The sequence below is a fragment of the Nyctereutes procyonoides genome, unplaced genomic scaffold, assembly GCF_905146905.1.
Source record: "Nyctereutes procyonoides isolate TBG_1078 unplaced genomic scaffold, NYPRO_anot_genome, whole genome shotgun sequence".
Lineage (NCBI taxonomy): Eukaryota > Metazoa > Chordata > Mammalia > Carnivora > Canidae > Nyctereutes > Nyctereutes procyonoides.
In genome coordinates, this window is record NW_026575140.1 from 39,675,830 (window position 1) to 39,820,008 (window position 144,179).

Below are 144,179 nucleotides of genomic sequence, written 5' to 3' on the forward strand. Positions count from 1 at the left end.
CTGGAATGCCCTTTGCCTCCTTTTATTCCAGAGGGAATCTCCATAACCTTTAAAAATGCAGCTAAAAAATTCTGAGGGGCCCCCATGTCCCTGCTACCAAGAGCTCAAATTATTTTTGGAGGCATGCAGGACTTTGCATACCCTAGACCCTAGCATTATGTAATGCACCAGGCAAATTGGTGCCTTTACTTTCAAATATTCTTTTTTTAAAAATATTTTATTTAGGGATCCCTGGGTGGCGCAGCGGTTTGGCGCTTGCCTTTGGCCCAGGGCGCGATCCTGGAGACCCGGGATCGAATCCCACGTCAGGCTCCCGGTGCATGGAGCCTGCTTCTCCCTCTGCCTATGTCTCTGCCTCTCTCTCTCTCTCTCTCTCTCTCTCTCTCTCTCTCTGTGACTATCATAAATAAATCAAAAAAATTTAAAAAAAATATTTTATTTATTTATTCATGAGAGACACACACACACAGAGAGGGGCAGAGACACAGGCAGAGAGAGAGGCAGGCTCCATGCAGGGAGCCTGATGTGGAACTCCATCCTGGGACTCCAGGATCACGCCCTGTGGGCTGAAGGCGGGGGCTTAACTGCTGAGCCACCCAGGAATCCCACTTTCAAATATTTTTTTTTTTACTTTCAAATATTCTTAACTGCGTTTTATCCTAAAAATTTTAAGCAATGGAAGAGAACTAATTCAGGGACCCTTACTTCCCACCTCAACTATTGAAATATCCTCTTAAATAGTTTCCTTGCTTCCACTCTTTTTCTCCTTCAATCATTCTCCAAACAGTTGCCAGAGTGAAATGCCCAAAAAAAGACATTAATAGGCTATTAAGTTACATGAAACTCTCTGCTAGCTTTCCATTGCTTGCTGGAGTGCCCTTCAAATGTTTTCATTATGCATATTTATTAGTAAAATGCTTCTCAGCATGTACTCATAACATAGATTTATTTAGGTGTTTATAAATCATATTAGGTACAACTATAGTCATAAATCATGTATGTTATAAAATATATAAGAATGAAAAAGTTTAAAATAACAATCTTACAATGTTTTAATTAGTGGTATAAGGCATCTTACTGTATTAATAATCACATTTTATGGTGAGAGCAATATGATTGGAGGCACTTGATTATTTTTGAAACCTTTTTTTTTTATGATAGTCACAGAGAGAGAGAGAGGGGCAGAGACACAGGCAGAGGGAGAAGCAGGCTCCATGCACCGGGAGCCCGATGTGGGATTCGATCCCGGGTCTCCAGGATCACGCCCTGGGCCAAAGGCAGGCGCTAAACTGCTGTGCCACCCAGGGATCCCTATTTTTGAAACTTTTTATTCAACACTGCTATCCTGTTCTGGTTTACTTGGGTGCTTAATTTCATGGCTATTGTTAGCAATAATAACAGAAGTTCAAACATTTTTTTCAATATCCCAGTGGAGAGTCTTGTGCAGCCCTTGGTACAAAGGAAAATCTGTTTGGAAACTACTGACCTAAAGAATGGGATCCGAACTCTCCAAAAAGGCTTTCAGGAGTCTTTAAAACTTGACATAACCCACTCTTCTACCCTGGCTCTGAGCATTGTCTCCTCTGAAATAGTTGATCTCAGACCTTCTGGACAACTTATGGGTCCTAGGCAGCACCGTGCATTTGCACATTTCTGTGCTTTTGCATATGCATGAAATGCCCTTGACCTCCTTTGTCTGTGGTGAATTTCTAGACATCTTTCAAAAGTATGCATGTAAAAGTCAGTTGTCTTTGAGCTTTTCCAAATTCCACCACTAAACCCTGGAATCAATTGATTCCTCATTTGGTGCTTAGATAATAGCTTTACATTATATATATATATATATATATATATATATATATATATAATTACATATATAATATAATAGTCCTATATATTTATATATATAAATATATGTATTTTTAGTGTATATTATAGATATTTATTTCCCCAATTTTCTGCAAGACAAGGGAGAAACTGTTTATCTTTGACAACCTTCCTAGTTCATGGGAGGAGTTCAGAAAATGATTTTAGAGTGAATGAGTGAATGCCAATAACTACCATTAAGTCTGCAGACTGCATATGTCTCCTAAATTATTCCATCATGAATAAACCTTGGTCACCTCTGATCACAAGACAGGAAAGTCCTAATCTCTTCTAGGGGACACCTTGATCTCCCATGATTAAAAGCCTTCATTACTCTTCATTTGAAGAGACTTCTTGCCAGGGACTTTTCATAATGGCCCTAGGCACCCAGGATTTTTCTGCTCTATTGCCTGTGTTCTGCCCTAGGACTGCTGCTATTCTGTGCTGTATTCCTTCCCTATTCTTTCTTCCTCCCCCCTCTCCTTTCTTTCTCCCTCTCTCTCTCTTTTTTCTTTCTTTGTTTCACCTTGTTCTCTATCATCCATTTAACCTGAGAGTATTTGAGGGGGGAGGGGAGGGACATGGTCCAATTCAAGAAACCAAACAGGAGAATTAAGACTTTCTAACAACTAACTACACCTTGGGCTGTTTGTTTTGTTGTCAGCCCCATATCACTAGCACTCCAACCAAGGACTCTAAGAAGGTAGGGACTCCGCTTGCCGGAATGCCCTTCTTAAGGGGTTTTGGGTGAGAACTGGCTAATGAGCGGCTCTAGCAGGAGATTTGGAAGGTGTAAGGGAAGGAGAAGCAAGGGGAGAAGCAAGAGTCAGCTGCAGCCATAAGCAAGGGGAGACAGTGATTCTTAGAGGTTTTCCTACAGGCTCCTGGCACTATTTGCTTTGTTTCTACAGGCTGACACAGTTGGTGGGAACTTCCCAGAGATCTTCATCAAATTTATGGCAAGCTCTTTGGAACCACCCCCTACAATTTCCAAGGCTGAGTCTCCAGTGACATTTGCTGTCCCTGACATTTGCTCCTCCAGCTATTCCAAAGGATGTATAGGTCCTTACTCCCAAATTGAATTACTCATAGCTGAAAAACGCAGTTATTTGGTTTAACGACCAGTCACCTCTTGTGGTAGAGAGGTATATAGAATGAGTTAGATAGGTGGGCAGTTGACCAGCTATAGCAGGTATCTATATCATTTCAAAACATAGGGGTTGAGAACAAGCCATTTCATCATTCCCAGTTCTGTGGGTCAGGACTTTGCACTTTCTGAGCTCAGCGAGGATGTTCCTCTTGATTCCATGCAGTGCTTCCTGCAGTGGGTTGATTGATACTTGGAAGATCCAAAATGACACCATTTAACACCTGAGGCCTGGATGCTGGCTCTCCGCTGAGCCGCTTTGATTCTCCTCCACACGGCCTCTCCCTCCACGTGGTCTGCCGCCACTCAGTAGTCCCGACTGAGTTTCTTTCCATGTTGATTGAATTCCAAGAGGGGAGAGCAGAAGCCATGAGATCTCTTAAAACCTAAGCCTTGATTGCCACAGCATCACTTTTGCCACATTCTCTTGGCTCCTTCAGAAGGAAAGAGTGGCAAAGTCACTTTATAGGGAATATGAGAGGGATTGTTACAGGCACATTTGAGAACAATTTCCACAAGAGCTGAGAAAACTGAGACATAGAGAGGTTAAATACCGTTCCCAAGGTCACTCAACCGGAAGTGGCCAGGCCAAGATTTGGCCCTGATCAATATGACTCCCATGTTTCATGTTCTTTACTACTACACCACAATACTGACTTGTAATTTCCCTTTTATTTATGTCTAAGGCTTTTCCTGACTGGGAGTTTGGGTGTCCAATTTCCATATGGTTTTCAAGACCCCTCTGCCCCCAAAAGCTACCTTATCTGTTATTCTAATCTTGAAATAAATAGTCTTTCAGTTCAACCTTCCACAGCATTTCTTTTCAGGTCTTTCATATTAAAAAAAAAAAAAAAATTAAGCAAAAAAACCTGTCTCTAGTTCAGATAACTCAATCATACACTTCTGAATGTCACAATATTTTAGTGCCTTTATTTTTTTACTTAAGCCTGAAAGAACCCTGTGCCTGGGTTTGGTTCTTATTTACCTCCTTATCTTTTGGATCATATAGCATGAGGTCTAGTGCATCATAGTTAATTAACAAATAATGAAGAAGCATGCTAATGAGCCCACCCTGCTTCTTAAACGCCATTCTGGCCTCTATGCGTAGGGAAATGTTTGGTCATTAAAAGTAAGCTCTAAGAGCCTGGGTTCTACTCTTCTTACTCACTAAGGACACTTTTGGCTTCTCCTCTGATCTTGCTCTTCTCAAGTTCCATATCCAGCTAACTTCTGGCCCTTGGCTTACTATCATAGCTTTGGCTCAGTTTTTAAGTGATGGTCTTGACATTCTTGGTCTTGACCTTCAATGACCTCTGAAAACCACTTTGGATTGGATCTCCTACCTTGCTTCTCATGTCTGTCATTGAGGCCATGGTTTCGATAACTCCATTATAATCTCCATGAGAACAGGGACAGTGTCTATTGCTCACCCTTGACTCACTATACAACACAGAGTTCAAAAAGTATTATGTAGGTTGAACTAACTGGAGCCCTGAACCAGGCCCACCCTGGTCCCTGATGAGACTGTGCTTGAGAGAGAGTAAATGACAGAAGTATATAATGAAGTGCTGTGGGGCTGCTTTTGCACGAGGGAGGAGCACGAGGGCAGATTTATCAGAAGGGCCTCCCATGAGCCAAGAAGCTGAATAATTTCAAGTGAAGCATGCTTAACATAGCCATAATGAACCTTGTGTCAGAGGGGCCAACCGGTTGCCAATTCTCTATGCATATGGTGCTCTTTTTTGCTAAACTTCCCTGGAGCTCCTTTGCTTATTTAACTTTCCTTAATAACCAGCAGATGGCTTCTGTCTGGGCAATCATCAGCTGGTGCTTAGCAATGGCAGATTCAAGGGGAGGCATGGGACTTGTTAGGGGTGGGGGAATCCAGATGCCAACATGCAGAATGCCAGGTGAAGTTATCAGGCATTGTCTAATTGGTGTTGGAGGCAGTGAGGACAGCTGAGAGGGGTATTAGAAAGAACCCTAATCAGGGAGCCAGGCACAACCAGAGAAGGCAATGGCAGTGCAAATCAGGAGCAACTCCAGAGGAGAGACTAGTTCTTTTCTGAGGGCTCACTGTCCAGCAGTATGTGTTACACATACAGGTGTGCAATGCGCTCAATGTATATTTACAGAGGCTGGAAGCTTGTATTCATCATCCAAAGGAATAACTGAATATTGATACAATTAGCTTAGCTCAGTGGACTACATATATATATTTACACCTTGCCCAGGGACTATAAACTGGCACCTGCCATTTATTCACACATTCTTTCATTCAACAGATACGTGTTGAGGTCCTAACTGGGCACTAGGCCCCATCCAGTGCGACCAGGCACTCGAGAGACAGCCGTGAACAAAACATGGTCCCTCTTGTATCTGCAACTGATTTGCATGAATGCAATTCAGTACATTCATGCAGTACCATAAGCAAACAAATGGGTCACTTAGCTTTAGAGGAAGAGGTTCAGGTAGACAGTATAAGTGGCATGGAAAGGATATTCAGCAACAAGAAGAGACTCAAATTTTGCATTTTCAGCAGAATGAGGGAAATTAGCAAGATCATAGAGCTGGAGAAATCCTGGGAAAGTCCAGGAAAAGCTCTCCTTGGGTTGGTCCTAGTCACTCTTGCTAGAGGCAGGGTACAGAGGACACATGTGAACAAGTCAAAGCCCTTGCAACAGTGGGAGGCTGCCCTTTGAGTTCAGGCCCACTCTCCGCTGGTTATGTCCATTAAGCCCCTGTAACACGTCTTACTGAGGCTTACGTTCTAGTGATGAGCGGCGGAGACATACATTTATGTGTCCAGCAAATGTTAATTGAGCATATTTCCTGTGCTCACTGCTCTTAGGCCCTGGGGCTCCCATGACGAGTTACACAGATATGATAAAAACAGACTGCCCTCATTCTAGAGGGAAAAAAAACAAACGAAGGAAAATAGCAACCAATGAATATATGGTATTATTTCTGGTAGTGATAATTGCTGTGAAAGAAAATGGAGTAAGTGGCTAGAGATAGACATCAGTAAGCACAGAAGGGGTACTTGGGTCAGAGATGGCCTCGTTGAGAAAGTGACATTTGTTCTAATTTTTTTTTATTTTTATTTATTTATGCTAGTCACACAGAGAGAGAGAGAGAGAGAGAGAGAGAGAGAGGCAGAGACACAGGCAGAGGGAGAAGCAGGCTCCATGCACCGGGAGCCCGACGTGGGATTCAATCCCGGGTCTCCAGGATCACGCCCTGGGCCAAAGGCAGGCGCTAAACTGCTGTGCCACCCAGGGATCCCCGAGAAAGTAACATTTGAATGGGGACCTGACTGGACTGAGACAGGAAGCCATGTGAAGGTCATGGGGAAAGCATCCCAGGTGGGGGAAAGCACGTGCAAAATGTTCCCGGTGTAGTGAAGATTTCATAAGTTTGAACCCTTAGCAAGGAGACCAGTGTGGCCAGAGTATATAATCCAAGGAAGAGAACAGAAGATGAGCTTGGAGTCATGGTCAAGGTTATATCTTGCAGAGATTTGTACGCCAGAGTAAGGAGTATAGCTTTTATTCTAGGAGTGATGGGAAGAGGTTGGAGGGTTTTGCATAAGGAATATAGCAGGTGTCAATAGTTCTGTGTATTCCTAAAGAAAGGGAGGCATGATTTTTGTAACCTCTGTTACATTTGAATTTATTTATTTATTTTTATTTATTTATTCATGAGAGACACACACACACACAGAGGCACAGACATAGGCAGAGGAAGAAGCAGGCCCAGGGTCTCCAGGATCACACCCTGGGCTGAAGGCAGGCACTAAACCGCTGAGCCACCCGGGCTGCCCACATTGAATTTAAATGCACCGAGTGGAACATTTTGGAAAGAGCACAGCACTGTTTTTGGAATGTCCAAATTTTGGTTATGTTTTTGTCTTTTATCCAAACTGATTTTAATAAGTGAAATAATTTACAAGGAAAAAATTTGGTGTGATACACCGTACAGGTTTTCTAAGTGCTAATTTATTCCAACTTCATTTTACCTGCTGTTTCAAAGGCTGGCAGCTTGTATTCATTATCCAAACGAATAATTGAATATTGATACAATTGGCCTTGCCCAGCAGACAATAGACAATGCAGTACAATGAGCAAACGGTCAGGTTGGGATTGAATTGGGTGTTGTCTGAGGTCGATGTCTTCCAGAACACCAGGCTGACACTCTATCTCACAGGTTTCAAAGTGAAATTGGCTTCACTCTAGGATGTTTGAACCATCTCTTCTGGGGTGTTTATCCCATCAATCTCTGAGAAAAGCCCATTCCAGCTCTTTGTAACCCTTCGGCTTTTGAATACTTTTTTGTTTTCCCCAATCCACCTAATTTTTTCAAGGTACTAAGAGATTTGGTCTCTGATTAATCAGGGCAATAAGGAAAAGCCATCTGAACTGTTTTAAGCAAAATGTATAGAAAGTATTAGGCAGGTTGAAGAAACTCCAGGTTGGATAGAGATCGGGGCCTAAATGTTGCACAGGTGGAACAATACCCAACTGTCTTCTGGAATGCCTTTAATTGCCATCTTACCTCTCGCAGGCACTGGCAGTGTGAAGGTTAAGTACTATTTTGAGGACTTGTGGCACTGATGTCTGTGGAAACTCACATCAGCACTTTTTGCCATCTACCCCCTCCAGGAACGGATTCAAACAGTGTAGGCTTCCTCACATTTTATATTGTGAATGAAAGTCTTGCCAAGGTGGCCATTAATGGGTGGGCCGAAGTCACACTCCTATATCCTAGGGGCAAGGGAGACTAGAAAAATGGAGTCCTGGCTTCTACTTTGGGGAGAAGACATGTGTAATATGGGGAGTTCCTCAAATATAAGGAGTATATCCAAAGTTTGTGGATTCCTGATTCCTTTCATCTGGAAAATGGGATGGATATTCCATATTATAAATTTACTTGAAAAAATGTAGTTTGATTAAATGAGCAAAATTTGAGTGATTATAAAGATTTTAAAAGTGATCGCCTTTTAAGGATCAGGCTGGAAAGACAAATGAGAAACACCAGATGTAGGTGGTCTACAAATCCGTGGGCTAGATGGAATCAACCGGAGAGTGCATGTGGAGAGAGAAGAGCAGTATTCAGAGAGCAGACACCTAGGTTCCTCCAACTCTACGTCACTAACCCAGGAAGAGAGTCATCATACTTGCAAGAAAAAACAGCATAAGAGACACTGTGAGGGGTCAACCACCCTCAGAGTGGTCCACCTTGTTTATTTGGAAGCATGAACTCTCTAGATCCTCTTTTCCTGTGCTTGCTGTGTGGTGGTCCCAGCATTAACATCTTAGTGGAACAGTGTTAGCTCTGATCATCACAGGTGTTATGATTTTGTTAGTTGGGTAACTAGTTAGTTGTGTTGTTGGTAAACTTCCATGTTTTGGCATATGGCAGGGTTTTATTTATTTTGGAAGAACTGTGCTGTGCAAGATCTTTGTCCTGTCATTGGTTGGCCCAGAAGCAGGAGTCTGGGAGATGGAAGTAGCACAGGTTAAGCTTGACCCTTAGCCTTTGGGAGTAATGTAGGCTAATCCTAGTCTTCTTATGATAGTGCCTCAAATTTCTTGGCAGTGCTCTTCTCCTTCCTCATCTTTTCCTGTGTCCACAGGCCCTCCTGTGCAGTCTTTACTTGGGGTCCTTCACGAAGATGTTTATAAAAGACTTACTACATCCTGGGTACCTTAAGAATATTTATTGTTTCATTTAATGGGGAATTATTATAGTAATCCTATGATATGCATTTTCTTTAGTTCTTACTATCCGCAGTTTGCAGATGAGAAAACTGAGACTCAGATTATGCAGCAAGTAAATGGCAGAATGGAGAACCAGGTACAGGCCCGTTTGACTCCAAAGTCCATGCTCATCTTGCTTTATTGCACTAATGACATACCTACTGTATTAAGTGCAGACATGTAACAAAACTCTTAGTGCTTGCTGGTGAGGAGTAAGTAGGTTTTCCTAGGAAAAATGCAGGTGGGGCTGATAAGACAAACAAAACAATTGCTGGATCTCCCTTTTTTCAAAAAAGATTTATTTACTTATTTATTTTTAGAGAGACAGTGAGTGTGAACAGGGGGAGGGGCAGAGAGAGAAAATCTTTTATGCAGACTCCCCACTGAGTGAGGAGCCTGACATGGGCCTCCATCCCACAACCCGTGAGATCATGACCTGAAAGGAAACCAAGAGTCAGATGCTTAACCGGCTGAGCCACCCAGACAACCCAGTTGGATTTCTTTAGTAGGAACATCTTTGCAAAAACAGTGAGTGGGAATGAAGACAGATGAAAGTTCCAGTTGTGACTGTCTTCACCCACCAACCAAGTTGGCTGCATTCATGTTGGAGGAAAGAGGTAAATAGTATATATTGTCATCCCTGTCACCAATTCAAACACTTGTGATTGAATTTTTAATTTTCTGGGTGATTGTTAATGCACTGTGAAGTCACAGTGTTCATGTCTCAAGCAGTGTTGGTAGTGGGTGGTTGAAGGGGGAAGGCATTTGGATCAACGGAAACCTAAGGTCTTCAGGCAAAACTACTGCCCAAGCCAATCATTTTGCATTTACAATGTCTATCTCATCTTCCTCCTTTTTCTCCTGTTGAAGTGTGACCTTGGCCTCCGTCTCTGAACCCAGCCAGCCTCTGAGCAGATGCAGTTTTACGGCTTTGGTTGAGAACTCCAGATACAAAAGCTTACACAAGTTTTACCAATGAGCTGTGATAACTACTAAAGAAAGCTCTTGCTGGAGGAGCCACAAAGCCAGCAACAAATCTCCAGGCCATGTAATCACAAGGGGTTTATGCAAACCTCTTAAAGGAGGTTTACACAAATACACATCCAATTTCTTCTTTAGAAAGGGTTGTTCCATTCCAACAAGTCAGTATTTAACAGAGCTTGGCAAAGCATGAGCCTGTCAGCTGGAAGAAGATGAGGTTTTAAAACTTGACCTATTCTTTAAAGGAGAAAATAACCCTTAAGCTGCATTAACATGGCCTACCACAAGCAGCTGGGATGGGGATTCTGTTATCAAGGTGTCCTCTGGGCTGGTGTTTCCTTTCCAGGCTGCGGCAGCCTCTGCTTGCCTGCACCTGCCTTGTTATCTGCCTCCTGCAGATGAGACTTGCCTTTGTGTTTGCCAGTCTCTGAGTGTGTATCTGTGAGCAAGGCTTGGCTTTCTGGGCTTTAATTTTGAATGAGATGGAAAACACACTCAGCACAGCCTCCGTCTCCTGTGCCTATGTCGCGGGGCAAAGTTCACACTCATGTTCCTAGCTCACAAGGAAGAGTGGACTGTACTGGGCATAGACGTGAAGGGATTGTGCTATAACGTACCATTTTTCAGTACTGAAATATGGCCTTTTGGAGTAGTATCATACTAGTTTATTAATTTTTTTAAAGATTTTATTTATTTATTCATGAAAGGCACACAGAGAGAGATAGAGGGAGAGAGAGAGGCAGAGACACAGGCAGAAGGAGAAGCAGGCTCCATGCAGGGAGCCTGACATGGGACTCCATCCTGGGTCTCCAGGATCATGCCCTGGGCCAAAGGCAGGCGCTGAACCACTGGGCCACCGGGGCTGCCCCCGTTTATTAATATTTTTACAAATCTGAATATGAATCATTTGTGCCTTGAGATCAAGATCAAAGGCTCAACTTTTTCAAGGCATGTGGAAAGACACATTGCCAGACAGTCTTCCAGCCTGGCCAGGTCTGCATGGCTCTCATCCCCAGGAAGCCCCCAGGTCGTGTATCACAACGCTTTAATTGCAGGCATGATTCTTCTGTGCTTTCCCAAATGGGTGGAATGTGAACAGAAAGTGATGCGAGCAGCCCCCTGCTCACTGGGATTGCCATCTGTAGATGGTAACGTTAAAAGGAAACAGAGGTGAACCCAAAATGGCTTATTTGAAACCATTACTTTACTCTCTCCCTTCTTATTTGAAACCATTACTATATTCTCAGCAAAAACCTCGTTGCCCCCTCCCCTAAATGTTTGTTTAAAAAAGATCTCCGAAGTTATCAAACAAGAGATGGGGTTACTTGAGTGGCATCACATGAACATATTTGAAATTATTTTATAACCCCATATTTTCATTATTCTCTTCTTCCTCTCTCTTGTTACCCTCCTTCTGCCCTCTTTTCTATGTTGCATCCTCACTTCATCCTTTTCCCTTCTGGGTCCTAGTTGTCCCCCAGAAGGAAGTAACTAGACCCTCCTAGCAGAGGACAGCTGGAGGGGTTGGTGGAGGACCAGGGTGGAGAGATGGGAAAGGGGGACAGGGCAGCTGGTTGCTGGCTTTCACTCCAGAGGGCTTCTCTATGAGGATCCCAGCAGAGCCCTGGGGCACCCCAGTTCTGGTCATCAGCACTGGGTGCATGGACAGGGACAGCGTCTCTGGTTCCATGGACTGGTTGTCACAGTCAGATGGATTTGTGGGAGTGGTGGGGAGTCATGAGGGCACAAGTAGGGGGACAGAGCACACATATTGCTAAAAGGGCCATTCTGTGTCATTTTTGTGACGGGCATGTACCTTTCCCAGTGGTTCTATCCAAGGTGGAACTCAGTGGCTCCTGCTACACTTGTAAATTTTTAAATGAAACCACTGAAAGTTTTGAAACCACTGAAAAGTTTTAATCAGGAAAAGTTGATGTTCTAGAGTCCTCTATATGAGGGATAGGACACCTGCCATTTCAAGTTCCATTCCTACATGTAAGCTCCCTTGGTTGTAAGGATGCCCAGTGAAGGCAATAAAAACCCTTCGTGGTGTTGTTCATTCTCAGCTGTGGAAGACTGACCTGTTTCCATGAAGGAAGAAAACCATGATCTCAACACCATATCTGTATAGATACTCAATAAATATTTGATGATCGCTCATCTTCCATGGAAATGTGTTCTATCTATATTTTAAAATTTTGCTATAAATCCTAGTAATCCCATGGCCCAGTCTCAGGAGTGTGTGAGGTACTTGAAATTTATCTGGTGATGATTCTATGTTAGAGCTCATTAAGTATCAGAACTGAAGGGACCCGTGACACCACCTTGCACAGAGGAGGAGAAATGACTTGCCCAACGACCTCTAGAGAGTTTTTGGTAGAGAAAGGAACGATTGCTTGATTTATTGGGCAAAACTTCCCATATAACATTTGCATAAAGCAAAAGAGTATGATGAGTCTTGGGTATTGCCACAACCCTGAGAGCTAGTTCAAGGAGCTCTCTGACCCCAGCTTGCTCTTAATTATTCCCCATTACTGCTTCAGATATATCCTTCCTCAACCCTCTTCCCTTACTGTTGTCGCTGTTGGTTGGAAACCCTCTTAGGAGCTTCCCAGGCATAATCTGAAACCAGGCCCCCCTAGGAGGAAGGCAGGGCGATATAGAACCAAGAGGCACATCACTCCAGGTTGGTGGGTGGCAGTTTTAATAAGCAAAGGGAACTTACATGTGAGGTTTGCCTTTGGCAGGAGCAAGACGAACCGATCCCTGCACCTGCCCACCCACCAAATCTTCAACGTTTATAAAGAGGTCTTAACTGGATCCAGTCATGTATGTCAGGCAGGTGTTCTCGGCACCACATTACTGTCTCAAGGCCATATCCTTGCACCAGCTTCTGGGAGTAGGAAAGGGAAGCTGAACCTATATTCCAAGGACAGGGGAGGTGGAAAGGAGCCTCCAAATGTGCCAGGCCAGCTCATGGGTCAGACGGTGGTCACATTTTTTTTTGAGGATTTTCCTAAACAGTCATCTCCCTGCCCCTATGGGGAGAGATAAGAAGGTCTCTCTACTTCAGATGCTTGGGCCCAGACATGGCTACACGTTCTTCTCCTTTGTCCTTAGCATGGCTGAAGAACGCTGGGGATGGGGGTTTAAATGAGATTTTACTAGAGGGACGGAGTAGGAGGGATGGGGGACAGGCTTGCCTCTTTCCTGGTTGATCCACATCATCAGTAGTCAGGTTTACCTGCAGGTTCCTGCAGGGTAATCCCCACCTCGTGATAACCTGGTGGGAGATTCAAGCTGGGAACAAATTTACAGCAGCTGTGGGGGGTGGGTTGGGTGAGCTGCCTTTTTGTTTTGTTTTTGTTTTTTAACCAAAGACAATCAACTTCTTCCTCTCCCCCCTCTATCTTGGGTTTATTTCCTGCAGTTTTCTCTCCCTTTACACAAGAGGGCGCTGGAGCCCATGGTACTGTGCACTCGGCTGGGAGACTAGGATCCAAGAAAAGGCAGAAAAGCGGCTTGAGTGTGTTCCAGGTAATGGCACCAGCCCTGCCAGCTCAAGGTTTCAGGTATTCAGCGTGCACCCCTGATGCAGAGACTCGAAGGGAGCATATAAACCCCAGCTGGTGTCCAGGAGCGTGGGATTCTGGGCTCACCTGGGATAGAGCCATTGGCCAGCTAGCTTGCAGGGTGTGGAGCAGGGGGCTCCCTGTGGGAAGTGGCTCTGTGAGAACCCAAGGAGAGACTCAGGGCCTGTTAGTCCAGAGAAAAGGAGATTGGGGTGATGGGACCAGGCCCTGCATTTTTGAAGGGCTTTGCCTAGAAGAGAGACTAGGCTTATTTCATGAGGCTCTGGCAGCAGAACCGGGACCTATGAAGGATATAGATCAAGAAGGAGATTTCAGTTGAACACAGGAAGAACTTTATGGGTGTGGGGGGCAGCATGGTCCAGGCAGTACGCGTGGGCTGTGGAGGAAGCCCTGAGCTCACCCGGCCTGCCATTACTAGCTCTGTGACTTGGACAAATCATTTAACTACTCAGCCTCAGTCCTCTCCTCTGTAAAATGGGGATAATGATGTCTACCTTGTAGGCTTGTGGAGAGTGAAGAATTTGAGGAAAGACCTCAGCATAGTGCCTAGCATCCATCTATCTGTCTTTCTTCTTTTTTTAAAAAAAAAAAAACTCATTTTTTTAGGGAAAAAAGATCGTAGCAGCTAACCTTGAATGCTTATTCTGTGAAAGACACTGAGCCATCTCCCACTCATGATCTCTGAGCCCTCAAGCCACTCGATGAGGCAAGCGCCCCTACCCTTATTTTACAAAAGAGACAAGTGGGGTCTGGAGAGGATAAGAGATTGGCCCACGGTCTCCAGCCCGTGAAGCTGCGAGGCTGGAAGGCTAAGCCAGGTCTGTCTTCGGAGCCGCTCTCCTGCCAGGACACCATGCTGCCTGCCTGTGTCAATGTGGGGTCTTCACCCAGAGGGCCCCTGGGCCTGGCGAGCTGTTGGCGGGCTTATCTATCACACACAATGACGCAGGGGCACATATGTTGTTCTGGCAAAGGCGAGGCGCATTTTCCAATGTCGGTCGAAGCAGTGGATGAATAATACACGGAGTGGGATCAACAGAAGGGGCAAGAGGAGGCCAGAACCGCATCAATTCCCCTGCCCCCAACAGGGGCAGCAGAAGGTGCAGCTGGCGGGCCCCGGAGTGGAGCCGCCAGCCCAATCATCTTGCCGCTGGGTTTTGCCCAGCTTTCCTTCTCCATTCTTTCTCGTTTTTTGACACTTGTGATTATTACCAATCCTGGTGGCGCTGACGCCCGGGAGTGCAATGGTTACCATGGCATGCTTAATAGTGAGAGCAGATGTTTGGCAGGCTGGCTGCACGCATGCTAAACACACAAGGCGAGAGTCGGTGGAGGGCGTAATTGATTTGCCGGCTGCAGCGCGAAGCCAGGCCGTGGCCGCGCCGGCCTAGGGCACCATATACTCTCACATGGCACATGGCCTCATCAGGAGCTGACCCCTCGCCCGCCCCTCTGGCCTCTCGTGGCCTCCCTTCCCACCTGCTCTTGTCTGCCCTGCGCAACACCTGCAGCCCCACGAATGAGCTCTGGCCTGTCTCCTGCCTGGGTCTTCAAACAAACTGTTGCCTCTATCCAGGACCCCATCCTTCCTCATGCGGGCAATGCCCACAGGCCCCCCAGTCCTCAGCCTAGACATCACTTCCTAGCATGCCTCTGTGAAGTCCCAGGCGCAGGATGGCCCTGTTCCTCTCCTCTCATAGGGCTTCCTGCTGTGCTGTAACTGCTCGTTTGTTTACCTTCCCAATAGAAGGCGAGTTTCTGGAGTTCAGAAACCATATTTACAGGAATGATTTTGAGTGTAATTCATATAAAAATTACATGAGATAAAAACTTCCATCCTTTAGCACTCAGTATCACATTTCTTGCAAAACACATCGCAACTGGCCATGACGGCAGGTGCCCAGGGCTTCCCTCCAAACAGGGGTATTATTATCTGCACACCAAGTACACTTTCCCACCTCTGAGTCTCTGCTGGCAGCATTGGCTCCATCCAAAAACCTGGGGCCCTTTTCACCTTCACCTGTACCTTAGTCACATCCTGTCTCTCAATCAAGATAGCTGTCAACTCTTTAATATTCTCTGATATGCCCCCCCCCAGCAAATGTGATCATTTCTCCACCATAGAACCCTTCCCTAACACCTCCACTTCTACCACACTAACCCCACAACATACTGGGTACATCTCTTTCAGTGTCCTCGGCTTTCCAGGATTCAGCCAAAGGCAATGGAGAGCCCACGCTCTGGCTTCACATCCCCAGTTTCTCCAAGCCAAAGAGTGTCCCTGTGGGTTGAATGCATTTTTTTTTTCTTGTCCCTGTGCGCTCAGGGTCACCTGGTGCTTGAAAGGAAATGGTGGAGCCTGCCATTTACTTCTCATTTACTTGTTATGTATAACTTTGGACATGTTGAGTGACCTCCCAGCTTCATTTCCCCCTTTGTTAAAATGGATATAATCACACCTGTTTCACTACCTGGATAGTCATGTGGATTAAATGAGTTGCTGAAGAGGGGCACCTGGGTGGTTCAGTGGTTGAGCGTCTGCCTTTGGCTCAGCTTGTGGTCCTGGGGTCCTGGGTTGAGTCTCGCATCAGGCTCCCTCCAGGGAGCCTGCTTCTCCCTCTGCCTCTCCCTATGTCTCTGCCTTTCTCTGTGGGTCTCTTATGAATAAATAAATAAAATCTTAAAAAAAAAAGGAGTTACTGAAGAGAAAATATGTAACTCAGTTAATGGAACACCGTAAGAGCTCATTAAATGGCGGGGGGGGGGGGCATTTGAGTGGCCTGGTTGGTTAAGTGTCTGATTCTTGATTTCAGCTCAGGTCATGATCTCAGGATAGTAAGATGGAACCTCGTGTTGGCCTCCATGCTAAGCATAGAGCCTGCTTAAGATTCTCTCTCTTGCCTTCTGCCCCTCCCTGCTGCTGCTTGTGTGCATGCTCTCTTTATCTTTCTCAAAAAAAGAACTCATTAAATGGTTGCTATTGTAAACTCACTATTTACATATTTGCCTAATGCCACCAAGGGGAGTGTCCTTCTTGAGGTCAGGTACCATAATACCTCGGTACACCCTGCAGCATGAGCCAAGTCATGTCTGGGTAAATGGAGGAAACTTGCCCACCCTGCTGAGCTCTACTTTCCTTGTCTGTAAATTGGGGTTATGAGATTATTAAGGGCATTAGATATCTGAGTCCCTTTTAAACTGTGAGGCTCAAAAGCAATTTGAGTCAACTTAAAAGAGCTTGTATGAGTGGAAATGCATGGAGCAAAGGCATATTGAATTTCTGCTTCACTTTGAAGATGCTAGGGCTGTGGCTAGTTTGTAGTTGATTACTGCCCTGGTGACGCAAGTGGTTTGCATTCACCTCGCCCAACCAGTTCTGAACCAGGTAAGGAAGAGGCAGAGAAAGGGGTGTGTGTGTTAGTATTTATGTATGTATCTGTATGTGTATATTCATATGTGTGTATTCATGTGTTTTGAGGAAGGACATGGAAGATAGAGAGGTTTTCTGGGGACAGAACCACTGAGAATTTGCCTGGAGGAAAAAAAGAGGCGCTTCAGTTTTGACGTGATTTTCCAATAACCACAACCAAGAATAAAGAGACTACCAGCTTTATGATAGTGACTCATATATCAAATTACTAAAGAAGACCAAGAAAGCTTTTCCAAGTGGTTTGATGTGGGGTACTGACAAAAGTGAACATTTGTGAAGGTCACTGAGCTGACCCCCGACTGGGTGGTAGGATTGTATCATTTTTGCTATACCAAAGTGTTCATAGCCTTCCCCCTCCCAGTTTAATAAAAATTCTGTGATTTTTTAAAAAAAAAAAACTGCTTCAAAAGAAATACAGCCATGGCTCATATTTCTCAAATTATGAAGTGTATTTTTTATGTCATGTTTTCAACAGTTGGCATTTCCACCTGTTTTGGAAAGTTACGAGGGATACCTAATCCTTCCCGCACTAACCCAGAGCTCTCTTGGTTCTGTGCGTATATGCACGAACCTCAGATGCTTCCGAGCACAGTAGGGCTAGAGTTAGCTTGTTCTGACTGCCTCACGTCAGTGCACCATGTGAGAGCTGCGGATGAAGTCTCTGGATTATTGCCTCTCTGTACTTTAAGGACTTCTCTGGCTGGGATGGGATGGGAGGATAGGCCCACACAATTCTGAGGTCTGGAGAGCTGGATTCTGAATCCGGGTTCGTCAGATGTGGTGCACCAGATTTGTTACATAAGAATGTATTTCCTCCATCCTGGGCCTTAGCTTCTCATCTGCAGAACACCAGGCAGTCATCTGGTTTTTCTTCATTAGTCTGTTGATATGATGAATTGCATTGATTGGTGTTTGATTGTCTGACCAGCCTTGCATTCCCAAGGGAAACCTCATTTGGCATCACACTTTTCATGTGTTCTTGGACTTCATTTGCTAATATTTTGTTCAGGATTTGAGTCTATGTTCATGAAGGATACTGGTCTCTTAGATTTCTTTGCTTGTAATGTCTTAGGTTTGGGTATCCGAGTAATCTAAAATAATGAATTGGACAGTGTTCCCTCCTCTTCTATATTCTGGATGAGTTTGTATAGAAGTGGTATTATTTCTTCCTTAAATGTTTGGCAGAATTTTTCAGTAGACTCCATCACTTTGAAGCTTTTTCCTATTCTAAACAGCTACAGGATAAGTGAGGGTGCTTGCTGGGGGAGGTTTGGAAGGGTGGCCCACCTCAGGTCCTTTAGAAGATACCTATGAATAGAGGAATAAGGAAACCACTTTTCTCCAAAACATGCATAGAAGGCTCCTCTTCTCCAATCACTTCTGGTGCTATCTCACCAACTTGTAGGCCACAGTCTTCCCAGAATTATTTTGAGTCTTTGGGAGACAGTATGGTGTGGTGGAAAAAGCTCAGATCCTTGGCTCTAGCATGTACCAGTCACATGATGTCAGGCCCACATTCCTGAACCTCTCAGAGCCTCAGTTCCTGCGTCTGTAACTGGGCACAGCAAATTTTAGCTGACCAGGCTATTGTGAAGATTGAAGGAGATAATACTTAAAAATGTCTGGCATAGTAGATTTTCAGTGAGTGTTAGCCTCCTTCCTGAGGAAATCGGAACACCTCGTCCCATTTTATTCAGGCCACAGGACCCATCTGGATAAAAAGCCTGTTTACTCACCTCTGAATGTGAGAGAGACGTTTGGGTTTTTTGGTTTTCTATTTTTCGTTTTTTTGAGGAGAGTCAGAAATGCAAAGAAAGACTTTAATTTTTTTTTTTTTTTTTGCCATCTGTTCAACAAGACGAATGAGTTTACCTTGAAAATAGTCACATTACAAAGTGATGGCTGGATGGGAACAATTTGTTATAATGCTCCAATTCCACTGCTTCTTTCCCAGTGGGGAGAATGCCCTCTTCAGTTACTGAGGCTCCAGAGCGTTGCTTCCTAATGGGAACTGGAGAACAGACAGCTATTCAAATTCTAACTAGAGCCTAGAAGGATGGTTCCTTTTGATTGAAAGAGAAAAAAAAAAAAAGTCATGAGTCAGCTGCTTAGGAAAATGCCTCACTGATGATATTAGTACATAGAAGCAATTTCATCAGTCAGGGAAGCGCATTTTCAAGAGGTAAGATTGGCAGGGCAGAAAGGAAAGAATATTAATGAAGCTGTCAGGAGGGACGATAGTGCTGTGTCGGTTCTGGGCAGCAGAGGGAGCTTTGCTTCCTAATCCTGAAACACGTATTTGGCAAGAAGGCGACCATCATGGAGTCTGGGAGAATCTTGACCTCTCCTTGTTGGCTGTCGTAGAGTTCCACAATTTACTTACGAAAATTGCATTTGGATGGCTCTTAGGAAGAACCAGAGAGCAGAGGATGGTTAGTGACAATATTAGCCAACGCTGCATAAAATTGGCTACGAGGCAGGCACTGTTCTAAGTACTTCATGTATATTATCTCATTAAATTCTCACAACAGCAGTATGAGGTAAGTAATAATGTTACTAAGCCCATTTGGGGATGAGGCAACTGAGGCAGAAGGAAGTTAAGTGACTTTTCCAGGGTTACACAGCTAGTAATTGTCTATACTCTTAGCCATTAAGAACAAGTTGTATTTACGCTTTTGATTTTATTCGATTTTACGAACAGCTCTATAAGGTATTACTATTTTATTACCATTATTTTATTAGTGGAGAATCTCAGGCCAAGAGAGAGACAGTCAGAGAGAATAGGGTAGAATGAACTTTACGGACTATGGGCTTGGAGTGTTCAACAGATACTTTCAGTGCTAATATTCTAGACTCTCTATAATTGGCCAATAACAGAAGACTCGGAGAGCAGGACTCTGTTCCGAGCTTAATTCTAAGTTCCCTGCTTCTTACTGCTACCCTGTTTCCTACTACCTCCCTCCTCTGTGCTGGGCTCTGTGGGTGAGAGGTCAAGAGATGCAGAAGCCTAGTCTCTGAGCTGCAGGTACCCTGGACTATGTTGACTTCTCCCCTACTTGAGTTTCTCAGCCACTGGATCTGGAAATATGGGGTGTAATTTTAGCTCTCTCAGTTGGTAGCCTGGTGACTTTGACCTTGGGTTTCTCTAATCAATCTGGAGCAGTGTGTTTGCAGGAGGCAAGACTGAAAGAAGAAACAAAAATATCATTTCCATCACTATGTGAGAGAGGGAGAAGGGAAGTCCTTGTACCTCCAAGGTTTACTTTCAGTAAAACAGGTATTTGGATCACACAATGGTGACACGAGGGTCAAAAGTCTCTTTTGGGGCTGACAGTCTATGAAACCACAAGTTTCTGTAAAGCCTTGAGTGTATTATTAAATCTTCATATGGTGACAGGAGACCCCAACCCAAAGGAATGACTCTAATGCAAGATTCTTCACCTTGGCACTATTTTGATGTTCTGAGTTGGATTATACCTCATTGTGGGGGGTGTCCTGTGTCTTGTAGCAGCATCCCTGGCCTCTGTCTGTAGCACTATAACCTACTTGAGTCGAGTTGGTTGTCCCATAACCAAGATATAACCCCTAATGGTGGGAATGTACACATCGTGGTAGACCAGGAGGACAGATGCTTTGGGTTGTTGTTGATGATGATGATGATGATGATGAATAACACTTTTTCATTGGCTACTATGACCCATGCCTTGTTTTACAACACAGTCACACATGTAGTCATGATCTCTTTTCATCTTCACAGCCTCCCTATGCATTTGGTACTGTTAACCCTCTTCTATAGAAGAGGAAACTGAGGTACAGAGAGATTAAATAACTTGATCAAGGTCATATAAAACTCATTAGTAGTGAGTTGAGACTGTCTACTCCAGTGCTTACACCATCTGCTTTCCTGGAGGTAGTCTAGATGGCAAGACTCAATGTGTGGGCCACAGTCTGGTGTCAGCCAATAGACTGTTTGCTTCAATCTGTGTTGAAGTAAATCATCTGCATCACTAAGTACACCATTTAGTTCAACTAGTATTTTTTGGTAGCCAGACTTTCTAAATGAAGGAAGGATCGCATAGATTTATACACTGACACAAGCTCCTTGTCTTGTTGCAGGCAAACATTTTGTGGCAAGCAAGCACAGAAATGAAAATGTCATCTAATATGTGCATAGAACTTTATCATTGGCAAATTGTACTCCCTTCTATATAATCTTACATATTCCTTATAGATGTGCCTTTCCCCACCCTGTGAGGGTCAATGAAGAGGCAACATAGAGTAGATTCACTTTCCAGCTGAGGAGACTAAGGCTCAGGAAACTAAGTGATTTTTCCTTGCTATTAAGTAAGCTGGGAGTCCAAAATACGAGTCCAAGTTTTCAAAATCATAGTTCACTGTTCCAAGTGCTACGATAGGACTGTATTCTGACCATATCCGTAAATGACTCTCTTCCTCTGTCCAGCTCCATGTCATTGCAAGGACCTAAAAATGGATTACCTTTCCTTCATTGGATACTCTCCTATTATAATATAACATGGTACCAAAAGAAACAACAGCATAGTTCTTTGGTCAATATACTTTCCATTCAAAAAGCACAATGCTCTCCTGAATCTCTGGTATTATGGAAAGAGCCTGAGTTTTAGACTCAGTCCTCACTCCCTTATTTACAAATTATGTGGTTTCAGGCACCTTTTAAAGCCCCTTTGACCCTTAGTTCCCTCATGTGTCAGATGGACATAATCACATTTACCTGTTGAATTGTTGCGATGGTCAAATTACACGTGGTGCCTACAAGATCAAGTGCATGGTGGGAGTGAAGTCAATGTGACTTTTCTCTCCTTCCTTTTATCTAGCATGTATTTTTTGATCCACTTCCATATCTCTAAAACTGTCTCCTAACAGTAACGAATAACAGTAGAGACTAATCTTTATCACTAATGCACAATCCATCTGGGAGAAAATCATTGCTTCTTAAATCAGGACTAATCAACAGGGCTTCGAGACCCAGCTCCGTCCTACCATGAGCTTGTAGGAACAGATGGAAAATGGTCTGGGCAGATGGAAAAAGTCCATTTTCCAACAGGAATTATTTATTTGTGAAGTTGGAACCACTTGGAATGAATATTTTGAATTAGGAGGATGAAATATTGTAAGATTCACAACAGGGCCATGAAATTAACTAATGCACTGTGACTACCAGCGTCACTGTGAGGCAGGGAGTAGGAATAATAATGGGGCCTTCAAAAATGGTTCAAACACATAAATTATTTACTTGTGTGTGCGTCAGTGTCAATGACTCCCTTGAAGCTGTTCTGCTGATGGCATTATCCTTCATGCCCTTCCTAAGAAAGGCTGTTCTTATTGCAAGGTCCTTTGTCTCTGTGATCAGGTTATTATAGAATGTGAATATTATAAAATACATAGCTATCATTTTATGAGACCTGTTTGGTGTTAGACACTGTATGTTTTCCATGCATTATATCTAGCCTCTATAATGATCCTGCAAAATAAGTCCCTTAAAGTCTAAAGTCTACTGTTTTATAGATGAAGAACCTTAAATTCAGTGATATTAAGTGACTTACTCAAGTCATACAATTGTGTGTAAGAGGTGTTCCTGTCTCTATTCTTGCATCTCAGAACTTTCCCCCCAAATGGCCCCTGAGCAATTGAAATATTCACCTGACCATACCACAGCCCTCTGTGCTTCGTACGGAGTCTTGGCTGGGCATCAAGGGCCTCCAAGATCTGATTCTGCTTTCTTCAGCTTTGCCTCCTCCACTCTCACCTGGAGCATCATGCTTGCAGTGTATGTAACCATAGTTCCCAGTTCCCAGAACAGAGGGCAGATTCATGTCTCAGGGGTTTTGTTCACTGTCTTTTGCCTACTTGGAATGCTCAGTCCTGTAACCCAAACACTCCCCACCCATCCCTATTTGGCCAGTTGCTTCTCCTTTGCCAGGACTTGGCTCAGTCATAAATGCTCTAGAAAGCTTACTTGACAACAGCCATGCTGCTATCACTGGACCGAGCCATGTGCCCCTCTGCTGTGCCTCAGTACTCCTGGCTTTTCTCTCACATAGCACTTATACTCTGTTGTATTCAGCAGCTTTAGTGTCTGCTTTTGCTAACAGACTAGGAGTTCTATCTCATTCATCTCCATATGCCTAGTACCCTGCACAGCTCTAAGCACAGCGGGGTGTTGGTTTTTGTTGAACCCATGAATGAGTAAGTGGATAGATGGATAAAATGACAGATGCTTCCTGTTAAAGTATCTATGTGGTATATCTGTGTTTTCATAATGGCCTCAGACCAACAAATAACAAAGTTATCCATACAGGAATAAGTCACTAATGCCTCATCAGGATCCCAGAGAGGGCTGAGGGAAACCATGGTGTTGGCTGAGTGATGTTCTCAGAGTGAGAAGGATTAAGTGGGGGGAGAGATAAATGGGAGTAGACATGCATTTCCTTTTTTTTTTTTAAGATTTTATTTATTTATTTGAGAGAGAGCATGAGCAGGGGGTGAAGGGCAGATGGAGAGGGACAAGCAGGCTCCTTACTGAGCAGGGAGCCTGATGTGGGGCTCGATCCCAGCACCATGCTGGAATCATGACCTGAGCTGAAGGCAGACACTTATCCAACTGAGCCACCCAGGCACATCTAGACATGCATTTTCTGACCCATTAAGAGCCAGGGAGAGAAACTACCAACAGATCAATCTAGACAGGGGTCAGTTAGAAAGAAGGTAGTCCAAGTAAGCCAGTGTTATTTGGGCAAGGGAATTTTCTGGGAAGTCTAGAAATATTTTGGAAAATCCATTCAAACTGTTTATTGAGACCTGAACATAGTAGGTGCTCAGCAAATACTTGTTAAATAAAAAAGAGACAACTGTACAGGCCTGAATTCCTCATTTCCCTCCCAAGACACAAAAAACCCAGGATTATTAGAAGCCCCAGAAGGAAGTAGCACCCAGGCCATTTCTGCCCTCCTAGGCAGTCCAGGGTGGGGGTCATCACAGGATTTGGAGCTGGGAAGGTCTGTGTTAAATCATGTCTCTACTGCTCTTTTGCTGAGCCTCTGAGGTTCAGCTCTTCATTCATAAAGTAAAAATAATTCCCATCTCTAAAGGCCATCATGGGTGTTAGGAGAAATTATAGTACCTGGCCCACAGCATGGGTTCAATACTGAGAGCTCCTTTACCCTTCTCTTGGGTTCAAGGAACCTTGCCATGAGGCTGCAGGACACAAATCCCAAGGCGTAGCAGTGTGGGGGAACACAGTTTTTGCACTCTGCCAACCTACTGCGGGCACCTGGAAAATAAGCCAGGATGAAGGGGGACTGGCAGGACTGGCGAGAAATGGCCCCTAAGAGCTGTGTGAGGGAAGGCAAGTTCTCATCTCTGTCTCTAGCACCTCCTGCACCTTTAGCAAAGCCACAGAATTTCTGAGAGTCTCAGCATGCTCATCTGCAAAATGCTCACCATTGTTCTTGCATTTTACTCCACTCCTGGCCCACTCCTGTATTTCCCCCTCCCTCAGGATAGAGGGTTTACCTGAAACTATGCCCTAGATACTGCATAGGATATTACAGCTGAAATCAATTCCTTCAGGAAGTGGGGAAATAATGAGCCCCAAATGTGTCTTCCAAAGGCAGAGTGTAGATTGGAACTCAGGCTCTGGAAGCTCCCATTGTGCATAGGTCTTTGTTTGGGGTCTGCCTGAGAAATAGCAGGGGTCCAATTAGACTAGGCCTCCTGGACTGCGTGCAGGTCAGCTAGGGAAAATATTGATTTCATTACAAGTGTAATGATGGTAACGAAAGACCAGAGGAGGGATCCCTGGGTGGCGCAGCGGTTTGGCACCTGCCTTTGGCCCAGGGCGCTATCCTGGAGACCCGGGATCGAATCCCACGTTGGGCTCCCGGTGCATGGAGCCTGCTTCTCCCTCTGCTTGTGTCTCTGCCTCTCTCTCTCTGTGTGACTATCATAAATAAATAAAAATTAAAAAAAAAAAAAAGAAGACCAGAGGAGACTAAGCCAATCTGGGGATAGTGGTACCTTCTCTCTCCTTCTCTGCCATTGTAGAAGGTGGCCAAGACCTGGCAACCTTTCAGAGGCTTCATAACCTGAGGCTTCTGTCATTCATGTTATCCTATACTTGGAAGGAACCACTTATCTTTCCCAACACTGACAGATTTCCATCCATCTCAAGGACTTCTGAGGACAGAAAGCTACTGCTCTTAGGGAGCAGTCCACTTTATTATTTATCAGTTCTGATCACTAGCATGTCTTTTCTCTGGCTGAATCAAAATCCATCTACCTATCATTTTCCCCATTCCTCATTCCATCCATGGACCCAATGGGAGATAGACTGCCTTTCCTACCTGCCTTTCTGTTTCTTTGCTCTCTTTGTCACCTGCTGAATACATGGTTGAGTAAGGAGTCAGAGGTGTTGCTAACCAAGGCCAGTGGGTGGGGGTATTCTGAGGTTGCGATGGCTTATATGGGATGGGCTGTTTATTCAGAGGTACATACATAGGAAAGTAAAAATAGAGAGTGTAGGTCAGCATATGGATTATGGAAAGTTTTATACAGTAAAAGACCCTTCCCAAGCTATCTATCTCCCCAATGGGAGTCAGTGGTGGAAGAAAACAAAGTTTTCTTTCCTCTTTCTTTTTTTTTTTTTTTTGTTGTTGTTTTGGTTTTTGTTGTTGCTGTTGTTCATAACTCTAGAAGGGCGGTTGTTGTTGCCATGATTGATCAAACTTTACATCCTCTTTGGCCACAAGGGAGGGTAGAAAGGAGGTTAAAACAGAGACCAATTTTAGAAGAACAGATTGGAGCTGTCTGGAGAAGGAACTGTCTTAGAGATGACAAGTAGTGAGGTCCACATCCCTGGAGGTGTTCAAACATAGTGAGTCTGAAGGAAACTGCTTAGAGACAACACAAGTATGTTGAAAAATGGTTTTGCTGATTGGAATCTCCCAGGGATTGGCCTATTGATCAGTATTTTGGAATTCCAGTGAAACAGAACCCTGGTAAGGGTCCCCTAATGGAATTGTTGAAGTCTGTATGGGAGAGCAGGATATGTGTTTTGAGCAAAGGCTTGGTGCAAGTCACTGACTGCTCTCCACCAGCTAAGTCTTTGTCAGAGCTCAATCTGCTTGTGAATTTGTCTGGAATCCATTCCTAGTGGCACCATCTGTTTGTGATTGTCCTATCATCTGACCATTTACCCTCTGTCAACTCCCCTCCTCTGGGCACTCCCACTGCCAGTTAGAGTTCTACCCATTGTCCAGTCTGCATAAACTGAGTCTGAGACTGGACAGCAGAGAGGGGAGAAGGAGGGACACCTTCCAGTGTGTTGGCATCCAAGCCCATGATGTGTCTGGGAAGTCCCTATCAGGCCTTCACACAGAACCTGGGGAGAGAGCATGTGGCTGAGCCAGAGCCATATTGTGCTCCAGGCAGTCTGATGGCTCCGCAAATAATATTGATGCCTTTTGTTTGGAAACTTTTTTTTGGAGGCTTCCCATTTCCCAAGAAGCCAGGCTAAATGCTGGGCCTCCCCCAAGCCACTGCCTTTTGCGTGGTCCTGAAGCTAACTGTGCAGGCAGATGAAGAGCCCTGAATGCTAATGAGAGGAATGGCTGGCATTCCTGAGGCACCCTAGCCCTGGGAAACCCCCGCCTTTGTTGCTAAGGAGCCTTGGAACTGTAGCTGAAAGGCTCTAATGAGGAGGGGCAAGGAGAGAAAGAGAAGAAAGGCCAGCATTTGTTTGCAGAACTCCACAGTTCTCTGGCCAGCTCCAAAGCTGTCCAGTTGCTGATCCCAATTAGAATATCAAACCCTGTATTGTTTCTCTTAATGATCTTGGGAAATTCCTCTGAAGAGTCAGGGAGCACTTAGCAAACTCTTTGGATTGCCTGATCTATACAGTTGTTTCTCTGCTTGTGCAAACACACAATGCCAAGAGTCCTGAAAACACCTTTCATTTCAGTCCCCGCAAGGCAGGGATGTAGCCCTGAGAGCTGCAAGAGGGCAGAAGGCCACCAGCCTTCACAAGTTTCATGTAGGGGCTCCATTCTACAGATATTTTCCAGGTGCTCACTTGGGAGTGAATTTGGGCTGTGGGCTGGGGACAAAGCTCAGGCCTTTTTGGGAATGACCTCCAGACTTGCTGGGGTAACAGACCACTCAGGCTACAGAGAATTTTGCAGGTTATTTGCTCTGACCTGCAAGCCACTGTTGGACTTAAAGTTGTGCACTGGGTTCTAATCCTGACTCAGTCATTCCCTAACTGTTAGCCCTTAGGCCAGTACTTTTACCACCCTGGGCCTCAGTTTCTCATCTGTACAATGGGCTTCGTAGTGAAACTAGCCTAATCGGGTTACTGGGAGGAGTCAGAGCAGGTGAGAGAATGAAGAATGAGAACGTGGAGGGCATGGTCCCTGAGGACTCGAGGGACTACATGATCCTTGAGCCACCTGTTGGCTTGGAAGGGGTCTGTACTTGGAAAAGGGATTTGATGATTTGGGTCACTGAATGGAGTAAATGGAGATACTGTATAAGAGTAAAATAGGAAGCCAGTGTCCCCTCTGGAGCATGTCTATGTGACAGGTATAGTGCTGGGCAATTTGTACCATTATCTCCTTTAATATGAATGACTCCGGGAGATAGGGAGTGAACTGCCCAGGGTCATACATCTGGGAAGGAGGCTGCCCAGCTGGTGAGATTCAGCCTCTGTCATGTCTTCAGTGATCCATCTTTAGAGGCTGAGGCTTTCGGACAGTTGGGGCAGACACAGTTGACCCTGAGTCACTCCAGGGCATTCTGGAGTTTGAACAGTCCACTGCACACAGACACCAGTATAGAAAGGTTCTGCTAGAGAAAACTGGTCAAGACCGCAGACACCAGACTTCTCTACCCAAGAGTTAGACTCACAGTGACAGTCACTGAGACTATACAAAATAACACTGACATTTGAGGGGGGAAAGAGAGAAAGAGAGAAAGGTAATAGATTTTCCATAAAAGCAAATCATGGAGAACTCCTAGGATAGAGGTCAAACCAGTATTCTAGAGCATAATGACCTCATAGCATTTTCCTGTTTATGTCCAGTGGTTTGTTTGCCTCAAGGCCTCATTTAACATCTGCTGTCACACTGTCACCTTGATATCTTTGCTTTTCTCTATGACTTAAGTTGAATTTTGCTTCTTTTAATGTTTACTCAGAGAAATTGAACGAGTATTTACTTTTGCAAGGTGGAAGTCTTGCAAATGCACGCACACACACACATACATACACACACCCCTTGGGGGTAAAGTAGTGGACAATTCCAGACAGGAGATGATTCAAGAACAATTGTTCTTTGGTCCTAGAAGACAGATATATCTCAAAATTTGTTTTTGCTATAGGGGTAGCCTTATGTCCCTGTGTCACTTCACGCAGACCATTGTTCAAGCATCTTGATGCTCAGCAGCTAAGGGAAGGGGCATAAGAAAGGTCCATCTCGGGGATCCCTGGGTGGTGCAGCAGTTTGGCGCCTGTCTTTGGCCCAGGGTGCGATCCTGGAGACCCGGGATCGAATCCCACATCGGGCTCCCAGTGCATGGAGCCTGCTTCTCCCTCTGCCTGTGTCTCTGCCTCTCTTTCTTTCTCTCTCTCTCTCTCTCTCTCTCTCTCTGTGACTATCATAAATAAATAAAAAAAATTTTTTTTTAAATTAAAAAAAAAAGACTAAAATGTTAAAAAAAAAAAAGGTCCATCTCTACCATGTGTAAGAACCGTCCAAATGGCACGACTCTTGGTGTTTATAACACTCCTGTGAAACAGTGTTTATGTTACTCCTGTTTTACAGTTGAAGAAACTGAAGCTCAGAGAGATTGAACACTTGCCAAGGCTATGACCTACTAAGTGCCAGAGCTGGATTTGGGTGGGTTTTAAAGCCTTTTCTTTTTCTGCTTTCTGTTTAAGAATGGGTAGTGGTGGTGGGATGACTGTGGATCCACATATGGCCATGGCTACTCCACTTCCAGAAGCAGTTAGCTAGCCAGCCAGCCCTAAGTACAGGGTGTGCATGACTTGTGGTCACATAGCTCTGGGACACCTTTCATGCTGCATTCTGGGTCAGTGGAGTCACCTCCAGCTGTGTGAGTTGGTAGGTGCTGAGGCTATCCATCAGGAGCTAATCTAGATATTGCACACAAAGAATTGGGTAAGGTAGGGTTACACCCTCCAGGACCACACAATTGAGTCTGATAACCCTGGCTTCATGTTTAGGACCTCCCATCATCCAATCCTCTTTCCAGTCCACTTCCCCACAGAGATGTAGGGTGGACCGGGTATTCTTAGGTAAGTGACCAGTGTTCTTCAGAAGGCTCTAACCCTCTGGCCAGTTATCAACAGGCGCAGCCCTGTTGCTTTTCTACCCTTTACTTCTTTGAGTCTCTTTCCTCAACAGTATTGAGTACTGTTGAGTACAGTATTTACTCAGTATGGTAAAACCCACCACAGTGAGTCATCAGAATTGGATGAAGCAAAATATGTCCAGTTCCCAGCACAAGTTGGTTGCCCAATGTATACTGATTTGCCCGATCTAATATTCTAATTTCCCTCATTTGACATTTTGGTAGCTTGAGAAAGCCATGTTTATTTGCTTACTTCTCTGACCTCAAAAGCAGCTAGCAGGGCCAAGGGTTCTAGAATGTTAGAGAGATGGTCAGTGGGCCTCAAGAGGCATTTTTTTCTGGGTTACTCAAGGATTGTGAAAACTAAAGCAGGTCACACTTGAAGCCTTTAGGGATCATTGATGTTAGTGAATCAAAATTATTTTGTTCTTAGGGCTTTGTTTATGAGATTTTATGAGACACCCCTCTACATAAAATAGATAAAAAGAGATGCTCAGAGATCTTTTTACTTTTCCCCTTGACCTAATTCCTTTGTTCTGTCTGAAAACCAGAATCCAGGTCACTCAACATTAATGATGGTTCTGGGAACACATTTGTCTCTGAAGTCCTGGGTCAGTATTCCTTCAGTGAGCTCATGCTACCTGTGTGGTGTGATGTGCGTGTTCTGTGGGAGGTGCAAAGTTGGATAGGAGAACTGTGGGAACTTGTGGAAAGTTTTGCTTGATTTTTCTGCCAGAGAGAGCAAAGAAGATGTTGCCTATTTCCAGAATCCTTTGTCCCAGGTGTCACTTATTTAAAAACTTCTGATACTTTGGGAAGAAGATAATCCCTGGGGATAGTGTAACATCATCTTGCTTTGTACTAGAGAAAATATCTCACTTGTTCAGAAAACTTGCTTGGAATTCTGCTCCTACCCTTACCTTAGTATTAATATATTGCCAATAATTTTATCTTTTATAATGTGAAAATCCTACCTAGAATAGTGACTAGAGGAAAGGCTAGCTTACTTATCTAAAAATGATATATCTAGGTCTCCTATGTGACAGGCATTTTTGGGAGTTGATAAGAATGTCTAGCCTTTTTTTTTTTTTTTAGTATTTGGAATTGCAAGGTTTGCAAAAAATAAAGTTTTATCAGCAATATAGGGGGAAAATCATGTAATGATAATAAGGAGCTTTATGAAAATAGAAGAGGACTTTAAGAAATTGAGTTCTTGCCACCTCAGGAGGGGAAACCTGTTTTTCCAGGGTCATTCTGAGCTGCTTATGAGGGAGCATCATAGCCAGAAAAGAAATCCAAGTCCAAAGCATCTCCAGTTGCTGTATCGGCCTCAACTCTGACAGTGCCTCTACCACTACACTCAGGACGGGGAGGAACACGTGTCTGGGTAAAAAGGAAGATAAAGGAAACATCTGTTCTCACAATATGGGCTTGTTATCATAGCTCCTTTAAGTACTGAAGTGCTGGTTCCAAGAGCATATTTTCTCCCACACGGAATCTCCGCAAGGCTTGGTCGATTTTCTGAGGGCTCAGGGACAGGTTGTAAATGAGATTGTAGTTGTGAATGAGACGTCTGGCCCGTTCTTTCTCCAGGACCCCTGCAATTTGGTCAGGTGGGTGGGAAGTTTTGAAAACAGTATGGAGAAAGCAAAAAAGAGAAAAGAAATTTATATTAGCTTGAGTGACTTCTGAGTAAAAAACAAATGCTAATATTTTGACACTTTCAGCTTCTTAAAGCAATTTAAGCTTGTTCTTTGTGGCCATAAAACTTTACGGGCCAATTTTTAAAACAGGTAGGGTGTCTGCTAAACTCAATTTCTGAGTTTTCTGGTTTATTTTTATCTTACTGAAGTAGCCAAACATGTTCCAAACATGCAGGATTCAAACAGCTCATTTTTATGCATCTCTGAAAATGTATTTACTATGACTCCCTCCTGCCTGCTTAAGTGTAGAGCATGACATCAGCAAAGAGGAACAGCTCATTCATAAGCCCCTAATTGTGAGCTGGTATATGTCAGATACTATACACTTAGGAATATAGAGGATTTAGGGAAGGAACATTTTACCTCAGGAAGATCCCCAACCAGTTGGGACAGTAAGATATGCAGAAAATTAGCTAGAGTATAGCAATAGTAACTGAGACTTATACGTGTATGTAACATTTACTACGTTTCAGGCATTCCCACGAACATTTTACCAATAGTAATTCACTGAATGCTCACAACCACCCATTTTACAGAGGGATAAACTGAGGCACAGAAATGGTAAGCCACTTGCCCAAGATTGCTTGAATCCATGCCTTTAACCATGACACTACATCATAGAGTAAGGGGGAAGAGATTGTTGCAAGTAAGGCTCAGATTGTTTCCTAAAGATGTTCCTTGAATTGTGGAGATCTACAACCCCAGGTGTCCAGAAAAGCTTTTCAATATCTTTTGTAGGGATTAAAGATACATCCCTTGCATGTTGTTCTTCTACTTTCCTGTACTCATGGAGGCTATAATAATGATTGTGAAATTCTTTTTCAAAGAGGTCAGATGCAGTCCTCTAGTCATTTTGTAAACACCACAACCAGTCCATTTGAGGTTGGGTCTACTAGACACCTGTTATCTCTGTTTAAGCTGCCAAATATTTATATTTCAATGAGCAAGTACTGTTGAGAATGATGCTCCCCTCTGAACCTCTCTGTGATGGGTGTTCTTAACAGTGGGCTACAAACATTTTGGGTCCTGATGTGATTTATTCTATTTAGTCCTATCCCATCCCACCCCATTCCATCCCCATTTGTTTCTTTTCTGTTCTATGTAGGCTTGTTTATTGTCTCTCTCTTTTATTAGAGTGTTGATCCTTTCTTCTGCAGAAATATCTTTCTTTGGGTTGGCCAAGTGCATCTTCGCAGTCCTCTACATCGGGTGGATGCTCTTGATCTGGTCTAGGTTGGATCCCTCAAGGCATTTCCTCATAGTCTGCCTCTGGAAATAGAAGTCATAGGCTTTGGAGTAAGTGTCTGACTGGGGTAAGTACTTTAACTTTCTGAGACTCAGTTTCCTCAACTTTAAAATGGGGATAATTAAACTGTATGAAAATCATTAAAATAATGAAAGCTTAGCACAGTGCCTAGAACTATTAAGCACTCATTAAAGCAAGCATTATTATAGGATGAGCATAATAGGTATAGCACCAGTATTATTCCAAATAAATAAGAATATGTCTTAATAAGAATATTTTTTAATATATAAAATTTAGTTTGTATTTTAATTGAAAATTAAAAGTAGTAGTAGAAAATATATGCAGGAATCACCACTGGTGGGCATAAGGGGCATTTTCTACTATCTTCTAAGCTATGCCACTGTTAGAGGATTCCTTGTGTCAAACAAAAGTCCATTGACTGAAATTTGTATCTGTCTAATTTACTGTCATTAGGGGCTGCCCAGGACAGCTGCATAAAATAACCCTTACAATCCATCTTAGTGTTGGGAGGCTATTCTTGTCCCATCACAACCAAAATGAAAGGAATAAGAAGAGCCTCTTTAACATCCACTTCACTCTACGGTTTGCAAAGAACTCTCAAATCTCGTGTGATCCTTTCTCAAAGCAGGGAGGTATGTTTTATTATTATCAGTCTTAGTTTATGATGAGGAAACAGGCTCAGAGAATATAAACAACTGACTTTCAGGGCTTAGCAATTAGTAAAGTCTGGGCTTGAATCTAAGTCTCCTGGTAAAACAAAACAAATAAACAACCGACAAAACAAGAAGCAAAACCTCATGTTCTTTCTAGTATGTCATGGGAGTTTAGTGTAGTGGGAAGTCCAGTACAACTCGGTTTGAATTATGGCTCCACTTCCCACTGGCCCGTCTTTTACCACTTTGAGCTTGGCTTTTTCCTCCGTAAATAAGGACACTAATCCCTTCAGCATGTGGTTGATGTGAGGAGTTAGTGATTCACTGTGTGCAAAGTCCAGACCCATGCAAAGAATGTCCTTGAGGGCTGTCATTGCATTCTGCCTCCTTGAACTGGAAAACATTTTCTATCTAGCCTTCAGTTCATTGGGAAGATTCCAAATCTACCATTCACCCAAACATTTATCCCAACCGCCCTTCTTTCTTTAGAAAACACAACCAGTTATTCACAGTCATTTCTTATTCTTCTCCTCAAGGATATTTTCTTGACAACCCCTGTTAGAACATAAGCACAGAGTAGGTTCCCAGAAACACTAATTTGATGATGGATGGTCTGTCTTCACCCTGAATGAAGAACACCCTGGCCTACATATTTCCTTGCACATAATAAAGAACACTGATTCATCAATAGGCAAAGTAGGTATCATCTGCTCAGTGTCTCAAATGAGGCTGTGGTGGTCAGCTAAATACTGTGGGTAATAAACCAACTAAATGACCTCAGTTAATCCTCTTCCCTCATTAAAGATAGTTATAGATGTTCCCAGATCAGGCTGACACATTCCCTGGCTGATGAGGAACTAATGAATTTCATAGAAACAGAGAAAACAGGCATAAATAGTGAAGAGGCCATGAGAGAGGCATTTCAAATCTGCCGGAATCTGTCTCCAAAGTCAACAAAACTCTGTTTTTCCTCAGAACAGTTCAAAAGTATGAGAAAGGTCCTGGTCTTTGGGGAGTCTCTTAGCAACTAAGTTTATGATCCATCATCCATCACTGCAACTCAGCATTTGTTTCTTTAGAAATGTCTTCCTTCTTCACCTGATGTTTTTTGTTTTTGTTTGTAACCCCATCACCACTCTTAGGTATGAATACCTAGACTTATACATATACAACATCATTAATGTCAGATGTAGAGTTCAGTGATTCGTCAGTTGCATATAACACCCAATGCCCATCACATCACATGCCCTCCTTAATGCCCAACACCCATTTACCCTGTCCTCATTATTACTATTTCAGTAACTTTTTGATCACTTTTTCTCCAGTATCTTCCCTAAATTATCTGTCTCCACTTTTATTGTGTTCTCCTCTGATCAAACCTTCAGTGAACACTGGGTAGAGGATTAAGCCTCATCCTAGCACTCAGGATTTGCAGTAGGATCTCACCTTCACTATCTAATCCAACATGAACCTTCTAAGCTTTCCAGAAGATGGTTTCAACTCAGAACGCCCTCCCCACCTATCCAAAGTAAACCCCAACCTCTCCCGAAGCCTCACTTAAACTCTGTCTTCCATGGAGCCCTCTCTGAACACTCAGCTCACATTAGATAAGCTGCTGTTCATTTTTCTTCTCTTTCTTTTGGACTCTTTAACTCTTCTTTATGTATTCAATTATTATACTTTATGTTGTCCTTGAAAATGTTTGGTTTTTGGCATTACTATCTGTCTTGGTGTCTTACCTAAAGGTCCTTTAGTCCAAAGATCATGTCTCATTCTTTCTGAGTTTCCTTCTGGTCCAGCCTATGACACAGTGCTGGGTTTATAACACATGTTTAATAACTTATTTTCTAATTCAGCTATATGAATTTTTCATTTAAAATTTTCACCACCCCCTCTCTTTGGTATGATTATTGGAATTCCTTGGGTATTGTGTAGTAGTACCCAAGGGTATTCCTTGGGTATTGTGAGTTCCTTTGTCTACACTTAAGTGCTTTGGAAATTCAAAACAACAAAAACAAAAACACACAGAGAATGAAAACACAGGCATTGCTACTGTTAGATGATTACTTCTAGAATGCACTATATATCCACTATTTTTTGTTGTTGTTGTTGAGATATAATTGACATATACCATTAATTAAGTTTAAGGTATATACTGTAATGATTTGATACATGTATATGTTGGGAAACGTTTAACACAATAAGGTTAGTTAACATATTCTTTATCACACATAATTACCATTTTGTTGTGGTTATAGTTTTGGTGGTGAGAGCATTAAAACTCTACTGTCCTAGCAACTTTCAAGTATACAATACAGTATTGTTAACTGAAGTCATCATGCTGTATGTTAAATTCTTGGAACTCATGCATCTTCTAACTGAAAATTTTGCCCTTTAACCGATGTCTCCCATTTTTCCCAGCAATTACCATTCTACTTTCCATTTCCATGGGTTCCATGCTTTTAGGCTTCACTAACTCACTATAACTACAGAATGTCATTAAATACCACCATTTCAGTCCATGTGCATTTGTATCTGCTCCCTCTTCCCCAGGTTTCTGACCTTGTCCTGGCCTTTGTTTTCACTTGGACATTGCAAGTCCTTTCTCCTTTCCTTACTTCCAGTTTCTCCTTCAATCTGTAGACAGCCATCCATGATCTTTCTGAAATACAACTTCATCATACCGCCACCCTGCCTAGAAACTCTTAGTGCTGCTACTCACTCTTTTTGAACTAAATCCAAATTCCTCGGTCTGGCATCTAAGATCTAGAATCTTATATTTCTACCTTTATCATTTCACATTCTTCTTAATAGCCCTTATATTCTTTCCAATCCAAACTTCTTGCCCTGAACTTCACACATAACACTTTATTTGGCTAATGTGTACCTTTGCCAGAAAGGTCTATTTTATTCCTTTGCATGTAAAGCACACTTTATCCTTAATGGTTAATTTCACACTAATATCACCTTTCCTGATCTCACTAGGAAGGAATACTCCTTTCTCTGAATGCCCACATAGCACACTGTAATGGTACTTATTACCTTCCATCTTGGATTTATTTATGTATTTACATTCATTCCTTTCTTTGTTCCTTCAAAAAAAATTTGAACAGAATTGTGCAAGGTGCAAGGGCAAAATACAGAATAGAGTCTACTGGTGAGACTGTTTAAGTCCCCAAATAAAAAATATTTATATCAACTATGATAATGGTTGTTAAAGAACTCCAAGAGGCCAGATAAAAGTTAGCCTAGATCTGTCTGGGGAAATCTTGGGTATCTCAGGGGAGTAGAGCCTGAGTTCTAACACAAAATATGTTTAAGCATGAGCTAGCCAGGTGGACAAGATGGAGAGTTGGCCGGGGGGAGGGGGGCGGGGGGCGGGGGGGGGGTAGGAAGAGGAGAGGCAGACAGCTCAGATGGAGGGCATAGGTTGAGTAAAGGAGCAGCCACAGGAGAAAGCATGGCATGTTTGAGGAGGGCAAGTTATTCATTATGACAGGACAGGATACACTGAGAGAATACCAGTTGAAGGAGAAAGGACTTGTAAGGTGGACAGAACCAGCTTTTGCCTTGCTAAGGAGTTAGGAATTCAGCCTGTCAGGGGGTGCACTGAAGATTTCAGCTGGGAGTTGCAAGATTGGACTGTGTGTTAGACTCTAGGAGTTGAATGGAGGAGGATCAGACACAAAGGACTGTGAGTAACCTGGTGGGGGATTCATGTCTCAGTCCGATTTATCTTTGTATTTTCCAGTTGTGTTCCCAGTATCAGTGCACACGGATTATATACAAAGTGTCTTTGATAAGAAGTGAAAGAAAAGAGGTGTCCACTTCCAGACTCGAACAAAAATAGAAAGCATATCAGCTCTCAGCGGCTCACTTCACCTGTATTACTCAGATCACACAGGTAGAGGGCATTCTCCAGCTTCCTGAACCTGTTGATCCACATCTCCTGTTCTTCAGACTCTTTCTTCATCATCATTGGACTCACAAAAGGCTGTGAGACTGGCCTGACCTTCAGAGCTTGTAGGGGATCTTTGGGGGCTGAAATCTCAGCAGGACGGTGTTCTGATGGCAGCTCCTCTTCTGGAGTTTTCTACCAAAACAACACAAGCATCGCACTGGCAATACATTCACCACAAAGAACTCTTCCAGTCTCTTGGCCAAAGATGAGGCCACACAGCTAGCAAGATTTATTGCAAGGTCTGGCTTTGTAAAGCTAGAGGATGTGTTTCAAATCCTCTGTGCCATAGGACCATATCTGCCAATTCTTGCTGGATATAAACTATGTTGAGTTGGGTTTTTTTTGGGTTGTTGTTGTTTTTTGTGGGTGTTGAAATCATGACTTTTATTCAGTTTACATTTCTGACTTACACAAAACAAAGGTTTTTGTGACTGAGAATTTTTATGATATTCTACTCTGTTTTATACTAGTGGGATACACAAGAGATAGGCTTCAGGCAATGCTTATAATTTCTTGGTGGGAAACCTCTGCATCATGAGTGTGAGATTTTTGACAGAAAGTGACTAAAACAATACTGATATTATCTTAGGCTCATGGGCCCATTCTACTAACCATAAAGCACCTCTGTGGTCTGTCCATTCTACACATTTAACAAAGGAAGCTGTGACCCAGGGAGTGGAAGTGACTTACTGAGCTCATACAGTCAATGGTAGACACAAAACTAGAAGGTGAGTGTAGAGCTTATGTCTAGTTCCTTTTGGTATTCTAACTCCATGTCCAGCACAGAAGAGAGATGCTTTTAGAACAAGTGGACAAATGAGTCCTTACTGTGTCATGTAAGACATTCTATCACCTACCATGAAGAGAGAGAGTGGACATCAGCTGTTTGATCTGCCCAACCTCACTTTTCCAGACATTGCCCATCCTCCCTATCTACATGACTGTGGAGAAAACCACCATGTATCTAAGGACATGATGCAGGACTTGCCACCTAATGCAAAATGGGCCAAGAGACACACCGTCCAGTGGTTTGGGAACTATTTGTGAGAAATAGAGACAGACAAAGAAAGAAAAATAGAGGCCATTCTGTGTAAGATGTAGGAACTCTAGCAGGTTTTCCACTCTGTGTATTGAAAATGAGAAAAAGATGGTCTGCCAAGAAAGATAGACACATACACAGGAAGATACTTAGATAGAGGATGTGAAGCTGACAGCAGAGAGAAAAGACACAGGAAGTCATGATGTTGTTCAAGTCCCTGACTTTAGTGTGTTGTTATGGTTCTGACCTTAGTGTAATATGCTTGTCTATCCTTCCATTATATTAAATTGGTAGAGTTGGCTCTGTTCACCACAATGCAAATAATCTTAACTAATTTGCCTTAGAATTATGCCTCTAACTTCTGTATCTCTGTGGTTCCTCCAATTTTCAAATACCTGAATTTCTCCAGTTTTGTACCTTTGTCTCAAACTTCTCACATATGAGTTGTGAAAAATCCCATAGCTCTAAAGAATGGAAATTGCAATAAGACACCAAGTTTTGAGTTTGTTAACAAACACGGATTGAGCTGCTTCTGGGGGATTGTAAAGAACTGTTTTGTTTCAAAGAATAGAATGCGATATGAAATTGCAACCATATGGGTGACCAGCAACCGGTAAATTGCAAGAGATTAATATAAAAGAATTCCACATTGATAAAATCAATCTTGAGAAACAGATAAAGTTTTCATAAAGTAAATAAATAGGATTATTATACTTTTTAGAGATTTGGACCCCTTTATAAATCTGATGAATACTTTAGATAATCTACCCAGCTAAAAGCACACTTGCATAGAGTTTGGTGGATGACTTTAGATAATTTAAAAGAGGTCCTTGGATCTGAGAAGCTGATTTTAAATAACTTTGTATTCCTTCAGATAGTTTAACATTCTCTTTGATCACTAGAGGCAGGGAAAGGGAGGATTTGTATAGACCTGAATCAGGCTCAACTGAGTAAGTAGGTGACACACCCTATATTGTTTTAGTCCCGCTGTAACAGCGTAAAGTCCAAATTCCTTACCTGGCACATAAGATCATTCAAGTTCTTGTTCTTTTTCTTCTTTCAAATTCTATGTATGCACCCTTTTTCTCTCATTTTTTCCAGCCTCATAAAACCAGGGGGAAAAAATGAAGCAATGAAGCTGTATAATGCCTTTATGCTTTACACATGCTATTCCCTCTGTTGTGAGAGCCCTTCTTATCACTCATGCCTTGATTGGTTGGGCTTCTACTCATCCTTCAAGACCCAATTCATATTTCACTTCTTGTGGGCAGCCTTCCCCAAAGCCCCAGGGTGGGTGACAGGTGATTCTTTGCAGCCCTTTTATCCATCACAGCACTTATTAGAGGATATTGTAACTGTTACAGCATCTCTCTTCTCTACCAGGGGTCTAGAGACTGGGCCTGTAAGGTGGTCATTTGTAAACCTTCAAGGTCTGGTTAGTGGCCGGCACAGGTTGGTTTTGAAGACATGTTTACTGAATGAATATGGGAATGAATAAATGATTTTCTCTGGGAAAAGAGGAAATGTGCTTTACCAAACTTCTGCTTCAATTTCTCTCTCTAAAGTGGGGCAATGAATGCTGCTTATAGAGAAATGTGAGAAGAATCAATTATTGTAGAGATGCAGTAAAATCCTCAAACAAGAGGCAAAATAAAAGAGCAAAGTATATTTTTTATAATCTTATTCACAACAGACTTAACACTCAAGGAGAAAAGCATTTGCTGTTGTTTCTTGCATGGCAAGAGGCTTGCCAAAATGGATACTATTTTCTAAAATATTTCAAAGTGTGAAGTGCATGAAGAGGCCTCCCGTCATTTTAAGATGAATTTTGTTCTAATCCGGGCATTTAAAAAACAACAACAACAGAAAAACTCAGGCTGTTTTTCAATTCTATCTGCATCTTCTTTTGGCTAAGTGCTGGGAATATTAAAACGGATTTTAACTGCTTGCCAGATTTTTTTTTTTTAAATCAAAGAGTCCATTACATTTTAAAATGTGATGTCTGGGGAAAAGGTCACCCTCAGTTTCTGGAAGCTGGACTTAAGATGTTAAAATAGGTCTTATAACCATCTTTTATTTTGACAGCAGTTGGTGGATTGGTCACAGACTTTGGAAGGACACCTGTATACATGCTACAAGTCCAGTGTCTTGGGGCAGACAGCAGGTCCATCACTGCGTGTTGAGAGATTTCTGCTTCCGTATCAGCTGGGACAGGAACCAACCCACGCACTCCCAAGAGTTCTGCCTCCCTTCTCTGTTGGAGCAGAGTCTCAAAGTCAGACTAGCCTGACATCAAGGTGTTGGGTGGAAATCAAAAACCCGGAAGGGAGGCCCTCACCCAGCATGAGAGAATAGAAGGCGAAGGATGGGTGAAGCCCTTCCTCCAGCCCCATATAGCCAGGTGCATACCATATGTTCTGTTTTGCCTGGAGACATCTCAGGAACTTCAGCCGGCACTGCGGTGCCAGAGGTTTTCTTTACATGCTTCCCTGGACAGGAAAGAAAAAATGGAAGGGTTTAGTTTGGTCTCTTCATTTTAGCACATACTCGTATATACTCAGGCAAAGAGAATGTTGAGGCTCTGTTAACATGGTTGGCCCTGTGTTTGGTGATAGGGACACACTGGTAGAGAAAAACAGACCTAGTACCTGCCTTGATGGAGCTCACAAAGGGGAAGTAGATGCTAAATCACTCCTCAAATTGATTATTTGGTTACAAACTACCATAAGCACAGCCAAGGAAAATGTGAAAATCTTTACACTTATTTTGAGATGGGGGTTGGAGTGCTGGACGATCAGAGAAGGCTTCTCGGAGGAAGTGACACTTAAACTGGGGGCCTGAGTGATGAATAGGAGTTTCCAGGTAGAAGTGATACTGGTGGTGCCTCCTGTACCAGACTGTTTCAGATAAGCAGAACAACAGCCTATAGAACCGCCTTGAATCCAGAGGGCTTTCACAGTGTGGGCCTCTTTCCATAGCTTTGCCTCTTTACAGAGAAGTGGGAACATTGGCCTCTCTCTCCATCCAGGGTGTGCCTGAAGGGTCAGGTAAAAGCTTTGTCTTCCTCCTTCCTTGGTCCTTTCCATGTTCACAGGTTATCCTGAACCCAGGGGAGTCTACTGTCTGGGTGCTATTGCCCAGGCTGCTGCCTTCATGCATAGAAGACATTTCCTTAGGTTCCAGGAAAAAGACACGCAGACTTTCTGCTCAGGTCCTTTTAGGCTTATTATGGGTATCATTCATTCATCATTAGCACCTCTGGTGCCTTACTCATTTATTTTACAAATCCATGCAATGGCCATCCAGTAGAGATTTCTGGGAGCTTCAGCTCCCATATTTAGCGCGTAATTCAAGTCTGCCAATAACAAATGCTTACTGTTTCTGAGTTGTGACTCCCTACTTTCAGCAATGATGGTTCAATCAATACGTTTTTTTTAAAGGGTGGAGAGTGGCAGTGTAACTTAATGGTAGAGAGTGGAGGCTCTGCAGCCAGATGCCCTGGGTTTGAGTCCTAGCTCCTTTCTCTATGAGCTGCATCACCTTGGGCAGGTTACTGGTCCTCTCTGTGTCTCACTCAGTGTCCACTTCTGTAAAAGGTGGCTAATGCCGCCCATAGATAATCGTGAGGATTAAAGGGGCTAGAAAATAAAGCAAATACCTAGAACATAGCAAATGCTCAATAACTGTTAACTAAGAGTGCCATCTATGTAAGGAGGTTCATGTAAGTCAACTTATATATCGGATTAAAAAGCCTTTTGTTGCACTTTGAATATTACACCTATGAATTGTTATGAATCCTCTCCCTCAGTTTCTTGGTGAAGACAATGGGACTTCAAAATATCTGAAGCCCCAGCACCCAGCATTAGAAGAAGTACTCAGTACATACTTTATAGATTAAGTGAATGACCATGTGAATGGGTGATTTGGGGTTTAGAAATTAAAGCCGCTGCATATATAGTTCTATTTATCCCAATTCCTTTTCAGGCCCTACAGGAGAAATTTTTCTTCACATTTCTTTATCATCTGATCCTTAACCCAGATGCTGTATAGAGCAAAACTTAAAAGATGCTTAATGAGAATCATGATAGCCAGTTGAGGCAGCCCCTTCAGGGCAGATCTGTTTTAATTGCTGAAAATTTGTCACGGGAACCCATCATCACCCCTGGCACCTGTTTATTTCACCCAGTATGTGAAAGAAAAGCTTTCTGGTTACTGTAGGTGAAAAAAGATTCCAGTTACTCTGAATGATCAAGTTGGAGATTTAAAAGGATTCTAGAAACAGTATTTAGCATATAAAATAATCTTTGGTTTATTCAGACCTGAATGCTAATCCTGATTCTTCCCTCTACCAGCTGCAAGCTTTTAGATCCTAATTTCATCAGTTGTGAAAAGGGAATGATACCAGCAGTTTGCAGGAAGATTGTGGAGATTAAAAAAAAAGTTACTCACAGAAAATACTTAATACAGGGAAGATGCTCAGTGCAAGGGATGATCATTTGTTATTGTGTTAACCTTATTATATGATCTTCAACAAAGATTATTATAGGATCTTCAACATTAATTATTATGTGCCAGGTATTTTTCTGAGCACTGCTCATGTACATTGTTCCTTTTAGCATAAGATCTAGAACCCAGTCTTTGCCCCAGGCCAGTTTCTCTCTGGTGTCTGCACCTCTCAAAGTTCCATTAGGAGAAAATACATACTAGTCTCCCCGGTCTCTCTTAAGCTCCCCTTTCTCCTTTCTAATACCTATGAGCATATAAAAAGGTAATGGTTTGCACGTGTAAAAATGGTTTGAGAAACCCAAGGCTGGGTGGATTTTTTTTCTAACACAGCAGGAAAGATAAATAATAACCATCTGTCTAGTCTGCCAGTTGATGATTTGTACGGGAGGAAATAAGCCAAGCTGGCTTCTAGAGGTTTCCAGGTGTTGGAAGGGCCAGGTTTTACAGGGCTTCCAGTGAATTCTGATAGTCACGCAGCCAGTGCTCCCATCCCCCCGCACTAATGACTTGAAATCAGTGGTCTTCAGGGCTGCCTGCTAACATGCTCCCACCTGGGGAGCTTTAAAAATTACCAGTGCTTGGGCGGCACACCAGACCAATTAAATTAGAATCTCCGGGGGTGAGAACCCAGCTCAGAACGTCTAAGGAATTCCCTAGGTAATTCTAAAGTGAAACCACAGGAGAAAACAACAGATTTAAATAAAGACTTCTGGCTTCATTGGACCTAGTGAATGAAACTTTTATGAGAAGGAAACACAAATAAATATATGTTAAATATCTACATATGCCAGACATCTCTCACAGGTTTTCTTATTTACTCTAAAGAATAACTCTGTGAGGTAGAAATTATCTCCATTTTACAAATGAGGGGACGGAGGCAACACCAGGTTCAGTTTCTTGCTTAAGACAACCTAGGTAGGGTTAGGGCTGGGATTCTAATTCATTCACTTGTTCAACAAACATCCATTAAATGCTAACTGTGATACCATGACGAACAAGACAGAATCATCCCAGGGAGTGCACATTCCAGTGGTGAGGGCAAACAGAGAGATCTGTAAAATGACATCAAGTAGCCACAAGTGCTAGAAACGCAGCTAAGGCCAATTATGGGGGGACGGGGGTAAGAAGTCTTGGCGGTTGCTATTTTAGGGAAGGGATTCACCAAAAGCCTCTCCAAGTGACATTAAATCAAAGACCTGAGAAACAAGGGAGAAAGACATGCAAATGTCTGCAGAAGGAGCATCTCAGGAAAAAGTTGTCATAAAGGCAAAGGTTATAAGGGAGGGAGGAGTGTTTGGTGCATTCAGGAAATAGCTGAGAGAAAAGAATAGCTGAAGCCAGATGAAAAGGGAAGAAAAGTGGGTTAAGTATTCACAGAACTGAAGAGCCTCATGGGCCATTCATGTGACTGGAATTGTGTTTTGTTTTGTTTGCTTCCATCATTCATTTCTTCTACGGTGATTGTTCTCTTCATTAGCTCCTTCTAACGATAGCAACTATATTTTGCTTTGTGGGGACCATTCCTCCTCCATCCTAGTGCTGTGGTTTGAGAAGAATGATCCTCCAGTTCCAATTCCAAGCTTGGTCTCTGATTAGTTGAAGATAGTCATGGTATCCTAATCACAGTCTTGGTTCAAAGGTAGACATAAAACTCAATCTAATCTAAGTCTCTGAGACTAGAGGAGACATCTGCTACAGTTTCTCAACTTGTAAAATTCTCTCCTTCTGGGAAGAACTGGCCAAAAGAGAGAGAGCTATGAAGATATGATGACCTTGGCTGCCATAGCTATTTTGTTATTGAAGAAGTGTCTGGAGTAGTTGAGGCACCACCAAGTAGAGCCTAAAGATCATGCCAGCACGATATACAGTAGAGCAGAGAGCCAGAAAGAAACCAGATCCTGGATTTTGATATTTTAATGACTACAGCAAATCAGCCTATAGTTCTTGCTGCTGCTAGAGTTTTCACTTACATAAGCCTATAAAGAGTCTAAACCAACTGAGTTGGCTTTTCTGTTCCTCCAATATAAATAGTTCTAAGTAGGAATTACTATGGATTTTTTTTTCTTAATAAAAGAGAGGTTGAACTCTTAGTCATTTTTCTGTGTTATCTTGAGTGATAGATCTTCAAGAGTGTTTGCGGGGATCAATGAGCCTCCAAGGCTACCATCATTCTCTCCAATTTCCCCCCATTAACAGCCTTGCTATAGCCCTGCTCTGTGCTTCCTGCTTTTTCCTCCTTTTCCTCACTCACAGGCTCCACAGTGAAGAGATTCAAAGTTGGAGCCTTACTTCATTTTTGCGAAATACTATTTTAGACCTCAGACCATAGCATATTTGGAGGGGTGTAAGCTCTTTTGTATTTGTCTTCATGGGGATTCACAGGACTTCCTGGATCTGTGACTTGAGGTCTTCTATCACTTTTGGAAATTTCTCAGTCATAATTGCTTCAGATATTGCTTCAGCTCTATTCTCTTCCTCCTTTCTGTGACTTCATTACATGTATACTGGATATTCTTGCCACTTCCTATATGTCTCATACACTTTTTTGGTATGTTCTATCTTCATTGCTCCTTCATGCTTCAGTCTGGATGTTTCCTGCTGAACTATATATTCCAGTTCTAATTCTCTCTTCAACTATACTCAACCTCCTTCCTATTCAACTCACTTGGTGAGTTTTTAAAATTTAGTTTTTATATTTTTCAGTTCTAGATACTCTATATAGATTCAAATTACTTGCCAAAATTCTCCATCTTATCCATTTCCTTAAACATATTAGTTACAGTTATTTCAAAATCCATGTCCTGTTTTGTATCATTCCTGATTATTTGTAATTGAATGCTGGACATTTTATATGAATAATTCTAGAGATTTTTATATGATAACTTCTTCCAGAGGGTTTTTTTCTCCTTTCTTTCTGGTATTCAAATTCCAAATAATAGCTTTCAAAGAGATATTGTTTTGTATTTTAACTACTCTTCTAGTTGATCTTGCCAAGAGGTCTGATTGCTGTAAACTAGTCCATCTAGGGCTTAGCCTAAATCACAGATATTATTTATGTGATTATCATGTACATTAAAAAACAAGTTCATAGGATTCTTGTGAGTCCAAGTGAAATAAAATTTGTGATATATAAAAATGAGTCACTTTGATAGGCTACTATAGAATCTTCGAGTGAAAACAGGCTCCAAGAATGAGAAAATTCACAATTCTTCACACCCAAAAATGAGTAGCTGCCTTAGTGTCTTATAATGTACCTTCTTTCCTTTCATAACACTCACCTGTGGAGCTAAAAAACAGGCAAATAAAATGCCTCCCTTAGTGCCAAAGAGCACTTAATTATCATAGCTCCAGCAATACAGAAATGGGAAGAGAATAAGGCATTAACTTTCTCAGTAAGCAGTAGGTCATCACAACAACAATCAACAATGGTATCGCTAAAGTCCTGTTGCTCTGTAGGGTGCAATATAGCCTTAAAAAATTAGACTTCTAATCACCTTATCAGAGCAATAGGGAAGATATTTTTTATTTCGTATTTTCAGTTCATTTTAGAGATGAGAAAAATGAGTCCAATAGAAGTAAAATAAATGTTCCAATATAAGGTGGCTATTTGGTTGCAAAAGTGAGACTTTGACCCTTCTTTTTATACACTTTTCCATGTAAACTATTATGGATTGCATTCTGTCCCCCTCAAATTCATATTTCAGACTTTAACCCCTAGTACCTCAAAATGTGACTGTATTTGGAGACAGTCCATTTAAAGAGGTGATTCAGTTCAATTGAGCTCATTAAAATGAAGATACCAATCTGACTGGTGTTTTTATAAAGCCAAAAATTTGGACACACAAAGAGACACCAGAGATGTACAATGCATTGAGAAAAGACCATGTGAGGACACAGTGAGAAAGAAGCCATCTGCAAGCCAAGGAGAGAAGCCTCAGAAGAAACCAAACGTGCTTACACTAGGACTTTGAACTTGTAGTCTCCAGAACTGTGAGAAAATAAACATCTGTTGTTTATGCCTTTCTAACAAACTAATGCATTGAATGACTTGGCTTATATTAGAGAGAGAAGGAGAAAGTATTTGATTCATACATTTGTTCTTACCACCTTTTGATATACTTGTTTTGTCTTTTCAACAAAACTGAGTTCTCTGAAGTTACAGATGACAGCATGAAAGATGAACCCTCAGTCGATGTGATCTTCTAGCAAATCTCTTCTATCTCTTTTCTGTAACGTTGGGCTGGGGATCTACCACTATATTTCCCAGATACCCTGGCTCACTGGCTTTAGGCTAGATTCCAACAATGGGAGACAGTTGGAGGGAGATTAGACTGTGAGGAGAGTAAAAGTACTCTCTTCTTATTTTTGGAGTTTGTTAGTATTTGTTCAGCATCATGGGAGAGCTATTGCTGTTGCTACAGCCGTTGGTAAACTTTGAGCTGTCAAGAGAAGCATCCTGGACCTCACTCTTAGGTCTGAATGAGACTCCTTAAGTGTTTTTCAACATTTTTAGCATTGGTCATATGTGAAAATCCAAAATTTAGACACAGGACATCCCATTCAGTAGGCCCATCATTGACCACATGGTGCTTTGTTAGAAATCCAAGCACCAGCCCCATTTGTAAAGGTCGGAGTTTCAAACTATGTGGTGTTCCAAGGATCAGCTGCATGGCACCTCCTTCAAAATTCTTTCTCTAGCTGCTTGCCATATTCTTGGAGGTCCTAGAATCAGCTATGCAGTAGCACTGGCCAAGATTCTGCTAATAGTACACTTTTCTCGATGTTTCTTTAACCCCAAGAATGAGAGCTGCTTTCTACAAACTACTAATCTCTGAGTTGCCTCAACTCTCATGGGTTGAATTGCGCCTTCCGACACAGCTACCACTGGTACCTGTTAATGTGACCTTATTTGGAAACAGGATCTTTTTATATGTAATCAAGTTACCATGATATCATTCTGGATTAGCGAGAGTCCTAAATCCAATGAATAGTGGTGTCTTTATATGAAAAAGAAGATACAGAGAAGACACAGAAGAAACAGAGAGGGAAGAAGACCATGTGAAGACAGGGGCGGACAGTTGATTTAAGCAACCACAAGCCAAGGAATGCCTGGGAGCCATCAGAAGCTGGAAAAGGTAAAGAAGAGCTCTTTCTTAAAGCCTTCAAAGGGAGCATGGCTCTTCTGACACCTGGGTTTCAGACTTTTAGTCTCCAGAACTGTGAGAGAATAGATTTCTGTTATTTTAAGCCACATAGTCTGTGGTACTTTGTAATGGCAGCCCTAAGAAATGCATCCACACACCATCCTCTTTTTTGCTCTTTCAAACTAATGTTTGTGCAACCAGTCCTCCAATCCTCTGTTATAAATTCCCTGTTTGAAATATCCAGCAGGGTTTCTGTTCTTCTGCTGGAATGCAAACTGAGATACCATCCCTCCCCTCAAACTTTTGGTACCTTGTATTTTGATCCAAAAGGTAATCAGCAAATAGTTGATGGATGTAGTAAATAGAGAAATTGCAACAGCAGATTAATATCAATGCATATTTTTTCACCTGTCATATTTAAAACTTGCTAATTGCTAAATATTTTGCCCAAATTTATCTTTACAATTTCACTTAATATGTTTTGGAAATTTTCCTGTATCAAGGCCAGCCATGTTACTTTACAGCTGCATAGTTTTATCAATTGGATATACCGTAATTTAATTAAATTACCCCTAAAGGATTTCTCATTGTTTCTATTCCTTTTTTTTCTTTTTAAGATTTTACTTATTTATTCATGAGAGACACAGAGAGAGAGAGAGGCAGAGACACAGGCAGAGGGAGTAGCAGGCTCCATGCAGGGAACCCAATGCAGGACTTGATCCCGGAACTTCAGGATCACACTCTGAGACGAAGGCAGGCACCCAACCACTGAGCCACCCAGGAATCCCTCATTGTTTTTATTCTTATTTTTAATTTTTAAAACATTTAATTTCCATTTTATAAGCATTTACCAAAAAATGCTGCACTAAACTGTATTTTATTTCTAATTTTTTTAATTTTAAAAATTTAAAAATTAATTAGTCTCTATATGTATGCATGTATGTATTTATTTTGTGAGATGCCAGTAGGATAAGTACCTAGCTGTGGGATTCCTAGATCTAAGGAACTATGCAACTGAAATTCTAGTAATGTGCACTTCTTCTGTAAGTGCTGCATTCATCTGAAAGGGCTCTTGCTAGAGAATGCTTCATGATATAACACAACTTGGAGAATCATGCCTTTTATGATTTAACTGGCCTAAAACAATAGCCAGTAAGGCAATTCTGATTCTTCTTATTTTTCTGCACTGCTGAGCCATTTACATTTCTGAGAGCAATGAGATGAAACCCAACAAGCAGGGATGCCTGGGTGGCTCAGTGGTTAAGCATCTGCCTTCAGCCCAGGGCATGATCCTGGAGACCTGGGATCCAGTCCCACATTGGGCTCCCGGCAGGGAGCCTGCTTCTTCCTCTGCCTGTGTCTCTGCTTCTCTTTCTATTTGTGTCTCTCATGAATAATAAATAAATAAATAAATAAAATCTTGAAAGAAAGAAAGAAAGAAAGAAAGAAAGAAAGAAAGAAAGAAAGAAAGAAAGAATCCCAACAAGCAAACCACTGGAGCAAAGCAACAGAATCAACAGTAGCTCTGAGAAATGGGAGGCCTCTCAAGGAACAAAATCGCCAAACTTACCTGCAGGCAAATCATGTGACAAATCGGAGAAAGCTTTGCTCAACAACTCAACGAAGTTCTGCCATCTGTGCAAGAAAAGGAAACAAGTATTGGTGATCAACGTAGAAAGCCCTGGAAGAATGTGCAGTAGAGGTCAGTTTATATTGATATATTGATAGTGATATTGAAAGAGCTTTTTTTTTTTAAGACTTTATTTATTCATGAGAGACAGAGAGAGAAAGAGAGAGAGACACACACACAGGCAGAGGGAGAAGCAGGTTCCATGCAGGGAGCCCAATGCAGGACTGGATCCCGGATCCCAGGGTCACAACCTGAGCCAAAGGCAGGCGCCCAACCGCTGAGCCACCCGGGCATCCCTGAAGGAGCTTTTTGATACCTATATCATTCAGGGTATTAACTCAGGAAACAGAAATTACTTTAGGTGTCTTTACTAGAAAGAGCTTTAATATAGGAAATTAGGTGCCTAAAAAATTATTGCAGGGGTTAGTAGAATGGAGGTTGGCATCTGACACTAGCTCAGGATCAGGCTTCACCAGTTCTGGAGACAGGTGAACTGTAGGAAACTCTGACTGATGTCTCAGTTGCCCTTGACTATGAGGTTGGTGACCAGGCCATACAAATTGCATTTTGACCACTGCAAGAACTGATGCCTGCCAGGGTCTGGAGTGGCTACCACTTCAGGAAAATAAATACTTAAAATATCCCTGTCCCCACCTCTACCCCTTCTGCCTTTCAAATCTCATGCAATTGCGTCTCACTGGTGGAGCTTAAATCAATTCCAGAACCTTGGTGTCAAGGGAGTTAGAAATGTTCTTTTGTAGCCTTCCCAAGAATGGGAAGTATTGCAATACAGGAAAAAGCAGGAGAGGATAGAAATGGGTTCTGAGTGCCAACAGACAATATTTAGCGAAATCCCCAAGCAGCAACCACATTAAGTAATTATGTGCATGGGACAATCAGGGAATCATTGAAGGCTTACAAGTAGTTTAGGAACATTTTGGCAGTGAAAATCACCTGTATTTGCTTGCCTAGCATCTATCCTCCATTTATATCCAAATATGTTCTTCTCTGGGATGATGGACTACAATCAATGTCCCATAACCTACCCTGGCCAATGTTTTGACTCACCTTGTCTAAATAATCTCTATTACATTTATTACATAACTCATCCATCCTTCTTTTCCTCCTTCTCTCCCATTCCCTGTGTCTCTCATTAGCTTTTGGTTCTGGTTTTCTTTTTCCCCCCAGTTTGGTGTCTTACTTCATATCTTTTCAAAATATTTCTTTCTGCTTATGTTAACAAAAGGCAGTTTCGGTTGCTAGCAAGTGGACTGCAACTGATAAGAATTTTTATCTCCTTCTTGCCCATCAGAAGTCAAGCAAATATGAAGGCCAAATTGTGAGCTACAGAAGCCCTGAATTTTCTGAAAGAGTCTAATGTCATGTGACCTTACTCTCTTTAAATAAAAATGATTCATTGTTTTGCTTATACTGCATAAAACTTTTCCTATACATGACATCACAAGTCAGAAAAGATCTTTGGTTGGTATGGAAATATGGCCTCTGGAGCTTCATGTCAGTTTGAGTACAAGAAAAGATAAGAGGTGGGTATGCAGAATCACATGCCAGGTGAGCTGATGACAATGTCACCTGCTGAAGGGCTACACAGGGAAAAGAAAGTTGGAAAAGCAGCAATGTCGAGAAATACCAATAATCATGCAAAGGTTCGATATTAGCACAGATCTGAAAGTGAACTAGAGTGGAAGCATCTCCTGTCATCTATGCTTGCTGCAATCTGTCCTCTTAGGAGGACCAGCCTTAACCCCTGCCATCTTCTGACCCTGAGAAAAACAGCCCCAACAACACGACAACAAAAATCTAGATCCTTTGATGTTTCCATTACATAACATTTATTTTTCAGAGCTGTTAGAAATTATCAAATATGAGGTAAGGCATCTGGACAAGCGGTAACAGAAGCCCTTCTTCCCCTTCTTGCATGGTGCCAATAGGAGGAGGGGGAGACTATGGGAAAATCTTGTTAAGTATTGAGCCTGGACACTGCCTGTTTTAAATGGTGTATAGAACTTATGCAGCCAATGAAATCCTTGAGATCCTTCTAATTAATTTTTCTTTCTTCCATATTCTTTACATTACCCTAGGACCTGCAAAGAGCCATTGACAATTTAAATGTGAGAATGAGTTCCAGTTACCATAACAGGTACTATAATTCTAATCACAGTAGCAAGTGCCAAATTCCCAATGTAGAGTTAGAGAGTTCGGGAGGACAAGCTCTGTGGGCCTGATTTAAGATTCAGGCAGATCTGAGTTCAAATTCTAACTGGCACAGATTATTAAGTTAAAATGGCCTTTAGTAAGTGTTCTGAGTACTTCATGTGTATCATTATCTCATTTCATTTAGATAATCATCCTATGAACTGCACAAATGAGTTGCCCAAGGACACACCGATCAGTGGGGTTGCCTGAATTTAAACTCTAGCTGTTTGACTCCAAATCCTGTACATTTAACTATTGTACTATATGGCCTTACATGTGAATGTAATATTATTTGGTTTCAGCTACATTTTTTCTCATGAACACAGCTCTAGTGTCTTCTGATATTTATTATTGCAGAAGTTTGAGGTCAGTCTGATTTAGGTTCACTTAAAATTAATTTTTTCCTTCCTTTGCTTTGGTTTAGTTTTATTTTGGTTTTGGCATGCATCCTTAAGTAATTCTCTTTGTCTCTGTAAACACAAAGCTTTCATCAGGATAGACATGGATACGTTTTTTTCTTAAATTAGCTTAGTCATACTGAATCCTCTCGATCTGTACACCGAGGGTTTTTTCTTTTTTTCCATCTCTGCAAAGTTTTTTCAGTTGTGGCTTTTGTTGTTAGTTCTTATTCCATTTTTCTAGTTTCTTCTTCCACAATGTCAAGGCCTCTTAGGTTCAATTTCTATTCTTACCCTTCTATATCTATGATCTGTCTCATTTTTTTCTGTTTTTCTTTTCTAGATTTTGTGGAAACCTCTCAAGTTTGACATTATGTATTAGATTTTCTCTAGTATTACTTTTACTTTTTATTGATTCCTGGTTCCCTCTTTTATTTTTTTAAACAATATTTTATTGGGAGGTACCTGGGTGGCTCAATCGGTTAAGCATTCAACTCTTGGTTTCAGCTCAGGTCACAATCTTTGGGTTGTGGGATCAAGCCCCATGTTGGGCTCTGCGCTTAGCATGGAGTTCCGGTTAAGATTCTCTCTCCCTCTTCCTATGCCCATCACCAACACTCATTCACTCTCTGAGTGAATATTAATTAATTAATATTTGACTGGAACACAGCCACAGCCATCTATTATGTGTTGTTTGTGGCTGCTCTCGGGCTACAGTGACATAGGTGAGTAGTGGAAACAGACTGTAGACCCACAAAGCCTAAAACATTTACTATCAGGCCCTTTATAGAAACAGTTCGTTGACCTAAAAATGTAATACAAATATCTCAATATCATCAAATATCTAGCAATATTCAGATTTCTTTGCCTCATAATTTTTTTATTGAGATATAATTGGTATGTAAAATTATATTAGTTTCAGGTGTACAACATAATGATTCAATATATGTATATGTAGAGACATGATCCCAATTAGTCTAGTTAATGTACATCAACACACATAGTTACAATCCTGATTACCTTTTTTTTTTTAAATTTATTTATTTATTATAGTCACATAGAGAGAGAGAGAGAGGCAGAGACATAGGCAGAGGGAGAAGCAGGCTCCACGCACTGGGAGCCCGACGTGGGAGTCGATCCCGTGTCTCCAGGCTCGCGCCCTGGGCCAAAGGCAGGCGCCAAACTGCTGCGTCACCCAGGGATCCCTCCTGATTACCTTTTAATGTGACTTGTAGAAGCTTCAGTTTCCTTGAAATTGTCCATGTTTTACCAAGTTCTTCCTAATTTCTTCTTTTCACTTTAGTGCTTTCTAAATCTCATTTTAATAGCTTTTAATCTCATTATGCTTATTACTTTCCAGTTGATTTCAATAGAGGACATGGTTCCATACAGCCTAGAGAGAACACCAGTGCTTTTCTAAATGTTACCTAGTTTTTAGAATAGATCATTTTCAAAAGTTTGGAGTCTGCAGGATTGTCATTGCCTCTCCATGGTCTGCAGGATTTTTTAAAATTAGGCCTCATATTTGGGGTTTTCTCTATCCACTGCCAAATGAAGAACTGCTCACATTCTGCATAATCCAAGAGATGAGTTGCATAGATTTTCCTTGGCCCTGTTCACTGCTTACTTAGCTCTGCAGTCAAGAAGTGAGCGATGACCCTCACTGATGCCTGGTGGCCCTTAGCTGGGACCACCACAGAGATGGGTTGCATGTCAGACATGAAATTAGTGTGTATGTCATAATTGATACATTCAAGTGTATACAACTACCCAGGAGCTCCCTCTCTCTGCTCCAACCCACGTGATCTTACTGCCAGGAATTACGCCACAGCATATGCAGACACTGCAGCCAGGTTTGCCCCTTCCCTCCTTCCTCACCCCAAATTCTGTTCTGTCATTCTTTGAAGTTGTGCTTTTGGCAGAGGTACAGAAAAGCAGCGTGTGGGTAAGAGTATGTTTGTGTATCCTTGGGTGAGGATGGACACAGGCTAACAGTACTCAGATAGCTACAGAGAGTAGCACCTGTGTCATTTTTACGGCGTGTTAAGATGTGGGGCCTCCAGGGGCACCTGGGTGGCTCAGTGATTGAGCATCTACCTTCAGCTCAGGTCATAATCCTGGGGTCCTGGGATCGAGTCCTGCATCGGGCTCCCTTTGGGGAGCCTGCTTCTCCCTCTGCGTATGTCTCTGCCTCTTTCTGTGTGTCTCTCGTGAATAAATAAAATCTTAAAAAAAAAAATAAGACTTGTGGCCTCCAAATCAAGGAGAAGTTTGGTGAAGGGACAGGAGCTCTTTTGTCTGCTGTACTTCTCAGAGGTAGACAGGGCAAAGCATGGGCATCAACTCACTGATTTTCCCAGATTCCATTTACTTATAGTTAGTGGACATTCTTTCTCAATTTTGATACTAGAGTGCCTATTAGTTTTTGCTACTGGTATGGTTATGATTCTCGCCTCTTTATTTACTCATTGGAATTTTAATCACAGCTTATTAAATGGATGACATTTTATATAATAAGTCATTTTATAAGTCTTATATATCAAAACAAAATGAAACAAATGTCTACATATAACAAACATACAAAATTTGGGCTATTTCACAGAAACACCCTGGTAATCTTTTTTTTTTTAATTTTTATTTATTTATGATAGTCACAGAGAGAGAGAGAGAGAGGCAGAGACACAGGCAGAGGGAGAAGCAGGCTCCATGCACCGGGAGCCCGACATGGGATTCGATCCCGGGTCTCCAGGATCGCGCCCTGGGCCAAAGGCAGGCGCCAAACCACTGCGCCACCCAGGGATCCCCACCCTGGTAATCTTGATGAAGTTAATTCTAGGTGACATGTTTCTTAAAGGAAAGCTAGAAGTCAAGATCAAGGTGTCAGCAGGTTTGGCTTCTGAGGCTTCTGTCATTAGCTTCTAAATTGCCACTTTCTTGCCATGTCCTCTTGTGGTCTTTTCTCTATGTTGGCCCATCCTTGGTGTTTCTGTTTTCAAATTTTCTCTTCTCAGATCAGATTGGATTAGGGCCCACCCTAACGGTCTCATTTTATTTAACTCAACTGTTAAATAGGCTTTATCTCCAAACACAATCATAATATAAGGCACTGGAGGTTAGGGCTTCAACATATGAATTTGGGGCGATGTAATTCAGCCTATAACAGAAACAAGACTCAAAGAAGTCCAGCTTTGGAGACAATTTACTTAAGGTCTCTGAATTCCAGTTTACTCATCTGTGAAGTGGATATAAATACATAACTCATTGGGCTGTTGGGAGTATGAAATAAGCTATACAAGGCATCTAGTCCCATGCCTGGGGCGTATTAGGTGGCACAAACATCGACTTCTTACAGCCTCAAGTCAGGAGGTTATTTTGGTTATGTTATTTAACTCATCCACTGGGATGCTCATTTCACTCCACCATCTTCCTTTGTGTTTACCTTCTCAATCACGGACCCTACGTTGTATTCTTCTTGCCTTCCAGTTAATTGTGAGAAGCACAGTCCTTCCCTGATTCATAGGCAATAAATTCTCAAATCCATACCAAAAAAAAATTCTTTGTCCATTTGGCAGATGAAGAAATTGAGGTTAAGAGAAACTGGTTACTTGCCCAACTTCCCCAAGCTAGTACATTTCAGAGCAAGGATTTCTATCTAGGCCCATGTGATTCTAGAGCTCATGCTGCCTTTCTCCAAGGACAAGGGATGAAGGGGTAAAGGGAGGTGCTATACCAGTGAGAAAATGTTACCTCCTGGGCTGGGCCCTGGGCTTCTTTGGGTCATGCCTTCCCCTGGAACTTAAGAGCCCCTTTGCTTTTGTGTATGTTTCTCACACCTCTCCTGGGTCTTACGGGAGAGGACAGAAGATACTGAGCTCCTCAAATTCAGACTGCTCAGTACCAAGCCCAAGGGTGGAGCCAGCCATGGAAATCAGTCAGTTTGCCTAAAGAACCTGTGCTTAGTCACTATCCTAGGAACTTCTGAGTTTCCTAGGATTTGTAGGAGAGTCAGTATAGTATATTGAGATTACAGACTCTGAAGGTAGAAAGCCTGATTTTGACTCAGCCTGATAATTCATTTACCAGTTACCTATTGGTTTTGCCCTCTCTGTGCCTTAGTTTCCTCTTTTGAAAAATAATAGTATCTACTTCATGGGGCACTTACAATGATTAAAAGAGTTAATATTTATAAAATATTTTAAAAACACTTAGAACATTGCCTGTAATATAGTAATTACTATAGAAATGTTGTCTCTTAATAATAATGAGAATAATAATAATAATAATAATATTCTCACCCCAATATGGATATGGACTTCTGCAAGAGAGGATGAAATTAATGAACTCTTAAAAGCCAGGTCCAGTTTCCAACACCCAGCCGATGAGCAGATCTATAACATGTCTCTAATTGCTCACTGTCTACCAATTTTCCTATTCCCATTTACAAGTAATTGCTGAATCAAACACCTCATGTTTGCTTTATCTCCTAAAATCCTCTGGTTGTTCCTGGGATTATCAAACCAGTCCTTTTCAACCTAATTGCACTCTTCATAATGGGCCAGATGTGTATGATAAGTCCTACTTGTGGCTGTGTCAATTGCTCCATTCTATTTATGCAGCTTCCAGAGCAGCTTCATTATTTATCCCCTCCCCCAACACAATTTGGCTTGTGTGCCTGTGTTTTAAACTGGGTTTGAAGCATTTAATTTTGCCAATACAATTTTAGGGTATTAGTTTGCCTCCTGTTCTCTCTGTGCCCTCCTTAATTACCATTTATTGCAAAGTCACATAGAAACATCAAATGCTAATTCTGACTTACATGTTCCTGGCCAACAACGAGGATAATAATTTCCATCCAACACAACCTGAACTCATTTTACATAAGGGTGATTCAGATTCGAGATTTGAAATCATAATCAAGTCTTTCTCAAAATCGCCTTACCCTAGCAGACATTCACTAATGTGTCTGCTAATTGGTAGGCAAATGGCAAAAAACAAAATCTCAGTGTTAAAAAAAAAAAACGCAAAAAACAACAACTTTGTAACAGCATTCGTGAAATTACTCCTCTCATCAGCTCTTGCAACGTGACAGTTTAAGAAGGGAACACAACTCATTTTATTTGGTTAGATGGGGCTAATCCCACATCACCATAATCCCTCCTGATGTTTTATTGATTCTAAAGGACATTTAATCAGGAAGCAGCTCAGCACTAGAATCCTGCTAATTAGCTAGCAGCCACATTCCAAATGGGTTCCCAATTGAACAGCAGATTAATGGACAATATGCACTAAAATAATGATTCGTGCATTCAGCTCCTAAAATGTGTGTCTAAATTGCATCTTTAATCTCTTAAGGATATAGGTTTGCATACAAAGCCTTTAGCAGAATGGATTTAATTCAACAGAAGAAGCTTTAGCCAATGACTGTTTAAGGATGAAACAGGTTTATCACTTATAAATGCAATTCTTCACTGGTACTTGTGGATCAATGTCCTTGAACATTCAAAGGTCAGACACAGGGGAATAAAGAAACTGGTGTGCTTCTCTGATATGCACATAAAACAGTGGGAAATTGAAAATATTGCTATACACAGCCTAACCTCATTTGCTCTTGTCCTTATTAGGGACAATCACTCTTGTTCTCATATCTCTGTTTCCTGGAATCTTGGTTCTGGATCCCCCCTTTAAATCAAGTATATTATGTACCACGTATACTGTGAGCTTTGATACTTGCATTTTCTCCATGTATATTGGAGCCTTTTTGGAACTCCCAATTTTAGCTTATTGGTTTTCTACTTGGCTCTTAGCCCACTTTTCTGCTTCTGCTGCTTAACCACCTCCCCCACTTACTCAACCATCCCCCAAGGTTTTAGAGAAGGGAAACCCCCACATGCCAAAGCTGGTCTACTGGAAATTCATTAGTTAAACTCAACCTCTTTCCATCATTCATTTATCAATTGATGTTCCCCATAACCTTTACCCTTCTTTGTCTTTCTGTATTGCTCTTATCATCATGTGATTTATGTCACACATTCCAGCTTATTTATTGTTTCTCTTCCCCATTAGAATATAAGCTTCACAAGGGAGGAGATTGTTCCACTCATATCTAAATTCCCAATGATTAGAGTAGTGCTTGGTATACAGTGGGAACTCAATAAATATTTGTTTATATTTATATATTTAAAGATTTATATATATATAATTTATATATTTAAAATATATATATTTAAAGATTTTATTTATTTATGAGAGATACAGAGAGAGAGAGAGAGAGGTAGAGACAGGCAGAGGGAGAAGTAGGCTCCATGCAGGGAGCCTGACGTGGGACTTGATCCCAGGTCTCCAGGATCTCTCACTCATATCTAAATTCCCAATGATTAGAGTAGTGCTTGGTATACAGTAGGAACTCAATAAATATTTGTTTATATTTATATATTTATATATTTAAAGATTTATATATATATATAATTTATATATTTAAAATATATATATTTAAAGATTTTATTTATTTATGAGAGATACAGAGAGAGAGAGAGAGAGGTAGAGACAGGCAGAGGGAGAAGTAGGCTCCATGCAGGGAGCCTGACGTGGGACTTGATCCCAGGTCTCCAGGATCACACCCTGGGCTGCAGATGGCGCTAAACCGCTGAGCCACCCAGGCTGCCCTGAATTAATAAAATATTTATTGTGTGCCTATCATGTGCCAAAGTATTGGCCTACAAGATGTTGGGGATTTAATGTGAGGGAAATAGTCATGTTCCCTATCAGCATGGAGATTACTATCTAGACATTAAAGTAACAAGCCACACAAATACATGCATAATTACACATAATGATAAGTTTTAGGAGAGAAAATAATTGAGTGCTAAGAGAGAGTATAGCACAAGGAACCTGATTTTTTAAAATTTACATTAGCTAACATATAGTATATACTTTGTTTCAGATGAAGTGTTCAATAATTTATCAGTTGTGTATAACACCCAGTGCTTATCACATTATGAGTCCTCCTTAATGCCCATCACCCAGTTACCCCATCCCCCACCCAACTCCCCTCCAGTATCCCTCAGTTTGTTTCTTATAGTTAAGAATCTTTCATGGTTTTTCTCTCTCTCTGATGACTTCCCATTCAGTTTTTCCTCCCTTTTCCTATGATCCTCTGTCTTGTTTTTTATATTCCACATATGAATGAAGCTGTATAATTGCCTTACTCTGATTGACTTATTTCACTCAGCATAACACCCTCCAGTTCTATCCTTATCAATGTAAATGGTAAGTATTCGTCATTTTTCACAGAGCTGGAACAAATAATCCTAAAATTTGTATGGAACCAGAAAAGACCCCAAATAGCCAAAGGAATGTTGAAAAAGAAAACCAAAGCTGGTGGCATCACAATGTCAGACTTCAAGCTGTACTACAAAGCTGTGATCATCCAGACAGTGTGGTACTGGCACAAAAACAGGCACACAGATCAATAGAACAGGATAGAGAACCCAGAAATGGGCCCTCAATTCTATGGTCACATAATCTTTGACAAAGCAGGAAAAATATTCAATGGAAAAAAGATAGTCTCCTCAATAAATGGTGCTGGGAAAACTGGACAGCCACACATAGAAGAATGAAATGGGACCATTTTCTTACACCATACCAAAGATAAGCTCAAAATGGATGAAAGACCCTAAATGTGAGACAGGAATCCATCAAAATTGTAAAGTAGAAAACAGGCAGCAACCTCTTCAACCTTGGCAACAGCAACTTCTTGCTAGACGTATCTCTCAAGGCAAGGGAAACAAAAGCAAAAATGAACTATTTATTGGGACTTCATCAAGATAAAAAACTTCTGCACAGCAAAAGAAACAGTCAACAAAACTAACAACCTACAGGAACGGGAGAAAATATTCACAAATGACATATCATAATGACATAAAGGGCTAGTATCTAAGATCTATAAAGAACTTATTAAACTCAACAGCAAAGAAACAAACAATCCAATCGTGAAATGGGCAAAAGACATGAACAGAAACTTCTCCAAAGAAGACATACAAACGGCCAACAGACACATTAAAAAATGCTCTGCATCACTTGCCATCAGGGAAATACAAATCAAAACCACAATGAGATACCACCTCACACCAGTCAAAATGGCTAAAATTAACAAGATGGAAAACAACAAATATTGGTGAGGATGTGGAGGAAGGGGAACCCTCTTGAAGTGTTGGTGGGAATGCAAATGGCATAGTCACTCCAGAAACAATGTGGAGGTTCCTCAAGAAGTTAAAAATAGAGCTACCCTATGACCCAGCAATTGCACTACTGGGGATTTACCCTAAAGATATAAGTGTTGTGATCTGAAGGGGGACCTGCACCCCAATATTTATAGCAGCAATATCCCCAATAGTCAACCTGTGGGAAGAGCCAAGATGTCCATCGACAGATGAATGGATAAAGATGTGGTCCATGTATACAATGGAATATTACTCAGTAATCAGAAAGAAACCTGATGTTGATGAGGTCTTTAGGAATGGCCTTCTTCAATTTGACCGTCAGAGGGACTTTTCAGAATCTGTGTATCTGCACGCATCCCTGAGAGTATTCTGAGAGTCTATCCTTTCCATAGTTCAATTCAATTTCATAGATATTTGTTGAATTCTAATATATACCAGGCAGTGCTCTAGACACTTAGGATATATCAATGAGTAAAACAAAAATTCTGCCTACCCCTGGCACTATAGTTTATCGTCTATCAGAAACCCACAGATGACAACAATAAACATCATTCATCAGCAAATCACCTGATACATTAGAGGTTGACAAGTATGTAGAAGAGAGCAGAAGGGAGCAAGTTAAAAGGAAGAAGGGCTGAGAGACTACAACTTTAGATGGCTAGTGTAGGCCTCATGGACAAGGTGACATTGGAGCAAAAAATAAAGAAGATGAGAGAGTTAACATGAAGATATCTGGGAAAAGAACATTTTAAGTAGAAGAAACATTCAGAAGTTAGTTGCTGAGGTGAATATGTACCTGGTGTAAGAAAGACAAGGAACACAGTGTAACTGAAACAGAATGAGCAAAGGAAGTTGTAGATGGAGCCAGAGAAGTAATGGGGGAGCAGATCATTTAGGACTCTTTATAAGTATTTTAATGTTTTTTTCTAGTCCCCCCCACCCCCCTGTGAAGTAAGATTCTCTTGCAGTTTCATGAGCAAAATAATGACATAAACTGTTTAAGGTTTTGATAGACACTGTAGCTGCTGAATGGAGGAAAAACTAGGGACAAGAGATAAGCCTACTTCAATTAGGAAGCTATTTTAGTACTCCAGGAGAAAGATAGTGGTAGCTTGAATGAGGTATAATTAAGTAACAATAGAGGTAGCAAAAAGTGGCCAGATTCTGGGCATACTCTGAAGACAGAATTGATTCACTAATGAATTTTTGTTGGATTGGATAGGAAATGTGAGAAAAAGAGAACAGCTAAGAATTACAGGTATATTTTGTTTTCATTTTAATTCAGTTCGAAATATTTTCTAATTTCCCTTTTCCCTCTTACCATAGGTTATTTAAAAGTGTGCTGTTTAGCTTTATGATGTTTGGAGATTTCCAGGATTTTCATTTGTTTGCTTTTAATTTCTAATTTAACTCTGTTGTGATCAGAGAACTATTTTGCATGATTTCATCATTTTAAACTTATTGAGACTTGTTTTATGTCTCAAAATATGGTTCATCTTTTAAATATTTAATGTATGCTTAAAAAGGATCTGTATTCTGCTATTGTATGGAGTGTTCTGTAATTCCTAATTATATCAAGTTGTGTGATCATTTAGTCCATTTTTTTATATTTATAATGCTTTTCTATCTGCTTGTTCTATTAATTACAAAGAGGTATTATATTCTCCAACTGTAATTGTGAATTTGTCTATTTCTCCTTTAAGTTTTGTGTTTTTGTTTCATGTAAATTAGAGCTACATTTTTAAGGACATGAACATTTAGGTTTGTTATGTCCTCTTGATGAATTAAGTTTTTGGCATCCCCTGCTTTGGAATCCACTTTGTCTGACATTAATGTAACTAAGCCAGCTTTCATTTAATTAGAGCTAGCATGATTTATCATTTCCATCCTTTTACTTTTAGTATGTCTTATGTCTTTATATTTTAAAAGGGTTCACTGTAGACAGCATTTAGTTGTCTTACTTTTTTTTTTTTTAAGATTTTATTTATTTATTCATGAAAGACACAGAAAGAGAGGCAGAGACACAAGCAGAGAGAGAAGCAGGCTCCATGCAGGGAGCCTGATGTGGGACTCAATCCTGGGATAGCAGGATCACGCCCCGGACCAAAGGCAGGCACTTAACTGCTGAGCCACCCAGGCATCCCGAGTCTTGCTTTTTTAATGAAATCTGAAAATCACTGCCTTTGAATTGGTGCATTTGGATCATTAATATTTAATGTACTCTTGATATGGTTGGGTTTAAATCTAAGACATTGATATATATTTTCTATTTATCTTATTTGTTTCTTGTTTCCTTTTCTTCTTTTGAATCTGTTATTATTTAAATATGCTTATGCTTCCCTTTTATCTTTTTAATTAGCATTTTAACTTATTACACTCTTCCTTCAAACAAAATATAATACTTAATTTATAGTATAAGAACCTTATCAAGTACATTTCCATTTCCCCCTTGCAGCCATGTATGCTATTGCAAAATGTGGCACTCATATTATGAACTGCATAGTGCATTGTTTTTATTTTTGTTTTAAACAGTAAATTTTCTTTTAAAGAGCTATTTTTTTTTTTTTATGATAGTCACACACACAGAGAGAGAGAGAGGCAGAGACACAGGCAGAGGGAGAAGCAGGCTCCATGCACCGGGAGCCCAACGTGGGATTCGATCCCGGGTCTCCTGGATCACGCCCTGGGCCAAAGGCAGGCACCAAACCGCTGCACCACCCAGGGATCCCTAAAGAGCTATTTTTAATAAAAATGTATTTTTTAAATTTATCCATACATTCACTATTTCCAGTACTTTTCTTTTTGTTGTGTGTGTGTAGATCCAAAATGGTCATTTTTCTCTGCCTGAGGACTTCTTTTAATATTTGGAGTATTACTCTGATGGTTTTGAATTCTCTCATCTCCATCTTATCTTTGTTTTAAAGTCTATTTTGCCTGATTATAGTTCCCCCAGGCTTCTTTTGGTTTCCATTTGCATAGAATATCTTTTTCTATTCTTTCACTTTCAGTCTGCTTGTTACTCTTACATCTGAAGTGAGTTTCTTACAGGCAGTATATAGATGCAGCTTGCTATTTATTCAGTCACTCTGTATCTTTTGATTGGAGAATTTGGTCCATTTACATTTAAAGTAATTATGGATAGGTATGTACTATTGCCATTTTGTTCATTGCCTTCTGGTTGTTTTGTAGATCCTCTATTCCTTTCTTTTTCTCCTGTTCTCTTCCTTTGTCGTTTAATGACTTTAGTGATATGTTTAGAGTCCTTTCTCATTATCTTTTGTGTACCTGCTATAGGTTTTTGCTTTATGGTTACCATGAGGCTTACATATAACAATTTATATTTATATTTTTAAGTTTTATATGTAAATATTTAAATTATATTAAATATATTTAATAAATATTAAAGTATTTAATAAATACATATTTAAATTTATATTTATATTCCCCACACTCTGGCCTTGGGTAGTTTCCTCAAGTGAATATATTAGCCAGTACCCAAGAGCAACTATTTAGAAATCTCCAGAGAGAACTCTCTGGGGATATCTCTTTTCTACCACTCTGTACTGTGCATTCTAGCTTCTTTGGTCTCCTTGAACTCCAAACTCCATCGCTTTAACTGAAGAGGAATTCTGGGCTCTGGATTTCCTCTTCATGTTTAGTAAGGTTAGCTTACCTCATTTATTTTTTTTCCTTTAGGAATCACTGTTTTGTGCTGCCTAGTGTCAAATATCTGAAAACCACTATTTCATGTATTTTGCCCTGTTTTTAAGTTGTTTAAGATGGAATGGTAAATCTGATTCTTGTTAGTCTATAATGGTGGGAGTTTGAAGCTTCCTCCTTGGGATCCCTGGGTGGCGCAGCGGTTTGGCGCCTGCCTTTGGCCCAGGGTGCGATCCTGGAGACCCAGGATCGAATCCCACATCGGGCTCCCGGTGCATGGAGCCTGCTTCTCCCTCTGCCTGTGTCTCTGCCTCTCTCTCTCTCTCTGACTATCATAAAAAAAAAATTTGAAGCTTCCTCCTTTGTCTTTCTATGACCAAGAAGATTCTGTTCTTAATATAAGCAAACATTCCTTAACTATCTTCAAGTGATGAAACATTGTTTCACAGATGTCTGGGTGGCTTAGTTGGTTGAGCGTCTGACTCTTGATTTCAGCTCAGGTCTTGATCTCATGGTTGTGAGATCAAACACTGCATTGGGCTCCATGCTCAGTGGGGAGTCTGCTTGAGATTCTCTCTTTTCCTCTCCCTCTGCCCTTCCCCCACTCACGTGTGCATTCTCTCTCTAAAATAAATAAATAAATCTTTTTAAAAAAGAAATTGATTGCTTCACACCTAAAACTTCTAAAGACAGACCTCAGTATTTGGTATCTTAGTAGATAACTATGTGAATAAAATATCAACTTACTTTATTTCACCATGGTAACCCAAATCTTGATGATTTAGCAATGTTTCCAGGAAACTCAAAGTTAGATATAATCCATGCTTTCCACATATAGCCCTAACCTGCAAAATAAGAAAGGATTTGGAGTTTCATTATAATAAGATTAAGATTTGAATTACTCTCCCATAATTAGAACCCACATGATTTTGACAAAGAATTAATACCCAGGAGTGCATTATCTCATCATAATATCATTCAGGACAAGAATGTCCAACTGAATGAGCACTGGGTGATGTATAGAATTGCTGAATATTGATCACCTGAAGCTAATAAACACTGTATGTTAACTATATTGGAATTAGAATATGAACAATTAAAATAAAAATAGCAAATTTTTATTTGATTGATGCAGAGGTATTGTTCATTACTCAGAAACTGTTGCACTTTGAAATGTTGATCTTAAATTTTTGTCAGCAATGGGATGGGTGTATAAGGACTAGAAGTTACATACGCTTATACAGGTAAATTGCAAAATATTTTTGTGTATCTCCTTTGATTTATAAAACAAGCTTGATGCATTAGCATGGTCAATATTGCTATCTGCATTTCATATGTGACAAAACCAAGACTTAGAGAGATTAAGTCACTTCCTTGATGTTACACAGTTCATAAATGATGAAACTTAGTCTAAAAACCAGATGCCCAATAAATTTTTGTTGGATTAATAAGTAAAGTGTCATTGTAGTTTCCCAGGTACTATTTTTTTCTTTTTTAAGATTTTATTTATATATTTGAGAGAGCAAGCATGATCAGGGGGTGGAGCAGAGGGAGAGGGAGAAGCAGACTCCCTGCTGAGCAGAGAGCCTGACACAGGGCTGGATCCCAGGACTCTGGGATCATGGCCCATGCCAAAGGCAGATACTCAACTGACTGAGCCATCCAGGCACTCCAGTCCTAGGTTCTTAATATATTCTGAGTCTAGCTGACAAATCAGTTCAGTTCTCAGGTTGGGTAGCTAACATTTAGATTCAAAGTTGTCAGACTTTTACAGGTATGATAGCATGTATTATGTGCTCAGCATTTTGTTTTTGTTTTGTTTTGTTTTGTCTTGTTTTGAGACACAGTGAGAGAGAGCATGGCACAAGGGGTTGGAGAAGCAGAGGGAGAAAGGAAGAGAGGCAGGGTGAGGGAGAAGGAGAATCTTAAGCAGGCTCTACGCTCAGCGTGGAGCCCAATGTAGGGCTTATTCTTAAGACCCTGAGATCATGACCTGAGCCAAAATCAAGGGTTGGACACTTAACTAACTGAGCCACCTAGGTACCCCTAGCATAATGTTCAAACATAAATTTTAGAATAAAACAGGACTTACTTGGGACACCAGATCTGCTGCCTGTGATTTGTGCAACCTTTCTGTGCCCAATATTCCATCTACTAAATAAAACTAATATTTTAGAGGCACCTGGGTGGCTCAGTCAGTTAAGCATCTGCCATCAGCTCAGGTCATCCTGGGATCGAACCCTGCATTGGGCTCCCTGCTCAGCAGGGAGTCCGCTTCTCCCTTTCACCCTGCCTGCCACTCCCCCTGCTTGTGCGTGCACGTGCTCTCTCTCTTTGACAAATAAGCAAAATATTTTTAAAAAGGCTAATGTTTATTTTCCCTAGGGTTCTGTGAGGATTACATCAGAAATAAGCAGTTAGAATAGTGTCTCACTTTTACTACGCATTTGATTAATATTTGTTGAAATGAAGAGAAGAAAGAGGAAAGAGATGAGAGGAGAGCATAGGAAAGGAGAGAGAAAACAAAGAAAGGTGAGGGAAGGGAAGAAGAGATGGAAGGAAGGAACGAAGGAAGGAAGGGAAGGAGGGAGGGAGGGAGGGAGGGAGGAAAGGGCAAAGAAAAAGAGATGACTTATTTAGTGTTTGGACTAAACAGTAGCTACTATTATTACTTTGAGGAAGTTCAGTATAGTGACTGTATTATGTATGTTTTTGTACTCTTCTAATTTGACATCTTGGGCTGTGCTGACCCTGTAGTGATTGCCCCTTCCAGGGCTAGCTATTCCTAAAGATGGTGAAGGACTGGCTTGGAAGTGTGCTTTTCTCTCATGTGCAAACCAACCTCTTCCTTTATAGGCCGTAGGGAGTGGGGGTGGGATTCTCACCGTGGGGCCTGTTTTGCTACCCTTATCACCCCAGGTTCAAGTACTAGGCAAGTAGGGACAGCCCCTAGGCCCCAGAGCTCACTGAAATTATTCAAACTAGCCAATCCTAAACCTTATCTTGCCTTGCCCATTCCACAATTAGGGCTCTTGCCCGCATTATCCCCTCATCCCCTTTGCCTCCTGACCTACCCTGCCACTTCTGGTGGAGTCTGTGTGGGTGTGCCATGCTCCCTTCCCTTGGAAACTGTAACAAACTATCTCTTGAGTGGCAGTCATCTCCTGATCTATTGGTCTGAACATAGCTGAATAATAATAAAACCTAGATTTTAAAATGGTGAGAAAAAGCTAATCTTTATGGAAGGAAACAAACAACAAATCTAGGTTCAAAACTCACACATGTTACTTACTAGGTATATAGGAGTCACATCAGGAATGCATAACAGAGGGAAAAAAGATCAATTTAAAACATAAAAAACTGAATAAAAGTTTACCAGAAGTAAGGGGTCAGGGAACATTTTAGGCTGAAAAAAATCATGCTTCTTAGAAGCTGCATATATTTTGCCATTATCCACTCTACTATAGTTTTATACCCTTTTCTAGGCTGGGCAGTAATGATCTGGTCATGAGAGCTTCTCTACTAAACACTGGCTTACTGAGGGCTACAGCTGTGTTTCATTCATTCTTCAATCACCATTTGTCTAGCACCATGTTGAAAAATAAAGTATCAATAACTATTGAACAAACAAATATCTAGATAAACAAGGAAGTGAATGAATGAGTTGAAAGCAGTAAGGAGTAGAGTGTGTATGGGCAGAGATTGGCAAAAATAAATTTAGAGAGGTAGAAATTAGTCACATTGTGCCATTTTACTCCTTAAATAAGAACTGGATTGTCCTCATGATTATAGCATATTAATGTATTTTTAAACATCAGTGTAAGTAAGAGGTTATTCTAAAAACAGTTCATTTACTTCTGGCAACACTGAGTTTTGCTGTAGGCTAAAATGAACAGCAGATTAGAAATAGTACATCAGGGTTCCTAGAAGCAGATTGATTGATGGCTGCTAAGAGCTGACAGTTACAAAGGAGCAAAAAAACATCAAGCAGAAAATCCTGGCAACTTTGTGTTATTCAGGATTATTACTAAAATTGCTTAAAGCATGAATATTCATAATGGTGACCCTTGTTCAATAAGAAAACATTTCATTAAGTGTAGTTTCTTCTGTTTGGTAAGGAAATGTTTTTTAATCAAATGTAAATAAAATGTCTATGTTATTTAGAAAATGACATGTGAAATAAATATTCATTTCCCCAAAATGCTCCTTGAAAGAATGGCACACAGATGCTCTCTCAACTTCCTCTCTTCCCACTTAAGGCTCTATTTGCATTTTACCCCATCACTGTACTTCAGCTGTATCTGCCAAGTCACTGGTAACTTCCATGGTTTGAAATTGCATGAGTACTTTACAGTCCTAATTAGATGGTCTCTTCATAGCATGTAACATGACTGATCATGCCATCCTTCTATAAATCTCTTTTTTGGCTTTCTTGACTACCTCCTATGCCTCTTTTGAGGATTTTAGTCTCCTTTGCCAGCTTCTCTTCTTCTACCTACTTCTTGACAATAAGTGTCCTCCTCTACCTTCCCTTCTCACTTTCCATTATGTCCTTGGGTAACCCTAACTATTCCCGCGGCTTCAACTGTATATTGAAGAACTTTAAATCATTATTTAGATTTTTATCTCTCAACCGAGCGAGTACAATGTGTTTAAAACTGAACTTCTCATCCCATCCTCCACCCCTCCAAAGCTACTCCTTGTCTGTTTTCTATCACAGAGAATGGTATCACTACCTACCAAGCTGACAAAGCCAGAACCTTGGGAGTCATTTTTTTCTTCCTCCTAATTCAGGGCCCACTTCTAAGTTAGTTGTCAAGACTTCCTTTCCTACCTCCTTAATATCTGTATCTCTCCTTTTACTTCCCTGGCTTAAAACCTCCTAATTTCTTGCTTGAATTGCTGGCTAGCCTTCTAAAGGGTCTCTTTGCCTCTAATTCTTCATATTCCACTAGAGTGTTTTTTTTTATTTCAAGTTTAATCATATCATTCACTGTTTAATATACTTTGGTGATCCCTTTGGGCCTTCAAGATAAAGTCCAGCCCCTTAGAAAGACCCTTCATGAACTGGCTCCTACCTTCCATCTAACATCAACGTGGGCAGCATCTCCCACCATCCCCAGCTGCCACACACCCACTATGTTCTGTCTATATGAATGACTTAATGTGTCCCTGAATGAGTCCTGCTCTTGTTCTTTTTACCCAGAATACCTTTCCCATCCCTTCTCCTGCCCCTCCTCTTAATTCTTTGTCCAATTCACTTGTCCTCTAGGATTTAGTATTTGCACCATCTACCCTGGAGGGGTTTTGAGCCAGGCTAGGTAGTTATTCTGTCTCTGTGCTCCAAGTTACTGCACCTGTCATACAGAACTGTGACATGTTTAGAATGCCATCTTTCCCCTGAGTTCCTGGAGAACTCAGGAACTGAAATCATAAGAGCCTCTTGTCCTTAGTGTCTTATCATAGTGCTCAGAACACTGGATGTGGATCTACATTGCTATATCCAGAAGCCATTGTTGCATCAAAGATGTGCTAGAGGAACAGGAGGAGTGAGTCACAGAATGAGGATGGTAGGTATTTGATGTGTTTTTGACTACGAGAATGGCAAAAATTTCATTCGAGTGGCAAGATCCACAGGGTATCCTTCAAGACTGCATTTATTTATCTGAAAAACTACAGATGATCTGTGAGCCCTCTGAAATGGCTGTAAGGACGGCCCCTTTCCCCAAGCCCCACACAAAGGGGCACAGGGTGCATAGATTTCATGAGAAACTTAAGGAGGTCTGTGATTCTTTCCCTTACATTCCAAAGAGATTAAGAATTGCTGTTCAAAAAGAGAAGCCCTCCCAACTCATAGCCTTTCCCAGCCTACCCTGAAGTCCTGTGTCCAGGAACATGAATGGTGGGGTGCAGCTGCTGCTGCTTTTGTATCCAATGTCCCTTGGGCCTCAATTTGTCTCACGTTCTGGGGAAACAGAATTCTATTTTACATGCCTCCCAGACTGCAGTATACTTTGAGCGAGTTCCAGATGTCTTAAGAGATGCCAGATGGCTCAAGAGAGACCAGCTTCAAGGAAAATGTGCCCCATTTCCTTAGATATGAATCACAAATTTAAGCTTCCAGGGCCAGCTCTGATAGCCAGTGCTCAATGTGGCCATCACTTGACCCTGGAAATATCCTCCTTCCTTGGGCTGTTGTGAGTAATAATTCAACCAAATCTGTTTTTTTTTATTTTTATTTTTTTATTTTTTTTATTAGAAGAAAGAGAAACTAACATTTACTGAGTGCCTCACATATTAGCATGCTAAGTGCCTTTACATACTTATCTTGTTTAATCCTCACAATAGATGCAGGAGATAGGTATTTGAAACCTAGTATTTCTTCATTTGGAAAAATCTGAAGACTCAAAGAATTAAAGCAAATTTGTTTTGATTCACAAGTTATTTATGTTTTATTCTACAAGTATCACCTGAGAACATTCAAATTTCATTGATGGTGTTATGTAATTTCCAATCTAACAAAGAATTGTTGCTTTTTATTCAATTTCCCCTGATCTTATGAACTTAATAAAAGCCATTTATGTTGTGTGGAATCTCCTGTAGCATACTCTCTCTGTCTCTCTAGTGAAACATGCTTGCACGTGTAATATTCATATACACATACACACGTACACACTGTCATGACCTTTGCTTTGCATAGCTAGCTGACTGTGTAATGAAAGCATAGAGAAAGCTGCTTCTGTCCTGGAATGAGAATCTACTTTCAGCATATTATGTCCTTGCTTCCTTAGTAAACATCATATATTCCTTTTAATTCTCTCTCAATCTAACCCACTTACCTAGGTGAAAGATTTTCTAATCTTTTCTATAGCACTTTCTCCGTCCCCTCCCCCCTGTAATTTTAAATCCCTTCTACTCCTCTGGAATCTTAAGTCTTATATCCTGGACTCAATGGATGCTTTCAGATATCTTTGGCCTCATAGAGTTCCACTTCTGGCTCTCAATCTCCAGTATTCTTCTATACTTTAAACCTTGACTCTGCTGCTTGCTATCTAGCTGTGGCCCTTGGGTGATTCAATTGGCCTGACACACAGTATTTTTCATTAAATGGGTATTATAACATGTATCTGGATTTTGCAGTTCTCTGCAAATGTTAAATAAGATAATGTAAATAAAGCATTTAGTGCAGGGGTTGGCATTTAGTAGGAACTCAATAAAGCGTGGTGGTGACAAGTTGTCGTTAACGGAATTATAGTAATAGTCATAATTATTATTTCTTCTTTGTCTGAGGTAGCCTCATGACTAGGGCTTGTTTAGCTAAAGACAACAATTGAATTAACATGGTTCTGGATCCTGTTCCATAAAACACATCTGCACTGTTAACGCTCCAAAACAGCATGCTAATCTCTATCAGCAATAAATCACATTAGTTCCTAAAATTGGATGCTCCTAAGGAATGGGATACCCCATGTTCATGTCACTGGAACCTGGTAGAGGGTATGAGAAATGAACATCTGGCCTTGAGAAAAAATATTTGTTGTCCATTGTGAAATATTATTTGGGTGTTGTCATCTTCGCTATTATTAACATAGAATATATCCTAGTGTAAGTAATTCCTGGACTAATTCCACACATTTTACAATTCCTTTTTCCTTTTGTTTTTCTCCTCTCAGGCATAGAAAACAAATAATTGTATAATGTGATCCACAGGCAGAACACAGATCATAACTGTGCTTCCTGATAGACCCTGAGGTAGCCTTTGAAGACAAACACCCCTGAACTCTAGTTTTGGTTACCTTGGGTGGGGGCAGGGAGCCAGAGAAAGAGCGGTCTTCTTTCCTAAAACTCAGGCGGAGGCCCTCTATGTCGAGTTTGCCACTGGTTGTCCTTAGTGCCCTCAAGATCTCCAACAGGTTCTGGCTCACTTCTGACTGAGGGCTGGCATCGTGAAGAGTGGTACTGCTTGGAAGGGCAGGGGAAAGATAGACTGTGAAAACATGACCCACCCAAAGCTGCTATGCGTTTTCATACCACATCTCTCACCACTGACATATATTGTGAAACCAGAGAACCCACCTAGTAAGGTCTTCTAAATCTCAGGAACCTGGTCATGGGGTCTGTGCATGGAGATTTCATAGAGTGTCTCCAATTCTACTGACACCAGAGTCTCTGCTCCAGGAGGCTCCAACCAATTCAAGTAGAACATAACGCCAAATCTGTCATCTGCTCTCTCACCCCTTTTTACAGCTTGAGAGAAAAAATTACAAGTGGCCACAATAGTTTACTTTCACTGCTTGATCTGAGCCCAGATAATTATGAACGGCAAATCACATCTCCAAACTGTTCATTGGCACAGGCAAAGCAAAGCAGATCCTGCCAGATTCCTATAACCATGGAACTTCTATAGAAGGAAATCTTGGATCAAATGAACATCCCATGTTATCCTTGACTCTGCAATTTGTATCTGGAAAACCCAGAAAAGTTTTGGGAATAATGATTTTTCAAATGTTTGGAACTATTAAAATGCTTTAACTTACGGACTCTTGTTACTTTAAAAAATAGGTGAAAACCCACAGGGTGACAAAGTGTTATAGTCATTTATTTTATGAAACTAGTTTGAGATGTTTACTCATTTAGCATCCAAATGATGTGCGATCTTCTTGGCAGTGACATTTCCCCTAATTTCCACTGTCTCAATATAAAGCGCCACTTCCCTACAGGGACATTCTGTGACACCCCCCAACCTTCACTTCTGTAAATCAGCTTCCTTTCAGGAAACATTAAATCAGTAAACTTTAACAATCTGCTCTCCAAGATAACGTCCTAATTTGTAACATCACTAATTTTCATGGTGTAAGAGCTCCCACCATGGCTGACTTCAAGCTACCAATAGGATGTCACTGAATGAGAACCTGGGAAGGGTGCTCCTAATTGGCCCTCAACGATGCTTCAGCACCGGCTGCTTGATCACCTCTTTCATTGTTCCTTCTCTTTTTCTTAATAAGTCTCAAGTTGCAATCATATGTTTATTTCTTTAGCTATTGCTTCATGTCTGACTTCCTTATTAGACTGCTCCATCAGATGTGGGTCTGGTTTGTTTTGTTTCTTACTATATTCTGGGGATCTTGTACAGTACTAGGAATTGACTATTTTTATACGCATTTAACTTTTACTAAAGGCCATATTGTATCTTCTTTTTTTCTTTTCTCTTTTGTATCTTCTTTTTTTCTTAAAGATTTTATTTGAGGGGGTGGGGAGGGAGTGTCTGAGGGGGGGTAGAGCCTAGGGGGAGGCAGAGGGAATGGGAGAGAATCTCAAGCAGACTCCCTGCTGAGCACAGAGTCTGACAAGGGGTTCCATTGCAGGACCCTGAGATAACAACCTGAGCCGAAATCAAGAGGTGGCTGCTTAACCCACCAAACTACCCAGGTGCCCCTGTTATCTTCTTTTTGCTCATGATTCTTAACTCAAGCTTTGGCGTAACAGCTCATATTTTCTGAAAGCTTGGTCCAGGAAAGGAGTGGCTGTTTGTCTTTGTTTAGGTCACATAGTTTCTTTCTTTTTTTTTTTTTTATTCATTTATGATAGTCACAGAGAGAGAGAGAGAGAGAGAGAGAGAGAGAGAGAGAGAGAGAGGCAGAGACACAGGCAGAGGGAGAAGCAGGCTCCATGCACCGGGAGCCCGATGTGGGATTTGATCCCGGGTCTCCAGGATCGCGCCCTGGGCCAAAGGCAGGCGCCAAACCGCTGTGCCACCCAGGGATCCCCTGGTCACATAGTTTCTACATCCTCCTTCCTGGTCCAGACAGTTCTCCAGCTTAGGAGTCTGCCTCTCACCCTAGCAGAGGAAAACGCAAGCCCTGTGCTTTACTGGTCTCTCTTTGCTGAGAGAGCACATGACCCAGGCTTTGCCAATCAGATAGATGGATCTGTCCCAGATCTGAATCACACAAGTTTTCCTTCCTCTTTCCTTTTCTTGCAATGCCAGTTCCTGGGGGTAGGAATTCGTGAGGCTTTGGCCCCTGTCTCTGAACAGCAAGTCCTAAATGGGCAGGGCTTGTATGGAACCCATTTGCTTCAGCTGGTAGGGTTTCTCAGGAAACCTGCTTTAGGAGTTTGTTTCATCTGGTCCAACTTAGGTAATGAGAGCTGTTGCCACGCTTGTTGCCACTGGTGACGCTGGAGGCTTTTTAAACATCACAGAACTGCCCTATTAAAGGCTCTACCTGCAGAACATGGGAGGGCCTTTTCCTGAGCAGCACATTAATTAACAAAGAGCCTGGGGTCATTACAGGCTATCAGTTCTGCACTTCCATAAACATACTGTTTGGTTTGTATAAAGCTGCACCTTCTCTGATGAGTTCAAAGTGATCTCTCTGTGCACCATTTTTTATAGTGTAGGCATCCAGATGTCACCGCAAGTGGATAATTGGAGGTGCCAATTACATTAAAAAAGTATTCATCAAGCATTTCCCATGTGCCAGGAACCATGCTGGACACCGAGCTGGCCAGGGCAGACACTATTACTGACCTCAGATGTCAAGTGGCTAGTTACCAGTACAATGGCTGTCAGGCAAGGAAAGGACTGTGGGCCATACCACAGAGAGATATAACCTAGTCTAGGGCTGCCCAGGACTCATAAGACCCCTATCTGCCAATGGGTAGCCATGTATGTTAGTGCATAGTCCACCTCTCAGGGCCCAAATCTCATGGTTAGTGTTTTATGAAGTGTGGTTGCTGATTATTAAAATTTCTGGGGCTTTATGGCCCTCTGTAGGACAGTTGTTCCCAGATATTTGACTGGTGTACACATATCTTTCTTTGCACTTTGAGCCTTGAGGGAAAGACTGGGCCTTGCCAACCTCTGGATTCACTGTGCCCAGCAAGGTGTGTCTGGCAAGCAGCTGGTATTCAATGAATATAAAAAGGCACAGAAAGGGCACACTGTAGAAAGGAATCAAGTCTAATGCTTGACCCAGGGACATTTTTACAGGAAACTTCTTTCCGAGAGTGAAGTGATAAATTACAATACCGTGGCTCTTAACCACTATGTCCCATTGTTTCTAACTGAAAAGAGTGTCTTCTGGTAGGAATAGTTTAAAAATAGTACAAAAAAATTCTTATATGGCATTTACTATGTATCAGATACTGTTTTTAAGAACTATGAATTGATTAAGTTACTCTTAACATCTATGAAGTGAAGGGAAATCTCTTATGGATTCCATTTTATAACGGAAGCACAGAGAGCGTTAAGTGACGCCCAAGGTTACAGGGCCCTTAATGGCAGAAACAGGAATTGAGCCTAGGCTTCTGGTAATGGAGGCTATGCTCCTAGCCACTGCACTTTGTCAACTTTCTTGGAGAACAAAGAACATGCTTTATTGTGCCTCATGTTTAAAGATATTTCTCATGTTCTATTTTTACTTTGTGTCATTTCTTTCCCTCGAGATTACATGAAAGGATTATTGATTCTTGTACCTGAAACCTTTCTTTGTTAGTGCCTGTAAGCCAGGAATTCATTGACAGAATGTATTTCCAGAATCACACTGTATAGACTGGAGCTCTGCACCAGTATACAGTCATTTTTTATTCTGTAACGAAGGTTTACACTTTCACATGGCAACCTCACAAAAAAAGACACATGCTTAATCTCAAGAAACCCATGCAATTGTTGCAAATAACTTTCTGTGCTGGTCTGCATACAAGAGAGAGGAGAGGAAATGATAAGCATAAGCCAAGTGTTGGTGAAGGGCAAAGTGATTCTACATCGGGTGAGCTTTTTGGGTGAAGAGTCTCCAAAATCACTGGTAGTTCTAGAAGTTTAGGAACGCTATACCCAAGAAAAGAAAGAAAGTACCTTTGGCTATGATGATGACAACTTTGAGTTTTCATTGGGTTGCTGCCCACAGCTCTTGTGCTTTGCTTCGGATCATCTGAAGCTGCAGCTTTTAAAAACCAGAGGAGCTTTCCATAATTCACCTGAAAATCCGATATGAAACAGAACGTCCTCATTTAGTGTACATGCAAGAGAAAGAAATGCCCATAGGGAGATACCTGTTGAGGTAGAGTATTTGGGAATATTTTAATAAAAAAAAATTTTATTAAGGGGCACCTGGGGGTATCAGTCAGTTAAGCATCTGACTCTTGGTTTCAGGTCAGATCATGATCTCACAACTATGGGCTCTAAGCTCAGTGTGGAGTCTGCTTCAGATTTTCTTTCCCTCTCCTTCTGCCCCTCCCACTTGTGCTCCCTCTCTCTTGAATAAATACATCAAGTCTTTAAAAAAAAAAACTTATTAAGTTTTTAAACTGGCCTTAAAAATAGAGTATAATGATTATCAGTGCTTTTTACCAAATATTCCTGTTATTCTCCCTTCCTGTTTGCCTTGGGGTTGGGTAGGGCCATGAGAACAGTTCTGGCCAATGAATTATGAGCAGAAGTGACAAGTGCTCCTTCTGGTTGAGGATTACACGGTTCACACAAGACCCTCCAGAGATTTCTTTTTTTCCCCCTCTGCCAGCAAGTCCAAAAATATACCAGAGTTACTACTTCATCAGTCTGGTTTTGGAGCTAAGATAATGACAATACTATGGCTGATTTCTTATGGAAATATAAGTGAGAAACAAACTTTTGTTGTTTTGGGCCCCTGGAACTTTAGGGCTATTTGTTACTGCAGCCTAATCTTGTCTCTAGCTTCTCTCTCTCTCTCTCTCACATCTCTTATATATTTATTATATATAGAATAGGCTTATATTTAGATATATCTAGCAGATATATTCAGATTATTTGAGGACAAGGCCTTATTAAGCTAAGTGAAAACTCCCAAGGACCCCTCGCCTTTTTCTTACAAGGGAAAGGACTGAAGGAATGTTGTCCATTTGCACTCTTGGTCTGGATGACATCCTAGGGATTCTGGTGGGTAGACAACTCCAGGGTAGTGGAGGGGGCAACAGGTGGGGAAGGAAACTCCAGGGTAGTGGAGGGGGCAACAGGTGGGGAAGGAAGCTATATAAAGTTCTGATATAAACTTGGCCTCAGGCCAGAGAATTTGATCAAGCTGAAGATTCATAGTGGTTGTGCTAAGTTGATATTGTATTGCTAAATATTATCATCAACATATAACTACTTATAGTTAGTTAGAGATGGGCAGGGGAGAAAACTAACATTTATTTGAGAACCTACTAAATGCTAAGCACATGACCAGGTAAATTGCATTTATTATTATTATTTTTTAAAGATTTTATTTATTTATTCATAGACACACAGAGAGAGAGGCAGAGACACAGACAGAGGGAGAAGCAGGCTCCATGCAGGGAGCCCGACTCGATCCCGAGTCTCCAGGATCACACCCTGGGCTGAAGGTGGCACTAAACCGCTGCGCCACCGGGGCTGCCCAATTGCATTTATTATATTATTAAATTCTCAGATTACCTCTATAAGGTTGAGTTTGGCCTGGTTTTCTATCAACACATGCTCACTCATAATTTACCCATTGCTATTACCTCTCCTTGTTGTAGGATATATTCTTCTCTAGCTCTCGAATTTAGTTACATTTGGACTGTGCTTTGTATCCACCCACAAATGTAAGCTTGGAAAGTGCAGAACCCTGGACTTATCACTGGGGAGCCTTTATATCTGCCCTGGGTCTGGCATTAATTCTCTGGGTACACTGAGCAATTTCCTTACCCCACTCTGGGTCTCAGTTTTCTAATTAGTAAAATGGTGGTGAGTCATATTCCAAAAATACCTCCCACCTTAACTCTCTAGGAACTGTGCTGATATATCCTAGCCAAATTCACCAGTCTTATCTCAGAGCCTACAGACTGATCAACTTGTAAACGAGACTCAAGTGAGCCCATTATTCTAAATCTGTAACTACCCCAAAGTGCTAAGAGCAGACTAGGAAAGTCAGGACAGGAAAGTCTTTTAAAAAGAAATCAAATAGGGCTAATAGACCATCATCTATTTTCTATTTTGGTGTATTCTGACTAGAAATTTCCATATATAGATAAAAATAAGCTTTATATCTTAGGGTTCAATAGTAAACATTATTATTATTATCATTATTATTATTATTATTATTATTTTAGTAAACATTATTTTTAAGAAATATACTAATTACATGACTCTGGTAGATTCAAGTTAAATAAATAAAAGGAACCCACACTTAAAATAGCAACATGGCTGTACCATTTCTGGAGTGTCCCGCCTAGAAAATCTCTGGCAAAGGATCTTGACTGTTGGTAACTGTAGAGGGACCTTCATGCCTCAAGAAAAGGCGGCTAAGTTGGGATTGGAGAAGAAATCCTGAAGAGATAGGATCCAGGGTCGTCAGCTCTTTCTGAAGTTTTTCTAGTAAGCCAGAATTCAAGGGGCATGATCTGAGTTCTCTTCTGACCAGGGCAAGAAGAAAAGCATCTTCTCTTGTTCCATTTGGCCTCTGGCCAAAATCCTGACAAAAGAGCAATAGCAACAATAAATTAACATGGTTCTAAAATAAAAAGGCTGAAGGCCAATGCAAGAAAACAGAAGCCTAGTGGCATCCACTTTCAGGTCTACCCTAGAGCAGGACAAGTTGATAACACCTGGGGCAAGTGTTCAATCTGGGTGTATTTATTAGTTTGCAATGGCTTAGGACCATTGCCTTCAGGAGAAGAAAAGCAAATCATTTCAGAGCCTATACTCTGTGAGGAGGCTCCCTGAGTTATATAAGTTATATCATAGGTCTTCTGTAAATATTTTTTTTAATTATAGGGGAATTTAGAATGCCAACTCTTAGAGACTCATTGGATCTCTTAGAGACCCATTGGAGCTGGAAGAAGGTAGGAGGAAGATGAGAAGTTTGGTTGAGACATTTGCAGTATGCCTGTGAGTTACCAGGGAGCTTCTTGGAGGCTGATTGGATGTATGGCTACTCATGTCCTCCAATCCATCCTTGAACTGTCTCATTATCTGCTCCACATTAAAATCTACAGGCATCAAATAATACCCATCATCCACAATAGAAAACAAGTCCAGTCTTAGTACAGGTACCTGAGGTTGGTCAGAGCTGCCCCTTGCCATCCGTTCCAAGGACCAGTCTCTTATGTTTCTCCTGGGGAGACCATGGATATAGGACAGAGACTGGTCTCCAGTTGGTACAGAGCTGCAATAGACATTTGCCTGGCTGGGAATCTTAAAGAAACAAAGACAAATGGTAGTAAGGATCAGAAGGGGAGAGGGAAACGAATGAGGAAAGAAGAGGGAATATGAATAAGGAACCAATCTCTTAAAACACATTCCCAGTTCCAAGTGACTTCAGCCCATATAGTCATTGAATCATTCAGTCCCCAAAGAAGAAAGCCTGCCTCAACATCAGTCTCAGCATTATTCAATTAACATGTCTGACAAATATATTAACAATAAAACAATGCTGCATCATTTATGTGAGAAAGAAGGTGTCTGTGACAAAGGAAGAATAGGTATAACATAAGGTATCTATAGGCAAATGTAGAATCCTATTAGAGATAAGGGTATCTTTAGACTGTTTTATTTTTATTTTTTTTAAGTAGGCTCCATGCCCAATATGGGGCTTGAATTTACAACCTTGAGATTAAGAGTTACATGTTGTACTGACTGAGCCAGCCAGGCACCCCCTTAGGCTGTTTTAATTAGCCGATTGAGGAAGGGCAACAAAGGTAACTGTGAGTTTTGTCAAGAACGGAGTAAGATAGATTAAAAAGCCCAGCATGTTATATCCTAAGAGCAATGTTATTAAAGGTTACCATAGACTAAATGATGGAACAAAGGTCAATGATGAAGTACCATTGCCTCTTGCAATGGAGTATGGTATATTAATAATGTTTTTTTTTAAATTCTCCATATTTTATGATGTTTTGACATCTTGGATAGCATTGCTGGCTGAAAGAGACTGCCCTTCCCAGGGTTAACTAATTCCTCTCAAAGCAAATATATCCCCTGCCCAAAATCAACACAGTCCAGATACTGGACAACTAGGGACAGCCCCTGAGCCATTTATTCAAAATTGCCAGTCCTAAACTGTTTACCCTACTCTGCCTTGCCTTTCCTGTGGAGACCCCAGTAATGCTTGTAGACTGTGCTTTCTGCTCACTTCTACCTCCTGACTGAGCATAGAACATCCCCATGTGTTCCTATGTGGCGTGGCTTGCCCCCTTTTCATGGAAATTTTAACCCCTTTTCATGGATATTTTAAGAAACTATTATTTCAAAAGCAGTTGTCACTCTGTTTCCTTGTCATACCAGATAAAAATAACATTTGGGGTACAAATCGAGATACATGGGTATTTTGAATATCAGATCATGGAAAGGAGACAATTAACAAAATGATTAATTGAAAATGGAATGTCTGCCCTCAATTGATGGTTATGTGAAATAACCTGTCAGTATGAATAGCAACCTACAGGTGCTTTATAGTTATGAAGTATTTCAAAGAAAAATCAAGAGACTCTCTAGAGTGGGAAGAGTGAGCAGGAGAGAGTTCTAGAATAAGCATAAAGACAGCAAGATATTTATTGGGCACATACTCTGTACAAGGCACCATACGGATGCTTTGTTTTTAACATTCGGTTTAATCTTTACAATGACCCTATAAAGCGGGTAGTGTTAGCACCCTTCTACATTTTGAAAGCCAAGGCTTTCAGAAGCTTAGTAAGCTTATATTACCTAGAAGTAATATAAATTAAGAAATACTTATGGCTTGCTTAACCTGGGCCAGGCAGGGTGATGGGCCCTACAGTGAACAAAACAGATTTGGCTCCTGCTCTCACAGGGTTTGCAGATGGTGAGGGTCACAGCAAGCACTTGTGACAGAACGATATGGAGTAGTGAGGGTCACTGTCAGAACTGTCCATAGGTCCACTCAACCTGGACTTGGTGGGCCAGATACAGAAGCAATGACCTTGAAGTCTAGGCTTGAAAGATGAGTTCGATTTGGATATGGAGAGGCTAATGAGTAGAGGGTGAAGAGAAGAAGGAAGGGCCCAGGAAAGAAAGCTGGGTATTGAAAACCTCAAAGGTACACACAGGCTCTGAAGAGAGAGATGGATGCTTCCAGAGCATAGTTTAAGTTTTGAGAAAAGCAAAAGATAAGGCAATAGAGAGAGATAGGAGAAAGGGGGTGAACCCTCAAGTCGTATTAGCCTCTGTGCTTTCTCCTGAGGGCCATGGGGAAATGTTTTCAGCAGAGCTAGGACTAGGTCAGAAGTGTCCAAAATTTACCCCCAAGTAAATTGTGCAGGTAAGACTTGAACCCTGCTTTTTACCACCACCCCAGGAGGAGACAGATTCCACATTCATTCAGTCCACAGAGCAGATTCATCCTATGGAATATTTGGCTAGGCATTTCAGGTGTTTCCTAGAACATTTTCTTAGAACAATATATTTCTTTGGAAATTACTTACAATTAAAACACTTCCATTGGCAGCCACACATACATATTTTTCTGCCTCTGAGAATTGCTACATGTCTATATTATAGTTTTCTGAAGATGCATTTATCAATACTTCATCATCCCAATGGAGTCAAGGAGGGGTGTCCCTTTCCTCATTTAAATACCAAAGTTTATTGAGCACCTTTATTTTTAGCACTACAGATACAGGTGAACAAGGCAGGTATGATTCTTGCCCTCATAGATCTTTCAGCCTAAGCATCACAGAATAAATGTTATAGCCTTTACTCCCAGGACTGCTGTGAGCAATGACTATTCTAATGTATTTAAACATTTTGTAAATTCCAGAAGTTTGTTACTTGCTGTATATCTCCAATAGAGTGTGAACTCTGTGTGGGCCAGAATTGTTTTGTATCCTGCTTACTCCCAGCACCTAAGAAGGGTGCCAGATTGGAAGAACAAATAGAGAAACACAATGTCAGAATGGTGATGATGGCTTGTGCAGGCCCAGCCTATGCGGGGCTTCCGGATTTCTCTCTTCACTGACATCAATCACCCTGGGCTGTTGTTTTTCAAAACAGTGTATCCACAAAGTGTCAAAGAAGATAAAATGGAATCATCATGTTTCTGACTTCAGGAGTTGCCAGAGTATCTATAAAAGTTCCTGTCATTTGCTTTACTTTGAATCACAAAATAGTGCTTGTGGATGACACAATAGCCTGAAATGAGTTTGGGGCAGAAGACTAGTTTTGGGATATTTACCTAGAGGAATTGTTACAAATGATGCACAGAAATGTAACACAGAGTTAGTAATCCTTCTTGAGGTGTTGGAAACTTGCAAGCGTTGGGAGTATAAACAAGTCTTTTTTAAAAGGTAGCTTATAAATTATTTTAAAGTGGTGATATTGCGGAATCCATGAACACTTCCCTCCAAGACAAGTGAACACAACAAATTGTCTTAATATTGTGCAATGCATAGCTGGGGCTTGGGAGAAAATCTGCAGAGATGGCATCAAATGCAAATTTGAAAAGTTCTGTTTCTTCAACATTTTAGACCAAGGTGTTGATGTGTTCTAGAAAGCTGTTAAATGGCTCAAAAAGGGATGCTAGTGATAATAAATACGATGAGAAAGATGCATATAAAAAGCTTGATAGGATTTCTCAAGAAATGTAGAATTGAGAAAAAAAACAGTATTTCCAAATTAATAGATTTAACGTGATGTTAATATATACTTTAAATCAAAAGAGTAAAGTATTAGAATTAATCATTTGAGTATTTTAGTTATATTTGTAAAAATCTATATTTTCTTTACATTTTCACTTGTGATTATGGAAAACTTAAAGCAGAGGCACATGTACCCAGGATAGTATAATGGAACTCCATATACTCATCACCAAGCTGTAATTATCAACTCAACTGACATTCTTGTTTAATTTATATCCACATCACCCGCCACCAGAAATGAAGTGAACCACAGATGGTGTATTATTTCATCTATATTTTTTCAGTATACATCTATAAAGCAGTGGTTTTCAAAGTGTGGTCCTTGGACCAGAAGCCTCAGCATCACCTAGAAATGTATTAGGAATGTGAATTCTTGAGACCCAGCCTAAACCCACTGAATGAGAATTTCTGCGTGTGGGGTCCAGAAATCTGTTTTGTTTTATTTTTTTTAAAGGTTTTATTTATTGAGAGACACACAGAGAGGCAGAGACAAGGCAGAGACACAGGCAGAGGGAGAAGCAGGCTCCCTGGGAGGAGCCTGATATGGGACTCTACCCCCGGGATCACGCCCTGAGCCAAAGGCAGACACTCAACCACTGAGCCACCCAGGTGCCCCCAGAAATCTGTTTTAGTAAGCCCTCCAGTACTCGTAGTGCATGCTAAAGTTTGATAACTACCTTAAGGATAACAACTCTTTGAAAATATAACTATGATAACATTTTAATACTTTTAAAAATGTGATTCCTTAACATCATCAAATATTTCAAATATTGTTATTCAGCAATAGATAACTAAAGCAGACTTATTTTGTTTTTGAGTTTAGGAATTGATTTTTTTGATTTTTAAATTTGTTTTATATTTCTGTAAAATATTTATGCGGTTCCAAGGCCAAATCTACAAAAAAGATTTATTTGGAGAGGAGTTGTTTCCATTCTTGATCCTTCCAACATTTTCCCTTTATCCAAATATATAACCATGTTTTAAAGTCCTTTTTATTAATTCCTTCATTTAAAAAAACATAAGCAATAGAGAGATGATAGATGATAGATGATAGATAGATAGATGCCTTAAAGCAGAACCTACATACTTTTCTTCACTTTGCTTTCATTTAATTAATGATATATTTAGTTAGATTACTCCATGCAATGATAGTGATCTTAACATTCTGTATATATTGTGATAGTCTTCGTACCCTTTTACAGTTTTAAAGTTTTTATAGGGCAGCCCAGATGGCTCAGCGGTTTAGCGCCACCTTCAGTCCAGGGTATGATCCTGGAGACCTGGGATTGAGTCCTCCATCAGGCTCCCTGCATGGAGCCTGCTTCTCCCTCTGCCTGTGACTCTGCCTCTCTCTCTCTCTCTCTCTCTCTCTCTCTCTCTCTCTCTGTGTGTGTCTCATGAATAAATAAATAAAATATTTTTTAAAAAATAAAGCTTTTATAATACTCTGTATGGATGTACTGTAATTTATTCAACCAGTCCCTTATGGATGGGAATTTAGGTTGTTTATAGTTTTGTTTTATTTTTTTAATAACAAGTAATGCTGCAATGAGCACTTCCTGCATAAATCTTCTAACATTTTTTTTCCAGTGTACCTTTGTGATAGTTTTCTGAAAGTGAGATTTTTTTTTCATGTCAACAAATAAGTGCATATGTAGTTTTGCTAATTATTGTCAATTTCCTGCCAAAACAGTTCTACTTTAAACATCCTCTACCTTCCAACAGAGTATGTTGTCAATTTTCTGGACTTTTGCCAATGTAATTGTGAGAAATTATATCTCAGGGTGGAATTAATTTCTATTCCTTTTATTAAGAGCAATGCTATATTTTTTGATATGCTTAAGACCATTTACATTTGTCTTTCTATGAACCATCCCTATGTTTTGCCCATTTTTTCTAATAGTTTACTGCCTTTTTTTCTTTCTTCTTTCTGATAGAAGATTCTATATGTTAGGGATATATTTATCTATGATATAAATTACAGATTTTTCCCCTCAATTTGTTGGGTATATATGTACACTTTGCACACAATGATTCTGGCTACATATATATAGTCAAAATCATCACTTTTTTTCTTATGGTATCTGGATTTTGAGTCACAGTTGAGAAAATTTCCTCATCTCAGATTACAGAAGATTTTCTTGCACCATTTCCTTGCACTATTGTGTAGGTTTATTTTTTTACATTTCAACCTCTGATATCCATTTGGAATGTATTTCAGTGTACATTGTATGTGTGTACAATATACGAGAGGCCCAATTTAAAATTTTCTCTGTGGCCATACAATAATCTCAGCATTATTAATTAAAAAGTCCATCTTTTTTCCAATTTGCAATATCATCTTTATTATATACAAAATGCTATTAGGTCTGTTTCTTGATATTTCTTTTCAATTCCATTAGTCTCCTATCCATGTGCCAAAATCACATTATTTTAGATATAGAGATTCTATATTTGCTAATGCTACACCCACTGCTCTTCTATCCATGACTATTCTTTCTAGTTTGTTATTTTAAATTAACACCTCAATTTGACTAGTTCAAAAAATCTAATACCATTCTTGTTGGAATCATGTTATCCTCAGGGAGGATTGATATCATGATGTTAACTTTCTTTCATGATGTTTTTTATTGTGGTAAAACACATATAACAAAATTTATTATTGTAACCATTTCTGAGAGCATAGTTCAGTGATACTAAGTACATTCATATTCTTATGCAGCCATCTGCACATCCATCCCCATGGCTCTTTTCATCACACCAAACTAAACGTCTATAACCACTAAATGTTATCCATCTATTCCCTCCTCCCCCAAGTCCTTGGGGCCACTATCCCTCTTTCTGTTGTTATGATCATACACTATTTGCCTTTTCATGGCAGCCCTGTTCTACTTAGTAAATGTCCTCAAGGTTCATCCATTTTATATCATATGTCAGAATTACCTTCCTTTTTAAGGCTGGAATAATATTCTATCATATGCATATGCCCCAGATTTTGCTTGTCCACTTACCTTTTGTTGGACATTCGGGTTGCTTCCCCATTTGGGCAACTGTGAATCATGTTGCTATGAGTATGGGTGTACAAATGTCTCCTTGAGTCCCTCCTTTCAATTCTTTTGAGCATATATCCACAAATGGAATAGGTGGAGAATATGGTTATTCTGTTTCTAATTTTTAAATATTTTTGAGAAACCGCCACACTGTTTTCCACAGTGGCTGTACCACTTTACATACCAACAGTGCATAGAGTTTCCAATTATTCCATATCCTTTCTAATAGTTGTTGCTTTCTGTTTTTTGTCTTTGTTTGTAGCTATCCTCATGGATGTGAAGTGGTATCTCATTGTAGTTTTTATTTGCATTGTCCTAGTGATGTTAAATATCTTTTCAGGTGCTTATCGTCCATCTAAAAATCTTCTTTAAAGAAATGTCTATTCAGATCCTTGCCCATTTTTGAATCAGATTGCTTGTTTTTTGGTTGTTGAGTTTTTGAGTTCTTTATGTATTCTGGATATTAATCTCTTATCAGATATGTGATTTTTCAATATTTTGTCCCATTCCGTAGATTACCTTTTTATAATCAGTTGTGTATTGTGGCACACAACATTTTTTTAAAGTTGCATTAAGCCCAATTAGTCAATTATTTATTTTGGTGCCTATGCTTTTGGGGTCATATCCAAGAAGTCATTGTCAGATCCAATCTGAAGACTTTGCCTTATTTTTTTAGTTTTAGGTTTTTTGTTTTGTTTTGTTTTTTAGTTTTATAGTTTTAGATCTTATATTTAAGTCATGGATCCATTTTCAGTTAATTTTTGTATATAGTATTAGGTAAGGGTCCAACTGCATACTTTAGCATGTGGATATCCAATTTTTCCAGTGCCATTTCTTGAAAAGACCACCTTTTCCCCATTGAATCATCTTGGTACCCTCGTTTAAAAAAATCATTTGACCATATATGTGAGGATTTACTGTGGACCCCTATTCTATCCTATTGGTCTCTATGTCTTTCATTATGCCATACCCTATTGTTTTTATTATTTTACCTTTGTACTACCTTCTTTTTCATATTTACTTTGGATTTCAGGATTCCTTGAGATTCCATATGAATTTTAGGTTGGATTTTGATATTTCTGCAAAAAAATATTATTGGGATTTTGATAGAGATTGATGACATTAACTTTTTTTATGTATAAGAATGTACTATACCTCCATTGTTCAAATCTACTCTTGTGTCTTTTAGGAGAGTTTGTAATATTTTAAATTTGACTGCATTTGATTTATTTACTTATTTAGCTAATTTAGTTATGATTTTATTTGGTATTATAAATGCTACCTTCCATTTTACTAGTCTTTGTTTATAGATGTGAAGGCCACTGATTTATGTATATTGATATAACCATGTTTGGCCAAATTCTCCTAGTGGTTTAGTAGTTTCTTCATAAGCTGTTTTGAAATTTTATATGTATAATCTCCCATCTGAAAATAATTTTTCCTCTTCCTTTCTAATTATTATGCCTATAATTGCTTTCTTTTGTTTAATTACATTGGCCAATGCCTCCAACATAATATTAAAAACCAGTGGAAATGATAGATATCCTTGAATTCTTCTAGACTCTAGTGTGAAAGCCTCTAGTGTTTATCCACTAAATAGGATGTTGGCTTTGGGTTAATATATAGAGAGAAGCATTTTGGAAAAAAAAGTGAACAAGGAAATTCTTATTCTCAGGAAAATTTACAGACTTGTGTAAGGAGAAAAGGAAGTCTATTTTTTATTTATAGAAGATATATACACTTATTTATAAGATTTATTTGCAAGAAATTTCACTATAAATTATGTGTTTATGAGAGGCATTATATAGTGCATGCTTTTTAAAAAAGATTTATTTACTTATTTGAGACAGAGAGAGAGAATGTGAGCAGGGGGAGGTGCAAAGCAAGAGGGAGAGAGAATCTTCACACAGACTTCCTGCTGAGTGCAGAGCCTGATGCAAGACCTGAGCTGAAACCAAGAATCTATTGCTTAAATGACTGAGCCACCCAGGTACCACAATATATGCATTTTTCTGAATGTTGCCCTTAAGGAAGCAAAAAATTCTAAAATATTTCAGTGATTGCCGGCACTCCAAAACTCTACTCAACAAAACAGTGTTTCTTGGTATTTAATTCCTCTCTCTTTAGGGAAAGTTTTAATTTTTCTCCTAAGGATGGAGTCCAATAATGAAAAAGAGATTGAGAAACACTGGTATGGTGGATCCAGACTACTTAGGTTCACATTCTAGACCCACCAATACTCGACTGGTTCTATGAGCTTTGGCAACTTACTTCATGTTACTATGTCTCAGTTTTCTCACCTATAAAATGGAGATATTAGCACCTACTTCACACCATTGCTTTTCAATTTTTTAATTAATTTTTTATTTGAGTGTAATTGACACACAATGTTAAATTAGAGGAAACAACTGTTTTTAATAGTGTAACAACATCTGCTATAGGGATATGCACAGATTGATTTACACTTACCTCAATTTTGGTAATCAGACAATGATGCTTCTTAGTAGACTTGACCTATCTAAGTTGAGACCCTAGTATAATTAGGAGTTAAATGAAGATAGAGGGAAATTTTCATACTAAGGGAATAGCATGGGCAAAGCATGGAAGATAAAATGAAACAGAATTCTATTTGGTAAATGTAAGTTGTTTAGGGAAAGATGGGCATGGGAAAGAAGTAGAGAGTGGATAGAAGTGAGTTAGAATGGCAATCAAGGAATTTGCCTTTTATACTGGGGTAAGGGGGGATTAGACAATGGTTTTAAGTATTTTAAGCAGTGGCTACACTTGAGTACTTTTGAAGTTCTTCCTAAAAGAGGCAGAATATATATCCTTGCCCCGGTGGTATTGTGCTTTGGCTTGTGGCTTGCCTTGGCCAATGGGATGGATGTTAGTGAATATGACACATGCAAAGATTTAAAATGTACTTGCTTTTGAGTCTTTCCTCTTGAAATGTTTCTATTGCCATAAGAAGAACTTGCTTTGAGGATCCCACTGGATTCAGAACAATAAGAAAAACACAGAGCAGACCTGAACCAAATCTACCAACTGGAGCCAAGCCTAGAAAAGTTTAATTTTTTAAAAAAGCAAAAGATATCTTAACTCATATCCACAGATGTGAGCATAAATGATTATTGTTATAATCTGCTGAGTGCTGGGGTGATTTGTTGCACAGCAGTATTATTATAATAGCTGACCAATACAGAGAGGGAGACACAGAAAACGATAGCCAGTTTGAGGATAATTAAAAATCACTGTGCTGAAGTACATGGCGGTCTAACTAGGATGATGGCAGAGGAAGCAGAAGGCATTTTTGAGAAATATAGAGGGTAGAGTTTAAAGGGCTCAGTGATATTAGACTTAGAGAGAGAAAGGGGGAAAGCATGCCCAGGTTTCTTGCTGGTATAATTGTGAGAATTGTGGGATTGTTCAGTGAGACACAGACCACAGAAAAAGAACAGGATCAAAGGTTCTGTTTTGAACCTGGTGAATCTACTAATGCACAGCCAAGTGGAAATGTCCTTGACGTCTGTCTATTCACCTACAAAATGAGGATGACATCATGTGCTTCTACCTACCTCACAAGACTACTGTGTGGAACAAATAAGATAAAACACACAAAAGCACTTTGAAAAGAACACATTACCAATCAACTATGATAATTATTAAAATTAAAGCACTAACACTTTCATTTTCATGCTGCCAGATGCAAAAAACTCACTCTAATTTTATTTTTGAAACCGTGCTACTGAGTTTGTAGCTAGTCACACATTCTTTTTTATTTTCTGAGAGAAGGCAGAGCTGATGCCTCTGAGAAATAATACAAATGATATTTGTATTTTCAAAGACACATAAGGAACAGAATTTGGAGAAAAAAAGATTCTTGGTTTACTGTTGAGAAGAGTCAGACTCTTGACTTGTGAGACCTCAAACTAATCACTTAAGTTCTCTGGGCCTCCCATTCTTCGTTTCTGAAGTGAAGGTTTGTACTTGTTGATTTTTAAGATATCTTGCTATTCTCAGATACATGAAACCATAGGTTTTCATAGCATTTTCAGCTCTACTTACCTCCTACTAACTAATGATACTCTTCAAATTTGATTTGTAATTTAGAAAAGAGTTTCACACTTGCCTGTCCTCACCCACGTTAGCTCAGTCTTTATCAGCAACTTTTCTTTTGGAGCAAATTCAGGCAGACCAGATTGCCTGTTACATCCCAGGCAGGAAAGCTTATTTTCATCTATGTGTGAGGAAGAAGGATCTAGAAGGAGTTCTGATTGGTTTGCTTCTTTCACTGCAGCAAAATTCCATTTACCACTTAGTCAAGGTGGTAATGAGGGTCTCTGTATCAGGCAACTGTGGCTGCCATCTGGCAGGCCAGCACCATACACTCGGCAGACAGAACCAATTAGTCAGGCCCCACACCTCCCAGGAGGCCTTGCTGTATTTGGTGGCTGGGTGTCAGCTCTGCTGAGTCTCCTACAAGAAACCTCATTGAGTTCTGGGAGGGGAAGGGCAAATCATCTCCTTCTGGCACTATAGGGCTAGCAAAGAATCCAGATCTTGGAGGTCCAAGAACAGCTTACTCAAGGAACATTCTGTCTATGATAATGGTAATGCAAAATCTATACCAGAAATGGACAGCTTGATGTGGTAGAGGAAGTATCAAGAAACAAATGTCCATTTATAAGAGAAAAACTAGAAATGACTTCAATGCCCATCAGTCAGGGATTAGTTAAATGAGCCATGTTATATCCATCCAAAGGAATGAATAGTATTGGTGATGGAAGACCTAGGACTTGGGCTTTAATTATGGCTCTGCCACTGCTTGGCCTTATGACAAGGGCAAAGCACTTGATCTTGCTATTTAGTTCCTTCATCTATGAACTGAGACAACAAGAGTTCCTACCTCATCGGGTGCTTGGGAGTAGTAAGCTAGTTAATATATATAAAGAACTTAGAACAGTGCCCAGCACGTAGTAAATGCTATTTAAGAGTTTGTCCTGAGTGTGATTTTCATTAGAGCCATTCAAGTGATGCTTAGGATGAATTTTTTGAATACATGGTAAAAATTTGTAGTATGAAATGAATCAAGCAGAATAACAAAGAATATATATATAATGATTCTCATTCTATATCTATGCATGGAGAAAAGAAGAGAAAGAGATATATATTATAATTTTTCTTTCATTGAGTTTTCTTATATTCTCCATCTGCCAAAATTGTACATGAGTATGCAATACCTTATAATGAAAAAGATGATTTTAAGAAAAAAAAGGAAGAAAAGACTAGAGGAGAAAAACTGGATAAACATCTTATCTCTACACTTAAGAGTGACTTTAATTTTCTGAGCCTCAGCTTTATCATCTATTCCATAGTGATTAAAAAAACACAGATACCTACCGCAGAGTGTTAATTACAAGGAGCAAATGATAAAATTTACCAGAAAGTAATCAGTCAATAATAAAGGATCTTATAACTATAATATTATTACCAAAGTCATCTTGCAAAGTAATAACAAATACATCAATGACAGAGTCAAAATTACATAAAATCTCAGAGGTCTTTAGAAGTTCAAAATGAATCATTTCACCTCTTCATATGTGCTATGTCCTGCCCCAAACTTAAATTCAAGAACTACTTATACGACAGTCAAAAGAGGGGCACCTGGGTGACTCAGTCAGTTAAGCATCTCTCTTTGGTTCAGGTCATGATTCCAGGATCCTGGGATGAAGTCCAGTGTCAGGCTCCCTGCTCAAGAGGGGAGTCAGCTTCTTCCTCTACCTCTATCCTTTACCCCACTTTGGCACTGTCTCTCCCTCTCAAATAAATAAGTAAAATCTTAACAACAACAACAAGTCAAAAGAACACATTAACTGAGGATTAGAAGGCTCAAGTTGCAGTGTAGGCTGTGTCATTGACGTTTTGGGCAAGTCACTTTTGTTTCTGGACCCATGTTCAATTAGACCTTGCAGAGTATGGTCTGAAGTCCCCTGGTAAACCATTAGCCACTTTAAATTATAAGCTTTGCAGGGTTCTTATGAGCAAAAGATCACAAATCCATAGGCTTTTATTTTCTCAGATGACTAAAGACTAGCTGGTATCTGAGTGATTTAGTAAGGGCTATTAAAATTATAAACTAAAAATAGTTATGTTAGAGTTTATTGCAGACTCTAATTCAGTATTCTACTAAAATATTTGGCTGTCACTAAAAGCTTGGCAGCACTGCAAAACTCCTACTCTATGTATCCATCTAATTGCAATTTCAGCAATTTTTGGAAATGATACTTTGTTATCAATGAATCCTTAGTTTTGTCTTGATTTGGATCCAGTTTTCAATTACTGCTATTCTTGTGTTTTAATTACAAATTACTAATCACATAGATTCATCATTATCAAGTTAGTTTGTTGTGAATTGTTTGGTTGATTCTTAAGAGTACATTGATGTATATTTCTACCAAGATTTTTGGCTGATAATTTTTTGATATGTAGACATGGTTGCACCAGATTTTGAAAATAAATGATTCCTGTAATGTTACAGCAGACAGACCTTTCTCTTGCACCATAACCCAAATTTGCATGTACATTTACCTGTATCACTATATGAGTATCACTGAGTTAGCCACCAATAGAGTCAGTTGGCCAACTCAACTGGTGATCAACCAGGATGCAATATACAAAATGACCTAAAAATGTAGTTTCAAATTAAAAAAATGAATTCCAAGCCTACCTTATGCAAAATATATTAATTACCATTAGTACAAGGGTGTGGGTGTGAATCTGTTTCAAACTAATTCTGAAATTTCTTAGTCAATTACCAAGAAAAGCTTGGATATTTGTCACTCACTTTGCCATCCAGAAATCTGTTACTGCGTGCTCCTGCTAGAAATTTTTGGTTGTTCTCTGGGTGCTTGCTTTCTTCTTTATCATCCAGGTCATGATTGATTTGATGATCATTAGGATTAGTAGGAGTTGGGGAGTCTCTGCTTATCTGCCTTGCACCACCAATCATGGATTTCTGGAGTACTGTTTGAGTTTCTGACTTCAAATTCTCATTTTCCTTGCTGTGAAGAAACAGTTTTGCACTTTGTTACTCATAGGGCAGACTCTGCATACACGAGGCTGGTATAAGAAGCAGAAGGTGTTAGTCTGGTGGTGTGAACAGTGGTAACTCAGCATGGCGGAATGAAGGAGTAAACATTGATTAACTGTGTGTGGATCATTTACCATAGAGAGACTGTGTTACTATCTTCTCAGAGTTTAACTTCTCGTACCCTCTTCCTCATGTTCATAAAGAGAATCTATCCATCTGCTCCTATACCCTTAATGTAAGTAATGGGAGTGTCAAAAATGAACCCCACAGTTTATCACATATCTTACTGACAAATCTAATGGGTATTTTCAGTGTTTGCAACTAGAAGAAGAACAATTCCAGTCCAGGGGGTTTGCTAGCTGCAGTCCTGCTCTGTGTCTCTCCTTAGGTGCTTCCTCCTGTGGCTTCTTTTTAATCTTGGTAGTTCTCCATTTAAGTTTAATCTTAAACAGAGAAAAGAAAAGGAAAAAAGAAACTGTAGGAATGATTCAGAAAATGGAAATAATAAAAATTTAAAAAGACTCAACCTTGTTTAACAACTAAAGACTCACAAATCAAAACAATTATATAAGACATCACTTTAAATTTAGGAAACTTTTTTAAAAGTAAGAAAGTCAAATGCTAATGGCCATATAAATAGATATAATTCATATAGTGGGTGAACTGATAAAACATATGAGAAGAGTCCATCAGGAAGTTGCAATGGTTTAACCTACTAACTCAATATTTAAGATTGTGTATTATGGGGAAAAATGGAGAAGAAGAAAAATTTTAAACTCTCAGTATTGAGTAATAGGTGAATATGCTGAGTATTTCATTCTATGTTCATATGATAGGATTTATAAAGCCATGAAAATAGGAATGATTTTAATGACACAAGAACATATCCGGTTATACAAATAAGTGAAAAATAATTATCTTACATATGTGAAATGCATATGCATAATATATGTGCTTGTGTGGGAAAGTACAGAGTTTATCTAAAAAGAAATACACTAGAAATAAGCAGTGTCTCTGGGAGACACTTCACTTTGCTTCCAAGACCCTACACTCCTAGTTTCCCTTCTACCTTATGAGAAGTCCTTCTAAATCTCCTTTTAGGGCTCTTCTTCCCTCTGTACATGTAGGTGTTCCAGTGGATGCCAGACTGAAGCAGGTTGGAGAAAGAGGCGGCCAAGAAACCGAATACAGAAGTATAAAGGTTTGGCTGCAAGATAGGAGAGAGAGGAGTTGGTGACTGGAGTGCAATGTAGGTTTCAGATGGGGCTTTATGATTATCATGTGGGGACTTTAACACATTAAATGCCAGTGGTGAAGAGCCCATTGAGCCAGGGGGAAAAAGAGGATATTATTGATGAAATATGATGAACCCTGACAAAGTGAGATGGGGTATCATTGGGAGAACAGAGATAGAAATGAAACCTCAGGGTAGTACAGTAGGGAGATAGGTGAGGATGTAGGCAAATTTATTTGTACATTTGGTGATGGTTTGACTTTTCTCTTTGATATATAAGGTATGCTTACCTGTTGGCTCTCAAGCGGGAAGGGCTAGGGAAGGAAGTCTGAGCTAAGGGCAGATGGCTTGAGATAACCGCTATGAAGAGTGGGAAAGAGCTGATCAGAACAAGAAGAAGGATCGGCTGGGTACAACCAGGTAGCCATGAAGATTGGAGACCACAGTTTTATGGCTTCAATCTGAGAGGATGTATATTCTTTTCTGAGATTTCCTAGGAGTCCTTGTGGAGATGGAGAGGAGAGAGTGGGGCTCATTCAGGGCTGGGATTTTCCAGATAGTATGGTTGAATGATAACACAACAGAATGGGAATGTGAGAACAATAGTGTATATTTAACAAATAATTCTTCCAATGAGAGAAGACATAGGACATATGATCCCTGACCTAAAGAAATTTAACTTAATTTGCCTGTCCAAAAATAACACAAATAATAAAGTTAACAACTGGTATAAACTTGCTTCTAGGAGTCAGATTGATAGCTTCTACGTAGTGATTACCTTTTTAGGGAGGTGTAGAGCCCAGAAGGGAACACTAGGGCCTTCCATGGTATCCATACTATTCTGTTTTTTTTTGTTTTTTTTTTTTTTTTTTATCTTGGAGTTTGTTATAAGGGTGTATCACGTTTGTGAAAATTCAGTGAGACCATATATATATATCATCTGGGCTTTTATGTGTGTATGTATGATAGATAGATACATTATATTTCTATAACATGTTCAAAGAAATGGGTTTAATTTATGAAACATACGCAATTAGTATATAAATCAATGTCACGTGAATGTTACAAAGAATCAGTGCTGTTGAAGTTCATAAGAAAGAGAAAAGAACTATGATTTGTAATGGTTGCAAAAATAACATTACTGAGCATTTAACTACATGACAGTCATATTATAGCCATTCGCATACATCAATCTTCAGATCAACCCTATAGGTCAGTGCTTGTATTATTTTCATTAGGACGAAGGAATTAAGATTCAAAGAGTTTATGTGATATGTCCACTTGTACATGGTTTTCCAGTAGTAGAACCGGAATTTCAACATAAGTAGGCCTGATTGCACTTAGAAGCCTACTTACTTCCAGCAGGGTCAGGAGAGAATCCATGGACGTTTACACTAGGTGAGGAGCAGAAAGAGGGGGAGGAAAGTGCAGATTTAAAGGCAAAAATGGGTTCGGGACAGAGAGTTAACTCCTCTGGCTGAACACAATCAGCTTTGCTTTAATCACCTTCAAAATCCTTTTGTGGACAGTCTCAGGACAGAATTGCCTGAGAAACGTGGAATGTATCTGCCTGCCTGTTAAAACAGTCACAAGTAGATGTAAAACCAAAAATAACCTGTTAAATCTGTTCAAAGTGAAAGCTGTTTAAAAAAAAAAAAACATACATAGCACTTTAAAATTACCATGAAAATGACTCCCCAGCTGAGAAACGGCATGTGCCTGTTAGCGCAAACAATTTGTCAACACACACTGGTTGTTATGCTGTTCACAAACTCACAGCTCTTTCTTCTAGACTTGTGTACTATCTACCTGAAGTACTGAAAATAGAAGTTTGCCATTTCGAAAGAAGAAAGAAAGATGCCACCAACACTGTCTTGGAAGCAAGGCACAACCAGCTTCTTCATACGTACTTCCAACCTCAGCTGCTGCTCTCAGGGACGCTGTGAGGAGTTTAGTGTCATCCTGGAACTACAGCAATTAGGGAGGATTACGGTATTGCTGGATGATAAATAAATGAGGTGAAAACTGTTCAGTTGTTCACTGTCACACTGGGCTCTTCCTGCAAACCAGCCCGACAGTGCCACCCTCTACTAGAGCTGAGTCTCGGGGTTAGAGGGAAACATTGCAAGGGCGTCTGATAGCATCCTCTGCCCAAAGCAGTGCGGAGACCTCCCATCGGCCCACCTCCCATGTAACTCCAGCTCACCAGATCTCACATTTGATTTGGATTACACCCCTGCTGAGAACATCAAATCTCAAATGGAGGACCCAGGGGGGCTCAGCAGAAAGGTCACCAGATGCCATCTTAAAGGTCTGCCAGCCTTGGCAGAGACTCAGTGCCACCAATTTCCAACTGTGCGCCATCTAACAGGGCTCCAACCCTCTGGAGAAGACAGTCCTGAGTGTGCCAACTCAGTGAATGGGGATCTAATTTCAGTAAATGAAAGCATGTTCTTATTTGGAAGTCATAGCAGATAATCATCAACACAACCAGACTTTCCTTTTTTAAAAAGACAACAACAAAATAAAAATATAAAATGGGACTGGGGAGGGGGGTGCAGCTGAAACTCTCACTAAACTCCATGGGGAAGCTGAAATGTGAAGTCTGTGCTAATGTAGCAAATGTTATTGTGACGAAGTGTGAGGGTTTTTTTTTTCCTTCTTCTTTCTCTCCTTTTTTTTTTTAAATGCCAGAGAGCCATGTCTCATATTATTATCATAGAAAGTTAGTCTTCAGAAAGATTTTTAAAGTGCTGAACTCCCAAACCTATGCCCGAATCATATCTTTGTCATTGGAATTATGAGCTAACATTTTAAATGCTTATATGTCTCAGATACCACATACACATTTACATAAATTCTTTCATGTTATCCTAATAATCCTGAAAAATAGGTATGATTATCACCATTGTGCAGACGAAAAAATGATGATCAGGAAGGTTAAGTACATTATTCAGGCTCTCTTGCAAACAGAGATCTTAGACTCATGGCCAGATCTACGTGGCTCTAAAGCATATACCCCTTCTTCCATATTACTCCTCACTTTTATGCCCATACGTACAAAATGTTTAAAACAATAGTATTTTTATTCTCTTTTAAAGTGTTAATAAAAAAGAACATATATAAAGGCATCTTGTCTGGGTTATTTAATATACAAAATTAGTAACCCACCCAATCAACAATTGTTCTTTGTATGATGTACTTTTAGCTTTTAGAAAATGATATCCCAACACACCTACTCTTCTGCATCCTTCTTTCTCCACTTATATGCATTTCTACAGCATGAGAAACATATTTATACCATGGTGGATGTTTTCTTCTATCTGACTTGTCTTTCAGCTATGCATTACTACCTCATTGGTCAGTGTTATGTTGGGCATCCAATGGACTGTTTTGTCTTTAAATTTATGAAAAATAGTGTGATAACTGAAAAAATAGAGTATGCGTAAAGACTATCATAGAGGAATTTCAAACCAAATTTGCTTAAGGAAAAGGTGGAAATAATTCCATGAAGGTGTTGGCTGAGAGAAAGAGACTAGAAAGCAACCAAAAGCATTTGTTTGAGGTCTTGAGGGATTGCAATCTTGGAGACACAAAGTTGACCAAAAATAGTTTTTTTTTTTTTTTTTAAGATTTTATTTATTCATGAGAGAGAGGCAGAGACACAGGCAGAGCGAGAAGCAATGCTCCCTGTGGGGGGACTAATGCAGGACTCAATCCCAGAACCCTGGGATCACGACCTGGGCCAAAGGCAGACGCTCAACCACTAAACCACCCAGGTGCCTCAGAGGTGACCAAAATGGAAACTGTGCTCCAAATTATAAGCAGAGAGTGCAGGTTTCCAGAGGCAAAACCCAGAAGATTACATAACTTGTTGTGAAGGAATTATGACTGGTGCTGAGAGAGTTAAACTAAGACACAGTGGCTCTTTAGTTGGTAGATAATACATGTTATCTGTTTCAGCCCAAAGCAGGAGGATGTGTCCCAGGAGGTGGTGGAGGTGCACTGTTTAGTTGCAACTGACAAAAGTCAAAAGTCCATGGTGTTTCAAATATTGAAACAGGAGACAGTGGACAGGCCTTGCTTCCTCAATATCCTCCCCTTCCTGTTTGGAGTGATTCTCTTAGAAATGCTTACTTAATTTTGGAATGTTCTTTCACAAAGGAACTACATATAAAATGGAGAATACTCCAGATTGGATGAAGTGCTTGTGTTGGGAGAAAATGACAGTGATTTCTAACCTTTGAACTTCAGACCACCTAAGGTGGGTGATAATCATGCAGGGTGCTAGATAATAAAACACAAACTTGGAGAACGCTGAGCTCATTGAATTGGAATTTCTGAAAACAGGACGAGAAACTTTGTGTCCTTAGCAAACGTCAGATGATTCCTAGGGACACTAAAGTTTGAGAAACAGCAGCATAGAGAGTGAAAAAGAAAGTCTTTTTCATAATTGTGCCAAATCTGTGCATAGCTATAAGCAGTATAGTATAGTGGTTGAGGACATGAGCTATCTGTTCCATGGACCTGATTTTGAGCCCTAGCTGCAGATGTGATTTGACTCTGGCACGTTATTTCACATCTCTAATTTTCAGTTTCTTATCTGTGGGGTTAGAAAAATAATCCTTATCAAAATAAGATGTATGAAATATTTACCACTGAACCTGGTTTTCAGTCAACCCTTGACAAATGGTAATTTTGTGTTAGCCATAAGGTAGAGTACTATCTCCTTTTTAAACACCTCCCTCGGGATCCCTGGGTGGCGCAGCAGTTTAGCGCCTGCTTTTGGCCCAGGGCGCGATCCAGGGTCTTCAGGATGGAGTCCCACATCGGCCCCCCGGTGCATGGAGCCTGCTTCTTCCTCTGCCTGTGTCTCTGCCTCTCTCTCTCTCTCCCTCTCTCTCTGTGACTATCATAAGTAAATAAAAATTTTAAAAAAATTAAAAAAACAAAAACAAAAAAAACCACCTCCCTCATCACCCGAGTACAGAAGGGATGCATTCATTTGGAACCTCAGAACTTTCTTTATAGGCAAAACTAAAGTTCAAAAGATCACAGTTTTATAGTACACAAGAACTGAGAAAAATTTCTTTAAATAGGTAAAAAGAGAAGTCATGTAATCTAACTGAACACCTTGCAATTTACTAGTAGCAGTGAATACAAGTTTTAGAAATCACCCACTTAAAAAAATAAAGCAGATTAATTAGTATCAAAATCTGCTCTGATTAAGCAGAATTCTTCAGAATTACTTTTTAAAATTTTACAGGAAAAAAAAAAACAAACAAACCCAAAGCATTGTCTCATCATGATGTCCTCAAGTGGATTTTACCCAGGAGTTTTGCAGACTGTGCTGCTTTTAAATCTTTGAGCCAGCCTTTATCAGCTTGAAATTTAATGTCCTTTGCACTGCCTTCTAGCCTGTTTTGCTTTTGCAAGTCTAAGCAAAGTGATTGTGCAACTGGCTCACCTTTCCCCCAATTATCTCAGCACTTTAAAGCACAGTTTCTGAGCCAGGACTTCTGTCCATATTGTGAGAGGATGCAGCACAAACAGTTCTCTCTCTGGACCATCCTCTGGGTACATCCACATAGTCTATAGGAATGAGGAGTAATAATTCTGGCTATGTTATTTTGTTTAATTAGGTTGAACTAAATCAGGGTATCAGGAGGTCGTAGATTTAAAAAGTGTACCATAGGGAAGGAGGAGAGGGATGAATAGATGGAGCACAGGATTTTTAGGGCAATATCGTACAGAAAATACTCTGTATGATATTATGATAACAAATACATATCATATACATTTGTCCAAACCCTTAGACTATAAGACACCAAGGGTGAACCCTAATGTAAACTATGGACTTGAGATGATTATGCTGTGTCAATGTGAGTTCAACTGTAACAAATGTATTGTTTTGGTGGAGGATGTAGATAATGGGGGAGACCCTGAATAAGTGCGGGGCAGGGGGCAGATGTGGCACCTCTGTACCTTCCTCTCGATTTTGCTGTGAATCTCAAACTACTCTAAAAAAATTAAGTTCTAAAAAAAAGTGTACTGTACAAATATAAATCCGTGCTTTCTCAAAGTTATAAGTGGTTAAACTCAAGGTGGCAAGGTATTACATGACCTCTTTATAGAAAATTTCCAGATAGGCACACAAGAACTTGTTTTGTTTTGCTTTTAAACCAAACTAGGATTATATTATTTTATAATCTCTTAAAAGAATTTCCAGTCCACGGTATAATGCAGATATTGTTACACATCGATACTTCTATCTCTGTGAGGACATCTGAAATGTCTAAAGAGTATTTCACTGCGTGCATGTACAAGAGTTTACTTAACTAGTCCTATATTGTGGAACATTTACTGTTCCCCAATTTCTACTAAATTAAATATTGCTGCCCTACTGGATGTGTCCCTTTGCTGCTAGCTCCTTGCCTTCTTCCTCACCCCAGGACCCTACTCTGTGTGAAGTAATGATCTGCTCTCAAGCCTTTTGATTGTGGCTGGTTTGGGCCAAAGCATAGCCCTGGCAGGAGATGGCTCTGTCCCTACAACATTGCCCTAAGCTCCTTGTGTTTCTTGCTCAGAGGTCACTACATGTCCCAAGGTGCCCTGAGCGGCAGAGTTTTCCTTCCTCAGTGACATTCCCCTCTTCCCATTTCTGCAGACTGAGGGCTGGTCACACTTTGTCTCTGCTAGTGGTTCATGCACCACACCTTGGATTTCTCTTACTCTTCTAAACAAACCCTTCTCGAACCATCTTAATCTGAATTATGTAAACTGTTTTCTACTGGACCCGGGCTTGTACATTATTATGTAAATTTCTGAGATCAAACCATATATCCATCTATAATTGTTTCTACAGAATCGATTCATAGATAGAGATCTTATGCCAAAAGTATATACACTTTTTAAAAGTTTTTATTTAAATTTTAGTTAATTAAAATATTGATTTCAGTTGTTTCTACGGAATTGATTCATAGATACAGAGTTTATGCAAAGTACATACACTTTTTTAAAGGTTTTATTTAAATTCCAGCTAGTTAACATATTGGCTTCAGGAGTAGAATTTAGGGATTCATCACTTACATATAACACCCAGTTATATCACCATAAAGTACGTGCACTTTTAAGGCTTATGATAAGTATACTTAAAAACCAATACCATATGAGTACTCTTTTTTTCTAAATCCTTGTCAACCCTGGATATTTCCATTATAAAAAATATTTCTAATTTTTATTGGTAAAAATAATGCCTCGTTGCTGATTAATTTTTTTTAGTATCATTCAGACTGACTCTCCCCCACCCTCATCAGACACATATTTAGTGTTTATTTTTATTTCTTCTTTTTTGACTTTCCCGTCTACATCTTCTACTGTTTTATGAAACTGGGCTGTTCGTCCTTTTCTTATCGATTTGCAGGAGCTCTTTATACAGTAACAGGATTAATTTTTCTCCTGTTATGTATGTTGTAAATAGTGTTTTGCTTTTCCCGTTTACTTTTTATTCTATTTTTTAATATAGAATTTCAAATGGTAAAGTAACAACTTTTAACTCATAGCCACAACATTTAGAATTGATAGGCACCTATTCTTTTTTATAACACTGCTTTCACATAATGCCATATACTCTTACTGAAAGTTTTATGCTTATGCTTTGTGCTAGAGGCATAGGTCTAAAGTAGTATCTCATGCTTCTTTATACTCCTCACAGTGCCAATAATAATAATAATAATAGTAATAAACAACCCATTGTAGGAGATTAATAAACAGCTTCTTGTAGTAAAAAAGGCATGAGAGAAGTATGATTTTAACATAATACGCCATTGCTTTGAACTTGTGAAAGCAGACATAATAGTGTGTGCTCTGATGTTGCTCTGCTTTAAGGAAAGACTGAGTTCATGGATATTAAGGTGTGTAGATTAAATAGCAAGCAAAGCAAAAGACAAAGATGAGGTATTCTGATCAGTTATTTCTTTTTTATGAAGAGTAAGTAGGGTACTTGAATTCTTAAATCACAAAGTTTTATCCAGGTTTTACATAGAGACTATAACTGGTCATTGCTACAATCTCCTGCATGGATTACCATAATGACTCCCTAAATGGTGTTCTCTTTTTTACCCACGTCTCTCCCAATTTATCCTCCACAGAGTAGTCAGAACCATTCTTTAGAAAGCAAACATTTGATTGTGACTTCTGGTGCTCACAACTTTCCAATCCCTTTCCATTTTACGTAGAACAAATCCTAAGTTCCTACCATGGCCCACAGGACCAGTGATGTGAGCCCTGGTGGCCTCTCTGACCTCATTTCCTATCCCTCTTCCCCTTGTTCACTCTACTACACCATCACTGGCTTCCTTGCTCCACCCTAAATATGCCAGGAGGCTTTCTATTTGCTGTTCCCTCTGCCCACAATGCTCTTTCCTCAGGGATTTGCATGGTTTACGCTCTGGGCATCTGCGGAAGCGCCAGGATCATGGTGAACACCTGTGGTGTCATTGGTACACCCTGAACCTCCTGGGCAGGATAGCAGTAGTAACGTGGGTGCCCTGATCTCTGGGTACTATACTGGAAAGCCATGTTCTGTCACTCCTTATGAAGTGTGCATAAGGCAGCCTTACACAAAAAATCTGCTTGGGCTCCAGGTGGTCAATTTAGGTGCTGTTTGTAGCAGGTGCTGTGTCTAGCAGTTGCCGGGAGAGCCAGATGTCTAATATTTGGAGAGCTGTGGGAAGTTGCAGCCTCTTCTTTTGAGACAGGAGCAGGAAGAAGAAACTAGAACTACTAGTTTTATGGAAAGTTGGAGTCTGGCGAGCCACGGCCACCAGCATGAAGTTGGGCCAACCCCAGCCAGCTCACTGCTAACTAACCATGGATAATTCTCACTGGAGAATTCTGGCTCATGTCTCAGTTCAAATGCCGCTTGCTCAAACAGGCCTTCTGGGAACACCCTCTGTGACCCATTACACCCTCAGGACCTTCCTCTATTTTTCCTCATGGCATTATGCTCACTTGAACAGTCATTACTCAGATGCTTGTCATGTGTCTCCCATCGTTAGAAATTTAGGTATACTGCTGTATTCTCAAGGCTTGACACCAAGTACTCAATGTTATGGAAAGGATGTCGATGGAATTCCATATATGCATTAATTTCTAAAACTGTTAAAATTAGCACTTTTTAAAAGTTCAAGAAAGGAAAAAAATAATGTATTAAGAAGAAGGGGTTTGGGGTATCAAAAATGACAGAAGATGCGCTCCAAGGTAATCATGTGGGAAAATACCAGAACTTTATACTTCTAAGCTATAAATATCAACACACATTATTACAAATATTTGCTACCCTTTCCCATAAAAGTTTGCAGCCAGCTTCCCCTGTACTTAACAATACTCTACCAACAGCAATGTACTATGGAATGAATTGCTTTGGGTCATTGATTCTTGGCATTGGAAGGAACTATAGAGGCCAACTTTATTCACTGGAAGCATCTCTACTCACAGGCATTTCTTGAAATGGACTCAAGTCCTCTTTTATTTAACAACTCAATCTTCAGATTCTAGAAATGTTCCCCTATGCCACATTTCACACCCCAGATCTTCCATCATACTACACCTTTAGCACCCACACTTTTAGTGTGCCAGGGTCCCTCCTAAAATGTGGCGTGCAGAAGAAAGTACAGTACTGCATAGGTGGCATACACAGTTAGTTCTGAATACATTGGGCCTCCCACATCCCTCTCTGTGGATACTTTCAGCTCATGCTGAGCACAAACAGAAATGTAAAGAGGAAAACACTCCATTTTATCCTCTACTCTCTACTACTACCACACCAAATGTGTGTGGGTTTCCCCATACCAAGCAATTCTTCAACACCAGCTGGGTATCCCTATAATTCAGTTCAATTCTGAAGCCACCTACCTAGAGCACAGACCCTACAGGTTAAGGGCTCAGTCCCACAAGACTGTCCCCTCCCCTTCAGACATCAATCCCAATTCCAGGTTATTATAACCTGTATTTCTGATAGACCCAGTATAAATCAGAATTCTCACAACCCCCTTCTCAGGTTTGATTAATTTGCTAGAGCAGCTCATAGAACTCAGGAAAACAGTTTACTTACCAGATTACTAATCTATTATAAAAAAAATATGTTAGGAGTGGCCAAATAGAAAGGATGCATAGGACTAGGTAGGTGGGAAAGGGCGTGGAACATCTGTGCCCTCTCCAGGCACACCACCCTCCCAGCACATAGACATGTGCAGCAACCCGGAAATTCTCTGAACCCCATACTTTTGAGATTTTTAGGGAGGCTTCATCATATAGTTATGCTCAATCATAAACTCAATCTCCAGCCCCTCTTCCCTTTCCAGAGGATGGAGGGTAGGGTTGAAAGTTCAAAGGTTTTTTTTGTTTTGTTTTGTTTTAAGTTCAAAGTTTTTAATCATGGCTTGGTCCTTCTGGTGACCAGCCTCCATCCTGAAGCAGCCCAGAGCCCATTGAGAATATACTCATGGGAACAGAGACATCTCATCACCCAGGAAATCCCAAGGGATTTAGGAGCTTTGTATCAGGAACCAGGGTCAAAGACCAAATATTAGGTCAAGAGATGTACCTGGTGCTCTTACCTGTTAGGAAACTGCAAGGGTTTTAGGGATTCTGTGCCAGGAATTGGGAGCAGAAACCAACAGATATATTTTCTATTATTTCACAAATAAAACACAAACATTTATTCCATATAAGCATTTACATGTACTCTTATCTAAAGACGGACTTTGCATCCATCTCCGTTGGATTCATTTTGTCAGTTTTAGCTCAAACCGTCCCTGCCAAGGCATTCCAGCATCCTTCTACCTACATGTTTACTGAAGTGATCTGTCTTCCTTCAGTTATGGATTAAAAAATGCTGACTGGGGCACCTGGGTGGCTCAGTGGTTGAGCATCTGCCTTCGACTCAGATCATGATCCCAGGGTCCTGGGATTGAGTCCCACATTGGGCTCCATGGAGGGAGCCTACTCTTCCCTCTGTGTCCCTGCCTCTCTCTGTGTGTGTCTCTCATGAATAAATAAATAAAATCTTTAAAAATATTGTTGACTAAAAACAGGGTCACATAGATCCTCTCAACCTCCCCACCTCCAATATGCCATCAATTGTTCAATCACCACCATGTTAGCATCATCTGGTTTTAGTCAACATGAACCAACTCCTAGTGACCATCACTTTTGTGTTTTGTTTTCACAACTAATATATTTAATTCTTTGGCCTACAGTTTTGCCAGGGATTGCCTACAGGCCTCAGGTTTTGTGGTTTTATTACACACTTTTATCTCCTTATAGAAAAATGGGAATACTTATCTCCTGTCCATTGGCCTTGTCTTCCTCTCCATGAGCTATCACACAGTACCCCTCAGGGTTCCATGGTAACATCTAATGCTACTTTAGCAACATAGGCTTTAGACTTGGATTTAAGGCAACCAAGTATTGTCTTTCTATATCTTTATTTTTCTTGGTATCCATTGTGCTCTAGGACATTTATTAGGCTTTCAATGTGTATAAGACTTTGTACTCAGTGGTGAGGGTACAGCGGTGCACACAGGATTTACAGCTAAATGGAGGAGACAGAAATGCACAGGAAATGGTCATAGAGTGTAACAGTCCCTTAATGGTGTTACAGGAGCCCACAGGGTAAAGTCCTAACCTCCAGAACTTCAGAGCTATTTGGAAATAGGGTGATTGTAGATGTAATTAGTTAAACTGAAGTCATACTAGAATAGGATGGGCCCCTAATCCAATTGACTGGTGTTCTTATAGAAAGGGGAAATTTGTACACAGACATATATAGACATATATACAGGGAAACTGCCATGTGAATCTTATGGGTTATGCACCATGAGCCACAGAACTACCAGAAGCAGGGAGATAGACCTAGAAGCTCTCCTTCCTGGGCAGCTTCAGACTCAGACAGAGCACAGTTGTACCAACACCTTGATTTCAGACTTCTAGCCTCCAGAACTGTGAGACAATACATTTCTGTATTGTCTAGGGTACTCAGTTTGTGGAACTTTGATACGGCAGCCCTAGAAAATTAATATACTGATTTATACCTTGAAGATCACATTCAGGTCTGACATACCATTCCATCCTCTCCACATATCCTACAGTAAATCTGAACTAAATGTACTTACACAGGAAGATTTCTGTTTTCCATCCATTATTAGTTTGTGATTTTTCTTTTTAGAGACTTCTTCCCCTTTTTGGCGTTCAACTTGTTTCTTACATAGATATTTTACTAATGGACTCAACAGATTCCACCCCAAGAAAAAGCCCTCTTGAGACCCAGGCTGAAAACTATAGATGTAGTCCAACTACAATGCTTCAGAGGCAGATTATGGGACATGTATGACTTGATAATGGTGATCCTTCTGAGAATCACTTATTTTTGAACAATATAGCAATATTTTAGCAAAGCATGTTAGTAGTCCTATGTCATTCCAGCAACAGTAATATCAAACCCATAGAAAACAGAAATAAAACAACCTACCTTGACTTTTTAAAACATTTTTTTCACAGTTGTCAGAGAAGTAACAACTGTGTCTTTTATTTCAGTTTATGTACTTAATCTAATGTATTCTTGTATTTCCTGGACTCTGAAGTTAAAAGAATAAAGAGAAAAAATAAAAGGCACCTTTTTATAAGACAAAGGAATTTTTCCCTATATAAAAGGACAAGGACATGCCCCTAGCATCCCCTTTAGGAACATGTTAGACAATGATTCCCCTGGAAAAAAGAAGGGATTTGGAATGAAAGGGGCTAAACAAAGAACCCCAGAGGGAATGGAATTAGTAGAGTAGTAATACCGTCTTCTGGGTGGGAGGAGAACTGAGCAGGGCATCCAAACTGATCCTAGTACTTTCCTTGCCAACCATGAGCATTTGGTAGGAGATCTTATAATTATGATTATTATAAGATTATATCACAGTATCTTAGTTTTCTCATCTACAAAACAGAGGCAAACTGCCTCTCAGACACAGAATATAAAAGGGATTGCAAGCATTGCATAGAATGGGATTTGATTTTTTTATTAAATGTCTTGTATCCCTGGAAAGATATGGTTTAGTCATAATAGCAGAACCGCTGATTGAACATGTTGAATATACTACTAGGCACTGGAAAGGTGTTTTGCCTTCTTTTTCTCATCTGGTTTTCACAACAACCCTCCTAGGTCCATGTGTTTTAGCCTTACTTGAGAGATAGGAGAATCTGAGCCCAGAGATATTAACTTTCTTAATGTCAAAAGGCCAGGAAGGCACAGAGGCAGGATTCAAATTCACATCTCTCAGCTCTGTAGGGATCCCAGATGCAGGACCCCTGTGCCAGAACAGACATTACTACTTGATTACAGCACTCACTTTGGAATTTCTCTGGGCGGACAGTACTGATGGTGGGAAGTTTAACCAATTTGCCCTCCTAAGGCCTGTGCTCCCTAATCCTGATGACCTCATCTTCAGAGATTCTAATTCAGTAGGTCTTGGGTTGGACCCCAAATCTTTATTCTTAAGGATTTTCCAGTTGTTTCTGATGACAGGTTTTATAACCACTACTTTCTGCACCTATGTTCTGTGAGGCCAGGTCTTTTCTGTTTGTCTATTTGTTTGGTCTGTGGGTTTCTGAAATAAAAGCAAAGGCTCTTAGGAGGGGAAGGCAACTATTGACTGCTGCTGTTTGTGGAATGACTACTAGATGAAAAATGGGTTGGGATCCCCGGGGGGCTCAGCGGTTTAGCGCCTGCCTTCAGCCCAGGGAGTGATCCTAGAGTCCCGGGATCGAGTTCCATGTCAGGCTTCCTGCATGGAGCCTGCTTCTCCTTCTGCCTGTCTCTCTCTCTGTGTGTGTGGGTGTCTCTCATGAATAAATAAAATATTTTAAAAAAAGAAAAAATAAATAAAAGTGGGTCTCGGGACACCTGGGTGGCTCAGTGATTAAGCATCTGCCTTTGGCTCAGGTCATGATCCTGGGGTCCTGGGATCGAATCCCTCATTGGGCTCCTTGCAGGGAACCTACTTCTACCTCTGCCTATGTCTCTATGTCTCTGCCTTTCTCTGTCTGTGTCTCTCATGAATACATAAATAAAATCTTTGAAGAAAAAAAAAGAAAGGTGGGTCTAGTGCCTCTTTTTTCTTTTCTGAACACTGGAAAGAAGACCTAGTCATACCCTTCCGTGCCAAGTATCTGGTGAATTTTAGAGATACTTGAGTGTCCTCCCTCAAATGTGACTGTGATGAGCTTGAAGAAAGAAAGACCTCTTAGCTATTCTCTGAGAAGTCTTTGTTTGGAGGAGTATAGACTATAAACAAGAGTAAGTAAAAATCTTATAATTTATGATTTATTATTAATCCCACTCCTCTAATTCATAACAAATTGACTAACACTATTCCTCCTCCCTCCCCAAAATCACTACATGTAGATTACAAACGTGATGAGAAGCAGCAGCAATACCCCATTAATAGTTATAAATGTCTCAATGCTTATATTCCTCATCTATTTAGAAAATCTGCCTAAGTAATTAAAGAGTAAGAGGAATTAAAAAGATGAAAAATATCAGGAAAACAGTGCGCATGGAAGTTATCAACACTATTTTACTTCTACTATTACTTCTTAATGACTATTTTCCATGGACAACAGTTTAAAAATGTTAATTTCTAGATTAAAAAAAAAGCCCCAGACTTCATTATCTTCCTAGCAAAGCAGATATTTTTCAAACAGTAAACTTACATCTTTGGCTTCTCCGAGAGGCACCGGAAGTGTTTGCTTCCAATGATTTTCACCACTGTCTCAGACATTGCTTCTGATCCATGGGGAGTCTTCCCAACAGAAGACATGCTTTTTCTCAAAGTCCTTTAAAATACTTGGGTTGGAAAATAAGTAACTCGCTTTTCTTCTTGATTTCCCATTAGTCAATTTAGCATCCTCGTCTATATTAACAAAAACAATAGCAGGACCAAATGCTATTTGGTCTTACCTCACTTGACATTCTTAATAAAGACATGAGTAAGATATTTTTATTTTTTTAGTAAGATATTTTTAATTACTATCATCATTCTTGTTTTAACGTTGAGAGAACAGGCAATATGTAGTTATGTAACTTACTCAGTAGCATAGAATCAGTATTTAGCAGAACTGGGAATCCCACTCAAGAGGTTTGCAAAACAGGTCTACTGAGCCATTTGGAAACTCTACTTTCCTGATACCAGATTGGATTCTTTGGAGGTCAGAGAGGAAACCAGGGCTTTAGTGGGGTATATGAAGATCTTATATTCAGCTCTCATGCTCAGTTTCCCTTTTTACACAACCGGGATAATTCCAGTTCTACTCCCTGGGATTTAGGGAATCCAGTAAGATAATGCATCTGAAAGAGTGCTGTACATAGGAAAGAGGGAATTTTGTTGTTTTTGCTGATGGGTGTTTCTGTAATAATCCAGCGAATCTGAAATTGAGATCCTGTACTAGATAAATACTGGGTGTTTACACAGGTTTGATGCCAAGGGCAACTTAGAAGTTCTAGAAACCTGGCCCCAGGCTGATCACTTTCCTTCAGAGCCTCTCACAGATTGAAAGCTCTTCAGAGATCATTCTAATCCAAATGCTGGCTTTACAGATTGGTACACCGAGGCCCAGAGAGGGTGTATCATTTGACCAAGCTCACAGAGCGAGTGGAACCAGCCCCTTTTCTAGTATTCTGGTCTGAAGTAGACCAGCTCTTCCCAGTACCCCGGCTTCACTTAGTGTGTGGTCCGCACTAAAGAAAGACCTGCTAGGAGAGGATAGCCCTACCCAGCGGGACCTGCAACCTCTTGGAAGCAGTCTGGAAACTTCAAGGGCCACAGTTTGTGATGGTGGGGTCCCTTCTCTTCCCAGCAGGTGCGTGTCTGTACTGAGCCCTTTCTTGGGATAGAACAGAAGGGTTGGCCTTACCGCCGAGCCAGCGTTTCCCACCCGGGCAGCTCAGGAGTACTCGGTCAGTGCTCTCCCCTGGATCGAGCCCCGCGGCGGCCTGCGGGGAGCAGGGCGGGCGACTGGAGCCCAGGAGTCGGGCCAATCACAGGGCCCGGCTCGTGGGCGGGGCTGCTCCCCCGGGTTGCTAAGGACGCAGAGGCTGTTGCTGGGCGGGGGACCAAGTTTCCATCCCTGCTGGGTTGGCTGGGGGCCTCCTCCGCGGGCGCCGGGAGAAGAGCGGCAGTATGCTCAAATCTGTGTTTTGGAGCTTCTCCAAGATCTCTGAGCTTTTTAAATTTTTTTTAAAAAATTTTTAATTTTTTTTTATTTTTTTATTTATTTTTATTTTATTTTATTTTATTTTTTATTTTTTAGCTCATCTCTCTCACCTGTGTTGCCACGCATGTCCTGCTCTTTCCCTTAAGCTTCATTTCCCTTGGTGAGATTGGCACGTGGTTGGAATCTTGCCCCTGTAGGTTTAAATCCAGACCCTTCCACTGTATGGGTTTGGATAAATCTCTTCTTTTCTCTGAGGTTCAATTTCCTTATCTGTACAATGAGGAAGAGTAATAACACAGACGTAAAGATAAGTCGGGGATGAAATGAAATGAGAGTATAAAAAAATAATTTTATGCCAGATCACTCATTTGAGCCAGACAACTATTACTATAAGTTAAAAATGACCAATAGCATAATTTTATTTATTTAATAAAGATTTAAAAAGTAAGGCTTGGGGGTGTTGAGTAATTACCCAAGGCCCCACCAAGGCAATTGACAGATCCCCGATTTGAATATACTCCTACATCTCCCGAATTAACAGCAATTTTTATTATGTTAGAAGACTTCACCAAGCATGGGTAAAGACTTCAGATTGACTCCAAAATGGTGTTAACTATTTCCAGCAGCAGCAGCAACCCCAGCATCCATACGGCCTGCCTCCTGCCCTCTGGCTCCACTGTGTTTTGTGGTTTACTATATCACCTACTGGCATATGTGATGTGATACACTCAGCTCCCCTCTAGGGCTTGCTCTCCCGTGGGCAAGACACACTGGCACATTTTGTGATAGCAAAGTACCTTGGTGTAGAGGAAAGGGGACAGCTCCCTATTTATTCTTCCAGCCCAGCTTCACACTGTCACTAGATCAGTGCTCTTAAGGTACACTAGATAAGCCCCGTCTAGTCCAATGTCTCAAAGGACTCTGATCAGCCATAGAGGTTGTCTGTGGTTTCAAAGTCTTCTGTGCCCTATCCTCAGGCTAGATCTCTAGGTGGATCTCCCACTACTTCTCCCAGGCTTGCTATACTCCATCCAACCCAGTATACTAACTGACCTGAATCTGTCTTTTATTTTTCAGCCTCTGTGCCTTATTCATTCTGTTCTCTCTGTATAAGACCCTTCTGTTTGCTCTTTTTTTTTTAGGTTCAAAAAAATTATAATTTGTGTACACCGTTTGCTCATTGTGTCCACCTGCAATCCATTCTTTAAGTTCCATCTCAAATGGTCAACAGTATGTACCTGGGAATCAGATACCTTGGGTTCAAATCCTAGTTGTGCTAGTTCAAAGTGATCTTTGGCAAATCACTTAAAATCTTTGTGCCTCAGTTTCTTCTTTTATAAAATGAGAATGACTTTTTGTAAAGATTGAGTTATATGAGTAATGGCTTAGAATAATGGCTGACATATAATGAGAAATATAAATGTTTGCTATCATCATTATTATAATTATCTGTCGAGAATCCAAGTCAGATCCCAGACGCTGAAAATGGTTTCTCTGTTCTCTGTATAATTTGTGGTTTCTCTCTTTTATAAAATGTGTCTTTCTTTGCCTGATAGTTGACTATCTGTTTGCACTGGTTGCCATACCTTCCTGGACCATGTTTGTGGTAGGCTGAATAAAGGCCCCCCCCCCCCCAGACATCCATGCCCTAATCCTTAAAAGCTGTTCATATTATCTTCTGTGGCAAAAGAGATGTGGCAGATGTGATTAAGTTAAGAATCTTGAGATGGGGAGATTATCCTGGATTATCCAGGTTGGTCTTAAATATAATTGCAAGTGTCCTTGGAAGAGGGGGGTAGAAGGATGTTTGACTACCAAAGAGGAAGGAGGAGATATGACCATAGAAGCAAGAGGTTAGAATGGGCCAAGAAATGCAAGTGGCCCCCAGAAGCTAGAAAAGGAAAAAAAAATTCTCCTCTGGAGGCTCTGGAAGGACCAAGACCCTGCTAACTCCTTGACTTTAGCCCAGTGAGACTGATTTTGGGCATCTGGCCTCCAAAACTCCAAGAGAATAAAGTTGTATTGTCATTACCTGCCAAGTTTGTGATAATTGACACCAGCCATAGGAAACAAATGCAATGCTTGAAGGACCCACTTCTTCAAAGAACTGATTGCACTCCATGGCTTAAGTAGGCTAGAATTTTTTTTTTTAAGATTTTATTTATTCATGAGAGACGGGGGGGCGGGGGGCAGAAACACAGGCAGAGGGAGACACAGGCTCCATGCAGGGAGCCCGACATGGGACTCAATCCCAGGACTCCAGGATCATGCCCTGGGCCAAAAGCAGGCACCAAACCACTGAGCCACCCAGGGAGTCCAGGCCAGAATTCTTATCAATGACCAATGTATAGGTGTTGGGTGAAAACGAAGCCTTCTATCTGTTGGGGTCACTAAAGTGTGAGGGTAAGATATGGAGGCTGTTGGCAGATGTTTATGTCAATACATAAATACCTTTTCAGCAAATAAGGAGCAAGCCAGATTAGAGCCGAAAATAGAGCCAGCATGGGGAGGGGATGAGAGCAAAGAGCCTGGACCCAGCTATGCCTGAAGCTAGAAAGATTCTAGAACTCCCAAACACTGAAGTGAAAAATTTCCCTTTCTTAAGATATTTTGAGATGAGCTTCATTAAACTTTTACCCAAAGAGTCCTGGGGAATGCAGAGACTTTCAAACTTCAGGTTACTATGGCTCATATGTGGGGTATAACTAATTGATTCAATGGCATTTTAAGTTTCATTGTTAATTCTGTGATAAAGCTTGAAGAAGTAAATTAATTTTGATCAAATAAGATATTCTAATAAAGACTCTTCTTTGACCTTATCTTGACTTAAAGATTTTATAAATGCCAACTTGAAACACAATGACATAAGAGGGAGGCTTTCCACTGCAGCTCTTCTGTCAGTTTGAAGCTATTCACTTGAAATTCGATATATTTTTTTCAGACCCCAGGGAACCTCTGCTTTGCTGTTTCCTAGCCAAATGACCTTGAATTAGCAATTTCACTCTTATCTTTTAGGTGAAGACAATAATTACTCTGAAGATTGCTATCAGGATTAGAGATAATATTCTGAGAGCCCCTGACATGTAATAAGCTTTTATAAATTGTATTCTTGTTCATAGCAATAGCAGCTAACATTTAGTGAATATTTATTATGTGCTAGACATTGTGCTAAAAACTTTTCCTTTGATATCTTATTTAATCTTTACAACAATCTTATGAAATAAGGACTTAATATCCCCATTTTAGAGATGAGGAATCTGAGGTTTAGAGACGATAACTTGCTCAGAGAGAATGTAGGTAGGAAGACTCAGAGCTGCGAAAAAAATCAAGGTGTATCTGATTCTAGAAGCACCTTTGTAGCCACTACTCTATACCTCCTTTGTGGAAGTTAGCCATTGTTGTTATATTATTATTACTGTTATTATTAATTGTTAATGCTTTCATTGGCACTGTTTTAAGATTCTAGTTCCCTTTGAGAATGCAGATTCTATGATAGAATTCTTAAGAAGGGGTGGCCTTTTCTTATCTGGGATTTCCTATTTCACACTCTGGTTTATGAAATAACACAAACAGGAAATGTCTCTCCAGTGGTTTATATTAAACAAGGTAAAATAAAAAGCTATATAATAAATGTATCCAGAAGATTAAAATACTGTGGTTAAAACTTTCCTTGAATTCAACAGCTTTAGGTTACAAGTCACCAGAGAAAGATTCCAGAGAAACATCTTCTGACAGAGTCGGCTCTCTTTCTTTCCCCAAAGAAAGATAAATAGCTATAATAAGGAACTGAAGAATGCTCCCTCCTAAAATTTCATGATTTTACGTTTACCACCACATACAGGAAGGAAAAGGAGAGAAAAAAAAATTATTTCCAATGTTGTTTTTGCTCATACAAGTCAAAGTAGAATGAGTTTATAAATAGGAAGCAATAAAACACTGCCTTTTTGGGAACCTGGGTAGCTCAGTTAGTTGAGCAGCCGACTCTTGATTTTGGCTCAGGTCATGATCTCATTCAGGGTCATGAGCTCAAGGGCCTATGTCAAGCTCCATGCTTGGTGCAGCCTGTTCAAGATTCTCTCTTTCTCTCTCTGCCCCTCCCCCCTAAATTAAGTAAATAAGATCTTTTAAAAAAAATTTTAAAAATTAAAAAATAAACATCACTTTTTTGAAGTTTAATCAAAGATCCATAAAAATGAAGGATTTTACATTGAGGTCTTGTTCAAAAATAGAGGGGTCAGATACGGACATTAAATTAAGCTGTATTGGGGTGCCTGGGTTGAGCATCTGCTTTCAGCTCAGGGCATGATCCCCGGAGGTCTGGGGATCCCCTGCCAGGGGAGACTGCTTCTCCCTCTGCCTATGACTCTGCCTCTCTCTTTCTCTGTGTCTCTCATGAATAAATAAGAAAAATCTTAAAAAAAAAATTAAGCTGTATTGCGAAGAATTTGGGGCATTATGCTTTCTTCTCCCAAGAAACATATAGGACCCAAGCCAACGATCTTTATGACTAATGGAGGACTTCAGGTTAAAAAGATGAGCAGTGATGGGCTGATTTTAGAACAGAATGCAAACACAGCCAGGTTTCTTTTCCTTTTTAAAACCTCTCTCATGGCTTTGGAGAAACAAGAGCATATTAGCATACTGATTAGATGGGCCAATTTTTGGCTGTACACTAATTTACTAGGGTTACCATAATAAATGAAAAAATGGGGGGATTAAACAACCAACATTTATTATTTTACAATTCTGGAGGCTAGAAATCCAAAAAGGTATCAGTACGTTGGTGCCTTCTGAGGGTGATAAGGGAAAATCTTTCCCATGGTTGTGACTCCTTGCTTTGGGTGGTTTACTGCCAATATTTGGTATTCCTTGACTGGTAGACTTCAGCCTCTATGCTCACATAATGGTCTCCCTGTGTGCACATCTGAACTTACTCTACTCCAGGAGAACTTCATCTTATTTAATTACCTGTGTAATCACCCTATTTCCATATTACCTCATATTTTAAGATACCCGGGTTTGGAGTTTCAATTGGGGGCAGGGATAGAGTTTGCTATCAACTGAATGTTTGTGCCCCACCCCCCAAACTTCATATGCTGAATTCCTAATCCTCAGTGTGATGGTATTTGAAGTGGGGCCTTTGGGAGGTAATTAGGTTTAAGTGAGATCATAAGGGTGGGGCCTTGTGTTGCAATTAGTGGCCTTATAAGGAAATGAAGGCACTGGTGCTCCTTCTCTCTTGGCTCTGTGAGGGTAAGTCTGACCTTTGCAAACCAGGAAAAGGCTGTGTCTCAGAACTGAATTGGCTGGATCCTAGATATAGGACTTCCCAGACTTCAGAACTGTGAGAAATGAATGGTTGCTATTTATCCTGTTTAATCTCTGGTATCTTTGTTATAGCAACTTGAATCAAAACACAATACAAGCCTTGGCTGCTTGAGCTCCAAACCTGGCTCTGCACTTATTGTGGTGGTAAGTTAGCAATCTGTAACTTTATTTCTTCATGGATAGTACCAATACCTACAATAATGGAAGGTCTAAAGGAAATAACAAATATTTAGAACAGTGTTTGGTATCTGGTAAGAATTTGTTGCCATTAGCCTTACCTCCTTAATATAACATGTACATCCTTTATTATTGCCCACTTGATTTGGTTCCTGCCCACTTTTCTACTCTCCTCCATCACCTCCGCCCCTCTCCCCACCTAATAAACTGAAGCTGCCCCTACATTACCTGCAGTTCTTTGAAGCTTCCATAAGTTTTAGCCCTTATGCTTTTGCAGAGGTGGTTGTGTTGGCTTGAAATGTCTTCCTTTTGTGGCCCTGTTTCTAACTTGAAGATAAAGTCGAATGTTACCAACTCTGTGAAGCTATTCTCAATGTCCCCAGGCAGGGAGGTGTGCTCTCTTCAGTAAACCAGCAGTCTTAACACCAGTGCCTCTTCAATGTGATTACTGCTTCCATATCCTTCTCCCCTGCTGAGTTGCTCCTGTGGATGCTGAGTACTATACCTTATTTGTTATTCAGCCCAGTTCTTTTTTTTAAAAAAAAGATTTTATTTATTTATTCATGAGAGACACACGGAGAGAGGCAGAGACACAGGCAGAGGGAGATGCAGGGCCCCCTGAGGGGAGCCTGATGCAGAACTCAATCCCTGGACCCTGGGATCATGACCGAAGCTGAAGGCAGACACTCAACCACTGAGCCACCCAGGTGCCCCGTATTCAGTCCAGTTCTAAGCACAGTGCTGGTACCTAGTATGTGATCATAAATATATGTTGGACAATTTATAACAGGGTAATAATGATAATATTAAGTAAACACAATTTAACAAAGGATAGCATCTTCTGTTTATTTAAGATTTCCTATGTGCCAGTCACTGAGGGAGGCACTCATTTAATTTCAATAACGATCCTATAAGGGATATATTCTTTGTTCTGCCGATGAGGAATCTGGTCTTGAGTGCTGGATTAGATAGGAGTATTGGTGGTAAGGAGCAGAAACTCCACTAAAGCAAATTCTAGTAAAAGGTGTGTTTGTCCTGAAACCCAAGTGCAGAAATGACCTGCCCTTGGACACAGTCAGGAACGTGGAGGAGAATTCTCTTTTTCCAACCCTTGTTTCTGCTCCTCTCTGTGCATCAGCATCATTTATTCTTTTCTCTAGTATATATTGCTGCTTTCTGATCACAAGACCACAGGAAGGAAAGTCACCCATAACAATTCATAGGTTTACATCATTTCTAGTTAAGAGACCAGTACACCTAGAATTTCTTAGTCCCATTTACTAGGGGAAAATTATGGCTGGCCTAGTTTGGGTTAGGAGATATTTGAACCAATAAATTTTTGCTCAGGTGGAAAAGGAGGTAATAGCAGAATCATGAATTGTTGGAGAAGCCCTTAGCTCTGGAGAAAAGCTAGTATCCAGAAAGCTATAGGAATCTGGTAGAGATTAACCAGATAGGAGGTTGGATAACTTGCCTAAGGTCTTGTAGCAAATAAGTGGTAAAACAGTGGTTCAAATTCATATCTGTGTGATTCTAAGCATTGCATCTTCTCTTTGGAACATGGGTTTTTAAGTTCTATAGTATAATACAAAAGGCCTGGAAAAATGTGGTTGTATCAAAAGGCTCTAGAGGATGATCACAGAGAAGTTCTAAACCACAGAAAGACCATTCTGGCCACTTCTGCCCTGAATTATTGGGAACATTATTTTCTTTTAAGTTTGAGCATCTGTAAATCACAGAATCTAGAGGTTGAAAGGATTCTCACAAGTTAACTTGTTTGATCATTCTTCCACCCAGCCAGATGGAGCATGGACATTCTTTGTAACATTCTTGCCTAGTGATTCTGAAGGCTTCAAAGAGGCTATGGTTGAAGAACTCAGAGCATTGACTCTGAGGCCAGAAGGCTTGGGTTCAAACTCAACCCTGTCATTTACTATTGCATGTCTTTGGGCAGTGGGCTTAGCATTTATGCCTTAGTATCTTAATCTGTGAAAAGAGAATAATAGCAATAATTACATTATTTTTTTTCAAATCAATATTTATCGTACACTTATATGCAAGCCCTCTTCTAAGTGTTTAGTATTTACCAATACATTTATCCATTTATCCTAATAATTCCATGAGGGAGGGAATATTATTTTCAGTTAAGGAAACTGAGGTATAGGAGAGTTAATTACCTTGCTCCAGGCCTACCCTACTAGTGGCAAGGCTGGGGTTTAAACACCTGCAGCCTGGCTACAAAGCTTGTGTACACTATCCACCATGTTATCTCCCTGATGTTCTTAGGAAGAGCATGTGATAAAACAAACATAAAGCACTTATCACAGCATACTCTATATTCTCAATACATATCAGTGCAGTTGCTACCCTCCTCCCAATTCCAGTCTTCTTAACCCCAACCACCAAGCCTGAATGCCACAAACCCCTCCATTCTTGAATGCTTTTGGGAAAAGCAGGAAGCCTGCTCTATTTCCTTGTACTGCTTCATGGCCTAGAAGAAGGAATTTGTGTAGATATAGGACTTTTCAGTGCCCAATATCCCCATCAACCTCTAAGCAGGCTTAAGATAATGCTTTTTTTTGGAGGGGAAGTAAGAAGGTGGTTGAGAAAAGGAATGCTGCTTGATAGTGTCCTAAAAAGGCCTAAGTTGGTTTTATGATAAAACTTACTATATTAGTATCCCTTATATATCCATACCTATTGAATATTTACTGGGCATAATTTTAAGGCCTCGAGTTGAGTGCTAAGGATACAATAACGAATCAGATTTGAACAGTCCTCTCAAAATTACCAATAAGAGAGTTAAAGTTTGCTCATAAATAATCATAATCCATGACCCATGGGTGGGTTAATACTGTTAAAATATCTATGCTACCCACAAGCAATCTACAGATTTAATGCAATCCCCATAAAAGTTGCACGTAATTTTTCACAAAATAGAACAAACGATAGTGAAATGTGTATGGAACCACAAAAACCTCCAAATAGACCAAGCAATCATGAGAAGGAAGGACAAAGCTGGAGGCACCATGCTTCCTGATTTCAAACTACATTACAAAGCTATAGTAATAAAAGCTGTATGATTTTGGCATTCAAAACTGACATACAGATTAATGAAACAGAATTCAAAGTCCAAAAATAAACCACATATAGATGGTAAATTAAATCATGATAAAGGAGCCAAGAATATACACTGGGGAAAGAAGAGTCTCTTCAATAAATAATGCTGAAAATGGGCAGCTACATGCAGAAGAATGAAACAAGATCTCTCTCTTATGCCATGCACAAAAATGAACTCAAAATGGTTAATGATTTGAATATAAGACCTGAAACCATAAAAATCCCAGAAGAAAATACAGGCAGTAATCTCGTTGACATTGGTCTTGGCACTGCTTTTTTTTTTTTTTAACATCAAAAGCAAAGATGAACAAGTGGGACCATATCAAACTAAAAAACTGCACAGCAAAGGAAAACCATCAACAAAATGAACACAATGAAAAGGCAACCTACCAAAAGGAAGTATTTGAAATACTATACCTCATAAGAGATTCACATCCAAAATACATAAATAGCTCCTAGAAACTCAATAGGAAAAAAAAAAAAAAACCAACAATCCAATTAAAAATGGGGGGGGGGGCTCTGAATAGACATTTTTTTTTTCCAAAGAAGATATACAGGTGGCCAGGTACATGAACAGGTACTTAACAGCACTAATCATCAGGGAAATGCAAATCAAAACCACAATGAGCTATCTCCTCACAACTTGCAGAATGGCTAATATAAAAAATAAAAGAAATAACAGTTGTTGGCAGGAATATAGAGAAAAGAGAACCCTCATGCACTGTTAGGAATGCAAATTGCTGAAGCCACTATGAAAAGCAGTATGGAATTTCCTCAGAACATTAAAAATAGAACTACCACATGATCCAGCAATTCTACTACTTAGTATTTATCCAAAGAAATGAAAATGCTTACCCAAAAAGATAAATACACTCTGATGTTCATCACAGCATTCTTTAAGATAACCAAGACATGGAAACAACCTAAATTGTCCATTGGTGGATAAGTGGATAAATAAATTATTATATATTTATAAAATGAAATATTATTCAGCCATAAAAAAGGAAATCTTGCCATTTGCAATGACATGAATGGATCTTGAGGGCATTATCTAAGTGAAATAAGTCAGATGGAAAGACAAATACGGTATGATCTCACTTATCTCTGGAATCTGAAAAACAAAAAAAACAAACAAAACTCCAAAGGTATAGAAAATTAGTCATTGCCAGAGGTAAGGGATGAGGAATGGGTATAATGGGTGAGGGGATTCAAAAGGTACCAGCTTCCAATTATAAAATAAATGAGTTATGGGGATGTAATGTACAGCATAGTGACTATAGTTAATAATAATGCATTATGTATTTGAAAGTTACTAAGAGACTAGATCTTAATAAGAGTTCTCATCACAAGAAAAATTCTGTGGTTTTTTTAATTAAATTTTTTTTTCGGTAACTGTTGATGGATATTAACTAGACTTATTGTGATCATTTTACAATATTTACAGATATTGAATCATATACACCTGAAACTAATGCAATACGTTAAAAATTATAGGATAGAAAGTAAAAAGGAGTAATACATATGAAAATTTAAAGGCAAGAGCAATTACTTCAGAATAGTAGGATAGGGGGAGGTGCTATGGAAGAGTTAGCATGTGAGTTCTGCCTTTTAAAGATAGGTAGTAACTTGACATATGAAAAGGGGAGAAACCATATACTAAGCAGAGGGAGTGGAGATAAAAGAAAAAAGAAATTGTGAAATGTGGTCAAGGAATTGTCTGGTTTCATTTGGGGAATGGTGGAAGACCAAATTTGGATAGTAGGTTTGGCCCAGATTGGAGAAGACCCTGGGTATCAGACTAAAATGCACATATTCTTTTTGATTAGGACAGGGAGAGATGGATTCTATTTTACAGTATGAATGGAATGACCTCACCCATGGTGTTAGTCAGGAGAGTCCCAGTTACGCCATGGTTACAGACCTAAATCTCAGTGGCTTAAGAAAACAAAAGTCTAGTTTCATTCCTGCGCATTCTGCTGTGGATTTGAGCAGTTCTCTAGGACAATTATCCTCCATGCGTTAGTTCAGTAGTCTGATCTCCACGGACCCCTTGGCGTCTTTGTTCCAACACGTGCTTCTGTGATGACTGTGGTTAAGAGGAAGAAAGTTGTGGAAGGTTACCCACCTGGAACTAAGTACTTTGTTCTGGAAACCATACATATACTGCTTCTGCTTATACCCCATTGGCCAGATGAGTAACGCAACTGACCTCATAAAAATGGGGGCTGGGAATTATGGTCTCTCAATGCCTGGAAAGAGAAAAGTAGACACTGATGAGCCCTAGTAATGTCTACCACACCCACACTTACATAGAAATTACTATGATTCAGAACAAGATTGTATTTACAAACAAAATAAAAATATGTAAGATTTCTAATATACTATTAACAGAAATTTTCCCATCTGTTGCATTTACCACTTTCAAATGTAGGAAATGTTGTTTACAGTTTATCCACCCACAGCACATAATGAAAGAGAGATATCTACTTATTTCTGTAATCTGCCTGTTATTATCTCTGGCGTAGCATGAATTGGTATACATTGCATGTGATGTAGGCTCTGCCAACACACAGCTGATACCTCCTTTGGCTTCAGCTGCAAGCTGCAGTCTAACTAGTATAGACCATGGCTTCCAAAAGAACACCCCCTTGTCAGAATGTGATTAGAGAGAAACTTGTACGCAAAGAATTAAGGACACCTACGTGATGTGTATACATACAGTTGCCTACATGTGATATTAACTTGTTACATGGTCTCACATACCTTATTTTTACAAAGAGTGGAATGTAGAACTATTAGAATTTGATCAAAAGTGCCTGAGTTTTGGAGTCAGAGATAAGTTAGAAGCCTAACTCTATGAACTAATGGCTCTGTCAGGCTGAGCCTCAGTTTCTTCATTTTAATAATGGCATTGCTAGGGCACCTGGCTGGTTCAGTGAAGCGTCTGACTCTTGATCTCAGGGTGGTGAGTTCAAGCTCCATATTAGACTCCACGGGGGGTGTGGAGCCTACTTAAAAATGGTATTGCTAACAACAGAGTTGTCAAAATGTATTAATAATAATGGCTAAAATTGAGAACTAAGTGAACACCGAGCACTTTACATATGATACTCTATTGTATGACCAAACAATGATTGATCCAGCAATCATCTATCATCACGTGTATAAGGACATTGGTTTAGTTCCTATGTAGCGGGAGGGAGTGTTTCAGATTGCGTCTAAACTGAGATTTACATGTATCTGGTAAACTGAACTGGTGAACAAGACCTGAGGTATTGGGTTTGCATGAGGGATTTTTCCAGGGATGGAGAGGAGTTGCTGAAGGCATTGGTTTTATGTGAATACGTGGGACTGGGCCTGAAATAGGATAGACAGGACAGTGTTTGTCTGAAATTTAGGTATCCCACCTGTGTGGCCCAAGTCTGCCTATAACTAGAAGCAACTGATCAAGGGGATGATGTAAGAAGATGCTGAGACACAGAGACACCAGCAGCGCCTGTTTGGTGAGCAGGTGACAAGGTGTGACACAAAAGAGAAAAAAGAGGATGTTTCTCTCTACTTTGATATGAACACTGAGATTCACAAGGCAGCTCTGCTGGAATCTATCAGGGGGGTGCTCTGGACCACAGCATCTTTGGCAGGTAATTGACATTCTTTTGGCAGGTGCCCTCATCTCCGACAGTGGCAAGATTCTGCTCTCCCCAACTGGCTTCCTGGTGAGTTACTACATCCTCAAGGGAAGAAAGAAAATAATAGTAAAGTGTTACTTTTGGTGAGAACACGTGGAATACCCACTGGGATCCTTTGAAACTTATGGGAAACCGTATCTTTCCTATCAAATCTGTAGACTCTAACCCGAGGTCTGACATGAAGGGGCTCAGAAAGTCCTTTATCAAAGAATGAAAGAAGGAGTGAAGAATTGTCTCAATCCTCCAGTGAATTGTCTCAATCCTGCAGTGAATGCCATGCTTTCCCGCGGGGACAGTATTGGCATTCCTGTGCAAGACTGTCGGGCATATTGCAGGACATTTAGCAACTTTAACCCCTGAGCACTAGATTCCAGGATGCCATTCCGTGTAGCAATCAAAACACAGGACTTTGTCCATTTCAAATGCTCAGTGTGGGGATACTATTCTTGAAAATCATTGATCTAATTGGACTCAACATTTCTCTGCAGCCCTTGAAGCAGTATTTCTGTGGGAACCCATGGAGTCTCTGTAGAACGGGACCATTCTTCTTTCTGTATGCTCAGTACATTGGGACTGGATTTTTCTCTTGCTTCCTTTGCTCTGTACTGTGGGAATGTCCTAGAGAGGAACTCCACTTGACATCCCACTGTTCTTGTCCAGGGCAATGAGTCTGCCAAATTCAACCTAATAGTCTGAGGGAACCATCCCGGCTGCTAAGTTTTCTGACTAGAAGCTTCTCTGTATTGTATCAGCACTGGTAGAGATTTTGGAAAGGGGAGTCAAAATATCAGCTTTGTTAATAGTCTGGTAGATATTAAAGAACACAGCTCTTCGGCAAAAGTAGATTTGGGATCTTTTCTACCTCATAGGCCATAATCCATACCAGAGCCTTCTAGATTCTGACTGGAATAGTGTAAGTGTGTGTGGGAAAAGCAAGATGAGTAAGGAGAGACAGTTGCTCATCAGGATGGTTGGTTTGTCATATGCTTAAAAACATCTGCCTCCTGAAACTCCAACCGCAAAACTGCCAGTTCTAATATACACCATTAGGTGGCAGTAAAACAGAAAAGTCTGCAGAGAAAGCAGAAATCCCTTCAGAATTATAATAAGTTTTATAGACCAAGACAACTGCAGTTGTAAAACATTATGGTGTATCAATTGGCATATTTGCTGATCAAATCTTTACAAGGTTCGAATAGGCTCATAAATACCGGGTTTTCTAGTTTGGCCTATTCATGCTTCATGCTTCTGTTTAAGACATTTAGGGAGGCGGGAAATCCAACAAATGGTTGAAATACCAAAGCAATATGCCACTGACAATTTGTTTTCCTGTGATTGAGGCAAAATATATATGCCTCGATTAGAAGCACTACCCAAACAAGCAGAATCTGCTACATTCAAAGATGAGCTCATTTCTCATGCAAAGCACAGCCCAGGCTGGAGTGAACCAACAGCTAAATCGTTTTGCTACTTGATTTTTATAAGTGAGTTCCAATTCCTTTACCATTCCCACAAGAGTCTCTTTATACAAGGATGTTTCCTCTTTTTTTAATATATATATAAGTGGTTATTGGCTGTTGATAAAATCAGGTTTTAAATGCATAAAATCACAGGGCAGGAGGTGATATGAAAACACCCCTTTCATTAGAGTGTTGGTCTCATGTGAATGGTTGAAAAGAGGAGCGGACTGGCTTATGACTGTCAACATTTGACAATGGGGAAACTGAGGCTATGTGTTAAACAACTGGCCCAAAGACATATGACCAGTGAGTTATTTAGCCAGATTATGAAACCAGATTTCCGATAAGGCGCTGGATTGGCTGTGACACTGATTATCTTAAGAGACCCATTCAAGAATTTTTGGCTACCCAAGCAAGTCAAGCAGCTAAGCTTCTCTCTGCTTTGTTTTTGTACACATGCACACTGACCATGTTTTTAAAAAGAGAAATTGAAATTCCTTGGAAAGATCACCTTCATCATATGGTGGCTGCTTATCTTACATTTGTAGATAAAGATCTTGTCTCTGGCCAGTTAGTTCCCAGAGATCCTGCCTTAGAAAATGTCTTTCAGCTTCTTCTTTAAAGCTAATGCATGTATGGCCTTCGCTCTATCTAGAATCCTCTGCCTCTGTGTTCATCTGGCAAAACTGTGTTGACACTGAATTTAGGGGCCCTTTGATGTGTTCCCCAGATTCCTATGCTAGGTACTTTCTTCAGGGAGGAGCAACCCTTTGTTATCACTGCCTGAGCATCCATTACATACAGGGTAGAGACCACATCTGTTTCGCTAGTAGTTTTATGCATGAGAGTGCTCAACACAGAGGAGGTCCTTAAATAACTATTGTGTGACAGACCAGACTGATCCTGTCCTGGCTTTTACACAGTGATACTCTTATTGAAGGGAAATATTTATTCAAGAATCCAAAGTAATGGAGTATAAAGATGTAATATAAATTACATATTATATATTGTATATACTTATAATCATTTTAAATAACTGAGTTTTAATTTATCCTCATAATGCTATGTACATATATATGTAGATAGTTTTATATATATACTATCATCTATGTACCTATGTATGTATCCATGTATCAATCAAGTATATATATAGACTTAATTGTTCTGCTCTAGGGAAACAGAAATTAATAATTATTGATCTCTGTTATGTGCCAGTTACACTATTAGGTCTTCATGCATATTGATGCTATATAATCTTCAAGCAATTCAAGCAATTCAAGTGATAAAATTAGGGCTACGAAAACTGGATAACTTGTGTGTTCAGAATGTAGGAAAGCTGGGTTTACATCCATATTTACCTTCCTCAGGAGTTCTTGGTTTATTGCTATTCTCTGGAAGTAACTGGGGCTCTGAGAGCAGAAGTCACTTTGCTAAAGTATGATGGCTAGTCAGTGGCGGAGCTAAATGGTAGGATCTGGAACTTTTGGCCTTTGCCTCCTCTTACTGCATCAGATTTTCTACTCTGTATAATGATAAAAGATAAGAATTCATTTTCATTCAGCTGGAGTAATTTGGCAGATTTCAGGATTTTCATGAAGCCCAGACTTTCCTTTGGTTCTGTTTATATTGAGAAATGTATTCATTTGGCAACTGCCTGAGACCCATGTGAACATCTGCTAACTTGTGGTATTAGCTAGTTCACAGATTCCTTGGTCTTCCTGACTTAAGCTCCTGCAGAAGTTCAGGACTGGGAAACAGATTTTGTAATTCATTTGTTTGCATGTAAAAATGCCTTTTCAGTTCTCCCATTCCTTAGTGATTCTCTTCTAAACCATCTTGCTGTGCATTTATCAAGGAAATTTGCCATCTTCAACTTGGAGACAACAATTCAAGTTAAAGCTAACCATTAGAATTCATTGAAAAAAATATTAGAAACAGTTTAAAAACAAGAATGGCTGTGTTTGCTCTATAACAGAGCATTAAAAAAATCAATAAGAACAACTAATGGTGATAATGTCTTCCCTGACTCATAGGGATATTTAAAAGTAAAATGATGTAATTGTTGGGAAACACTTTGAAAAATAAAAGCGCCATGCAGTACAAGACATTACGATTATTATACGATTATCCTGAAGCACAGCTGAAAGTGAGCCTTATCTCCCTGAGGATCAGATGTCATCATTGATAAATCATTTGTGAAATTCCCAGAATGCAAAGGATGTCTGCAGGGCTCCAGGATCTTATACTTGCTGTTATGATCTCTCTATCCGGGTGTTCAGGGGATGTGACCAAAGGTGAGTCACAACCTCTCTGAGCCTTTGTTCTCATATCTTTGAGCTGGGAATTAATATTATTATGAATGACTAACCATCTATAGAGCAATTCTGTGTCCAAGATACAAAGCATCTTGGGCTTATGATTTAATTTAATGCTTATGACCCCATGAAGTGCCTTATTTTATAGATGAGGAAAATGAAGCACAGAGCAGTGAAACATCCAGGGCTAGATCACACAACTAGAATATTGTGAGGTGTCTGTAGAAATCTACGGATCTCAATTTTTAGGTACACTAAAATGGATTGTTGTTGTGGATTGTATAGACTTGGCTCTCCAGCATGATTTCCTCTATTCTTTCTCCTTTGGAGAATTGCCCCTCCACCAGAACGTATTTCCCCATATTCTGATAGGGCTGCTAATCCCAAGTACCTCCTCATGTCACCACAGGGTAAAAGTATGACCAGGCCTAGCCAGTCACAATAATTCACATTAGTTTCATTAATTGGCTTAAGAAGTAGGTAAAGAATGAAAGCTTGGACAAGTCAGAATCCTTGGGATTTATATATACAAAAGGGAAGAGAGAGACTTTCTCTCCTGAAGGCCTGCCAGCCAGAGTGAGTGAGAAGACGCTGGAAGGCTGTTTCTAGTAGGAAAGAATGAAGCCAATAGAGTACCAAAGGCAAGAGATTCTGATGGCATCATTTCAGCCCCCAGTCCAGCAGTGCATGAAGTGAGATCTACCCCCATGCTTTTTGGTCATTGGAGACAGTAAATACCATATTTATTATTTTTTTTAAAAGACCTATTTTTAGAGCAAATTTAAGTTCACCAAATAGTCGAAAGTACTGAGATTGCCTGTATCCTCCTGACCTCACAATACAGAGCCTCCCTTCTTATTCCTGACCAGAGAGGTATATTTGTTACAACAGGTGAACCTACACAGACACATAATCACCCAAGTCCATAGTTGACCTTATGGTTCATTCTTGCTGTTATACATTTTATGGGTTTAGACAAATGTATGATGACATGTATCTATTATTATAGTATCACATAGAGTATTTTCACTGCCCTAAAATCTCTGTGCACCACCCTCATCCCCAGCAACTACTGATCTTTGTACTGACTCTATAGTTTTGCCTCTTCCAGAGGGTCCTGTAGTTGAAATCATACAATACCTAGCCTTTTCACACTGACTCCTTTCATTTAACAATATGCATTTAAGATATGTTTTGTTTTTGTATTTCATAGCTTGATAGCTCATTTCTTTTTTTTTTATTTAAGATTTTATTTATTCATGAAAGAAAGAGAGAGAGAGAGAGGCAGAGACACAGGCAGAGGGAGAAGCAGGCTCCCCACGAGGAACCCAATGTGGGACTCGATCCTGGGTCTCCAGGATCACGCCCTGGGCCGAAGGCAGCACTAAACCACTGAGCCACTGGGGTTGCCTGATATCTCATTTCTATTTAGAACTGAACCATATTCCACCGTTGGCATGTACAGCAGTTTATCAATTTATATACCCACAAAAGGACATCTTGGTCCCTTTCAGGTATTGGTAAGTATGCATAAAGCTGCCATAAACACACACGTGCAGGTTTTTGTGCAGATATAGTTTTCAATGAACACCAATTTTTGAGAAAGATTTTATTTATTTATTTGAGAGAAAGAGTGAGACAGAGAAAGAGCATGAGTGAGAGGAAAGGGAGAGGGAGAAGCAGGAGCAGGCTTTCTGCCTGAGGGGGAATCTGATGCAAGGCTTGATCCCGGTACTCTGGGATCATGACCTGCACTGAAGGCAGATACTTAAATGACTGAGCCATCCAGACACCCTAATAAATACCAATTTAAAGTTAATTTGAGTTAGATTTTTAGTACTTACCACCAAGAAGTTTCTGATTGCTAGAATACATAACAAAGTATGTTCCCATATATTGTTTTCCTGAGTTCTCACAGCAAGCCTGTGTTAGTATTCTCATGTATGGCTTTTTCTAACAGAAGTAAAAGAAAGAACTAGAAAAACTAGAGACACACTTGATATTTACACTCAGTGTTTGTGTTTCCAAAGACCTTGCTCTTTTGACAATATTCTGCTAGATATAGAAGGTAGAACCAGTTATGGTAATGGACTTTGATTTTACTGTAAAACAAAGGCAGATAATCAATCATATTGGAATAATTGTTCATTGATTCTGCATCATCCAAAAAAATTAACAAATATTTTTCTAGCTATTAAAGCACATACATATAAAAGCCCCAAACTTATTTTAATAGTATCTTGATTTAAATCTAACATACGTTTTACTCTATCATGTCTTCTTGGCAACAGAATTCTAATTATGATTGTATTTCTACTTGATGATCTAGGTCATAGTTGTCCCTGTCATAAGAGACAGCACAGCACACTTGATCATGTTGCTAATTAAATTGTTTATCCTTCCAATTAGATGGTAAGGTCTGTGAGGGTGGGTAGCATGCTGCTGTCATAATAATAATAATAATCCCATATGAATTTCCAGTTCTTAGCCCAGTACCTGGTATCCAAAGTTAACTAAAGGCCTGACATAAATGCATGTATAAGTGGGCCTGAATAATTATAAAATGAACCTGAATAATTGTAATGCAATTCAATTACTGATGTTCTAGAGGCTACTAAAATATGCGAGATTGGCCTTTTGCTGAGCCTCAGGTGGCTGAGGCTTTTGTCTGTGTTTCTGCCCCTGGCTGTGGGCTTTATTTAGGTAATGTTTACAGAGAAAGAGAGATGTCTAGTATCCTATAGATCCTACCTCTGCCCCTGAATATTTGTGTGACCTTGAACACACCCCTTCTACCTCTGACCTTCACTCTCCTTCTCTGCAAAATGGGAATTTGAAAAGTTTTCTAAAGATGTGTGATGAGGATTAATTGAGATGAAGCCATAAAAATCACCTAGTAAGTGAACAACAAGCACGTTTGTTTGTTGTTTGTTTTGAGAGAGAGAGAGCAGGCATGTCCACAAGAGCACATGTAGGGAGGGATAGAGGGAGAGGGAGAGAGTATCAAGAAGTCTCATGCTGAGCTCAGAGCCAGAGCTCAAGACCCTGACATCATGACCTGAGCCAAAATCAGGATTCAGATGCTTAATCAACTGATCCGCCCCGGTGCCCACCATAAGCATGTTTTAAATGAGATTTTAGAGGAGTAGGAAACAGTGCTGAAGTGTGTAGAAAAAGTGCATGAATGCTTGAACAGTGCATCAGTGGAGAAGTGCACAAGGAAAGGAAAACATCACACAGAGGATTTTCAGTGTAGTCTCCACTCTGTAGGTGAATGATCAGTCTGAGGCCAAGGCCAGGCTGAGAACAAGGAGTTCCTTCTCTAGGATGGAAGGAACATAATTTGCTTTGAGAGCAAAGAAATGTTTTTTCTTTAGTGACTAACGAAATGAGTGCACATGTATAAACACTTTTAGAGCCCTTCTGTCGTCAGCATGTGCAAACCCTGCAAACACTTCTAGGGACCCAATTCCAGACGGCTTTGTAGGAAATCAAGCTGTTGCTATGTCTTCTCACTTTTCCTTTCCCGAGTCACCCCCACTGTTCATCAAAGATAAAGGAAGATAAGTGCTAGGAAAACAATTTGGGAAGTGGGAAATCCTTAGGCCTTTTTACCTGGCCTTTCAAACAAACATGCCTAAGTAGGTGATTTGTTCACAGTAGAGAGTGGCGGTTGACAATAAGGCCTGGAAGTCCCATAGACAGGGATTCAAATCCTTGCTTCTGTCTTTACTAGTTTTATAAATTTGCACAGTTATCTCACTTCCCTAAGCCTCATTATACTCCTCTATATAATGGGTATAAAAAATACCTACTTGGCATGATTGAAGAAAAGCCCAGAGCCTGGTACCTAGGACTTAATTGACTGCTGCAGTTGTAAAGGTTTTTTTTTGTCCAAGTACAGGTTATGTCCCCATTTCAGGTAGCTAGCAGGAACACCTGTGTGTGAATCTTAGCATTATTAGATACTGCCCAAAGGTTTCCAGGGTAGTTCAACCAATTTACTCTCTTACCAGCAAAGAATGAGAATTTGTTAGCTCCACCTACTCATCAACAATTGGTATGGTCAGAATTTTAAATACTACCTGTCGCCACTGGGTATGTAGTGATATTATTATGCCAATTTGCATTTCTCTAATGCCTAAGGAAGTTGAGTGCCTTTTCATATGCTTATTGGTCATTTGTAAACCTTCTTTTATGAAATACCTATTCTGGTCTTGTCTTTTTTGTCCTGATTTTCAAGTTTCTTAAAAAATTATTTTTAAAATTCTGGATTTGGATTCTTTGAGATCTATCTATCTATCCATCCTACTTTGTGGTTTGACTTTTTTCTACATGCTATTTTTGGCATATAAAAATCCTTAAGTTTTGGGGTACCTGGGTGGCTCAGTGGTTGAGCATCTGCCTTTGGTTCAGATCATGATCTTGGGGTACTGGGTTCGAGTCCCGCATCTGGCTCCTCACGAGGAGCCTGCTTCTCCCTCTGCCTGTGTCTGCATCTCTGTGTCTCTCATGAATAAATAAAGTCTAAAAAAAAAAACCCACCAAAAACCTTAAGTTTTATATAGTGTGACTTACAACATTTTCTTTATTTTGTGTCCTGTTTAATATTTGCTTACCTTCAGGTCATCAAGATATTTCTTTTTCTAGGGGTTGTAATGTTCCACTTTTCACATTTAGATCTACATTTCATGGGAATTTGTTTTTGTTGTTTGGAAGGGTTAAAGACTTATTTTTTCCATTATAATTTCCAATTGACCCAGTACCATTTATTGCAAAGGGCGTTATTTCTTTACTGCACTAAAGAGAATTATCTGTCCAAATCAAGGGACCATGTAAGTATAGCTTTAGTTTTGAACAATCTCTTGTCTTCTATTGATGAATTTGTCTATCTATGCATCTATGTCTACCAATACTACAGTGTCTTAATTGGTGTAGATTTAAACAAGTCTTCATATTGGTAGATGAATCTTCCAGTATTTTCTCTTTCAAGACTGTCTTGGCTATTGTTAGCCTTTTGTGTTTTCACATGAATTGTAGAATCAGATGTCTTTTTTTTTTTTTAATTTTTTTTGTTTTTTTTTTTAATTTATTTATGATAGTCACAGAGAGAGAGAGAGAGAGAGAGAGAGAGGCAGAGACACAGTCAGAGGGAGAAGCAGGCTCCATGCGCCGGGAGCCCGACGTGGGATTCGATCCCGGGTCTCCAGGATCGCGCCCTGGGCCAAAGGCAGGCGCTAAACCGCTGCACCACCCAGGGATCCCCAGATGTCTTTTTTGACAAAAACAAATAGTTAATTCTGCTGGAGACGTTGAATGGGGTAGTACTGATCCTGGGGAACCATTTTGAAAGGAATTAACATTTATATAGTAGGAATTTTCTAATATGTCAGCATGCTATATACCCCCTTTATTTTGGTTTTCTTTAAGTTCTCTAACGAATGTCTCTTAGTTTTGAGTGCAGATGTCATGCACATTTTTCATTATCCTTTTCCTAAGTATTTCATGTCTTTGATGTTATTATAAATGGCATTTTAAAAATACTATTTTTTTTTTTACTGATTGGAAGGGATACATGCACCCCAATGTTTATAACAGCATTTTCAAATAGCCAAACTATGGAAACAGGCCAAGTGTCCATCCATAGATGAGTGGATAAAGAAGATGTGGTATATATATGCAATGGAATATTACTCAGCCACAAAAAGAATGAAATCTTGCCATTTGCAATAGTGTGGATGGAGCTAGACAGTATCATGCTAAGCAAAATGTCAGAGAAAGGCAAATACTGTGTGATTTCACTCATATGGAATTTAAGAAACAATACAGATGAACACAGAGGGCAAAAGAGACAGAGAAAGAGAGAGAAAGAGCGGCAAACCAGAAAACAGATTTTTAACTATACAGAACAAACTGGCAACAACTATTTGGAACTCAGCCACAGCAACTTCTTGCAAGACACATCTATAAAGGGAAGAGAAACAAAAGCAATAATGAACTATTGGAACTTCATCAAGATAAAAGACTTCTGCACAGCAAAGGAAACAGTCAACAAAACTAAAGGCAACCTATAGATAAAGAGGTAGTATCCAAGATCTATAAAGAGCTTATCAAAAATAAGAAGTTATCAAACTCAACATCCCAAAAATAATTCAGTCAAGAAATGGGCAAAAGACATGAACAGACATTTCTCCAAAAAAGACCTATACATGGCCAACAAGCACATGAAAAAATGTTCCACATCAGTTGGCATCAGGGGAATACAAATCAAAGCCACAATGAAATTCCACTTTACAGCAGGGAGAATGGCTAAAAGTAACAAGACAGGAAACAACAAATGTTGGTGAGGATGTGGAGAAAGGGGAACCTTCTTGCACTGTTGGTGGGAATGCAAACTGGTACAGCCACTCTGGAAAACAGTGTGGAGGTTCCTCAAGAAGTTAAAAATAGAGCTACCCTACAACCAGCAATTGCACCACTGGGTATTTACTTCAAAAATACAGGTGTAGTGAAATGACAGGACACCTGCACCCCATTGTTCATAGCAGCAATGTCCACAATAAAATGTGGAAGGAGCCGTGAGGTCCATTGACAGATGAATGGATAAAGAAGATGTGATGTGTATATGTGTGTGTGTGTGTGTGTGTGTGTGTGTACGTACACAAGCGAATATTACTCAGCCATCAAAAAGGATGAATACCTACCATTTACATCAATGTGGACGGAACTGGAAGGTATTATGCTGAGTGAAATAAGTCAGTCATAGAAAGACAATGATCACATGGCTTCACTTATATGTGGAATTTAAGAAATGGTGAAAGAGACCATAAGGGAAGGGGGGAAACTGAGTAGTGAAAAATTAGAGAGGAAGACAAACCATGAGAGACTCCTGACTCTGGGAAACAAAAGGTTGCAGAAGGGGAGGTAAATGGGGGGATACTGGGTGACAGGCGTTAAGGAGGGCACACAGTGAGACGAGCACTGGTATTATACTCTATGTTGGCAAATTGAATTTAAATAAAATTAAGAAACTGAGGGTTGCTGGGGGAGATGGGCTAAATGGGTAATGGGTATTAAGGAGGGCACTTGCTATGATGAGCACTGGGTGTTGTATGTAGGTGATAAATCACTTAATTCTACACCTGGGACTAATAGTATGCTCTGTTAACTAACTGGAATTTAAATAAAAATTTGAAAAAAGGAAAACAATACTATTTTCTATTTGTTATTGCTATACAAAACTATATTTTTATATTAACCTTGTTAAATTCATTTGTTACTTTTAATTACATGTTCTTTTAGATTGTCTATAGCATACAATCATGTCACCTGTGAATAAGAACATTTTAATTTCTTCCATACCAGGTCTTAATTTTTTTCTTCCCTCATTTTACCAGCCAAGTCCTCAGTACAACATTGAATACAAATGGTAGTATCTGGACATTTGGGTGGCTCAGCGATTGGGCACCTGCCTTCAGCTCAGGTCGCGATCCCAGGAACCTTTGAGGAACCTGCTTCTTCCTCTGCCTATGTGTCTGCCTCTCTCTCTCAGTCTGTGTCTCTCATGAATAAATAAAAACTTTAAAAACAAAACAACAAAAAACAAATAGTAATATCAAGCTTGTTTTTATTCCCAGTTTCAAGAAGAAAGTTTTCAATATTTCACAATTAAGTATGATAGTTGATATGTTTTTAAAGGATAATACTTATGCAATTAAGAAAGTTCACTCTATTCAAAGTTTGCTAGGAATTTTTAGAATGAATGGTGTTGGATTTTATCAAATGCTTTCATCCATTGAGATTGTCATTATTTTATTCTTAATTCTATTAATGTACTGAATTACATGGATTGAACTTTGGGTACTAACCCAACCAGGAATTTTTATTTCTGGAATAAACCCCAATTGGTCTTGTGTACAATCATTTTTACATACTACTAGATTGGACTGGTTGAATTTTTTTTTATTTAGGATTTTTGCATGTTCTTGAGAGAGATTCCCTGACATTTTCTTTATTGTAATATTCTTGCTAGATTGTTGAATCAAGGTTATGCTAGTCTCATAAAGTTAGCTTCCCTTTACTATTATTTGGAAAAATTTGTGCAAGATATTTCTTCCTTAAATATATGAAAGAATTCAGCAATTAGACTTTCTAGGACTAGAGACTTCTACATTTGGCAGATTGTTTTAATTGGAGGTTTAACTTTTTATAGATCATCCAAATTTTCTATTTATTCTTGTGTCACTTTAGGCAAGTTTTGTTTAAGGAAGTTGGCAATTTTATTTAAATTTTGAAAATTTATTGGCATTAAGTTATTCAGAATATCCTCTTATCCTTTTTAAAAGAATATATTTGTAAGATATGTTATGGTATGTTCTTTTCATACCTGTTTATCATCTCTATCTCTTTCTCTCTTTGTGCTGAGTCTTGCTAAGAATTTTTCATTATGTTATTCTAATAATCATTCTTGCTTTGTTCATTTTCTGTATTCTTTCCATTTCATTATTTTTTGCTTTTAAAAAATTTTTCCATCCTTTGACTTTTTGAATTAATTACTTAAAATGTTGGATTTGGGACATTTAAATTTTCCTTATGCATTTTTCTCTGAGCTTATACTTCAGCAGTGTCCTGCAAATTCTGATATGTTTTATTGTAATTTAATACAAAATATTTTCTAATTGCTATTATTTATTCTTTGTCTCAAGAGTCCTTTAGAAATATTTTACATAAACTTTGGTTTTAGGGATTTTTTTAAAAGATTTTATTTATTTGAGAGACAGCATGAGAAAGTGAGCAAGAGAGTGAGAGAGTGAGCAGGGGGTGGGAGAAGCAGAGGCAGAGGCAGAGGGAGAGGGAGAAGCAGACTCCCCTCTGAGCAGGGGGCCCCACAAGGGGCTTGATCCCAGGACCTTGAGACCATGACCTGAGCCTAAAGAAGGCGCTTAACTGACTGAGCCATCCAGGCACCCCAGTTTTAGGGATCTTCTATATAGATTTTTGTTACTGAATTCTAGCTGTAAACTACTGTGTTTAGAGGGCAAATTCTCTATGATTTCAATTATTTGCAAGTTGTTGAGACTCACTTTATGGTCTAGCATATGGTCAGTTTTGATAAACATTCCATGTACACTTGAAAATAATGTATATTCGATTACTGCTTGCTTTCACTTGCAGTGTTCTGTCAATCAGTTCCAGAGTATTATTTATTGTTATCTAGACCCTTTAAAAATCTACTTATTTATTAGAGAGAGAAAGAGAAAGAGAGAGAGAGAGGTGGGGAGAGGGGCAAAGGAAGAGGAGAGGGACAAGCAGATTCTGCTAAGAATAGAATTGGAAGCTGGGCTCAATCCCACAATCCCATGACCCTGTGATCATGACCTGAGTCAAAATCAAGAGTTGGGTGCCCAAATGGCTGAGCCACCCAAGCACCCATCCCGCTGCTTTTAACTGATATTTTTGTTAGTATACATATCATTATTGAGAGAGACATGCTGATATTTCTGCTATGATTGTTGATTTTTCCTTTTATGTCAATTTATATTTCATATATTGTGAAGCTATGCAATTGAATTCATATTACTTAATAAATGCTGGGGTGGATCCCTGGGTGGCGCAGTGGTTTGGTGCCTGCCTTTGGCCCAGGGCGCGATCCTGGAGACCCGGGATCGAATCCCACGTCGGGCTCCCGGTGCATGGAGCCTGCTTCTCCCTCTGCCTGTGTCTCTGCCTCTCTCTCTCTCTCTCTCTCTCTCTGTGTGACTATCATAAATTTTAGAAATAAATAAATAAATGCTGGGGCACCTGGGTGGCTCAATGGTTGAGCGTCTGCCTTCGGCTCAGGTTGTGATCCTGGGGTCCTGGGATCGAGTCGTGCATCCGGCTCCCTGCAGGGAGTCAGCTTCTCCCTCTGCCTGTGTCTCTGCCTCTCTCTCTCTCTGTTGTCTCTCATAAATAAAGAAATAAATAAATGACATCCTTTTAAAAATTAGTAAATGTTAAATCTTTAATGAAATATTTTTTTTAAATGATCTATTTATTTGAGAGAGAGCAATAAAGAGGGCAAGGGAAGGGCAAAGGCTGAGGGAGAGAGAGCCACAAGCAGACTCCCTGCTGAGTGCAGAGCCCAACACAGGGCTTGATTTCAAGACCCTGAGATCATGACCTGAGCTGAAATCAAGAGCTGGACCCTTGATCAACTGAGTCATCCAGGCGTCTTTATGAAATATTCTTTATTTCTGCTAGCAGCAATATGTCTTGCCTTAAAGCCTACGTTGTCTGATATTAGTATGGCCACACTGATTTGTTTTTGTTTTTGTTTACTTAATGTTTTCATGGTATATATTTTTTTCATTTGCGGCTGAAGCTACTGATGCCCTGCTCCTATTTCCTCAGCACTTACTCTTCCAGTACGTGTGAGAGCATCCTACTGAGTCCTCGTGAAGTCTCCCATGACTCTCTGACAGTTTTATATTTTAAAAAAAGTTTTTGTTTTTCTTTATTTTTACTGAAGTGTTGTTGATGTGACTCATTGAGCAGACAGGATGTAGGTGATTGGTGGTCCTCCAGATACAGCCGTCTACTGATAAGGTAGAGAGTTTAGGGAGAAATATTTCAGTTTCCTCATCCCTCAGGTGAGACAACTATGATACATATTTTATGCCATCCCTCAGCAGTCCATGCCAGGATTCAATTATAATTGCCTCAAGAATTTAACTGTTTGTTAATAGAACTCATATTCCATTTTTTCCCATCTTATTTTTTCTTGCTACCCTACATATGATCCTGGCATGACCTAATATTAAATGATTTGCACTCAAATTCTTATGCTAGGGTATGTTTCTGTGGAAATCTGACCTAAGAAGCTGTCTTTCAACTTATTTGTCTACATCTTTATGTTTAGAGTGTCTCTTATAAGGAGCATATTTGTTGTTTTGTTTTGTTCAGCCTGACAATATTTGTCTTTAATTGGAATATTTAGTCCATTTAATGTGTATACTGTTATGTTTGTTGATTTTATTTTCTCTACCATGTATGTCCTTACGATTTCTCATCCATTAACTAGTTATATACTCTTTTACCATAATGGGTATTCAAGGAGTTTCAACCAGCATCCTTAACTAATGATAGTGTAATATGAGTTAGATCTTTTATAACTTCCCAAACATTACTAGGATCTAGAACACTTACACTCCATTGACTCTCTTCCTAATTTTTGGTGATTGATGCCAAGTGAAGTAATACACACATTTTAGTGTTCACAAGTCATTATTATTGTTTTATACAGATAATAGTCATTTAATGTTATATTCTTAAGTATCTTTATCAATTGCCCTTAATTCTTTCCTGCATTTTGATTTTATTGTCTAGGATCATTTTCCTACTGTCTAGAGAACTGCTTTTAGCGTTTCTTTTAGTGTAATTCTATGGACAACACATTTTCTGAGAGTTTTTTTGTTTCTTTGCTTGTATGGATATATCTTATTTACTCTTTGCTCTCTTGATGTAAGGAATATTTTACTGAGAAACAACTTACATATATTCAAAAGCACAAATCTTACATGTTTGGCTTGATGATTTTTTGCATGTATCACCCAAATCAAGGTTTTGAACACCTTGAATACTCTCATTCGCTCTTCCAGACAATGCCCTTGGGGCAGAAGTAACTATAATTCTGTGTTCTCCAGCCATGAGTTAGTTGAGTCTGTTCTTAAACTTCATATAAATGAAATTAAATAATATGTACTTTTCTTTCTGGCTTCTTATATTGAACATGAGGTCTGTGAAATAATTTGTCTTTTAGGAGTACTGTAGTTCATTTTTAAAATTGCCATATAGTATCCCATTATATGAATATACCACAATTTGTTTATCCATTCTATTATTGATGGACACTAGAGTTTTTAATTTTCGGCCATTAAGAATAACTCTGTGATGAACATTTCTGTACACGTCTCCTTTTTGTAAGACATAAACATTTATATTGAGTATATACCAGTTTTCATTGGTTTTAGTTTTGGGGTAGATATTTATTTTTTTAAGCCACTTTTAAAAGCATTTTTATAGTTCTACAGCTTCTAAAGTTTCTACTGAGAAGTCAGCCATTAAGTCTTGTTATTACTTCTTTGAAAGTAAATGTGATTTTTCCTCTGACTGTTTTTAATATGATTTTGTTTTTGTTTTTTAGTAGTTTTATGATGATAGGTCTAGGTGTAGTTTTCTTTGTATATTTCCTGCTTTAATCTGTAACTTCATGTCTTTTGTAAATTTTTGATAGTTTTCAGCTATTTTAAATATTGTCTTTGACCCTTTCTTCTTCTCCTTTTATATGATTCCATTTATATATATGGACCTTTTAATCATCTCTCATATATTCTCATGGTATTTTCTAAGTTTTCATTAGAAAACTCGCTTTGTGTTAGCTTGAATAGTTTCTGTTGCACCCTGGTTCATTGTTAGGTTCATATTGAATTCTTAGTTTTGATTATTAGATTTTTTAGTTATACAATCTCTTTTTTTTAAAGATTTTATTTACTTATTCACGAGAGAGAGAGACAGAGACAGAGACAGAGACACAGGTAGAGGGAGAATCAGGCTCCATGCAGAGAGCCTGAGGTGGGACTCAATCTCGCGTCTCCAGAATCATGCCCTGGGCCAAAGGTGACGCTAAACCACTGAGCCACCCGGGCTGCCCAGTTATGCAATCTTTATTTGATTTTTTTTATGGCTTCCAGTTCTCTTATTACATTCTCCATCTTGTCATTTGTTTATTTATTTTTAAGGAAGGAAATCTTATTTATATATTTTAAAATTTCAGTATAATTAACATACAGTGTTATATTAGTTTCAGGTATATAATATAGTGATTCAACAATTCTAAGGAGGGTACTTGTGGTGAGTACTGGATGTTGTATGTAAGTGATGAGTCACTAAATTCTACTCCTGAAACTAATATTATGCTATATGTTAACTAACTGGTATCTAAATAAAAAGTTGAAAAAAAATTCTTTATATCACTCAGGGCTCATCAGGATCGGTATACCCTTAATCTTCTATACTTATTTTACCCATATACCCCATCCTCCCTCTAGTAACCACAAGTTTGTTCTTTGTATTTAAGAGTCTGTTTTTTAGGTTGTCTCTTTTTTTTCTTTGTTCATTTGTTTTGTTTCTTAAATTCCACATATGATTGGAATCCTATGTTAATTGTCTCTGTCTGGCTTCTTTTGTTTAGCATTATATCCTCTAAATCTATTCATGTTGTTGCAGATGGCAAGATTCCATTCTTTTTTATGGCTTAGTAACATTCCATTGTATGTATATACCACTACCTCTTCTTTACCCATTCATCTATTGATGGACACTTTGATTGCTTCCATATCTTGGCTATTATAAATAATGCTGCAGTAAACATAGGGGTGCATGTATCTTTTTGAATTAGTGTTTTCATTTTCTTTGGGTAAATACCCATTGGAGGAATTACTGGATCATATGATAGTTCTATTTTTAATTTTTTGAGGAGCTTCCATACTGTTTTCCATAGTAGCTGCACTAGTTTGCATTCCTACCAACAGTGCATGGAGGTTTCTTTTTCTCCATATTCTTGCCAACACTTGTTGCTTCTTGTGTTTTTGAGTCGGGCCACTCTGACAGGTATGAGGTGATATCTCCTTGTGGTTTTGATTTGCATTTCTTTGATGATTAGTGATGGTGAGGATTGTTTCTAGGGTCTGTTGGCCATCTATATGTCTTCTTTGGAGATATATCTGTTTGTCTTCCACCCATATTTAAATTGGATTATTTGGTTTTTGGTGTTGAGTTGTGTAAGTTCTTTACATATTTTGGATACTAACCCCTAATCAGATATCATTTACAAATATCTTCTCCCATTCAGTATGTTGTCTTTTTGTTTTGTTGATTTTTTCCTTTGTTAGCAGAAGCTTTTTATTTTGATGTAGTCCCAATCATTTCTTTTTTCCTGTTTCCTTTGCTCTAAGAGACTTATCTAGAAATATATTAATGTGTCCAATGCCAGAGAAATTACTGCCTGTGCTCTCTTCTAGGATTTTTATTGTTTCAGGTCTCATGTTTAAGTCTTGAATCCATTTGAATTTGAGTCTTGAATCTATTCTTGTGTGTGGTGTAAGGAAAATGTCCAGTTTCATTCTTTTTCATGTAGCTGTCCAGTTTTCCCAACACCATTTGTTGAAGAGGTTCTTTTTCCCTTTGCTTATTCTTACCTCCTTTATCATAGATTTATTGACCATAAAAGTGTGGGTTTATTTCTGGGATCTCCTATTCTATTCTATTCTATTCTATTCTATTCTATTCTATTCTATTCTATTCTATTCTATTCTATTCATCTTTGTCTTTTTTGTACCAGTACCATGCTGTTTTGATTACTCCAGCTTTGTAGTATATCTTGACATCTAGCCTTGTGATGTCTCTCAGTTTTGCTCTTCTTTTTCAAGATTGCTTTGACTATTTTGGGGTCTTTTGTGATTCCATGCAAATTTTAGGATTATTTGAAAAATGTTGTTGCTATTTTGATAGCAATTACATCAAATCTGTAGATTGATAGAATATTGTTTAAAATGTCCATACTATGCAAAACAATCTATGGGCATGAAATATTGAAATATCTTTCCATTTGTTTGTGCTTTTCAATTTCCTTTATCAATGTTTTATAGTTTTCAGAATACAGGTCTTTCACCTCTTTGGTTAAATTTATTCCTACGTATTTCATTATTTTTGGTGCCATTCTAAATGGGTTTTTTTAAAAATTTCTCTTTCTTCTGCTTCATTATTAATGTGTAGAAATGCAACAGATTTCTCTATATTGATTTTTGTAGCTTGAAATTTTACTGAATTCATTTACCAGTTCATCTAGCAGTTTTTTTATGATATCTTTAGGATTCTCTCTATATAGCATCATGTCATCTGCAAATAGTGAAAATTTTACTTCTTCTTTATCAATTTAGATGCCTTTTATTTCTTTTCGTTGTCTAATTGCTGTAGCTAGCACTTCCAGTACTATGTTGAATAAAAGTGGTGAGAGTGGACATCCCTGTCTTGTTCCTGACCTTAGGGGAAAAACTCTCAGTTTTTCACCATTGAGTGTGCTGTTAGCTGTGGGTTTTTCTATATATGGCCTTTATTAAGTTGAGATATTTTCCCTCTAAACATACTTTGTTGAGCATTTTTTTAATCATGAATGAATGTTGTACTTTATCAAACATTTTTTCTGCATCTATTGAAATGATCGTATTGTTCTTATCCTTTCTCTTGTTGATGTGATGTATGATATTGATTTGAAAATATTGAACTACCCTTGCATCCCAGGAATAAATCACACCTGAATATGGCAAACAATTTTTTTAAAATGTATTGTTGGATTTAGTTTGCTAATTTTGTTAAGGATATTCGCATCTATGGTCATCAGAGATATTGGCCTGTAGTTTATCTTTTGTGGTGTCTTCGTCTGGTTTTAGTATTGGGGTAATGCTGTCCTCATAGAATGAATTTGATAGCTTTCCTTGTTCTTTAGTTTTTTGGAATAGTTTGAGAAGAATAAGTATTAATCTATTCTTTAAATGTTAGGTAGAATTTCCTGTGAAGCCATCTGGTCCTGGTCTTCTGTTATTGGATTGTCATTTATTTTTTAAAAACGTGTTAGTTATTTTCAAGTTCATGTTTGATGACTCCCTAAACCAGGTCGTTTTAGGTTACTTTTCTATTGTTTATATTTTTCTCTTAGTCCTCCTCACGGATACGTTGTCTGACATCTTTAGTTAAATGCCAGACTCTATGTATGGGAATTTATAGGATCTCTTGGTGATTATATTTTCCTCCAAAGTGGCTTTCTCATCTGCTCACAATGGTAAGTAGAGGACACATCACATTAATACAGTCCTAGGATGACATGGATTGAAGCCGGGTTGCAACTTTGGTAAGGTTCCATTTGTCTCTGGTTTATCCCCCAGCTAGACAGTAGCCCTCCACAAGCATTATTTATTTTATCCTTATATTGTGTCAGGTAGGATTCCCTTGGCTGCTACAAGTTAAAAAAGAAAAAAAGGTAGCTTAAACAAAATAGGTTATCATCTTATAAAATGAGAAGTCCAGAGATAGAACGAGTCTCTTTGGCTGTTAATCCATAAATGTGCCCTATCCCTGATCTAGCTTGGCTTCTCTACAATTCCCTTGGGTTTGTTCTCATGGTCCTTACATGACTGATAAAGTTGCAGGTGTCATGTGTAGCTAAAACTGTCTTGAGATAGGAAAGTGAAGTTTGTCTTTATGGGGCATTATGTAAGAGTGAATAATTATTCTAGAGACCTCTTTCTCCCAAAGACTTTTCATTTGTCTCTTTGGCCAGAATTTTGTCAAATGCCAACTCCTAAACCAGATATTGTCAGTGGCAATGGCATGACTATGTTTCACTTAAACTGGTCAAGATGGACCACTTAGGCCTGGGGAGGCATTGTTTCTCTGAATATATCCAGGGAGACTATTAACACCTAAGCAAAACTGAGACCTGATTAACAGGAAAGAAGGATTCTTGGGTATTTGTCACGGGAGAGATAGCTGTCTCCCACTCACAGACAGCCATATGAGAAACATATTATTATTATCCACATCCTTTAGTTATGAGAATTCTATGAGTCAGAGTTTACCCAGCATAAGGTCCAGTATTTAGTGGCATGCTTTCTATTGAGACAAGTCATCTGATCCCAATTTTGTGCTTATTTTAATGCTCTATAGTCTCCCAATAAAGCTGTAAGTTTTCTTTTTTATAACCATTCCTACAAGATGTTCACATATACAAATTGGGGTAGACAGCACCACTTCCCCCCTGTCTTCTTAGACTTTAGCAGAAGTATAACAATTAGGGTAAGAATGCTACATGGAGAGTGTCAATCATCTATAGATATAAGATTGCCTACAACTTTAATTCCTATATTTATGTGGCCATTCCTCAGTATATAATGTACATAAGCCATCTAGGGCCTAAGCATTATAAGGTGTTGCTCTTCAGGCTGAAATCACAAGGGACCAATTAGATTTTTCACTTCCATTAGCAAATATGATTTGTGTCCAATCCCTACTGTCATTCATAATTTGGAACTTCACTCTACTTAAAATGTTCCCTCTCAGCTTCAGCTGAATGGTTTTCACAAGAATCTTCCTCTTTGAGAAGTACCCTCAGAGTGATGGATTAGCAGTCCTGACAGCATTTGCTAAATTGGGAGCACATTAGCCATTTCCATCTCTCTCCTCCAGAGTGGAGGTGGGAGCCAAGAAGTTCTGCCTTCAGAAGAGTTGGGGAATAGACCGTTTTATGACAAAGCAGCTGAACAACCACAATTGCGGCCCTTGAGAACAGCTCATGCCACAGGGTCAGAAGAGCAGCGTTTTATGTTCTTTTGTAGAATAAACTGAATATGTTTATAAGAAACAAATCTTCCATCTATGATCCTTCTCCCATTAGTGGGTCAAGGCAAGAGCAAATCCAAGAGGCTTAATTTACTTAGGAGACATTCAGTATAAATACTATATTCCCTTGTGTGATGTTCTTGTTCTGTTGGCCTTAATACGTGCAAACAAAGATGACTTACTCAAAGTTTTGATATGCCCAAAGACCATCCTTCTTATAACATGGGTGTTCCTTTTCGGCTGGGTGTCAAGAAGATCCAGAAAGTGTGCATCAACACAGAATGTATTTTCCCTCCACTAAACTAGTATACAATCTGTAATTGCTAACCCCACAAGTTTGAAAGTTTACCTTAACATTTGTGAGAAGCAGATGGTTTCCATACACTGCCAACCTGTTGTTACCAAAGCATTTTCCAAGAATTGTTTCCCAACCACAGTCACTAGCATAATTAACCTTTCTGTGGATTGTATAAACAAGAAAATGATCACCAATCTGCATGAAAGCCAAGTGTACCATTCAATATTTTGCCTCAGAGAAAGCTCTGGGACATACATAAACTACACACAGCATGATGAATGGCCCACTTCTGGTATGTTTTCTGATGGCCACTATTCTTTGTCTCCTTTTTCATTCCATAGCACGCTGTCTCTAGTCATGTCTTCCCTTTTACCTATTTCAATCTGCAGCCATTGGTCTGACTGGGTCCTGAGATATTTTTCTTCACGGAATAGTAACGAGGCAAGAAGTATCTAGGCTATGAGAGAAAATGGCCTCAGATTTGATTCTTTAGGACTCCCACTCCAAGGCTGGT

At 39.8% G+C, this 144,179-nt stretch overlaps 1 protein-coding gene and 1 long non-coding RNA gene across 2 annotated transcripts; one reads left to right on the forward strand and one right to left on the reverse strand.

Moving 5' to 3' along the window:
* Positions 1–30,618: 30,618 nt before the first annotated feature.
* Positions 30,619–108,454, reverse strand: CUNH1orf87 (chromosome unknown C1orf87 homolog). Its single transcript, XM_055306298.1, is given in 12 exon segments — positions 30,619–30,779; positions 36,687–36,897; positions 40,214–40,293; positions 49,025–49,089; positions 64,323–64,420; positions 71,372–71,534; positions 75,433–75,554; positions 77,767–77,835; positions 77,837–78,028; positions 78,610–78,750; positions 92,103–92,319; positions 108,346–108,454. Coding segments are annotated over 12 exon segments (1,626 nt in total). The 5' UTR covers positions 108,453–108,454.
* LOC129497423 (uncharacterized) lies at positions 32,059–36,693 on the forward strand. The gene is made up of 3 exons (XR_008661935.1): positions 32,059–32,197; positions 32,605–32,783; positions 36,556–36,693. It is a non-coding gene; the product is annotated as an uncharacterized LOC129497423 (long non-coding RNA).
* Positions 108,455–144,179: the final 35,725 nt, after the last annotated feature.